The sequence below is a fragment of the Oryctolagus cuniculus genome, chromosome 17, assembly GCF_051225735.1.
Source record: "Oryctolagus cuniculus isolate XC-2025 breed Fujian yellow rabbit chromosome 17, ASM5122573v1, whole genome shotgun sequence".
Taxonomy (NCBI): domain Eukaryota; kingdom Metazoa; phylum Chordata; class Mammalia; order Lagomorpha; family Leporidae; genus Oryctolagus; species Oryctolagus cuniculus.
This window is the reverse complement of record NC_142883.1, coordinates 34688481-34794064: the sequence shown is the minus strand read 5'-3', so window position 1 is coordinate 34794064 and position 105584 is coordinate 34688481. Positions and strand designations below refer to the sequence as shown.

The following is a 105584-nucleotide window of genomic DNA, read 5'->3' as shown; positions in this document are numbered from 1 at the left end:
GCACTGGATGATGTCCCAAGTGCTTGGATCCCTGCAACCCACATAGACCTGGAAGAAGCTTCTGGCTCCTGGCTTTAGCCTGGCCCACCCCTGGCTATTCAGCCATTTGGAGAATGGACCAGTGGATGGAAGATCTCTCTGTCTCTCCCTCTCTAGCTGTAACTGCCTTTCAGACAAATAAATGAATCTTAAAAAGAAATAAAAAACTGTGCAGAGGGGTCAATTTTCTGGGGCAACAGGTTAAAGCACCAACCACTCTGCCAGCATCCAATGTGAGAGCCGGTTCAAGTCCCAGCTGCTTCACTTCTGGTTCAGCTCCCTGCTAATGTATCTGGGAAAGCTGCAGAAGGTGGTCCAAGTGCTTGGGCCCCTCTACCATGTGGAAGACCCAAAAGAAGCTCCTGGCTTCTAGCTTCGGCCTACCCAGCCTCGGCCTTTGCAGCCATTTGAGGAGCGAACCCACAGATGGAAGATCAATATCTCTTTCTCTCCATCTCTCCCTCTCTCTCCAACTCTGCCTTTCAAATAGATAAATAAATCTTTTTTAAAAAATGCATGCATAATACAGATTCAGAGAGGCTAAACTAAATACTTGTTTATGATGTAAGAAATTTCAGAAGTCTGATGATTTGTTCATAAAGTAATATAAAGATTTAAAGTTAGTAAATAATAATTTGCTTACTATCTGATGGGAACTGTCTGGATATTTCAAATAATACAATACCGAAAAAAATGCTTTGCTTTCAAAGCATATCCCATATTAAATTGATAGAAAATGCATAAATAAGTAGCAATCACATCTAGCAAATTATACAGCTAGAATAAGATTAGAAATAACTTTGCATTCAAGAAAGAATAAGTATCTTCAGCTTGTTGATTAATTTTAAAAACATTACTAGTTATCAGGAAGAAATTAGGAAAGATTCATGCTTATATGATTTTGAGATAAAAAAAAAAGAAAAGCAAAACTTTCTCCTTCCCTTGCTCCATTTATTCTCAATTCAAAACTATCAGTGTGTGCTTGGCTCGCACAGTGGTTAAGACACCGCCTGGAACACCCTTACCCTATATTGGAGTGCCACTTCAAGCTTCAGCTCAGTTTCCAATCCAGCTTCTGGCTAATGTGCACCCTGGGAGGCAGTGGTGATTAGCTCCTGGCTTTGGCCTGGATCAGCCCCGGATGATGCACTACTGCAAGCATCTGGGAAGTAAACCAACAAATGGAAGATCTCTCTCTCTCTCTCTCTTTCTCTCTCTTTCTCTCTCTTTCTGTGTATGTATGTGTGTGTGCATGTGTGTTTGTCTGCTTTCAAACAAAAACAAAAACAACAAAAAAATTTTAAAGCTAATCTACCAAACAATCGATGGGGATGTCTGGTAGATGCTCTTCACTAGACTTCCACAATTATATTTAATGAATAATTATTTCTTCCTTACCAGGCCACAAGTGTGATAAGTAGCTACATCTAATTTGTCTCCAGGTTCTTACTCAGTAGTATTTCCAGTCTAAATCTGCCTGGATTCTCTTCCAAAATAGTGCTTTATGGGCCGGCGCTGTGGCATTGCAGGTAAGGCAGCTGCCTGCAGTGCCAGCATCCCATATGGGTGCCGGTTCACGTCTCAGCTACTCCACTTCCAATCCAGCTCTCTGCTGTGGCTTGGGAAAGCAGTAGAAGATGGCCCAAGTGCTTGGTCCCCTGCACACACGTGGGAAGACCCAGAGGAAGCTCCTGGCTCCTGGCTGTAAATTGCCACACAACTCTGGCTGTTGTGGCTAATTGGAGAGTGAACCAGCGGATGGAAGACCTCTCTCTCTCTCTGCCTCTCCTTCTCTCTCTGTGTAACTCTGCCTTTCAAATTAATAAATTAATTTAAAAATGGTGCTTTAAAAAATTTGATAATTTTTTCCAGCAACTTGAAGTGAAGAAAAGCCCTAACATTATATAATTATTCTTGAATATTTTTTTATTTTTTAGATTGGGAAGCATTAATTTATTCAATAAATTTTTTTTTTTTTTTTTGACAGGCAGAGTGGACAGTGAGAGAGAGAGACAGAGAGAAAGGTCTTCCTTTGCCGTTGGTTCACCCTCCAATGGCCGCCGCGGCCAGCATGCTGCGGCCGGCGCACCGCGCTGATCCGATGGCAGGAGCCAGGAGCCAGGTGCTTTTCCTGGTTTCCCATGGGGTGCAGGGCCCAAGCACCTGGGCCATCCTCCACTGCACTCCCTGGCCACAGCAGAGGGCTGGCCTGGAAGAGGGACAACCGGGACAGAATCCGGCGCCCCGACCGGGACTAGAACCCGGTGTGCCGGCGCCGCTAGGCGGAGGATTAGCCTATTGAGCCGCGGCGCCGGCCTATTCAATAAATATTTATTGTGTGCCTACTATGTGTTAGGCACTGTTCTAAGAAACAAAACTATAATAGTGAATAAAACAGACAAAAATTCCTGCAATCCATAAGACATATATTTTAGTGAGGGGAAGCAGACAGTAAACTATATGAACAAATATAATATTGTGTTGGATGATGATAAGCAGTATGGAAAAAATTAAGAAGTGATATTTCTCTTTGCCTTAGTGATCTATGATAATCTTCAGGGAGAAAGAAGAAGATGTGAATGGGGCATTTAGAGAATCTAAAGAGATCTGCGTGAGGCCTGTGGATAGGGAGGAAGGCAGGGCGTGGGAGTCAAAGAGCATCAGGACTTTTCTGTGCAAGGCTCAATTCCTGGTATCTGCTTTCTCTAAGCCAGCTATATGCAAGACACATTGCACAGAGCTTCGGATCCCCAGAGACACAATTGCTGTTAACTCAGCTTTACTCCACAGATTACATGAAGTGCACACTCCAGGGAGATGGTGCTTCCTTCCACATCACTGGTGCAACTACCTGATCTCTAAATTATTTTTATGCATACAACATGAGGTACAAGTGCTTCAGAACTGGAAGGAGATAAGGAGGAGGAACACTTTGTTCTCCAGTATTTCATGAAGTACACCTTGCACCAAGCTGCACGTTCCTTCTCTATGTGAAATACAAGTACTGGAAAACAAGCCCAAAAATATTCTCAACCTTGGGGAAACTTGGAAAGCCTACAAAGGACCCACATTACCTGTGACCAACAGAACTGAGGAGCGAGTTCTCCTGTAGTAAATGTCGAATTGAAATTAAGTGGAGGGGCCAGCACTGTGGCTTAGTGAGCAGGTAAAGCTGCCGCCTGCAGTGCTAGCATCCCGTATGGGCACCAGTTCAAGTCCCAGCTGCTCCACTTCCAATCCAGCTCTCTGCTATGGCCTGAGAAAGCAGTGGAAGATGGCCCAAGTCCTTGGGCCCCTGCACTCCCATGGGAGACCCAGAAGAAGCTCCTGGCTCCTGGCTTCGGGTTGGCACAGCTTCAGCCGTTGCAGCCAACTAGGGAGTGATCCAGTAGATGGAAGTTCTCCCTCTCTCTCCCTCTCCCTCTCTCTCCCTCTCTCTCCCTCTCTGCCTCTCCTTCTCTCTTTGTGTAACTCTGCCTTTCAAATAAATAAATAAATCTTTTTTAAAGAAAGAAATTAAGTGGAAATGAAGGACTTTTCAGAGAATCAGATAGAACACGTTAGTGGCTGATGACCAGCCTGACACAAACATCTAGAAATGACGATTTCCAAATAAGGCAACTCTTAAACTGGACAGGCAGTTGATGCCAGACAGCAGAGCTGAATAGTCTTCATCAAGTTGGATGGTCAGTTCTCATGACACCAGAACTCAAAGTGAAGTTTGAGGGCCCAGAGTGGAAAGGTACAAATATCTAAATCCCTTGAATATACCACTGGAAAGATATTTCATTCACTGCTTAAGGGTCTCATTCATTCTTTCATGTCTTTAGATAATTACAAATGCTTCCAAATTACCTGTGCAAGGTACCTTGCTAGATGTTGGAAATACAAAGGTGAGCAAAAACTGACATGGGTCTTGCCCTCACAGAATTTATAGTTATAACAATACCTCTAAGAAGGCTGCCCAGCAAAGCTCAATTGTTCAAAAATGAGGCTTGAGCAGGAGACGGATCAGTCAAGGTTTTGCAGGTTACAGGTTACAAGGACATCTAGCTCTCACTATTGCGATGTCATAGTCGCCAAAATGCAGATTATTGAACTTTTTAAAAAAAGACTCTGCCTTCCATTTCACTGATCCCAACAAATGCTCTCTACAAGCACCCATGTATTCAATGCGGCTCTTTCAGGCTAATGCATATTCCTTGACCAGCACTTCATTGCTCCAAACAGAACAGTCAAGAGCACATACCACCATAGAAGACATTTTGCAAGAACTTAAGTGGAAGGTGATGCTCCCTTTTATTGAGAAATTCTTCAGGGAAAACTTCCGCTTTTTATTCAGTCATATACACTATCTGCTTTGCTATGGGCACTGTAGGAACTGAGAAACACTGGTGAACAATACACAGCCACTGCCCTTGGAGTTTGTATTCCAGGAGGGGAAGTAGTTAGAATAAAATACAGAAAGTACTGTAACATCAAGTGCAGAAGGCAGAACTGAATCCCAAACACTCTGGATATTGGATGTGGGTGTCCCAAGGGGTGGCATAACCCACTGAACCACAACACCTGCCCCAGTATCACTTCTATAATCAGTTAAAAAAAATGTATCCTTAAAATGAGAGAGAGAGAGACCAAAATTATACTGAAAGCAGCACTTTGAATTGACTTATATTTGGCTTTTATGCTCTTTTAAATATCCTTTTGGGACTACAGGGATAACAGATTCTCTTTTCAGAGTTTCCATACTGTGTTTTTAAGTCATTGTAGAGAATACAGCAAGATACAAAAATGAAATCAATTCTTTACTAAGTCAAAAAAAAAAAAAAAAAACAAGCAGAAGTTGAACCACAAATAACACATCTCCATCTATTTTTGTCCCATCTAGAATGAGCTAGTTGGTTGGACACTGAATATTTGCTTGAATGGTGTCATGCTGAGAACTCCTTCTCCAGCATCCTTAGAGCTATATTCACATAATTTGCAGACCACACTGGCAAAAGGAAGGCCTGTAGGAGGCTTATTGAATCTTGCACACTTACTAGTCCAATGAAAGATTTATATTCCTCTTTCTTTCTCTCTTTGTATATGTATATATATATATATGTTTGTATTTATATATTTAATTTTTAAATTTATTTTCATTCTATTTGAAAGGCAGAGAGACAGAGATAGAGAGAGAGTGAGCTTGCATTTGCTGGTTCACTCCCCAAACGCCTGCATCAACTAGGATTGGACTAGGTTAAAGTCAGGAGCCCAGAACTCAGTCTACATCTCCCAAGAAGGTAGCAGGGGCCCAAGTCTTGAGCCATCATCTTCTGCCTCCCCAAGGTGTGCACCATGAGGAAGCTGGATTGGAAGCATAGTAGCTGGGACTTGAACCAGGCACTCTGATATGGGATGCAGGCATCCCCAGTAGCGACTCAAATGCTGCACCAAAAGACTGTCCCAGCAGTGTATAATTTTTGACAGAAAAAGGTTTATCTGAGGGCTGGCGCTGTGATGCGGCAGATTAACGCCTTGGCCTGAAGTGTCGGCATCCCATATGCCGGTTCGAGACCCGGCTGCTCCACTTCCCATTCAGCTCTCTGCTATGGCCTGGGAAAGCAGTGAAAGATGGCCCAAGTCTTTGGGCCCCTGCACCCAAGTGGGAGACCCAGAAAAAGCTCCTGGCTTTGGATTGGTATAGCTCCAGCCGTTGCGGCCAACTGGGGAGTGAACCATTGGATGGAAGAACTCTCTGTCTCTCCGCCTCTCTTCTCCCTGTGTAACTCTGACTTTCAAATAAAAAAATAAATATTAAAAAAAAAAGAAAACGGTTTATCTGAAAGACAATGTAAGATGCCTTAAAGGAAAGACCATTAAATGAGCTACAAATCACAAAGAGGATATTTGCAATGCATTCCTATAGAAATTACACAGAAAAGCCTTAATGGGTTGAGATGTTAATGACTTATAACTCACCATTTGGGCACTAATGAAATACAAAAGCCAAGGCAAATCTCTTAATCCTCTTAGTGCCCCAGAGGGCAATCTGTGTAGCTACCAAGGCCTGTCCTTGAACAGCCCTGGGTGCAGGACTTCCTATTTAGGTGTATTTTCTTCTGGATTGCAAATGCAATGAATTTCCAGCCCCATGCAATTTTGGACAAAAGGAATATGAAAAAGAAAAATGATTAGTTATTCACCATTCCTTCCCCTCTCCCATATTCTATTAATACTGTGTGCTGAAGAAGAGCTTTTCTTCAAAGTACCTGATGAGGAGGTAGGGATGCAAACTGAAGAAGCCAAAAGAGAGCTTCTTGTTCCACATTAAAAAGGGAAAGAGACTTAAGGGAGAAGATCCTGAGGCAAAGAGGAGGAGGAGGAGGAGGAAGAGAGGAAGTGCGAATGGCAGACAGAGGGAGAGCCTGAACAGACTGGAGAAGAAAGAGAAAGATGTGAGGCAAGAAGCTTCAGGGAGAAAGAAATCCTTCAAAGAGGTGTTTAAAAGGTACAAGTAGCAGCGCATTGCATAAGCCTCCCTTCTGTCTCCCTGGAGAGCTTCAGCAGAGAACACATGACCCCTCAACATTTTTGTAGTGGGATTTGAGTTTTCTGCATGAGATGACATTGAGAGTGACCTTCTGAGGGAGTCAGAGAGGGCCAAGGAGGCTCACTGGGTCTATCACGTTGTGGGTTGGGGGTGGGTGGAGCTGGTGTCTGTAATGTTTATTTGTCACAGGCAAAGAGAAGATGCACAGTTACTTGTGTTTATCTAAAAGAAATGAGCACGCGTCTAAACTTTACTCATTCATTTACCGCTCATCAATATTACAAATATCACTACAGCTCCGTCTGCTTGCCAGGTAAACTGTGCTAAGCTACTCCTGAGGATTAGTACAAAATAATGCAAACCTGGTCTCCGTCCTATTGGAACTTACAATTGTGAAAATAAAAGAAGAAATCATGGCAAGTAAAATGGAAAGAGCTTTTCTGCATGGGGTCAAGAGGCCATTAGGGAAGCAAAACATAAGCAGGATTCCAGCTGCTGCGCCCAGGAACGTGAACTCTGGTTACCTCCACCCTCTGACGACAGGCATCCAGGACAGATCATTACAACTTGCCCAGGGACTCAAGGTGCATAGCAAGAGGTTATCAGACTCTTGTTTTGCGGACAATTTTCCTAAGTGTATGCGTGCTATTCTTTATCTTCCAGTGGCCACGTGCAGCACAAAAAGAATATTTACTGCTTTGGCTCCATAGCAGTTTCTGAGTTTGGACTGACTGACACACAATGGCTTACAGTCTAATGCAAGGAAAAGAGCCAAAACAAGTCATGAACAAATATAGCAAGTAAAGGTACTAATGTACCATAACAGGTACATTTTTTTTAAAGCCAAACTTTTTAGACTATTTAACAATAAGTACTTGGCAGTTTTATTACAAATGAAATACAGGAAAAGGCCTGTAGTGAATCTTGAAAGATTCACTCTTCACAGAAATATTTTATAGGAAAATGAAAAAGTTAATTGTTCTTAGATAAGATAAGAAAGAATATTTAAGGTCACAGTACTCAGTTAAATGACTGGGTGATTGGTTTTCCCAGAACAAGTTATAATTTAAAATTCAAAATAATTCCTTAAGCATTTTATCAGGAATGTTAATTTCTCATAAGGAGCTTGTGTATTCCAAAAAATATTTTGTCCCTGTCCTTGTATGAGATAATTTTTCTCTTATATGATATTTTAAAGTATACATTATATATTTTTAAAGATTTAGTTTTATTTATTTGAAAAGCAGAATTACATAAAGAGCACACTTCCATTTGCTGGTTCATTCCCCAAATGGCTGCAATAGCCAGGGCTGGACCAGGTTGAAAGCAGGAACCTGGAACTCTATCCAAGTCTTCCATGTGGGTGACAGGGGCCCAGGTACTTGGGACATTTCTATTGCTTTCCCTGGCACATTAGTAGAGAACTGGATCAGAAATGGAGCAGCCAGGGCTGGCACCAGCCTTCATATGGGTTGCTAGTATCGCAGGTGGCAGCTTAATCAGCTGCACCACAATACTGGCCCCTTAAAGTATATATCTAATAGATATTTTATTGTACTTAGTCATTGGCATTATTAGCAGTGACATGTATTTATTTATCTGAAAGGCAGAGTTACAGAGAGACAGAGGCAAAGAGAAAGAGAGAGAGAGAGAGAGAGAGAGAGAGAGAGAGAGGTCCTCCATCCGCTGGTTCACTCCCCAAATAGCCACAACGGCCAGAGCTGGGCCAGTCCAAAGCCAGGAGCCAGGAGCTTCTTTCAGGTCCCGTGAGGTTGCAGGGGGCCAAGGACTTGGGCTGGGATGCGAACCGGCATCCCATATGGGCACTGCAGGGAGTGGCTTTACACATTACACCACAGTGCCAGCCCCTGAGTATATTCTTATTTTTAAAAAAATTCATATGTTTGAAAAGCAAAGTGACCGAGAAAAAGATCTTTCATCTCCTGGTTCACTCCCCAAACGCCTACAACAGCCAGGGCTGGGACAGGGTAGAGCCAGGAGCCCGGAACTCCATCCAGGTCTTCCACATGAGTGGCAGGAACCCAAATACTTGAGCCACCACCTGCTGCCTCCGGCTGGATTAGGAGGAAGCTGGATCAGGAGCGCAGAGTAGCCGGAACTCAAACCAGGCATTCAGATACGGGATGCAGATGTCACAAGTGGTGGCTCAACTGCTACACCACAATTCCTGTCCTGCTGTAGACATATTCTGCTTTCTTATATCAGCCTATATTTAAAACACAGTGAGCTGTGAGGAGAGAAGAGGAAGGAAGCTGGGAGTCAGGTGGGTTATGACAGGCACAAGCAAAGATTTAACTACGCAAGCTGAGTACAATGTGTCTTGATCAGATCAAGTCCCCGAGCTACACTAAAGCACAACAAGGAAGATATTTTTAAAAGAGGAAGAGTCTACATTTGATTTGAAGCACCCAGCGCTGTGGGGATATCGTAACCAACAAAGTAGGTGCAATGTTAGGGCACATTTGGATAAGAATAATTTATTGATGTTGTATTCCTCTCTAAGAAGTACTTCTCTCTGTGAAGTTCCATGGATCAAGATTTGGCTTCAGTTTCTGGAAACCTGGCACCATGTACTTACAAATTAAAAATACAAGTGAATCATTTACATATCTCCTAGAAACCAAGGAGTTTGTATGTTACACCTTAAGTAATTGGGACAATGCTGCAGGTTGAGTTTTTTTCATTTTAGAATTCTAATTAAGCCATCCATCACTTTAAGATGACAATTTCCTCAAGTATGCTCTTCTTAAAACTGTTGAATTTTATTTAGTATCCTAAAACATGAAGAATTTTGACTCCTGGGAGAATCTCATGAAAGTGTTCATGTTATTTTGGAGTGTGGCATGGGGAGAAGTCTTCTCTGATTCCTTTTATGTTTTAAAAAGCTCACTCCCCTGGCATTGTGGCTTAGCAACTAGAGCTGCCGCCTGTGACACCAGCATCACATATGGGTGCTGGTTCGTGTCCCAGTTGCTCCACTTCCAATCCAGCTCCCTGTGATGGCCTTGGAGGGCAGTGGAGGATAGCCCAGGTGCTTGGGCCCCTGCACCCATGTGGGAGACCAGGAAGAAGTTCCTGGCTCCTGGGCTTGTCCTGACTCAGCCCTGGGTGTTGTGGCTATTTGGGGAGTGAGCCAGCGAACAGAAGATCTCAATCTCAGTATCTCTCTCTCTCTCCCTCTCTATCTTCCTCTCTGTAACTCTGTCTTTCCAATAAATATCTTTAGAAATTAAAAAAATAATAATAAAAGCTATCACTCCATCACCACGTGTGATTCTGGTTGGCCTGTCAGATATGTGGCTTTCAATACAGAACCTGCCTCCTCTCAACTTCATTTTCCTTCCTCTTCCCACAGACACCAGCCATCTGTCCCTAAAGCAAATCTCATGCACTTCTGAGCCAAGCTGTCCAATCAGAAAACCTCAGTTGCCTAGACACACAACTGGTTCAGGAAGGAGCAAGAGACGTAATCTAAATTCTTTCCAAAGATGGATGTAGATACTAGCACAGCAAGAATTGCACTTTTCCCCTGGAATTGCTAGCCATCAGAACAACAGGAGCCTGGGCTGTTCAGGAGCCACCTTGACTTCCATACGGAGCAATCCTCCCCCAGAATGAAGCCACATGGAGAAAAGCATAAGGAAAAGAGGGAGAGGCAATGAGAAGCATTAAAGGAGAGCTCTAAGGGCATGATTTGCACTGTTAGATCCAGCTTGAAGCGCGACCTGCCTCTTAGACTTCCCATTCCTAGGAGCCCATGCCTTCTCTTTGCTGCTTCGCCTTCTCTTTGCTGATGGCCTGGGAGGTTAAGTCAGCTTTAACTGAATTGAGTTGAATTTATGCCATTTGCAATTGAGAGAGTCAAGACATTTTAAAAAAATCAACAATCCAGGAGCAGGCTTTTGGTGCAATAGTTAAGATGCCATTTGGGACACCTGTATACCACATCAAAGTCCCCAGTTTAAGTCCTGGCTCCTCTGCTTCAGATGGATCCATCTTCCTCCTAATGTGCACTCTGGAATCTTCCAGATTGTTCTCATCTCCTGGCTTTGGCCTAGTCCAGCATGGCTGTAGAGGCATTTGGGGAGGGAACCGAAGGATGAAAGATCTTTTTCTGGAGCCGGCGCTATGTCTAGTGGGTGGGGCCACCACCTGCAGTGCCAGCATCTCGTGTGGGTGCCAGTTCGAGTCCTGGCTGCTCCACATCCGATCCAGCTCTCTGCTATGGTCTGGGAAAGCAGTAGAAGATGGTTCAAGAACTTGGGCCCCTGAACCCACGTGTTAGACCTGGAGGAAGTTCCTGACTCTTGGCTTCAGATTGGCCCAGCTCCAGCCATTTCGGTCATCTGGAGAGTGAATTAGCGAATGGAAGACCTCTCTCTCTCTTTCTGTCTATCTCTGTCTCTGCCTCTGCCTCTGCCCCTCCATAACTCTGCCTTTCAAATAAATAAATAAATCTTTTTTTTTATTTATTTTTTAACAGGCAGAGTGGACAGTGAGAGAGAGAAACAGAGAGAAAGGTCTTCCTTTGCTGTTGGTTCACCCTCCAATGGCTGCCGCGGCCTACGCGCTGTGGCCGGCGCACCGCGCTGATCTGATGGCAGGAGCCAGGAGCCAGGTGCTTCTCCTGGTCTCCCATGGGGTGCAGGGCCCAAGCACCTGGGCCATCCTCCACTGCACTCCCTGGCCACAGCAGAGAGCTGGCCTGGAAGAGGGGCAACCGGGACAGAATCCGGCGCCCCGACCGGGACTAGAACCCGGTGTGCCGGCGCCGCTAGGCGGAGGATTAGCCTAGTGAGCCGCGGCGCTGGCCAAATAAATAAATCTTTTATAAAAAAGAAATATCTTTTTCTATCTATTCATCTGTCTGCCTTCAAATGAAATAAAAATAAATAAATAAACTTATTTATAAGAAAATAAATAATTGGGGCCAGCACTGTGGCATGGTGGGTGTTGGTTCAAGTCCTGGCTTCTCCACTTCTGATCCAACTCTCTGCTATGACCTGGGAAAGCAGTAGAAGATGGCCCAAGTACTTGGGCCCCTGCACCCATGTGGGAGACCTGGAAGAAGTTCCAGGCTCCTTGGCCGGCGCCGCGGCTCAATAGGCTAATCCTCCACCTAGCGGCGCTGGCACACCAGGTTCTAGTCCCTGTCGGGGCACTGGATTCTTTCCCGGTTGCCCCTCTTCCAGGGCAGCTCTCTGCTGTGGCCCAGGAAGGCAGTGGAGGATGGTCCAAGTGCTTAGGCCCTGCACCCCATGGGAGACCAAGAGAAGCACCTGGCTCCTGGCTTTGGATCAGCGTGATACGCCGGCGGCAGCGGCCATTGGAGAGTGAACCAACAGCAAAAGGAAGACCTTTCTCTTTGTCTCACTGTCCACTCTGCCTGTCAAAAAAAAAAAAAAAAGTTCCAGGCTCCTGGCTTCGGATCATCCAACTCCAGCCATTGCAGCCATCTGGGGAGTGAACCAGCAGATGGAAGGCCTCTCTCTTTGCCTCTGCCTCTGTAACTTTGCCTTTCAAATAAATAAATAGATCTTAAAAAAAAATCAACAATCATGGAGCAAGTTCTTGACCTAGTAGTTACGATGCCTGCGTTCTATATCAGTACCTGGATTTGATAACTGGCTCCAGATACTGAGTCCAATTTCTCCTGATGTGCGCCTGAGATACAGCAGGTGATGACTCAAGAAACTGGATTCCTGACACTCACATGTGAGACCTAGATTGAGCTCCCAGCTCCCAGCTCTCAGCTTTTGGCCTCAGTCCAGCCCATATTGTTACAGGCATTTTGGGAATGACTAGTGGTAGAAGAACATGTGTTTCTCTCTCTCTCTCTCTCTCCCTCCCTCCCTCCCTCCCTCCCTCTCAAATAGATTTTAAAAATTTTAGAAAATTTAAAAATGTTAAAATATTTTTTAAAAAATCAACAATACAGCCTTATGGAGCCTTGTGGCAGTACCACTAACCCTGGTACCACATGAATACTGCCCAGAAGTAAGCTTTACTAGTGTTTGCTTTGCTGGAGGAACACTTCAGAATCAATATTGTGCTATAAAATTTCCCCCTTTGCCTTCAATTGCTGTTTTTTGGAATGACACACAATGAAACACCATAAAATAGACAGAATAAAAAGCTTCATTTTAATGTGGCATCAACCAGGAGTTAATATCAAGCCAAAAAACTTCAGATGTTAACTTAGTTTTCTGGGTTTTTTTCCCCCTTTTTTCTTGAAAGGGGGAGAGGGGAGAGGGGAGAGGGGAGAGGGAGAATCTTTCACCTGCTGGTTCACTTCCTAAATGCCTGCAACAGCCAGGGCTGGAGCAGGCAAAGCCAGGAGCTGGGAGCTCAATCCAATAGCTTGAGCTATCACCTTGCTGCCTCCCAGGTATATAGGAAGTTGGAATCAGAATGAGAACTGGGACTTGAAACCAGGCATTTCAGTATGGGTTGCTGGCCTCCCAAACACCATCAACATCTGCAGGAAATAACTTCCTCTGGTCATCTTGGATGACAATATTTTGAAAGAATTTAGTTTATGTAGAAACCTGCAGGAGAGGACTTGCATGATGTGGAAGTAGGTTGGTCTGTTACTGGCATGAATGAAATCAATTTCTCTGAATCACTGACACTTGAAAGAATGCATTTTTAAAAATCACAGATTGAGGACTCCTAACTGGTATGTAACATGTTTATTTATAAATATATTTAGTGAGGATCTTAATGTCTGGTTTTGTCCTGGGCAGTGACCAAAACACACAAAATCCTTGCCCTGGAGAGGTTCACATTATAGGTAGATACTGGAAAACCTGTAGTGATCTTATAATTGTCTCATGTTTTTTTCTTCAATTTCCATTTTCTTGTTTTTTCTATTCATAGTTTTAGGAGACTCTTCAGCTTCATCTTCCAACTCATTTTTTCCAATTTTTCTCCTGCTACAGTATTTTTAATCTCCACGGGCTCAGTATTAATTCATACATGCATATTGTCCTTTATCTCTGAGAATGGTTTTCATAGTTCTATGTATTTATTTTGCCTCTTGCATTATCTGGATACCTCCACATTTCTTTGTCCTGTTTCTTTGTTTTGGTCTCTGTTTTTCTGATAAGAACTTTCTTTCTTCTTTATGCATATATAGGGGTACAACTAGGAATATGATTGACAGTTGTGTCTGAGAGCATGGGACCTGCCAGCTGCTGGGCTTTACTTGCAAGGTAATGGGTGAAGCCCAGGTTTCGCATTGGGATCCCCCCTCCAAATTGATCTGTGGTTAGGTGCCAGAGCTTATGTGTGATGTTCTAGCCTCAAGGTATAGTTCTCCTACAGTTAATGATATTCAGCCTTCTTGTAGAATGTTTAAAATTATTGTTGTGTGGAGCAGGCATTGTGGTACAGCAGCTTAAGCCACCACTTGGGATTCCTGCATCACATGTTAAGAGTGCTGGTTCCATGGCCGGTGCCGCGGCTCACTAGGCTAATCCTCTGCCTGTGGCGCCAGCACACTGGGTTCTAGTCCCCGTCAGAGCGCCGGATTCTGTCCCAGTTGCCCCTCTTCCAGGCCAGCTCTCTGCTATGGCCCGGGAGTGCATGGAGAATGGCCCAAGTCCTTGGGCCCTGCACCCCATGGGAGACCAGGAGGAAGCACCTGGCTCCTGGCTTCAGATCAGCGCGGTGTGCCGGCCACAGTGGCCATTGTGGGGGTAAACCAACAGCAAAGGAAGACCTTTCTCTCTGTCTCTCTCTCTCACTGTCCACTCTGCCTGTTGGAAAAAAAAAAAAAAGAGTGCTGGTTCCAGTCCTGGCTACTTAGCTTCCTATTCAGGTACCTGCTGCTAACATGCCTGGGAAGGCGATGGATGGTGGACCTCTCCCACCGATGTGGGACACCAGGATGGAGGTGCTGGCTCCTGACTTCAGACCTGTCAGAGTCATTTGGAGTATGGATGGAAGATCTCTCTCACTGACTCTCCCTCTCTCTCTGTCACTCTGCCTTTCAAATAAATAAATATTAAAAAGAAAAAAAAGAGCGGAAAGCCCTGATATACCTTATTTGTTTATTAAAAAACATTTGTGTGTGTGTGCCTACCTCCAATCGTGCATCTCAGTTCGCAAAGATATACAATCGTTTCTTGCAAGTGTATAAATAATATTCCTTCTGAGGCTGTACAAAATGTTTCTTGTTCTAGTATAATCTCTCCTAACAAATTTTTAAAAGATAATTCAATATAGAATATATTGGGCAATTCTGGTTTGCTGGACAAACTTAAAACACTGCAGACGCAAATAAGACACTGTCCCACCTCAGAGAGCATTTACTCTGGGGAAAATAACTCAATTTGGAATAATAAAAATACATTTTTTAGCTTAGTAGGTTTACTAATGCTTGGTAATAATAAACAAAAGACTGATTCTTTAATATTTTCCAATGTCTCTTAAAATTTTTTGGCATTTCTATTTATCTTTATTCAGTTGTATGCTTTAAAAATTAGGGAGGGAGAACGTCTTACCCACACTGAATAAAAGAAAAGAATAGGCACTTTAATTTTCATTTGGAAAGCAATTACATGAAGCAGTGATAGCCTAATTTTGATGGCATGATATTTAATAGACAGCTGCCTTTATTTTGGATGGAATTACATTTTTAACAGACATCACAGTCCATCTATACTCTGAACTTGCAAATAGAAAAGCCAATTTGAGGGCTGAGTATTTATCTGGTGAATTTGATGAAGCCAATTAAAATAATTCAGGTCAACAGAAAAAAAATTAATATGTGTCTCACGTAGCTAATTCACAAAGTTGACAGTGATAGCAACACCAAAAAAGTCTGCACTGGTTTTTTTTTTAAAGGAAAAAAAAACACTGTACAAATAAGTCAGAACTCATGTTTTAAAGTTTCATTAATTATCCAAAATAAACTGACATGGTCTTTCTGTACATTCATAGATTTCAAGATTCTCTTCCCAGAGAGAATGATGAGCAAGAGGAAGGCTTATTACAATGTGTTATTGTTTCGACTTACCTGCTCACATGAAAAATTAATATCACATCATTATCTCTTAGGCAATAAACTCAGGAGAGATATTTCACTAGATAGAATAGATAATAAAATGAGAGACTACTGCAGATCCCAGAGTGCATCTTTCCACAAATATAGATTTATAGGGAAATTTCCTCTCTGGAGAAGGTTTTTAAATTAAAGTTACACTTACATATGTGAGGATTTATATATGGTGGATTGCATTTCAATGTTGAATTAAAATTATTGTATATATTTCATTTATTTTTATTTTTTTTATTTGACAGGGAGAGTTACAGACAGTGAGAGGGAGAGGCAGTGTGGGGAGCAACTCAGACTAGACTGTTACTCAAATTAAGACTTATTCTATGCATCTGCTCTCCCACAATATGGCGCTGGGAGAGGAGGAAACAGCTTCTACACAGCTGCCTCCAGTTCAATCAATAAACAGCAGGACCTGCTCCTGATTGGAGGAGAGCAGCGTACTCGGCGTGTGGGTAGCAGAGTTGGGATTGGCGGAAGAGGACTATAAAGGAGGAGAGAGACAACATGCACCAGGAACATCTATCTGAAGGAATGCCTGAGGAACATCTGAGCAGCCCCCGAGAGAGCCGGCCGGCGGTGTGCCGCTCCCCCGCGGAAGTGGGAAAGTGGCAGGGGGAACCGCCCTTCCACGGAAGTGGAAGGGATGGTAGCCAACCCGGGAAGAACCAGCAGCAAACCCAGGAAGGGCCGAGCAGACAAAAGAACTGCGCAGGGTCCTGTGTCGTTCCTCCATGAAGAGGGGGAGCGACAAGGCAGAAAGGTCTTTCTTCCATTGGTTCACCCTCCAGTGGCCGCTACGGTCGGCACGCTGCGCCAATCTGAAGCCAGGAGCCAGGTGCCTCTTCCTGGTCTCCCATGGGGTGCAGGGCCCAAGCACTTGGGCCATCCTCCACTGCCCTCCCAGGCCACAGCAGAGAGCTGGACTGGAAGAGGGGCATCCAGGACTAGAACCCGGCACCCATATGGGATGCCGGAGCCACAAGGTGGAGGATTAACCAAGTGAATCACAGCGCCGGCCCTATATTTCATTTATAATTAGAATAATTTTAACTAGAAGCACAGATAATAACAAATTGAGTGCTTAATAAGTGCCAGATATTCTTCCAAGTATTTTATTTTCTGTTTCTTTCATTGAGTCTTCACAACTGTCTGAGGCAGGCAACATTGCTATCCCCATTTCATAGATGATAAATTAGCGGTGATAGAGTTGGGTTCAAACTTAGCCAGCCCTCCCACATGGATGGAGCAGAGAAAATGTAAAGAAACAGCAGACATGATCCCTAACTTCCAGTGGTATGAGGGACCTCGAAAACTTCATGGAAGCAGCATATTATTAAAACACTATGCATGAATTTCAAAAAATTTTGTACTAAAATAAACTTACCTTTTAATTACATTTTCCAAGAAGGTTTTGAAATAAACTAGTATTTATTAAAGGTTTTTGGCTGCAAGGAATAGAAACCTGGGGCAGGCATCTGGCCTGGTGGTTGAGATGCTGGGTTTGGACCCCACATCCCACATTAGCGTGCCTGGTTTGAGTCCCGGCTCTGGCTCTGGATTCCAGCTGCTTACTGACGTGAACCTCGGGAGGCAAAGGCAACGGCTCAAGCAGTTGGATCCCTGCCTGTATTGAGTTTCCAGTTTTTGGTTTCCACTTAAGTCTGTCTTTGGCCATTGCAGGCATCTGGGGTGTGAACTAGCAGATGGGAGCTCACTCTGCTGTCTGTGTCTCCGCCTGTTTTCCTCTCTTTGTCTCTTTGCCACTCAAATGAATATAATGAAATTAACAAAAAAGAAATAGAAACTAATCTGGGCAATCCAAACAGAAGAGAGTTTGTTGGAAAGACATAATGAGTTTACAGAATTCTTGGCAAGGCTGGAAAACGAGGCTTGGAAATGAGGCCAACCTAGAGGGTCAGGGCAAGGAATAATCTAAAATAAAAAGGTTAAAAGAACTAATAAGTTTAAATAAAAAAAAAAGGTTCCAGCCCAGGAGGTCCAGTGAGGACACACTCTCAGCTGGGTGCTCAAGTTCCAGCTGTTGGCAGTCCTTCCCTGGGCTCAGGACGTCAGTCTGCTGGCCTGGCACTCAGCATGGCTTAGGGAAGAGGCGGGCCAGGCGGGGGTCGGGGGCACTGCTTACCGTCTCAGACGCCAGAACTGCTACGGTGATGGCTGGTCTGAGAGCCAGACTTCTGGGGTTTCATATCAGCCTTCTACTGCACTGAGCCACACTGGTAGTTTATTAATCTCTCACTTGATCTTAGCCAAAAGGCTGAGAAGCAATAGTTTATTCTTCCTATGGCTCAGTTCCCACATTTGTAAAGTAGGAGTGAGAATAGCACTAGTCCCTTAGGGTTGTCTGAGGAACAGACAAGTTAATACACATGAGAGCATAACACAAAGAAAGTCCAGGATAAACAGTTACTTGGGTTATAAGCAAAATTAGGAATAAGTGTATATATTAATTAACAACTAAAGAAAAGGCAAAAACATTTTCTGCCTTCTTCTACCTCTCATAAAATTGGAGATCTTTTGATCAGAATTAAGCTATGCCTCCAGAATGCAAAAATATGCTTAGAGCATTTACCATATTTTTCCATTTGTGTCCACAGTCTTTTATTCATAATGGGTTTGGTTTCCTGAACTTGCAAAGATTTTTTCATCCCAACACCAAGAGACTTGGTAAACCTTTCAGCGATAAAAACCCAGTGCCAGTAGGAACATAAAGAGGAGAAAAACAGAACGGTCTCATGGTCACACTGTGTGCAGTTTTGTGCTAAGATTTTAAATGGTTCCTAATGCTACTGTGAACTAGTCTGGGAAGTGTATTTTTCAGAACTAAAGTTCTGATAAGTTATAAAAGCTCCACTCAGATTTATTTAGACAAACGTGAACAAGGATATACATGAGCTATGACTACACCATTCACTGTAGGGGCACTAACATTCTAACTGGTTGAGATGAATTGGAAGAGACTCTAAATAAGTAAAATTTATGAATGAAAATTTTAGGACTTAAAGGTTATTTTTAAAAGCTGATTATTACATAAAACTCTCCTATCACACTATCACATAAGGTAACTGCATATGTAATCTGCAGCATTTCTTACATGTCCTAATCATAATGTAGAATTCAGAAAACAAAGAAAATAAACAGATTTGCTGCTCTAAGTCTCACTTTTTTTAAAAGATTTATTTATTTATGTGAAAGTCAGAGGTACAGAGAGGGAGAGAGAGCTTCCATTCTGGTTCACTCCCCAGATGGCTGCAAAGGCCAGGGCTGGGCCAGGCCGAAGCCAGGAGCCAGGCGCTTCATCCTGGTTTCCCGTGGGGGGCAGATGGTCCAAGTACTTGGGCCATCTTCCACTGCTTTGCCAGGCGCATTAGCAGGGAGCTGGATCAGAAGTGGCACAGCCAGGACACAAACCAGTGCCCATATGGGATGCTGGCGTCATAGGTGGCAGCTTTACCTGCCACACCACAATGTCAGCCCCTAAGTCTCTCCTTTCTGATAGCATTTTCTTTCAAGACTATTCAAGAACACGGAGGATCTCAGTCTGGATGAAAGGTCACTGGTTATAAATGGGGATAGTCTCCCTGTGTCAGTAGGCTTGCCCAGAGTTTGCTGCTTCAGGAAGGCCTTGGGCCTGATGGTAGAGCTGGGGTCAGGGGGGCGACAGGGAGCTGCTGCCCTCCTGTGGCCATCCGGGTAATTACACCCATGGCTGTTCCCAGGTCCTGCGGAGACTTTGTAATTACTAGTTACTGCCAGGAACACAGGGCAGGAAGCATGGGAGGAAAGTGGGTTTGCCTAGGAACAAGAGCCAGGAAAACATCAGATAGTACTGTCTACACGGCCCCATTAGTACTCTCAGCTTTCTGAGGCCTAGAAAAATATGCATTACGAGCATTGTAGGTTTTGGTATTATACATTGATTTTATAATCACAGTCGTATATGTTTAAGATAGAAGAATAAGAGTTTGAACATTTGTGTGGGGCCAAGAAAGACCATAAAATCTAGAAATACAGAACAATTAAAGATGAGAGGGGTAGAAAATCCTTTAATAAAGGCCAACATTGTGGTATAGCGGGTAAAGCTGTCACCAGTTTCTGTCCAGGCTGCTCCACTTCCCTTCCAGATCCCTGCTAAAGGTCTGGGAACCAAGGGCTTGAGGCCCTGAATTCACATGGGAGACCCAGTGGAATTCTTGATTCCTGGCTTCAGCCTGGCCCAGCCTTGGCTATTGTGGCCATCTGGGGAGTGAACCAGTGGATGGAAGATTCTCTCTTTCTCCCTCTCTCTCTCTTTGTAACTCTTTCAAATAAATCTTTTTTTTTTTTAAATAAAATGTTTTAACACCAAGGGTTATATAAATAGAGGGCAAGATCTGGCTGAAGTTGGGGAGGATGCTGAAAAATTGGAATTTACACATGGCTGATGGAGAAGGGAAGTTGTTGTGGGACTTAGTACGGCACCTCCTCAACACACTACCTATGGAATTACCGTGTGATTCAGCAACCCTATTTCTAGGGATACACCCCAAAAATTAAGCTCAGGAGTTCAGATACTCATATTCATGTTCACAGCAGCATTATTCACATAGCCAGAAAGTGGAAGTGACCCAAATTTCCCTCAACAGATGAACAGATAAACAAAATGTGGTATACGCATAAAATAAAACATCATGGGTCCAGCGCTGTGGTGTACAGGGTAAGGCTGCCGCCTACAGTGCCAGCATCCCATATGGGCTCTGGTTTGAGTCCTGGCTGTGCCACTTCCGAGCTAGCTGACACTATGGCCTGGGAAGGCAGAAGAAGATAGCCCAAGTCCTTGGGTCCCTGCACCCACGTGGGAGACCTGGAAGAAGCTCCTGGCTCCTGTTGGATCAGTGCAGCTCCAGCCATTGCGACCATCTGGGGAGTGAACCAGTGGATAGAAGATCTCTCTCTCTCTTTGCTTCTTTGTAACTCTGCCTTTCAAATAAATATTTTAAAAAAAAGTACTTAAAAAAATGGAATATCATTCTGCCTTAACAAGAAAGAAAATTCTCACATGTGGTGCAATGTAAATGAGCCTGGAAGACATTTTTGCTAAGTGAAATAAGCCAGGCACAACAGGACAAATATTGTAGGCATCTGCTTACATGAGTTAGTTAGCACAGTCCCATTCCCAGACACAGAGAACAGAATGAGGGCTGCCAGGGGCGCAGGAGGCAGAACGGGAAGTGATTGTCCAGTGGGTAGAGTTTCTATTCAGGAAGATGAGAAACGCTCTGGAGATGAATGGTGGTGATAATAATACAATAATGTGAATGTATTTAATGCCACTGAAGGTACACTTAAGAACAGTTAAGGTTTTTCATGTTTTGTGTATTTTGCCACAGTAAAATATTTATATATGTATATATATACAGAGTATATACAGTAAAATATATATGTATAGAATAGCTCTCATATATATATATATGTGTGTGTGTGTGTGTGTGTGTGTGTATATACATACTGATTCTGGACCCCACAAAGGACTGATCGAGTGAGGTGGGGGCTTGGGGAAGAGAGTAGGGCCTGAACATGGGCATTTTGGAAAAGCTCCGCAGGTGATTCCTGTGCACAATGAGGGGGAATTGGTTAGGCAGCCCTAACCAGATGGTGTCTAAGATTCTGTTTTGCCTGCACCGTCCCTGACTCTCAGTAAACTGACCCAACAAGAGAGAGTAAAGACTGCCAATACCTTGCCCCAGTCTCATAAATAAGAAGAACTACTTCCTCGGGTACATTGCCTGAATCCAAATTGATAATGATTCACCATGTTTTTCCACATTATTGTTAATTAATTAATTACATTTCTTTTCTGAAAATAAACTAATCTTTTCAGAAAACTCAATTTGATAGATGTACAGTTCTCTACGGAGTTAAGATTTTAAGGACAATGGCAGATTCTAATATAAAATGTTCTTACAGAGAACCCTGTATTCAGCAAGAAGCTATTTTGTCAGACAGTCTTTTCTGGAAGCCTGATGTTTCTGTTTTTCTTGTCACAAATATTCAATATATTTTTAACCCAACACTTTATTGTTCCAGACAAAAGTATTTTAAAATAATAGACTTGTAAACATTTAAAACAATTGGAAAGTTTTCCATAATAACAATTTAAAATGAGACAACAAAAGGAAAACATGAGTTATTTTTCCAGAAATCTAATTGTTTTACAAAATAGTTTTGAAATATTTCACTGTCCTGATGCAATAATCACAGGATATTGAGCTAGTCTGCAGAATAAGGCTGAGAAAATTAAAGATGAAATGGGAAATATTTTTAAATGTTTTCTAAAATGAGACAATTGACACATGTGGAATAAAAAGTAGCTCTCTGTTCTAGGAACTTTTAAATATTTGATACACATAACTACAATGAATACTGAGTAAGAATTGTTTTTAGAAAAACAACAAGCTTATGGGACTGAAAGCTTCTAGAAGCCAATATTCAACATTTTTGTCTCATTCTTAGGACTCTGACTTGACATTTCCCCCTGTAAAACATATACAACAGCATTATAAGCTCCACGCAAAGGTTGTAGCTTAAATTTGCTGTATACCAACTATAGCTTATGCAGGTACTGAATCAATTCCCACCAAACAGAAGAGTGTATTTTTATGCTTTTAAACCATGTCAGATACTTGTATTCTACATTGTTTCAGAAAAGTCACATCTTGATATCAGAGCACTCAAAAGTCTTCATGACTGAGCGAGTCTCGTGGCACTGTGGGTTAAGCCACCACTTGGGATGCCCACATCCCATATCACAGTGCCTGGGGGTGAGTCCCACCTCTGCTTCACATGCACCTTTCTGCTAACATGCCTGTGAAGGCAACAGAAGATGACTTGGAGTCCTGCCACCCACAAGAGAGACCCAGCTGGAGTTTCTGGCTGCTGGCTGCAGGATTTAGGGAGTGAACCAGCAAATGGAAGATTGATCTCTTTGCCTTTAAGTAAATAATTAAGCTTTAAAAAAAGGAATTGTGAATTTTTTAAAAAGTTCTGCTCATAAAATGTATGATTTTATAGAATAAACATTATGTTCTCTCTTGCCCTCTTTATCTCGTTCATTAAAAAAAAATTTACTGAACACTTTATGTGCCTTCACTCACTCCCATGGATGCAAAGATAGTAAATCACATTCTCCCAAGGGCTCCCAGTGAAGTGAGGGAGGCAGACAAACAGTGTATAACCTGCACTAATAAACATACAAACACATACATATATAATATGCATATGCAGTATGATTAGACACACTTAAGGGATTTGCAAAGGTACAGGGGAGAGGGGCATAAAAGGGGAGAGGGAGGGAGGAAGGCAGGACACATGTGAGTGTGTAGTGCCCTTTTGTTTCAATCTGAGAGCTCCTTATCTTTGTGGCAAGAAAGCATTAATAATGTTTTTAAAGCATTTTGGTTTCTGTATTTTATACCTAAACATTTAGATTTGGCTTTGTATGAAAACATCCAGTTTTAGAAAAACAAAGTAGAAAATCCTCTTTGATTTGGACAGAGAAGGTCTTCAGAAGGAAGAGATGGCTTCCCCAGTCTTTCCCAGCCCATTCCCTGCGAGGCTCCCCGCTAACGTCCCAACATCTGCTCCCAGCAGTGTGGCCGCCACCCCTGGGCTGAGGACCTGAGGAACAAGTCTCCCGTTCCTCTGTGATACTCCCACCAAGTATCAGCCAAGGAAAATTCTGAAAAGAATTCAGTCCAGGCCAATTACTATAATATATATATTAACATTTAACAAATACAGAAATGAGAAACATATACAACAATATATAATGTATAAATATTACAAATCATATATACAAATATAAATAATATAAATGTCAAGACCATCCAAAAAGCATCTCCAAAAGTCCAAATGTCTTCACGTGGCATTCCAGCATCTTCATAACCCATCCCCCACCTTCTCCATCAGCCTCACCCCTCACCATTTCCCTTTGTTTCACGGTCCAGCGGTGTCTGATTGCTCTCAGCTGAAAGTAGTTAGTGCCTGCTCACACTTTCACACCGGGAACATGAGGATCCCCCTGCTGGGACGTGGAATCTTCCTGTCCCCACGCCTCCTCTTCAGCTCTCAGCCCCTCTGTGAAGCCATCCTCAGCTCCTCAGGCTGGGCAGATTCCCCACCATTGGTCCCCAGAGCACTTGGGCACCCATCTTCATATCAGTGTTTCTCAAACTTTTCCTGAATGTAAGATTCAACCACAATGTCTGATAAAGAACAGATTCCAGAACCTCAGCGGTTCCACAGAAGCCTGGCAATCTGCATGTTAAACTAGCGGCCTAGGGGAGTCTCATCTTCCCAAGGGTCTTGGGATCACTGCTTTGTATCACAGCACTTCTCTTGCAACGATTTGAGTTATCTGCCCTCCACAGCCTACAATCTGCATCTGCTCATGACTGCATTCCTGGTCACGGCACATGCTCAAATCAGGGAAAGAAGCAGAATATGAAGGAACGACAATTCTCAAGCATATGTATGCGTCTTAAGGTAAGAGTCCTGGAAACATCGGGGAATCACTTTTCTGACTTCTGCATCCTCGTGTTCCATGGCAAGGACACCTGACCTTTGTGAGTCTATTTCTTGTTCCACTAGTGACGGATTTTCCATTCTCTAGTTACTACACACCACTGAGAGCTTACTGATTAGGTTTCGGCTTTCTTTGCATGACGTGAGCATGTTAACAGTTCATGCTTTAGAGCTTTTTGTTTTCTGGTGTGAGTAAAGTAAACGGAATAATTTACATGATACACTTAGCACAATGGTTGTAAATAGGGCCAAATCGATGTGGTATTCGTAATGACAAAGACCAGACACGGTCACTTGGGACATGTCACTGTCCTCGTGAAGCCAAAGTACAAAAAGGAGCCCACAAGATGACTCTCTGAGCCAACCTGCAGGGTGCACTTCAAAACTTAAAAACTCTGTCCTGTGGCCACTTCTACATCCTTTATGACCAGCCTCTTCCTTGAACACTGTAAAAATCCATGTTTTACATTAAAAGAAAAATCCAGTATTGTCAAGGTAGACAGGAAGAGTCAGCATGCTAATGTAAACTTTGTCCCTACTTGGAAAAGTTTGTCCTCGGAGGCTGGTCTCTAAGTATTTGTCTTTCTTTCTTTTTTTTAAGAAAAGATTTATTTTTTATTTGAAAGACAGAGTTACCAGAAAGGCAGAGTCAGAAGCAGAGAGCTCCTCAGATTGCCACAACAGCCAGAGCTGTGCCAATCCGAAACCAGGAGCCAGGAGTTTCCTCTGGGTCTCCCACACAGGTGCAGGGGCCCAAGGACTTGGGCCATCTTCCACTGCTTTCCCAGGCCATAGCAGAGATCTGGATGGGAAGTGGAGCAGCTGGGACTCGAACTGGCACCCACATGGGATGCTGGTACTGCAGGTGGCAGCCTTACCTGCTATGCCACAGCGCAGGGCCCTAAGTGTTTGTCTTTCAAGTCTTAGCATCTTGTAATGTTTAGTACCTGCTCCTAAATACTGGTTTCCAAAGGACCAGAACTTTAATTACCACGCCAGCATTTCCCCATAATGTCCAGCATCAATAGATCAATACCAAAATGTCACGGATGCTGTGCACCCACTAGGAGAAAGGCGATGGCTAAATAAATATTCTGGGTCCAAAAGCCTGCAGGTTATTGGTCCTGTTTAACAGACAAAGAGGAGCAGAATGACAGGAGGCTGTGTTGTTGCCTAATCCTGGACAACAAACAGGAAGAAATATTAACCCATAGGATTTGGCCACATGCCCAGGCTGCTTAAGTGATAATCCAGAATGACTCTCAGCTCCAACTGGTTATCCCACCCCGTTAAGCCTCCTCCCTCAGCACATTTTTCTCCTGCTAAAGGCCTCTCTCCTTTAACAATGTAATCCTAACCTACTGGAAACCCACAAGATCCTCTAGGTGCTTCCTAGTTAAGCTGTTGAGGTTAACATTTGGATCAGGACAAACTTGCAGAGTCTGAGCTCCCACATCTGCTTCACCCTACTCTGGTGCCTTCTGTGCGATTCAGATCAGAGAGGCCAGGGGAAGGTGCACGTCTGAGGAACCTGGTCTCCCCAGAGTCTGCTCGTCTTAGGTTTATGACGTAATGATACTTGAACTCAAGAGTCTACAGTTAAGACACAAAGCATTTTTTTGACAGGCAGAGTGGACAGTGAGAGAGAGAAACAGAGAGAAAGGTCTTCCTTTGCCGTTGGTTCATCCTCCGATGGCCGCCGCGGCTGGCATGCTGCGGCCGGCGCACCGCGCTGATCCAATGGCAGGAGCCAGGAGCCAGGTACTTCTCCTGGTCTTCCATGGGGTGCAGGGCCCAAGCACTTGGGCCATCCTCCACTGCACTTCCTGGCCACAGCAGAGAGCTGGCCTGGAAGAGGGGCAACCGGGACAGAATCCGGTACCCCGACCGGGACTAGAACCCGGTGTGCCGGCGCTGCAAGGTGGAGGATTAGCCTATTGAGCCGCAGCGCTGGCCCACAAAGCATTTTTAAAATTATTTATTTATTTATTTATTTTTATTTGGAAAACAGTGAAACAGAGAGGAGGGCAAGAGAGAAAGAAAGATCTTTCATTCCCCAAATGCCCATGACAGCCAGGGCTGGGCCAGGCTAAAACCTGAAGCCAGAAAGTCTCTCTAGGTCTCCCACACGGGTAGCAGGGACCTAACTTCTTGAACCATCACCTGCTGCCTCCCAGGATGTGCATTCTGGAAAGCTGGACTGGAAGTGGAGGTGGGACTTGATCCCAGGCACTCTGATATGGAATACAGGTGTCCCAGGGGGTGGCTTAGCACTGTGCCGTTCACCACCAACACCACCACCCCTAACAAGGTATATTTTTAAAGCCTCAAAGCTATGATATATATTTTTTTTATTTTGACAGGCAGAGTGGACAGTGAGAGAGAGAGACAGAGAGAAAGGTCTTCCTTTGCCGTTGGTTCACCCTCCAATGGCTGCCGCAGCTGGCACGCTGCTGCCAGCGCACCGCGCTGATCCGATGGCAGGAGCCAGGTGCTTCTCCTGGTCTCCCATGGGGTGCAGGGCCCAAGCACTTGGGCCATCCTCCACCGCACTCCCTGGCTACAGCAGAGAGCTGGCCTGGAAGAGGGGCAACCGGGACAGAATCCGGCGCCCCGACCGGGACTAGAACCCAGTGTGCCGGCGCCACAAGGCAGAGGATTAGCCTATTGAGCCGCGGCGCCGGCCTCAAAGCTATGATATTTTAAATGTTTTTAAAACTGTACTTGAAAAGCAGAAAGACACAGCCAGAAGCTGTTACCATCTACTGATTCATTCCCCAGATGCCCAGAAGCTGAGAACTCAATCCAGGTCTCTCATGAGGGTGGCAATGATCCAACTTGTTGAGCCATCACCTGCTGCCTCCCAGGGTGCACCTGAGCAGGAAGCTCTCACCAGCAGCTGGCCCAGGCACTTTGATGTGGGGCATTCCAACAGCATCTTAACAGCTGGGCTAGATGCTTACCCCAAAGCCATTACATTTTAATGTGAAACAGCTATAATAGCAAAACTAATCTAAACGTATTAGTGCCCTTACCCCATCTCGAGATGCACTTAAGCGCTTTTTGGTGGAAAGGCAACTACTAATGATACTTCCTTTTCTCTGATATTTAAAGTTATGAGATTGAGTGAAATGTGAGATTGAACAGAGAAGAGATGAGATATGATAAATCACTTCTCAAATAAATGATACTTCCCATTCAAAATGACTTGTTTGGAAAAAAATCTGCATATCACTATGTGGTCTCGTTCATGTTACCCTTTGAGACAAGGCAATTATTGAGCACTTATTATATGCAAAGCATTATTCTGGGTAAAGCCTCAAACATTATCTTATTATTATCCCTCTCCTTTTATGGATAAAGAAATAAAAGCTTAGGGAGTTTAAATTGTTTGCCTATTTTTGAACATAGTTCAAAATCTTGTGCTAGATCAATACTTCTTCTACCAAAATATAAAAGCAAGATATCTTTGTATGAAGAGAAATTTAAAAGTAAAATTTTATCTTTCAGTTTCTCCCATTCAAGAAATATTTAAGGGATGCCTATTGAGTACTTACTTTATATTAGATCCTCTTCTAGACACTGAAGATGTGGTAGTAAATGGAACAGAATGTTACAGAGTTGACATCTGAATGGGAGAAGGAAAATAAGTGGATGTCAATAAACATGGTATGCAGTAAAAGCAGTAAGTGTAAGAGTTCCAGTAATAAATCTCCTGCCTTCATTTTTCTTATCCTAGCAATCAGCACCTTTATTTTATTTGTTTATTTATTTGAAAGACAGAGTTACAGAGAGAGGTAGAGAAAGAGAGAGATCTTCCATCTGCTGGTCCACTCCCTAAATGGCTGTGACAGCTGGAGCTGAGCCAATCCAAAGCCAGGAGCCAGAGACTTTCTCCAGGCCCCTGACCTGAGTGTGGGTCCCAAAGACCCAGAGAGGGAGAAAAGGAGAGACAGAGAGAGAGAGAGAGAGAGAGAGAATCTTCTACCTGCTGGTTCCCTCCCCAAATGGCTGCAATGGCTAGGGCTGGACAAGGACAAAGTCAGGAGCCTGACACTCCATCAGAGTCTCCCACATGGGCAGCAGCGGCTGTGGGCTTGTCTGCCAGTCACCTCTTACTGGAACCACCCTGCCGCAGATGTCATGACTCACTCCTTCCTATATCTTAGATCTAGCTCAAACTCACCGTGGCAGGGAGACATTCCGTGGGAGTCCCTTGTACCACTTGCTTCCTCTTACCCAGCTGACAGCCCTTGTCACTGATAGACAATACCAATGTACTTTTTTGTTTTCTTTTCAATAGAATGTAAGTTCTAGGCCAACCGGGAATTGTCCGTTTTGTTCACTGCTATATTCCTCCATTTGAACAATGCCTGCTACTCTGAAGGTAGCCCACACTGGCCGATTGAATAAATGGCTGTCAGGAGTTATTTACAAGTGATCAAAAAAAAAAAAAAAAAGTAGCTCAAATCAAGTAAAAGAAGAAAAAAGGAATTACTGGCTCCCAGTACTTTCATAGAGCAAGATTTTGACAAACTGAGTGTAAATTATCTAAGGGACTTTTATGAGCTATTCATGAACCAAGAAGCAACACAGCTACAACATAGAAAGAGCTGAGCAGAAGGCGTGGGCTCCACAGGCAGAAAAAGGCTGAAGGAGGCAGGAACAAGTTTAAAAAGCAGACTCACTGCAAAGTTCCGTTCCCGATTGGGGTTGAGTTGAAGGGACTTCCTTATCATGCCAGCTCTGTGACTCTCCTGTTTTTTGTTTTGTTTTAAAGTGGCCGGTTTCTAACTTCAGTTCAATTACATGACACCTAGCATAGGTGGCTCCATTCTGGATGATCTGGTCTGGAGGGGCCTAGTACAGGAGCTCATTCCCAAACACGGGCCTTCCATGAGGGCCATTCAATGTACCTGAAAAGGCCAGGAAGACACTGGCTTTAGGGACCCCCAGAGTGAGGGCTCAGAAGAGGTTATCAGGACCACAGCTCTCCGGGTGTCTGCGCGTCCTGCCTCCATGCCAGCTTTGTTCTCAGGCACCCTTTCATCTCCAGCAGCAGCTTAATGTCCTTACAGCGCCAAGCAGACAACACAAAGCCTTCTCACTGTGGCAGAGTGAAGTGAAGCCTTGTGTCTGGACTGGTCAAGTGCTCTCTCTCCTGGAAGCCAGTCACTCACTGAGGCTGGGAGTGCAATGTCCTGATTTCCTAGCAACCCCTCACATGCAGCCCTCTCCTGGAGCTGAAGGTGGAGCCAACAGCACAGAACTGCGTGGGCAAAAGGCACGCTGCTGGGATGGGCACCACCACTCAGCCGGTTTGAGAGTACCTGGTTTGAGCCCAGCTCCTCTGCTTCCGATTCAGCTTCCTGCTAATGCATCCTGGGAGGCAGCAGATGATGGCTCAAGTGCTTAGGCCCCTGCCACCTATGTGGGAGATCTGGTTGGGGTTCTAGACCCCTGGCTTTGACCTGGCCCATCCCTGGAGATTGTGGGCACTTGGGAAGTGAATCAGTGATGGAAGATCTCTCCTTCTTCTACCGACGCCCCACCCACCCCCTGGCCAAGTAGATAAAACAATAAAATAAACAAACAAACACATCTTGATAAACGATGCCCATAACTCCGTCAGCTGATTGAAGGTCAATGGATGCTGGGTTAAAGAGCACCGGCTGTCTCTAACAACCCCCATCGCCTCCACTATGCTGCCCCTGAAACAGACATATGGCAACACTGTGGTGGTGACAAGACTCTGAGAGCCCCGCCTGGCTCCTGGCACAGGATTCCACAGGAAAATTCCACTCTGGCTTTGTTCAAAAGAGCCAGCCACAGAACCCACGCAGCTTAGGCGGTGCAGTGTTGCCATGTGACACTGTCCTTACCAGGTGACCCATGACATTTTAACATGGGAGGACAAAAAGTGAACACCCAGGTTGTTGCTAGTAAGTCATTGCCTCGCAGAGGATAAAATAATTGCCAGATTTTGTTTTGTCCTCAGTAACATGCGCATAGAATGCCCATCTCATAAGAATACAGCTGTGGGGGCCGGCGCCGTGGCTCACTTGGCTAATCCTCCGCCTGCAGCACCAGCATCCCATAAGGGCACCGGGTTCTAGTCCTGGCTACTCCTCTTCCAGTCCAGCTCTCTCTGTGGCCTGGGAGGGCAGTGGAGGATGGCCCAAGTGCTTGGGCCCTGCACCCGCATGGGAGACCAGGAGGAGGCACCCGGCTCCTGGCTTCAGATCGGCGCCGCAATGGCCATAACAGCCATTTGGGGGGTGAACCAATGAAAGGAAGACCTTTCTCTGTCTCTCTCTCACTAACTCTACCTGTCAAATACAAAAAAAAAAAAAAAAAAAAAAAAAAAGAATACAGCTGTGATAGTGCCTAGTGGAGAGCAATTACCTGATGAGAGTTAGTTTCTTTTCCTTGGACTTAACCCCTCTGCATTTCATGTGATGTATGTGACCTGTGTGTTCCCTGAATCCTAGCTAGCTAATAGTGACAGAGCACTTACTGAGTGTTGGACAATGGTCTAAGTATTTTCCATGTTTCCATGCAGTAACTCATTTAAGCTTCCTTGCAACTCTTTGAGAAAATACCATGCCCAGGTTGGGAGATGCAGCACAGAAGGGGTATGTGAGTCAGCCAGGGTCTCGCCACGATTCAGTGGTAGAACTGAGCCCGGAACACAGGCCTGCTGTCTGCAGTCGTGATTCCCAGCACGGCGGCAGCACAGACTGTCTTCCTGAGAACATGTATTTCATCTGTTTTCAGCTGTTTGTTTTACATCCCCCACCAAAGACTGCCACAGAACCCAGCACTTAATAAATACTTGTGACTATGGTAAAGAGACAGCCTTGGAGCCTTTCCTGTCTCCTGCCAAGAAAGAACCTGGAGTGTAGTTTTTGGCCATCCTCTCCCCAGGCAGCCCCTAGCCAATGACAGCGCAGCAGCAATCTTGGAGCCTGGCCTTTAATTCTGGCTCACTGCAGACCTCCTGTAGCAGGCAATCTTTTCTCTAGAGCTCCCTGTTGGGTTGGCTGAGTCTTTATCAGATTTGCACAGTATTCCAATGCTCTGCCTGCACAATCTGCCTGCCTGCCTTTCTCTCTCACAGGCATGACCCGCTCTCCCGTTAAGTAGCGTGCATTTCTAACAGCTTCTCAACATCTGCTTCCAGAGGCGGCCTGAGAAAGCAGGTGATAAGAGGGGGCTTGGAGACCGCACTGCCCACCACTCCGCCTGCAAGAACCGCAGGGACGGACATTACAGAGCACCAGTAATGCCCTGTGACGCTCGAGCTCTGGCATCTTTGCTTCCAATCCAGCTTCCCACTAACGCACATGGGAGGGAGCAGAAGATAGCCCAAGTATTTGGGTCCCCGCCACCCACTTAGGAGACTCGGATAGAATTCCTGGTTCCTAACTTTGGCCTGGCATAGTCCTGACTGAACCAGTGAATGGAAAATAACTCTCTCTCAATTAAATAAATACTTTTTTAAAGGCTGGTACGTGGGACATGGAGAGTGTGTAGCCCAAGGTGAAGCCCAATTGTTGAAACTTTCACTGATGGTGACTTGGGAGATTGTTTCGGGGGGTGAGAGAATACCCTGGCTAGTGTGACAATTTGCACTTGGGAAACATACGGAGAAGGTGGTGAGAGGAGACTGGGGACAGTGCACAGGGGGCTGTGAATCCACTGGGTATTATTAAGCCGCACTGATGTGCAAAAGGGAGGGGGAAATGAAAAGCTGAAACCATTAGCCAACAATTGGGAACGAGCCATAACGGCCAGACTGTCTCTTTGCTGGTTACAAAAATGGCTCTTACTCCTCTGGGGGACAGCAGAAAAAGCTGAAGCCCAACCTTCAGATTTAATCTTTGGGTTGCAGAGCCTCAAGCATGCTGAATGAGGTCTGTTAGGCCTTCGTCAGGTGTGTAGAGCCTGGGACCCTGACACACAGGAAGGGGCCCTCTGGGTGCATGCCCCTGATTGTGGATGGGAATTCATTTGCTTTCTTCCTTCCTAACAGAAGCTTTGGAGAAATGTCATCTTTCCCCAGCAGCATTGATATTTTCATCTGCAGTGAGAAAAGTACAGTTATACCAAACCAAGAAGGTAAGTAGAACTCAAGTACAAGTAGTTGTGTGATTTCTAGATATATATTTTTAAAATGTTAAATACTTCATGAATTTGCATGTCATCCTTGTACAGGGACCATGCTAATATTCTCTGTAGCATTCCAATTATAGTATATGTGCTGCCAAAGAAAGCACATAGAAATATATATACCCACATACATTTATGTATATTTAATTTCTATTTGTTTGAGAGGAAGAGACACAGAAAGAGATAGATAGAGCTATCATCTGCTGATTCACTCCTTAAATGCCTGAAATTGCCAGAACTAAGTTGGGGCCAGGACCAGGAGCTGGGAACAAAATCTAGAAACTCAAATACCTGGACCATCACCACTGCTTCCCAGGGCCTGCACTGGCAGAGAGGTGGAGGTAGGAGTCTGAGGCGGGAACTGAACTCACACACTGTAACATGGGACACAGGTATCTTAATGACAAGACTAAACAACCACTGCAAATAGATGGATGACAGAAAGATGGAGAGAGAGATAAAAATATAGATATAGATACAGCGAGCATCAACATTTGAGATGAAAATTAAATGTGATTCTGTATAAACACATGTCAAAACACAAAGAACACTACATATTTTCCATGTCTAAAAACTCTATTGGGTAATTTATCCTCCTTCAAATTCAGTTTTGTTCCCATAGTACATTTTAGTCTTCGATAATGTGGTTTTGTTTCTAAATTAGAACTCTTCATTTGATCTCATTCTAAACATGTACACATCAATCTGGGCTAACAGTTTTGCAGAGGTATAAGGGGAAATACCTTTTAGGAACTTTATCCAAAAACTAGAAGAGAAGCTCAGCAGAAAAATATTTACCTGTCCAGTGGCTACAAACTGCCTATAATGAAACTTGTGCTGACTTAAGGTCACATCTGAACTAACTTTCTGATACAGACATATTTCAAATACTTATTACTTCCTCTTGTGGGTCCTTCAGCTAGTGGAATTTAAGACATGAAACCTGATGGATTTACTTAATTAAATTCTGCATTTTATCTTAATGGGGAAGTCAGTCTTTACAGTACACTAATCCCTGAGTAGAGATAAGAACCTGGGCCCAGCGTTGTGGCACAGGGAATTAAGTCATTCCCTTGTGATACCAACAACCTGTATTAAGAGTGCCAGTTCAAGTCCAGACTATTCTGCTTCTGATCCAACTTCCTGCTAATGTGCCAGGGAAGGCAGTGGATGATGGTCCAAGTACTTAGGCCCCTGCCACCCATGTGAGAGACCAGGATGGAGTTCCTGGCTCCTGGCTTCCACCTGGCCCAGACCTGGCTGTTGTAGCCATTTGGGGAGTGAAACAGAAAATGGAAGATCTCTCTCTCTCTCGTTCTCTCTCCTCTCCTTTCTTTCTGTTGTTCTGCTTTTCAAATCTAAAAAAAAAAAAAAAAAGAATCTTAAAAAAGAACCATCCTTTACCTTTCTCTGAAGGGAGGAGAGAACCTCCACTTTGACTATGACCTTGTCTAAACAAGAGAAGAGTCGGAGAACTCAAGGGGCTTCCATAGCCTTGGAAACTCATGACTGGTGCATAGGGAGATTACTGATGCCATAAACAGGAGTGTCAATTTGTAAAGTCAACAACAGGAGTCACTGTGCACTTACTCCTCATGTAGGATCTCCGTCCTTAATGTGCTGTACATTGAGGCTTAATGCTATAACAAGTACTCAAACAGTATATTTCACTTTGTGTTTCTATGGGGGTGCAAACTGTTGAAATCTACTTAATGTATACTAAACTGATCTTCTGTAAAAAAAAAAAAAAAGAAGAAGAAGAAGAAGAAATTAGCAATTCCCAACTTGACTCTCACTGGGATTAAACATGACAATAGGTCTGATCTGATTTCATCATCATTTAAAAAATCATCTATTATTTTTCACTTTGTTTCTGTGTGGGAGCAAACTGTTGAAATCTTTACTTAATGTATGCTAAACTGATCTTCTGTATATTAAGAGAATTGAAAATGAATCCTCATGTGAATGGAAGGGGAGAGGAAATGGGAAAGGGGAGGGTTGCGGGTGGGAGGGACGTTATGGGGGGGAAGCCATTGTAATCCATAAGCTGTACTTTGGAAATTTATATTCATTAAATAAAAGTTAAAAAAAAAGACAGGCAAAAGAAAAAAAAAAAAGAACCATCCTTTAAAAGAGAAGCTGATGCCCTTTTATGTTTACTTTGGTAATTTTCTAAAAGCCACACAATTTTCTGCATCTGTTGCTTTCAAAATTAATTTTGAAGAAATTCCCTCACTGTAGGTGGACAATCTGAAGATGAAAAATTCTCACCTTATGAAATTCTCACCCAGGGTACTTTATTTAACCTTTTTCCCTAACACATCCCCCTCCACTTTGGATTAATGAGCTTACCAGTTTAATCACGTGCTCTTTTAAAAATCAGCTTAAAAAACATCGGCTGATCTGGTCACTTAGAACAAAAATAACTGCCTATTCTGTTTCTTAGAATATTGTCCTAAATTTCTGTTTCAATCAATTGTCTTAACAATCTCCCTGGAGCATCAGTCAGAAATAAAATCATAAGGCATGCTTTGTTCAGAATAAGAAACACATTGCCCCCACCCTTCCACTTGAAAAAGACCTTCCTCCTAAAACTCCACTTGTGTTAGCCCCATGTTCTACACCCACCCGTCAGCTGCTACCTCACAATAGCAAAGCCACCGCACACCAAGGAGCACTGCTTCCAGTTCCATCACTCCACCCAGAGACTGTAGTGGCTCTTCCTATCCCTTTATTGGCTGCCAACATTGCACGTGGTTTTCTTCTCTTGCTTAAAAATAAATGTTAACTTCTTAAGTTCTTGATCTTTTGTTCAGGATTCATTGCCAGAGATGGTTTCACAGCATGAGCCTTCCTAGGGAGAGAGTTGCTCATGTTCCTGCTAAGAACCTAACCTGGGAATGACGGAGAAATAATTATAATCAACGTCAAAGAGCATATGGCTTTCTACTGAGAAGCCTGCCAAGTAGGCCCTTCACACATCCTTTCCATCCACCATCAGGTGAATCTGGCGGACAAATCCCAAATCCCTAGCATCGAAATAAGTGAAAGTCCACCTCTCACACATACTTCTCCCAGGTCGGAGAGCTTTCTGAGTGAAACCAGTCAATACAACAAAACGATGCTGGGTTTTCTCGTCCATAGACATGAAACTGCTTTATTTCTCCGGCATCCTTTAAGCTGGGTGACCCGTTAAGCTCAGTCCGCACATAGTGCAAGGAGATTTTTTTTTTTTTTTTTTTTTGACAGGCAGAGTGGACAGTGAGAGAGAGAGACAGAAAGCAAGGAGACAATTCTAACACCAGTGTTCAAAACCACCACAGTTCAGCAGTGTCATGCTTTGGGCTGGGGTGTGTTCCAGCGGCCTCATGTGCTGTTTCTAAAGGAGGAGTAATGCCGGGTTAATTATATGGAAGCAGAAACACCTGGTGCATGTCATTATGGACTGAAGTCTTGAATGATTTAATTATGATCTTTATTGTTACAAATTGGCTCTTCCAAGTATTTTTCCATGGAACTTAACATTTTATTTTACCATACACGCTGCTTCTCTTGGGATGTATGCCAGGTGGTGTGTGGTTCTTATAGGAGAGAATTTTCTGTTTGTGGTATTTCTGAATACTAAGAAATCAGAAGTGAATTTGAATTTCCCTTATGGGCCTTGTGTTTCAAACCGTTGAACACTGAGAGCAAATCACCTCTCTTCTACACAGTGGAAAGGTGAAATGTGACTTCTCCTAAGCCAGAATTCTATTATCTTCCAAGCATCAATAAATCAATAAGCACACTAAATATAAAGCCTGCTTCCTGGTTACACAATGCAGACAGTAGACAAACAGAGGACATTCTGATTTAATATTGGTGGTTCTGGTGTCCAGTGTTTAGAACATTTGAAGAAGAAAAACTGAACTGGAAATTAGATTGCTGAGCAGTGTGAAGAAGAAGTGAGAACAACTCTGCACCAACCAAAGCCTGCTTGCTGCTGCATTCCCACAACCAGCAGCTATATCCCGCCCACACCCAGCAGCTATGTCCCACCATGCCCAAGAGAAAGGCTGAAGGGGATGCTAAAGGAGATAAGGCCAAGGTGAAGGATGAACCACAGAGAAGATCCGCACGGTTTTCTGCTGAACCAGCTCCTCCAAAGCCAGAACCCAAGCCTCAAAAGTCCCCTGCAGGCCGGCGCCGTGGCTCACTAGGCTAATCCTCCACCTGCGGCGCAGGCACCCCGGGGTTCTAGTCCTGGTCAGGGCGCCAGATTCTGTCCCGGTTGCCCCTCTTCCAGGCCAGCTCTCTGCTGTGGCCAGGGAGTGCAGTGGAGGATGGCCCAAGTCCATGGGCCCTGCACCCGCATGGGAGACCAGGAGAAGGTGCCTGGCTCCTGGCTTCGGATCAGCGTGGTGCACCGGCCGCAGTGGCCATTGCGGGGGGTGAACCAACAGAAAAGGAAGACCTTTCTCTCTGTCTCTCTCTCTCACTGTCCACTCTGCCTGTAAAAAAAAAAAAAAAAAAAAAAAAAAAGCCCCTACAAAAAAGGGAGAGGAGGTACCCAAAGGGAAAAAGGGAAAAGCTGATGCTGGCAAGGATGGGAATAACCCTGCAGAAAACAGGGATGACAAAACAGACCAGGCCCAGAAAGCGGAAGGTGTCGGAGATGCCAAGTGAAGTGTGCGCACTTTTGGTACTTCTGGTGACTTACAGTTTGAAATACTATTTTTTATCAAGTTTTATAAAAATGCAAAATTTTGTTTTACTTTTTTTTAAGTTATGTTGTTAGCACACAGAACACTTCATTGTTGCTTTGGAGGAAGGGGCAGAGGTCACTAACAGAAGGTCTCGAAGCTGGATTGCTGGGGAAAACACCTTCCCCTGTAGTTCTGAGAGACTTCCTCTTGGCTCCCAGGAGGGATTCCCTGCCTTTGACACAGCCACCAGGGCACAGAACCTTGTGGCGTGGAAAAACTGAATTTGATTTGATGTCCTCTTCTTCCTCCCTCTCTGCCTTCAGCATAGATTTAACTCCCTTAAACCCAGAGACCTGTGGGGAGCTGACCCCAAACAATTTGGTACCAGCATGACAGGTAATCCGGACTTCACAGTGAAGCAATGGTTCCTTCTCTAGATTGTGGATCTTCAGATTGATCATTCTGCCATTTCATTTCATTTCCTGAAAGTCAGGGGCGGCTTGTGAAAAGCTGTTAAACAACATGCTAAATGTGAAATGTCAACCTCACTCTAAACTCCCCCTTGCAGAGCATCAAATGAAGACTTCATTGGGTTTTATAGTGGCTTTCTGATTTTGGTAGTCCATTGAAGAAAGGAGTTGAAAATTGTTGTATACTGTTCACAATAGTCTGCCCATGTCCTGCCTGAAACACCATGATTGTTCATGAAAAGAATCTTTAATAAAGTTGGATACAGTTTGGCTTGGAAAAAAAAAAAAAAGAAATGAGGTTGCTGTGTGCTCCTAAAGAGCTCCATTCACAGACCTAGCACTTAATGAGTGAAGATTCAGTCCACTGGGCAGCCGCCTGTCTGACCAGAGGGCCCTGTGCTCCTTTGCTCCTTTGCAAGCATTCAGTCTTGCAAGTCATACTAAAAATCACAGGTTATCAGAGGGGAGTTGGATGGTGATATTGTGATTCCTCCCAGCCAGCTGCCACTGTTAAAGTGGCAAAAATAAATGGATTCTTCCCCAAGCTACATTATGTGCTTTTAGGAAGACTTAAATTTCCCCCATCATATGCCTATAAAACCTAATAAAAACTCCAAAATGACCAATGTCCTTAAAATAACCCTGGGTGTGATTCTGTATTTGTAGAGCAAAAGTGAGTCAGAAATGGACATCCTCATATAGCAACTGTTCAGAACAGGATGAAAACTGGAACCTAAAGATTGAAAGTATTTTTGACTCAGAAAAACATTCCAGCTGTATTTTCTCAGCAACTGAGTTGACAGAACCTAGAAACAAAATTCACCAAAAGCTAGTCCCATGTATTTGGCAACGCTCTTATGCATATTACCAAAAAGCTCCATAATTCGATTTGAGGTGGCCAAGTTTTTCTGGAGTAGGCTGTGCTGTGTTTATTAATAACAGAAGCACTTCACCCACTCATTCAGCATAAAGGCAGGATCCAATGCCCCAGAATTGGGATCCCAAGTTTCTTAGTAAGTTAGTTGTTTAGAAATGAACGTTGCTTTCCTGAGACACAGTGGTATCAAGGGTAGTTAAATTGCAAGCATGAATCCCAAATCTGATTGATTTCTAAACAATAGGAGTAAGACCCACCTGAGTTCTAGCTCCTGGGTGTGCACACCTGTGCCTGCTCCTCTCCATCTATCACCTGCTCTGTGCTCTGGAAGGCTGGTCCCTTACAGGGCTCCCTTGCTGGCTGGCTTTCAGCTGGCTTTAGTCAAAGAGGCACATGGATCACAGGAGAAGAACAAGAGAGGTGACGGTATATTTCTTCGGTTATCCCTGTCCTGCTTGGCTGCCTTTAAGATGGCAGCTCCAGTGGGCAACCTTCACAGCTCCAGCTCTTTTTTTTTTTAAGACTTATTTATTTGAAAGGCAGAGTGACAGAGAGAGAGGGAGAGACAAACAGATAAAGAGATCTTCCATCTGCTGGTTCATTCCCCGAATGGCCACAACACCCGGGGCTGGGCCAGGCCCAAGCCAGGAGCCTGGAACTCCATCCAGGTCTCCCACTTGGGCTAGCATCTTCTAATTTCTCAGAACATTAACAGGGAGCTGGATTGGAAGAGGGCGGGGCTGGGGCTCAAATTGCAGTTTAAGATGCTGTGCCATGATGCCCACCTCATAGCTCCAGTTATTCTTGGGCTCTGGGAACACTGTTCACTGTCTTTGGTCCCCAGTTCCCTACTCCTGCTGGTCTCTGATATCTGAACAACCTATGCTCTCTCTCTTAACCCTGACCATGCTTCAGTCATCCCTTTGTTAAACTTTCTTCATTTGTGCCATCTGAGCAGAATTACATCCAGCAAGACCCTGAGAGTGGACAAAAGGAAAACATTTCCCTGTCCCTTTCCTGGGTGCAGAGGTCGCGGGTGGCACTGCCAGCAGGATCGCTCGTGTCCCTCGCAGTTTTGCATTATGCCCCTCCTCCGTGCTGTTCACGCAGCAGATCCGGTCTCTGCCCTCACAGAAACCAACAATGGGTGACTCACCAAGATCGCCACGTGTTTTGGAAAATCTTCCATAGGGAATAAATAGGGTGCACTGAAGGAGAATCATGGGTGGGGAGGAGGTTTTGCAGAACCTGGTCAGGCAGGCCTCATGGAAGAGGCGACACTTAACTGGGACCCCAGGGTTGAGGAGGAAACAGCCATTGTGCAAAGGGCTAGTGAGGAGGGCAGAGATGTGTTTCAGGCTTAATGAGCTAAAAACATAAAGGCTTATAAGTGGGAAAGGAGCTTTGGGGGAAACAGTGGCAGCTGTTTGGCTATGGAGGACACTAAAGACAGATAGATATTTGCAAGCTATATACGGCAACTGAGTTGGGGGCCAGGTGCACAGGGATAGGAAATGAGGCTGGACAGCGTGCTCAGAGAATGCTAGGCAGAGCAGACCATGGTGAAGAGCATGGACTGTGTTCCCAGTATAATGAGAAGCAAAGTAGGTTTTTTTTTTTTTAAGATTTATTTAATTTATATTAAAGGCAGAATTACAGAGAGAGAGTAAGAGTGAGAGTGAGAGCAAGAGAGAGAGAGAGATCTTCCAATTGCTAGTTCACTCCCCAAATGGCTGCAACAGCCAGGGCTGGACCAGACCAGGCCAAATCCATGTGGGTCTGTCACTTGGGTTCAGGAGCCCAGGCACTTGGGCCATTTTCTCCGGCTTTCCTAGGAGCATTAGCAAGGAGTTAGATAGGAAGTGGAGCATCCAGAACTTGAACCTGCACTCATATGGGATGTTGGCATCTCAGAAGGCAGCTTAACCTGCAGTTCTACAATGCTGGCCCCCTCCAAGTAGAGTTTTGAAGAGCAGAGTCACGAGACCTGATTCATCTTGTTAAAAGATCCCTATAGCTGTTCTATGAAAAAGGACATGGAGAGAAACACGTAGAATCAGGAAGAAGAGTCAGAAGCTATTAAAATAACCTAGGCAGAAGACGGCTGCTTTTGCTTTGAAAGTGGTGGGCATGGAGATGGAGAAAAGGCAGATTTTGGGGGGGTTTGTGTTAGGGGTGGAGCTGACAGGACTGGGGAAGGGAGGAATCCAGGATGTCCCCCAGATTTGTGGTCTAGCCCGCTGGCTGGATGACAGGTGGATTATAGAGAGGGGGAAGACTGCTGAGATGAAGCTAAGCTATCCGTGAGATATCCAGGGGCAGATGTCAAGCAGGCAGGTGGCCACTTGAGCCTGGTGACACAGAACAGGTTTCAGCCGGGGAATCTTTTGTCCCAATTCTAAGTGATTAATCAGGCATCTCAGGTCAACCTGGCTCAGGCCAAAAGGGACCTGGACATACCCATTGAACTCTCCCTGGGTTTAGGTGAGATGCTCGGATTAGTAAAAAAAAACACTTGTATATCCTGCTATACTTTGTTTTGTCATGAGTACGTGTATTTTCTTTAAAGAAAGAAAAGGATGGCTAGTCCAAAGCAAAATTTGAGAATTCCTAGGTCCGTGACTAAATACCATCTGAATCTTGCCCCTAGAGTTCTGATTACAAGATGACTTCATGGTATATTTATAGAGCAGCCCCCAGAGGCCAGTGGGGTTGACACACAATAATGTCCTTATGGGGAGACATGTGCCCATAGTAAGAGATAAGGTTTCAGAGCTTTTCATTCTGGTTGTCATGGCAACAGCGAGAGGCCCGGAGGTGGGAAGGAGGAAGAGGGAGGAGTGAAGAGAACCAGAGGCTGTTAGACCTTGGAAAATGATCAAAGACAGATACTGCATACTGCATGGGAAACACGCCCTGTACATCAAGAGTAGTTACAGGTACATAGTTTGTTAGATTTGTTTGGTTTTAACATTTGTTTATTTATTTGAAAGATAGAGAGAGCTCTTTCATCTACTGACTCACTCCCCAAATGCTCACAACAGCAAAGGCTGAGTCAGGCCAAAGCCAGGAGCCTGGGACCCAACCCAGGTCTTGCACGTGAATGGCAGGGACCTGAGTATTTGAGCCATTACCCACTGCCTCCCAGGATGCACATTAGCAGGAAGCCAAAACAGGAAGCCAAGCCAAGACTCGAAGCCAGGCACTCCAGTATGGGGCACAGGCACCCCAAGTGGTGGCTTAACTGATGTGGCAAATGCCCTCTTTGACGTCTTGGTTTTAAGAACCAGATATACCCACAAACACTTTCTCGAACTTGGAGGCTGGAAGGACATTTTGCAACTATTTTATCTCTTTTGCTCAGTGGACTGCCTAGGGCTCTAAGTACTTGAAGAAATAAGCAAAAGAGGTCTCAAAAGGAGAGGCACTCCACCACTTATTTTTATATGGCTTCTATAATTGCTAACTGGCTAGATCCTTTGGGTAAAGATTTGATTATATATCAAAACATTACACATATTGTGGTTGGTGACTACAGAGTGGCAACCAGAATGAAAGACTAATCCTCAAGCCAAGAGACGGAGTAAGGAAGTCTCACTCTCTGGGTAGTGCTAAGAATTATACACCAACCATGGATATGATATTGCATTATTGTATACCTCCCAATAGGGTCCACCCTATCATGGGCTTTGGATGAGACACTTGAAGTGATTAAATATCATCTATATACTAAAAATGTAATGAAGGTTAGAAAAATAAGGAAAGGGGATGGTACAATAAAGAATACAGGCAACTCTAAAAAACAAAGAGACTTGAATTAAAATGTATTCGAGAGAGTTCAGTGTACCTAGTATCACATACCTCCAGACATTTCAAAGGGAAAATCCTCAGTGCTGTCGCCCATGTGAAGTAGCCCCCAAGACTATCCATCTTTCTTTGTTCTAATTCCATGCTCATCAAGCAGAAAATATTTTAATTGCTAAATCTGTTATCTTTATACAAGGAAGAGAGTATCCTAGGTAAGAAACACGCACATCTGACAACTGTAAAATACATGCTCTTCTCCAAATTGCACTGGGAATAGAATTCAGGTTCCTTCCCATGGTCTCTCAGTCTTCTTTTGGGGCCCAGGTGACCTTTTCCACCTCAGTTCCCATCCCTGTCCCCCTCAGTGCTAGATTCTCATCACTCCACCTTTTCTGTTCCTGCAAGTTCCTTGCTCATCTCACATAATTCTCTTTTCACCTAGCAGCCACTCTATTTCCCAGATCTCCTTGTACCTGGTCACTTCCTACCTTCTAATCAGGTCTCAGTCTAAATGTCCCCCCCCTGGACAAATCTCTGGGCCTGTTGTTGCCCTCTTTCCCCTCTCCCCTCCACTCCACGGTCCCTATCTATCCCTTGGCTGGTTTGATTTATCACTCCATGATGTCTCACTTGTCAGCTTGCTGATGACTTGATTTCCCCCATGAGGATAAAAATCCAACACAGCTCCAGCTCCAGCACTGACAACACTCAACAGACATTTGCTTAAGGAGTTGAATGTGGGAAAGAATGAAGTACGACTTGAGGTAGAAGAGAGGATGTACAAATAGGAAGTAAAGATTTGAAGCAAATGGAACCTTCCCTGTGCCTATACTCTGACTTTTACAAAGCACCCTTCACATACTGGTAGATGGTCCTTTCACTCCTCATTATTTTATTTTATTTTATTTTATTTTATTTGAGAAGAAGAAACAGAGTGCACTCCCATCCAGGGGTACATACCCCAAATGCCCACAATAGGCAGGACTAGGATTTTTTTTTTTTTTTTTTTTTTTGACAGGCGGAGTGGACAGCAAGAGAGAGAGACAGAGAGAAAGGTCTTCCTTTTGCCGTTGGTTCACCCTCCAATGGCCGCCACAGCTGGTGCATTGCGCTGATCCAAAGCCAGGAGCCAGGTGCTTCTCCTGGTCTCCAATGCAGGTGCAGGGCCCAAGGACCTGGGCCATCCTCCACTGCACTCCCGGATCATAGCAGAGAGCTGGCCTGGAAGAGGGGCAACCGGGACAGAATCCGGCGCCCCAACCAGGACTAGAACCCAGTGTAACGGCGCCGCAGGCGGAGGATTAGCCTATTGAGCTGCAGCGCTGGCCTAGGATTTGGTTTTAACAGGCATCTTAACCACTAAGCCAGACACCTGCCCCCCTCTCCCAGCTCCAAAAGATTGTGAACAACCTGGGGACAAAAATCATCTTACTCATGTTGGCAACCCACATGCCAAAATAAATGTCTGAAGGATCCTTCAATGTTCTGCTGATTGAAATGTGAAAATTTTAGATTTTCTTTTGGGTGAGATTGACTTTACTGGCTGGATGAGTGCCTGCCAAAGGAATAGTTTCTATAAGAGAGGCAGGGAAAGGTACATATGGGTAGGAGCAGCACTAAAAGATGGCCTAGCATGAATCCCTTAACCTTCCTTCTCTGGTATGCTCCATCAGCATCCCCCAAATCACCCCTAAAAATTTCAGGTGGGGCAGGCATGTGGCACAGTGGTTAAGATGCCACTTGGGACACCCACAACCCATATCAGGGTGTCTGGGTTTGAGGCTTTGCTCTGTTTCCAATTCCAGCTTTCTGCTAATGTGCACCCTGGGGGCAGCAGATGATGGCTTAAGTACTTGAGTTCCTGTCACCTTTATGGGAGACCCAGTTCCTGGCTGCTGGCTTTGGCCTAACCCCATGCAGGCTGTTGGGGGGCATTTGAGAGAGTGAACCAGTGGACAGAAGATCTATCTCTGCCTTTCAAATAAATTTTTTAAAAATTAAGAAAATGACAAAATAAAAAGATTCTAGGCAGTTCCCCAAGTTGCTCTCCATCCAACCCAATTGCTGCCCTGAGCTCTTCCTGGTTGGAAATGCCAGAACCATCTCTTAACACAGAAGCCAGATAGAAACAGCTCTCACTTGACAAAAGTCCAGAAAAGCACTTATGAGAACAGTCCAGCTGAAAGTCAGGGTGCACAAAGGAGCATCAGTAAGTCCCAGCATTCCACAAGGAGTGGCTGGAAAGAACTATTTAAATGTTTTAAACATTGCCAATCTGAGTAACATGAGACTGAACTTGTTATTTGGCTCAACTATATATGGTCTGCATCCTGGAATTCACTCATACTATATATAGTAGTACTTTAATCATGCACTCAAACTGATCACATGTGTTGGACTGAAGTGTCGCCGGGGTTCCAGAAATGAAGAGAAAATGGAAATCTTCTCCAAACCAGTCGGCACATTCCTTACCACCGTTACCATCGTCACAAATGCACGGCTGCAGCACAGAACTAATTGAGACCAGCCACAGAATAACAGGGTAGAACCAGGCCGCAGGAAACTTGCATTTGAGAACTTCCCCTGGGAAGAATGCCTCCTTTCAATCATTTCTTTATGGAGTCAAGACTGGCTGTGGTCATTGTTCAGAAATAATACAGATTAAAAAAGATTTTAAAGGCCCAAATAATTCCCAGCTTGTATATCAACAACAGCCAAAAACAAAGCAACCCATGAAAAAAGTTTGTCAAATTCATCAAATAATTGTATTACCTGGGTCATTGACTTTAGCTTGGGGATATAAGCAGTTATTTTTTTAACTTAGCAATTTTCCTGTCCTGCTTTGAAAAGTAAAATGTTTCTGAATAGCCTGCTTCAGGCTGAGAAACTCTTGTATTAATTTCGGTCTCAAATCTCTTGTGAAAAGCTACTTATTGTTATCTCCCCCAAACTTGAGATGTCTGACAGGAGTGAAGACTAAGCCAAGTCCCTGAGGGAGAGAAGAGTCTTTTAGAAGAGGTGGCATGAGCACTTGGCATAGGAGTTAAGAAGCTGCTTGGGACACCCACATTCCACATCAGAGTGAGGGGTTCGAGTCCCAGGTGTACTCTCAATTCCAGCTTTCTGCTAATGTACACCCCGGCAGGCAGCAGATGATGGCTCCAGTAGTTGGATCCCTGCCATCATGTGGGAGACCTAGATTGAGTCCCTGGCTCCTGGCTTTGACCTGGCCCAGTCCTGTCTGTTGTGGGCATTTGGAGACTGAACCAGTCAATGGGAGATCTAAGTCTGTCTCAATCTTTCAAAAAAAAATTATATAAAGGGTGGTGTAGCAAACAATCAGTGTGTGTACTGTCCAGCATCTAAGCCTCTCAGTATACACAGCCCACAATGGGAGACTATTCCTTTCCCTCTTTCTGCCTGTACTCTTCCAGAAAAAGCAAGTTATCTTGTTCTCAAGCCTAATTAAGCCAATGATGATGGCTGCTGTCTTTTTGATTACAGTCATTGTTGAAAGATGGGCACATGATTCGAAACAGTCCAATTGAAGGTGGTAAGACTCAGTTTTGAGACTTTTATTGAAGCTATCAGAGGAAATATGGTTCTTTCTTCTGTAATTGGTGGTTGTGATGTTAGTAGCCTATAGCTGCTAGGAACCACTGGCAGGGCCGAAGACCAGAACCAGTTGGAACTGGCGTTGTGGTGTAGCAGGTTAAGCCACAGCCTACAGTGTCAGCATCCTACATGGGCACCAGCTCAAGTCACAACTGCCCTACTCTGTTTTGTAACTCTGCCTTTCAAATAAATAAATCTTAAAAAAAAAAAAAAGAAAGAAAAAGAAAAACCAGAACCAATCTGAGGAAGTCGAGTAGAGGGCTGGATCTAGTGGTCTCTGCTTTCTTTTCTTCTTCTTTTTTTAAAAGATTCATTTATTTATTTGAAAGGCAGAGTTAGAGAGATCTTCCATCCACTGGTTCACTCTCCAGATGTCTGCAACGGCCAGCACTGGGCCAGGCTGAAGCCAGGAACCACTTGGGCCATCTTCTACTGCTTCCCCAGGCCATAGCAGAGAGCTGGATTGGAAGTGGAGCAGCCGGAACACAAACCGTGCGCATACTGGATACCAGTGTTACAAATGGTGGCTTAACCTACTATGCCACAGTGCCAGCCCTGTGATGTCTAGTTTCATTCATGAATCAAACTGTGCCTGAAGATCTAGGTCAGGACTCTCAGTTTACCTCAATCAGTAAATTCCCATGTTAGCTTACATTGCTTTAAATTGGGCTTTCTGTCCCCTGCCTCGGATGCAGGTGGAAGCTGCAGAAAATCTAGTACATGAGGAAGAGGAGAGGATAGGTTGAGGATTTGTGAAGGATTTGTCTACAAGGACAGGCCTAAAGACACCTATGTGAATGCCAATCTACTGATTTGCAAGAGATTTTTTAATTTTATATTCTGTGGTTCAAAAGTCAAAACTAATAGGAAGGTATACTCAAGTAGGCTCTGTTCCTTCCCTGACCCCTACTTCTTTTACTACCTGAGTCACAATTTTTATTGTTTTTTGTTTATTCTTCTGGTGCTTCTCTATATAAGTGGAACTAAATATGAATATTTTATCCCCCTTTTGTTATGCAAAAGATAATATGCTTTGCTCTGTTCTACACGCATTTTATTTCTTCAATATATGTTCATTCAAAGAGTGCCCTTCCTTGAAATTCCATAAAGTCTTTGATTATCTCTAGTTGCTTTCCATGGTATTTCAAGCAGTTCAGTGTCTTTTTTAGCACATCCTACCAGTTCTCTGCTCTGTTACCCTGGAGACATCTCAGTTTAATACTGGAGTGTATTTCACCAGCATTAGAGAATTTGAACAAAAAAGCTAAAATGTAGCTCTGACTCTAAAATAAGTTAATAAATAAATAAATGAGAGAAAGAGAAAAAAACAAATCTGGAAAGTATAATCAAAATAAAACTACTGGACTGAGATTATGGCATAGGGGGTGGGGAAGAGCCATGAAAATTGGAAAGTTAGGGTCCAGAGCTGTGGTGTAGTAGGTTAAGCCTCCACCTGTGGTGCCAGCATCCCATATGGGTGCCAGTTCGAGTCCCAGTTGCTCCACTTCCAATCCAGCTCCCTGCTAATGGCCTAGGAAAGCAGTGGAAGATGTCCCAAGTGCTCGGGCTCTTACACTCACATAGGAGACCTGGAGGAGGCTCCTGGCTCCTGGTTTTGAATTGGCCCAGCTCCTGCCATTGCAGGCATTTGGGAAGTGAATCAATGGATGGAAGATCTCTTTCTTTTTTCTTTTAAACAACAGTTTTTTGTGATTAAAATTTTTTTAAAGATTTATTTATTTATTTGAAAGTCAGAGTTAGAGAGAGGAGAGGCAGAGAGAGAGAGAGGTCTTCCATCCAATGGTTCACTCCCCAGATGGCCTCAGTGGCTGGAGCTGCGCTGATCCAAAGCCAGGAGCCAGGAGCTTTTTCCAGGTCTCCCATGTGGGTGCAGGGGCCCAAGGACTTGGGACATCTTCTACTGCTTTCCTAGGTCATAGCAGAGAGCTAGATCAGAAGTGGAGCAGCTGGGTCTTGAACTGGCACCCATATAGAATGCCGGCACTTCAGGCCAGGATGTTAACCCACTGCGCCACAGAGCCGGCCCCAGAAGTTCTCTTTCTCTGTCTCTCCCTCACCCTCTCTCTCAAGCTCACCACTCAAACAAATAAATGTAAAAAAGAGATAAAGAGAGAAAGAGAAGAAAAGAGAAGAAAATTGGGAAGTTAAGAAGAGTCTAAGTTTTTAGACCAAAAAAGAGAGATTAACCTCATCAGACAGATATATAGGCGAATATCCCAGAAAGAGTATATATTGCCATTCAGTGAGCTATGATGTTGTGTAGATGTTGAACGCAGTCCTTTTGGTTGGGCAAAACTCTCTGGCCAAATAAATGCACTAACCTACAAGTTCTTCCCACTCACAGGTATCTTACCCACAGAGCCCTCACCAGGGCTTTAATAAGGCCTGACTGCCTCAGAACTCAGCCCTGAAAATGGGTCATTTACTTGGGGGCAATGTGAAAGAACATTTTCAGACTGAGCCTACACAGTGGAGGATCTAAAATCAACCTCTCTCTTAAAAAAAATTATGTTCAAGGGCTGGCGCCGCGGCTCACTAGGCTAATCCTCCGCCTAGCGGCGCTGGCACACCAGGTTCTAGTCCCAGTCAGGGCGCCGGATTCTGTCCCGGTTGCCCCTCTTCCAGGCCAGCCCTCTGCTGTGGCCAGGGAGTGCAGTGGAGGATGGCCCAGGTGCTTGGGCCCTGCACCCCATGGGAGACCAGGAAAAGCACCTGGCTCCTGGCTCCTGCCATCGGATCTGCGCAGCGCGCCGGCCGTGGCGGCCATTGGAGGGTGAACCAACGGCAAAGGAAGACCTTTCTCTCTGTTTCTCTCTCTCACTGTCCACTCTGCCTGTCAAAAAAAAAAAAAAATTATGTTCAGACTTTTGATATGAAAAAAATGTCTGAAACTATAAATTTCAATGACACAATGGGTTGAAAATCAAAGGCAATCTAGAGATATACTTACAATTTCTCTGCAGAGAAATTCAGTAACTCACCCTATTCTGCTAGGTATTTGGCATTTGGATGGGTGGAGCCCAGTGCTTGGCCCACAGTGGCTCCTAACTGTAGGTAAATGAACCAACAAATGTCTGTGCAATGTGTTCATCGTTATTTTCACCTAACACCTAGAAGCAAACCATCATCTGCAGATGTTAACTTAGTTCATTTGGGTAGTTACGCGAACAATGGTTTCTTAGCAGTACTTGGTAGCCAAAACTATTTTAAGAAAAGGGAATTACCATTGGATCTTATTCTTCTTGTCACCTTTTCTTTTGTTATATTAAAGACTGGATTGACACAGCCAGCAAAGGTTGCTCTTTGCTCTGGATTGGTTAGATTTTCAATGAGCTGCATAACCACATTTCCATTTTCATGGTTTCATATAGGATTTAATTAGAAGTAAAAAAGCTAGGAATTCTGTTCTTTTATCCTTAAAAAATTAGTATTCCTTGCTCACTTTCCTTTTGATCTTCTAAAATTCCAATTGAGGAGTTAGAAGAGTTATGAGAAAAATTTTAAAATTTGTAGATAAATACATTTGCCACTTGTGTTTTGCCACGCTATAAATTTCTAGGAATAAATAGAAATTCAAAGCAGACATTCTCAAAGAATGTAAGCCTCATAACAATATAACTATACTTTCTGTAGAACATAGCCTTAATAATTAAGGGCTCAAGTCCTATCTTTTTGGTCCTAAAAATGAAATATTTGTTTGCTGTGTGGGTGATACTGTGAATGCACTTCCAGGTGCTGAGACTTAGGAAACTATCATTGAATATATATTTTTTTTATTTTTATTTTTTTGACAGGCAGAGTGGACAGTGAGAGAGAGAGACAGAGAGAAAGGTCTTCCTTTTGCCGTTGGTTCACCCTCCAATGGCCGCCGCGGCTGGCGCGCTGTGGCCGGCGCACCGCGCTGATCCGATGGCAGGAGCCAGGAGTCAGGTGCTTTTCCTGGTCTCCCATGGGGTGCAGGGCCCAAGCACCTGGGCCATCCTCCTCTGCACTCCCTGGCCACAGCAGAGGGCTGGCCTGGAAGAGGGGCAACCGGGACAGAATCCGGCGCCCCGACCGGGACTAGAACCCGGTGTGCCGGCGCCGCTAGGCGGAGGATTAGCCTAGTGAGCCGCGGCGCCGGCCTCATTGAATATATTTTATTCTAAAATATATGTAGCTTTTAATTAAGGTACATGTTTTATAGTGTTGCCAAATTTCAATACTTTTATTTGGGTACAATAAAGAAATCAATATATATTTTGGAGCTAACATTATTATTCTAGGAAAGCACATTATATAAGGACTAATTCAGCATTAAACTTATTCCAGTCATAAATCTGTAGACTCAAAATGTGATTTAGGGGCCGGCACTGTGGCACATCTGGTTAAGCCACTGTCTGCAGCACCGGCATCTCGTAAGGGTATCAGTTTGTGTCCCAGCTGCTCCACTTCTGATACAGCTCCCAGCTAGTGTCCCTGGGAAAGCAGTGGAAGATGGTCCTATTGTTTAGGCCCCTGCCACCCACGTGGGAGACAAGGAAGAAGTTTTGGCTTTGGCCTGGCCCAGCTCTGGCCGTTGTGGCCATCTGGTGAGTGAACCAGCGGAATGGAAGATCTCTCTCTGTCTCTCCTCTCTCTCTCTCTCTCTAACTCTGACTTTCAGATGAATAAATAATTTTTTTTTAAAATGTGGTTTATAGATTTACACTTGTAAACGAAGCAAGGTTTCGATTAAAAGTCAATAGGTTAAGCCTAAGCATCAATTAATTTTGGGACTGGGACATATATGGCATTTCTATATTATTAAATAGCAAGATAGAAAGCACTTTACTTTCAAGGTTTTATTTCTTCACTATACACCATGTGTGAAAAATCCTTTCTTGGCACAATGCATTATACAATGGAGTTTGATTGCTTACACATGTTTCTGACGTTTACAAAACCTGCATTGTCCTCAGAAGGTAGTATGGAGAGTGTTGGGTTATAGACAACAAGCGACAGAGAAGCTGGTTCACAATTTGAACAGACTGGAATGCATAACCAAGGAACAGTGGAGACACCCTTTCTTTGTGGCTTTTTTAGAATGTAGTAAACAACTGTCTTTCCAGGCCGGGTCACCAACCAAAAATTTTAACAAAACAAAATCTTAAGGAAGCTTTGCAAAAAAGAAACCAGAACATGAGATAGATGATCCAAAGAGAAAATTAGAGGAAACCATGAAATACACACAAAGATTTGGACATCAAGAAATGTGAACTTACATATACTTACTTAATACTAAGGGCTTTCTTTCTGTTATGATGCAGTCTTTAAATATCAATGGGTTTAAAAATAATAACAATGACCATTTCTGGCCCTCCCAACCCCCTGTTTTTCTTCTCTCCTAACAGCTGACTCCCTCATGATTGAACTCTCACTGTGTCATTCCTTGCTCATCAAGGACCTTTGATTCACTTTTACTCTTTACCAACTGAATTGACAATGATGCTATTATAAATATCAAATCATTCTTCATGAAATTATCTGCTTTATAATGACTAAATGTCACCATTAAATTCCAAATCCACTTCCCTTCTAAAAATGCCTTTACGAATGAGTCATTTTTCTTTCAGGGTTTCTTAGAGCTTCTGATCAGTCATAATTTTTAAATATAGTAACAAGGGACAGGTCTTCCAGGCTCAGATAATTTTACCAGGCATTTAGGTCTAATCCGTTTGTGTCCTCGTTGTATTTGTGTTGGAACTGTTTGTATTGAACCTGAGGTTTTACAAAGTAGTTACTGAGGGATCAAATTTAATTTAGGTCAGATTTTTAGTTACTAGCTATCATAATATTATCTTTTTTTTTTTTTACCATGTGTATATTTCTAGTTCCAGAACATCACAATTTTGTTATCTATTTTGTAGAATCTGTGACTCCTTTGATAACCTCAGAGTTTTTTAATCCATAAAGTAAGTCATACATACTTTTAAAACATTATGCATATATTTAAAAAGAAACATAGTAGGTACATTATGATCTCTTTGGAGAGAGGAGGTGGAACTCTAAACTAAACTTAAGGAGATGTAGACATTTCTTTGCTGGATTCATTTACTTATAACAGAGAGCTCTTTGTTCATGCCTGGTGACGAATGAGAAGTCCTAATGATCGATATTCCTCAGGATTCCATACAGCAAGGCAGCATCAAATTGCCTCTTTTGAATGTTGTTTGCACAGTTTATGCGTTTTTTTTTTAAAGAAGTGTCCAGAAAGGAGCAATGGAGAAAGAAATAAATTCTTGTGATGCAAAGTTCATATAGATGCATTCTAACAGTTAAAACACTACCCAGTGCACGTGCTGGGCAGCTCAAGTTGCAAAAATGAATATGGGTCCCTGGAGATCAATAAGTATTCCCATCACCTTTGGCGAACTCCTGATCCAGGTCAGCTATTTCCTCTTCCTGTCTCTACCCCTAGGTGAGGGACTTCTGTTTCACATTATCCTGAATGGCCACGACTGACTTAAGTAAAACATCACGGTTCTTAATGAGAAGAGTTTCAAATGCACTTTGCCTCGAAGTTGGCTTGCAGAGAACAGCCAAGGCTAAAGACCTACTATTAAAAGGGCTGTATTTTCTTTATAGCCAGTTCTTGCCCCAGGACTAAGGCATGTTTGCTTAAGGATACTAAATTGAGACAGGCTCCTCATTTAAAAAAAAAAAAAAAAAAAGAGTAGGAAAAAGTTCTGCAATGTTTTTGTAATAATTCAAACTGAAAGCAAATGAATGTCCCCTTTTTTAGCCACACAGAAAAGAATGAATGTACATTACATTTTATTTATTTTTCAAGTTATTGCCAAGACAAAACATCTCTTTATATAAATCCCGTGTAGACTGAGTTCTTACGGATAAAAAATAGATTAAGTTCACGTCTTAAGAAGGTTGATGCTATAAATGCAGGAAGAGGGGGCTGAGAGATTGATAAAAATGTTTATCACTCAGACTTGGAGGGACTATCCTTGATTTGAGATACTTCAGGATATGCACTTCATAAAAAACAAACAAAAAACACAGTGTTTTAGTAGTGTTTGCCTTTCATGCTTTCCTTCTTTGAAAGCTTGCATTCTCTGATACAATTATCATTTTTACTCTCACTCTTAAACGGTAACAGATATCCTCCATTGCCTTCTCTCCAACTTCTCACAACACAGGCCTTCCTAGTTCTCTGTCATTTTACCCTTCTTTGCACCTTCATACTCTTCCTCCTAATGACTTTGTTTGCCAAGCAGTGTTAAATACAATTCTTATGATAGCCTCTGGTCTCTCCCATCATCTACCCACCGTAGGCAACCCCTGTACTTGCTGCTCAGTCCTCCTGTTCCCGAATTCCTCTTGTCCCAGTTAGTCCCTTCTCAAAGGATAAAACAAGGAACTCTAATGCTGAAATCATATCCAACCAGCATGACCATGAGAACTAGCCAAGGAAAATGCCTCATGTTTATGAGGGAATACGTGAGTGGGTCTCCACTGTGTTATCTTACTTCATTTATACAGTCCTGAGAGGAGATTTGATTTTTGGTCCTGACACTTGTTGTCAGTGATTTGGGACCAGTTCCTTAACCTCATGCCTGAAATCCTTTCTGAAACAAGGCAGTGCTATGAGTAAATAAATAACCTTATTCAAACTTAATTTCCTAATTAAACAGGAAATATAGCACAGAGATTAAAAGCACAGGCTCTGGACTGAAATATACTTGGGTGCGGGCCCTGGAATTTCCACTGACTTGATATATGGCTCAGTTCCTTCATTCATGAAAGATTATCAATAGTAATATCAACTTTGTAAAGTTATGCTAAACAATGAATGAGATAGTAAACAGAGAGCTTTCAAAACAATGCCTGACCCTCCATAAATGTTAACTATTATTATATTGATGTTGTTATTGTTAATAGTGTAGCATCATGACAATTAAAATCTTGGAGGCTGGTGCTGGCACTGTAGTATAGCAGCCTATGCTGCTGCCTGCAACATTGGCATCCTATATGAACTGGTTCAAGTCCCAGCTGCTACACTTCCTATTCAGCTCCCCACTAACGTGCCTGAGAAAGCAATGGAAGATGGCCCAGTACTTTAATTAATTAATTAATTTATTTTTTTGACAGGCAGAGTGGACAGTGAGAGAGAGAGACAGAGAGAAAGGTCTTCCTTTGCCGTTGGTTCACCCTCCAATGGCCACCGCGGCCGGCGCGCTGCGGCTGGCGTACCGCGCTGATCCGATGGCAGGAGCCAGGTACTTATCCTGGTCTCCCATGGGGTGCAGGGCCCAAGCACCTGGGCCATCCTCCACTGCACTCCCTGGCCACAGCAGAGAGCTGGCCTGGAAGAGGGGCAACTGGGACAGAATCCGGTGCCCCGACCGGAACTAGAACCCGGTGTGCCGGCGCCGCAAGGCGGAGGATTAGCCTAGTGAGCCGGGGCGCTGGCCTGATGGCCCAGTACTTAGCCCCTGTCACCCACATGGGAGACCCAGATGCAGTTCCAAGTTCAGTCAGATGCTAGATTGGCTTCAGCCTAACCCAGTCCTGGGTGCTGCGGGCATCTGGGGAGTGAACCAGTGGATGGGAGATCTCTCTCTCTCTCTGTCTCTCCCTCTCTCTGTAACTCTGCCTTTCAAATAAATGAACAAGTCTTTAAAAAAAAATCTTGGAGGCTGTATCACAAAGTTAAAAGTGAGATATCATTTTATGGAAATGACGTACAGCAAAAGAATCCAAGCACATTTAATATTGAGTCTATTATTTATTAACAAACCCTTTTTAAATGGAGCTGTTGTCTTTTCTAATTATAAAACTGAAGAGCCGGCGCCGCGGCTCACTAGGCTAATCCTCCGCCTTGCGGCGCCGGCACACCGGGTTCTAGTCCTGGTCGGGGTGCCGGATTCTGTCCCGGTTGCCCTCTTCCAGGCCAGCTCTCTGCTATGGCCCGGGAGTGCAGTGGAGGATGGTCCAAGTGCTTGGGCCCTGCACCTGCATGGGAGACCAGGATAAGTACCTGGCTCCTGCCATCAGATCAGCGTGCTGCGCTGGCCGCAGCGTGCAGGCTATGGCAGCCATTGGAGGGTGAACCAACGGCAAAGGAAGACCTTTCTCTCTGTCTCTCTCTCTCTCACTGTCCACTCTGCCTGTCAAAAAAAAAAAAAAAAAAAAAGTGAAAGCACATTTGCTTGCAAATGTTCATTCTTTTAGACATTTAAACACACATATCGATTACTTTATTATTAAACTATTTTTTTACTTTATTTTTAAAGTTTTATTTATTTATTTGAAGTTTTACTCCCAAATTGGCTGCAATGGCCGGAGCTGCCCCGAACTGAAGCCAGGAGCCAGGAGCTTCCTCCAGGTCTCCACGAGGATGTAGGAGCCCAAGCACGTGGGCCATCTTCCACTTTCCCAGGCCACAGCAGAGAGCTGGATCAGAAGTGGAGCAGCCAGGACTCGAATGGTGTCCATATGGGATGCCGGCACTGCAGGCATCGGCGTTACCCACTATGGCACAGCGCTGGCCCCTTATTTATTTATTTGAAAGTCAGAGTTATACGGAGAGAGAAAGAGATGGCAGAGGAAGAGAGAGAGGTCTTCCACCTGCTGCTCGTCCACACCCCAAATGTCCACAACAGCCAGAGCTGTGAAGATCTGAAGCCAGGAGCCAGGAGCTTCCTCCGGGTCTCCCACGTGGGTGCAGGGGCCCAAGGACTTGGGCCATCTTCTATTGCTATCCCAGGCCATAGCAGAGAGCTAGATGGGAAGTGGAACAGCCCAGACTCGAATCAGCGCCCTTATGGGATACCAGCACTGCAGGCAGCAGCTTTACCTGCCAGCCCAGTTAATGTATTTTTAAAAAACAAGGTTGGAGCTGGCATTGTAGTGGAGTGGGATAAGCCGCTGTCAGAAATGCCCGCATCCCAAATGGACACCAATTCAAATCCCAGCTGCTCTAATTCTGATCCAGCTCCTGCTAATGCACTTGAAAAAGTGGCAGAAGGGGCCAACGCTGTGGCATGGCGGGTAAAGCCACTGCCTGAAGTGCCAGCATCCCATACAGGTGCCGGTTCAAGTCTGGGCTGTTCTACTTCTAATACAGCTCTCTGCTATGGCCTGGGAGAGCAGTAGAAGATGGCCCAAGTCCTTGGGCCCCTGCACCCATGTGGGAGACCCAGAATAAGCTCCTGGCTCCTGGATCAGGATCAGCCCAGCTCCAGCCATGGTGGCCATTTGAAGAGTGAACCAGCAGATGGAAGATTTCTTTCTCTCTCTCTCTCTCTCTCTCTCTGCCTCTCTGTAACTCTGCCTTTCAAATAAATAAATAAAAAGAAAAGGAAGGAGGGAGGGTGGGGGAGGGGGGAGAGAGAGAAAGAAAGAGAGGGAGGGAGGGAGAGAAAGAGAAAGAGAAAGAAAAAGAAAAAGTGGCAGAAGATGGCTGGCTCAAATATTCCCTTGTGGGAGACCCAGATAAGCAAGACTTTTCATTTGGTTTGGGTTAAAGTGATCTCCAGATTTTGTTTTTAAGCTTTTTATCATAGAGAACTTCAAACATATAAAAGCAAACATAAGGGTATAATGAACCCCTCTGTGTCATTTATCAGCTTCAGAATTCATCAACCTGTGGCCAATCATATTTCATCTATACCTCCACCTGCTTCCCCCATCACTAACTCCCATACTATTCTGAAGGAAATATAAGACACCATATGGATTTATCTGTAATTACTTCAGTATGTAGCTAAAAAAGATAATGGTTTCCTTCTTCCCTCCCTCCCTTCCCTCCCTTCCTTCCTTCCTAGATAGACAGAGACAGAGGACTCCCATCCATAAGTTCATTCCACAGATACCCATGATAGCTTGGGCTAGGCCGAGGCTAAAGCTGGAAGCAAGTAACTCAGTCCAGGTCCTATGTGGGTGGCAAGAACACAACCTCCTGAGTCATCACTCCTGTGTCCCAGGGTATATTGGCAGGAAGCTACTGTTAAGTGCTAGAGGGAGACCAAACCCAGATTTTCTGATAAAGGAGGCAGATGTCTTATTTGCTAGACCAAATGCCTACCCCAAAATGGTGAGATTTTAATTCAAACATTCTTTTTTCACTTGTTAGCTGAAAAAGTTTCACAAGAAAAATTTCAGAGCTTATGTTGTGGTGCAGTAGATTAAGCTGCTTGGGATTTTTTTTTTTTTTTTTTTTTTTTTTTGACAGGCAGAGTAGACAGTGAGAGAGACAGACAGAGAGAAAGGTCTTCCATTGCCGTTGGTTCACCCTCCAATGGCTGCTGCGGCCGGCGCACCGCGCTGATCCGGTGGCAGGAGCCAGGTACTTCTCCTGGTCTCCCATGGGGTGCAGGGCCCAAGTACTTGGGCCATCCTCCACTGCACTCCCGGGCCACAGCAGAGAGCTGGCCTGGAAGAGGGGCAACCGGGACAGAATCGGCGCCCTGACCGGGACTAGAACCCGGTGTGGCGGTGCCGCAAGGCGGAGGATTAGCCTAGTGAGCCGCGGCGCCAGCCAATTGCTTGGGATTCTAACATCCCATATCAGAGAGCCAGTTTGATCACTTGCCACTCTGCTTCAGATTCAGTTTCCTGCTAATGTGCCTGGGATAACAACAGAAAATGGCCCAAGTACCTAACCCTTGCTACTCATGTGGGAGACCTGGATGGATTTCCTGGCTTCTGGCTTCAGCCTGTTCCAGCCCTAGCAGTTGCAGCCATTTGGGGAGTGAACCATCACATGGAAAATTTCAATCTCTCTTTAAAAAAAAAAAAAAAAAAAAAAAAAAAAAGGAAGAGAGAGAGAGAATGTAGGGGCCGGCGCTGTAACACAGTGAATTAACACCTTGGCCTGAAGCACTGGCATCCCATATGGGCGCCAGTTCGAGACCTGGCTGCTCCTCTTCCCATCCAGCTCTCTGCTATGGCCTGGGAAAGCAGTAGAAGGTGGCCCAAGTCCTTGGGACCCTGCCCCCACGTGGGAGACCCAGAAGAAGCTCCTGGTTCCTGGCTTCGGATTGGCACAGCTCCAGACGTTGCGGCCAATTGGGGAATAAACCATAAGATGGAAGACCTCTCTCTGCCTCTCCTCTCTCTGTAACTCTGGCTTTCAAGTATATAAATAAATCTTTAAAAAAAATAAATAAAAAAGAGAACATTCTCCTAATCTACCATTTCATTACCCAAGGATACAATTGGAATTTGAAAAGCAGAATGGAAGAATAAATGTTTGCTTTGTCCCCTTTATTTTCCAGTTTTCAAAATAGTGAGTTAGGGCAGGTGCTGTGGCTCAATAGGCTAATCCTCCGCCTGTGGCGCTGGCACCCCAGGTTCTAGTCCCAGTCGGGGTGCCAGATTCTGTCCCGATCGCTCCTCTTCCAGTCCAGCTCTCTGCTGTGGCCCGGGAGTGCAGTGGAGGATGGCCCAAGTGCTTGGGCCCTGCACCCCATGGGAGACCAGGAGAAGCACCTGGCTCCTGGCTTCAGATTGGTGCAGCTCTGACTGTTGTGGCCATCTGGAGAGTGAACCAGAGGATGGAAGACCTTTCTCTCTCTCTGCCTCTCCTTATGCCTCTGTGTAACTCTGAGTTTCAAAATAAATAAATCTTTAAAAATAAATAAATATTTAATAAAATAAAAAAATAAAAGAAAGGTGATAAATGTTAGAAGGAACAGCTAAGAGTTGAGGTAACTGCCTCCCTGTATACAGGGATCAAGCAAGACACTGCCTTTTTGATTTTATGTGAAAGAACAATAGAGAGATACAGAGACAGATCTTCCATCTGCTAGTTTACTCCTCCCAAAACCCACAACAACTGGGGCTGGGCCAGGTTGAAGGCAGGAGCCAGGACCTCCCACATGGGTGGCAGGGACTCAAGTATGTGAGCCATCATCTGCTGCCTCCCAGGATCACATCAGTAGGAAGCTGGCTTGGAAGCAGACTAGCTGGGACTCGAACCAAGCACTCCAATAGGGGAGGCAAGCATTCCAAGCAGGACCTTAACCCACTGCACAACACCCACCTCTGACTTGGTTTGTTAGAAATCTTCAGGCAATGCTCCCTTTTAATACAACTATATGCATTTATTACAGGTATAAAAATAGAAATTAGGCAATAGCAAAGGTGAGGCCAGCAGCAAGATGTCCCGCTGGAGGTATCAGGATGTGTGGCAAAGGGGTTTCCCCAGTTGGCTTCAGGAAAAAGAACGTGAAACATAGCATGTGGTGGCCTATCCATACGCAAGCCTTCCTGAGGAGCATTTGCCAGGGACAAGGGTTTGCATTTTGAAGAAAACTGCAGATTCAGCACAATTACAAGAATTTGCAATGGAAGAAAAAGAAGGCTCAAACATCACAGGAATCCCAGTTCATGGATCAATACCCAGGTCATTTGAAACATCTCTATTTAGCCGAAGAGGAAAGGCTCAGGAAGCAGTTAAGGAAAGTTTGCCCGCCTTTGCCTGAAGATTAGTGCAGCAATGACCAGATTTCGTCTGAAAATCAGTGTCCTGTTCACCAGCCTAAGCCCAAAGAACAGTGTAGCAAAACAGCAGACACCATTATCACTCCAAAGCAAACATCAAATCAATGCACAAGAAGAATATGAACAGGCAGAAACTAAGTATGCTATTAAGAGACAAAAATCTGAGAGGAGAAGCAGCTCAAAAACTCTACAAAAAGAAGAAAGTAGAAGTCTTCAAAATATCGAACAAAAAGTCTAAAAGGGGGCTGGCGCTGTGGCTCACTTGGTTAATCCTCCGCCTGCGGCACCGGTATCCCATATGGGTGCTGGGTTCTAGTCTGGGTTGCTCCTCTTCCAGTCCAGCTCTCTGCTGTGGCCCCCCAGAAGGCAGTGGAGGATGGCCCAAGTGCTTGGCTGCCTGCACCCGCGTCGGAGACCAGGAGAAAGCACCTGGCTCCTGGCTTCAGATTGGCATAGTTCCAGCCGTGGTGGCCACTTGGAGGGGTAAACCAATGGAAGGAAGACCTTTCTGTCTCTCTCTCTCTCACTGTCTATCTGTCAAGTAAATTTTAAAAAAAAAGTCTAAAAAGGGTCAAACTTGATTTTACAAATGGAGTATCACCTTCAAAAATACAAGAAAAATTAAATCAGATATTTTGTCCTTATGGGTTAAAGTATTTGCTGTCTATCGAATTTTTTGTATAACAAGTGCCTCTTGACAATAAACTAAATTTTCAACATAAACTATATACAAAACTATACTATGTATGACATATATGCTGTATGTGTTCTATTTATGCTCAAAAACAGAAATGCAGGGATTATTGTCTGTGAAATGTGAAAATTACAGAAAAAAAAACTGCAAAGGAAAGATTATGGCAAGGCCAGTATAAAAATAACACAGAATAGGCTGGTGCCGCAGCTCACTAGGCTAATCCTCCGCCTTGCGGCACCGGCACACCGGGTTCTAGTCCTGGTCGGGGCACCGGATTCTGTCCCAGTTGCCCCTCTTCCAGGCCAGCTCTCTGCTGTGGCCAGGAAGTGCAGTGGAGGATGGCCCAAGTGCTTGGGCCCTGCACCCCATGGGAGACCAGGATAAGTACCTGGCTCCTGCCATCGGATCAGCGTGGTGCGCCAGCCGCAGCGCACCAGCCGCGGCGGCCATTGGAGGGTGAACCAACGGCAAAGGAAGACCTTTCTCTCTGTCTCTCTCTCTCTCTCTCACTGTCCACTCTGCCTGTCAAAAAATAAAAAATAAAATAAAAAATAAAAAACAGAATATTTCAGCTTCTCCTTTCCCTGTAGATCTACTGACGATCTCTTCTACCCTATGGAATTACAATGGATTTCTCCTGCCTTAAAAAAGGCAGAATCAATACACATTTTCTTCTACTAGTGCATTCTCATCACAAGCACCAGCTTCCACTTCAATCCTTCCCAGAACATTCAAAGTCAGTTGGTTTTATAATCTTATTCTCAACTCTAAGAGCGGTTTCAGGTCAAATCGCCTTCTAGAAATGGCCTGTTGATTGCACTGAGCTCTCTGGACTTTCCCCAATCCACTATGGAATGGGGTAGTTAAGGACCCAGAGCCCTGGAATCCAACAGACCCAGTTCCATCCCAGCTGGGACACCTGGGGGTCGGATGACCTTGGGCAAGTTGCTCTCTCAGCCTCAATTTCTTCATCTACATGTGGACAGCAAGAGTACCTATCTCACGGGTGCAAGGATTAAAAGAGATAATATTTATAAATAAGCAAGTCTTCCAAACCAAGAAATGTCATTATTAGAGAGCAGGCAGGCTTGCTGTCAGAGGCATCTCTGCTGATTCTTATCTAAAGAAATTAAATGCAGCTGTGCCTGAGCAAGTGAACTGCAGAAGTGCATTTACAGAACACCTGTGAGGGACGAGCTCAAGGTGGGCATTGGAGGTATAAGATGAAAACCACACATCCCCACCTTCAGGGACCTAAGACTGGAGCAGGAAGCAGCCATGCACGGTGGAGGTGAAAACACAAGAGTAGCGTAGGGACACAGCAGCAGGACTGAGTGCGTGAAGGTGCCACAATTCCTCAGTGGTGACAGTTATTCAGCGCAGGTCATGTAGGAGGTTGTAGACTCTTCCCCAATGCCATGGAGGGAAACTTCTTTGTAAAGGAGATGCCAACAATGGGATAAAGACATGAAATTTATCACAGCAGTGGCCAGAATGGTAAGCACAGTGATGAACTGTGCAGTAAGATCTGCTAAGCTCAGCATAGATTGCATCAGGTATCTCCTGGGCCCTGTTCCAAACTTCAGTGGTCACACGGATGATGACAGCATGGGGCTGACCCCTTGGGACACAAGCACCAGGAATGCAACCAAGCACGAGGGTCTGATAGATTCCAAAGGAGCAAAGTTGTTGTGTAATGAAGAATCAGCTCTACTCAAAGAAAGGTCTGGCCTTTGCCCTTGGCTACTGAGAGATATCTCTAGCCCTTGGAATATCCTGCCTGAAGTGAGTGCTTGTGTTTGTCCAGGGGCTAGCATGTGACTTATGATGAGGGCCTTGGGTCACACTGTATCAGTTCTGACCTTTGGAAGGGGCTAGAGACACGTAGACAGTATGTGCTCAAACCCTGTAAAAATTCCGGGCACCATAGGCTTAGGTAAGCATTCCTTATTGGGAATACTGTGTGTATTTTACCACACATTGTGGTCAGGACCCCATGATTCTGCAGAGAGAGGATGACCATGAGATCCACATTTGGACACCTCTGGAATTCTGCCCTCACATCTCTTTCCTTGACTGGTTTTTAATTTGTATTCTTTGCTATAAAACTATAACCAGGGGCTGGCACTGTGGCATAGCAGGTAAATCCACTGCCTGTGATGCTGGCATCCCATTTGGGCACTGGCTTGAGTTCCAGCTGTCCCATTTCCAATCCAGCTCCCTGCTAATATGCCTGGGAAAGCAGCAAAAGATAGCTCAAATCCTAGGGGTCCTGCCACCCATGTGGTAGATCCAGATGAAGCTCCTGGCCCCTGGCTTTGGACTGGCCCAGTTCTGACCATTGCAGCCCTATGGGGAGTGAACCAGCAGATGGAAGATTCTCACTCTCTCTCTCTCTCTTTCTGTGTGTGTGTGTGTGTCTCACTCTCTCTTTCTGTAAACACTGCCTTTCAAATAAATAAATAAATCTTTTTTAAGAAATGGAACTATAGCCATAAGAATGGAGCTTTCCTGAGTTCTTTGAGTTGTCTTAAGTTTTCCACAACCAGGTGGCTGTGGGTACCTCTGAATCTGTAGCCAGTCTGTCTGGGTGAGGGTGGGTCTGGGAACTCACGAACTTGCAACTGGTGCCTGAAGTCCATGGGAACTGTCCACTCCACCCGAACCCTGAGCCAAACTCAGTGCAGTGGCCGAGCACTGCATGCTGCCAGGGCAGAAAGGACCAAGTGGGGGCTGCAAGTCCTCACCAGTGAGGTTCAGACCCTGCCTCGCCCTCCAGGCTCTGCCATGGCCCTCTGCCTGCACCCGTAACCCCGGAGGCCCTCCCCAGCTCCAGCACCCCGTTCCACCAGTCCCAAGCCTCAGAAGCTAGTGCTGACTGCAGGGTCTTAAAGATCACTGACCCCATGCTCTGGGGCTCATAGTCATCACACCAACCCGGGGCAGGGAGAAGTTGAGCACAATCAGGGCAACACCCTCTGCAAGAGAGAGCTGGAGTCATGGTGAGGATCTTACTAGAAAGAAGACAATTCTAGCCGGTGCCGCGGCTCACTAGGCTAATCCTCCGCCTTGCGGCGCCGGCGCACCAGGTTCTAGTCTCGGTTGGGGCGCTGGATTCTGTCCCGGTTGCCCCTCTTCCAGGCCAGCTCTCTGCTGTGGCCAGGGAGTGCAGTGGAGGATGGCCCAAGTGCTTGGGCCCTGCACCCCATGGGAGACCAGGAGACCAGGAGAAGCACCTGGCTCCTGCCATCGGATCAGCGCGGTGTGCCGGCCGCAGCGCGCCAGCCGTGGCGGCCATTGGAGGGTGAACCAACGGCAAAGGAAGACCTTTCTGTCTGTCTCTCTCTCTCACTGTCCACTCTGCCTGTCCAAAAAAAAAAAAAAAAAAAAGACAATTCAAAACAGAGATTGCAAAGGGGTTTCTACTGAGGTGGGCGCTTGGCACAGTTGTTAAGATGCCATTTGGGACACCCACATCCCATACCACAGGGCCCAAGTTCAAATCCAGACCCTGCTTCCAATTCTAGTTTCCTGCTAATGTGCTCCCTGGAAGACAGCAGGTGATGGCTCAAATGGTTGGGTTCCTGTCACCCACATGGGAGACTCAGATTGAGTTCTAAGTTCCTGCCTTCCACCTGATCCAGCCCTGGCTATTGCAGTTATTTGAGGAGTGAACCAAAAGACGGAAGATCAATCAACCAATATCTGTCTCTCTTTCTCCCCTCAAATAAAATGAAAATTAAATAAAAAATATAAAGAGGAGTTTCTACAAAAGTGTGAGTACTAGAGATAGACCAGTCACAGCCCTAAGCTCAAAGACATAAGGAAAGGAAATGGAAGGAAAGGGCTCTGTATAGGCAGCCACTTTGTGGCATAGGCAGCCCAAAGCAACCTCTTTCCTTCCCTCTTTCCTGTGGGGATCTCCACTAACAGACCCCGCAAGTGGTCCTAGGGAGGCTGTAGATGCAGCCATGCGGGTCAGCCTGTGGGGTGGAGAAGAGCAAAAAGCTGTCCTGGAAGGAGAAGTGGAAGGTACTGAGCGCCTGGGTTCAGATCCTTGCTCTGTGGCCATGAGCTGTGTCATCTTCAAAATGTTGCTTAAACTCATTTCCTTCATCTGCAAAACAGAGTGCTTTGGTAAACAAGGACCACTTGGAGATAAGGCCGGGGAAGAGCTTGGGGTGGCCCTATGTCCCGGGAAGGGCTCGGTATCCAGCAGACAATAGTACTGAGCCGCATTGCTGCTCAGCTGCCGGCTCAAAGCCCACTCTCCTAACTGGGCACCTGCCTTGCTTCTCAGACCCAGCTGCCCCAGTATTCCATTCTGATAATTGGATGCAGGTGATTTTCACTGTGCCAGAGGCCCTGCCTTGTTGTTTGCTTAATCTTGGGGCCTCCTAGGAATGGTACCTTGCTGCATGCTTGCAGGTAACCATGGAAACTGGCTGCCTATATCAGATAACTAATGGCAAGTTGGCAACAGCCTGAATGATCTCGAAGAGAGAGGCTGAGAACAAAGATTTCCATGAGCCATGTTAAGCAAAAAACCATGCTCCAGATATAGGATTGACCATTCTGATCCCTCAAGAGGGTTGCTACCCAGCTACACATGCAGAATGCTCTCGCCTATGCCACACTGCACACAGGACACAGTGCAAGGTGAAGCTGAAGGTCCCCAAGGCACTCTGCCTACTGACTTCCGCTGAGCTCCGCACTCCTGTGAGCTCGGCAGTAGTCACTGTCCCTGAAAAGCTCTCCACAGCTACACGTCCCTGGAGGCCTTGGTTTGAGGAAGCAGGACTCGGCTGGCCAGAAGCAGAAAAGAACAGTTGTGCAATTTTAGAGAAAAAGGGTACATCTGTTGGCGAAGTCAACTATAACAACAATGCCACCACCAACAGAAATGGATTATCCTACAGCTCTGGAGGACAGAAGCCAAGACGGAGGTGTCACCATGGCTGCCTCCTTCCTAGGGCTGTGAGGAAGAACCCTGGCTGCCAGTAGCCTGCTGATCTTCTTTGGTGGTGTAGAGTTCAGTTATGAGTAATTAATTCAAACTGTTAAATTAAATACATTTGAAATTAAGACTTAATAATATGTAGTATGTTAAGATTAAATGATATAAAATATGGGGCAGCATATTAAAATCTGGGTCTAAAGAGCTTTATTTTAAGCCAGAAAAGACAGGCCTAAGGGTACAGGAGTGAAACTATTCCTGGAATTTAGATTCTTCCACCTTTCTGTATGACACCTATCCCCTAAGTTGCTCAAATGCACCAATAAAATGCATACATTTAGGTAATTGCTATATAAGGAATAAGGAACTCGCCTACGTGTGTAGTGACGTATGTACTTGTTTACTCGAGTGCATAAACATGCTGGGAGGGGGAGGGCCGGGGCTTCTCGCCTCAGCACTGCGCTGTGTTGTAGGTGCCAGTAAGAACCCCAGCTAGCTGGTAATAAACCCTCTTGCTGTTGCATCCAGCCTGCCTTTTGTGAGTTGTTTTGGGGAGGGTCTCAAACCGGACACAACAGTGGTCCTCGGCATCATGGTGAACTCTGCCTGCATCTTCACACAACATTCCCCCTGTGAGAGCATCTTTGCGTCTGAATTTCCCTTCCCATACGCACACCAGTCACACACGATTCGGGCCCACCTGAATGACATCAGCTAAACTAATCACATCTACAACAAACCTATATCCAAAGATCACATTCAGAGGTACTCAGGCTGAAGACTTCAACACAGGGGGCCAGCACTGTGGTGCTGCAGGTAAAGATGCCGCCTACAGTGCTGGCATCTCGTGTGGGTGCCGGTTTGAGACTCAGCTGCTCCACTTTTGATCCAGCTCTCTGTTATGGCCTGGGAGAGCAGTGGAGGATGGCCCAAATGCTTGGACCCCTGCACCCACATGGGAGACCACAAAGAAACTCCTGGCTACTGGCTTTGGACCGGCCCAGCTCCAGCCACTGCAGCCACCTGGGGAGTGAACCAGTGGATGGAAGACCTCTCTTTCTCTCTACCTCTGCCTCTCTATAACTCTGCCTTTCAAATAAATAAATAAATAAATATTTGAAAAAAAGACTTCAACATGGGAATTTTTGGAGGGCGCAATTCAATCCATAGCAGGCGGTATTTGTGGGGAGAGGCCACCCTTGACACCTGTCCTGCTTCTTAAATATGGGTTCTTCTTGAATTTCTCACCACAGGGCCTCCTGCCCCCTAGGCAGCCCCTAATGTTCTGGGTGGTGCCTTTTGTCCCACAACATCTAATTTTGCTCCTCAATCTGCACCCCTTCAGCAATCTGGTCCCAGCTGTAGTCCCCTCCCCAGGTGGACATCTCTACATCTCTGTTGTGCCAGTACTTGCTGTCTCAGTGGTCTTCCGCTAACTTCTGTGTTTCTCTTGAAGCTGACCTCATCTCCCAGGGTGCGGCTAATCTAGGTCCTAGTTTGTTTAGCTGTGCCCCAGTTGCTGCAGGTAATGGAGCCAAACCCAGCTGCATTCCAAGAGAAGGCAGAGCAGACAGATTAAATGTGTTCAGAGATCAAGCCATGACCTTCTGTTCTGCTTTCCTTGACACTGTCGTTCAGACTTCAGTTTGTGATGGGAGACCCCTTCCCTTTCCTGTGGCTGTGGGCTCTCCCTGTCTCTGAGGGGCTGGATTCTAAGTCTGCACGGCCCATTGGACAGCCTTGTGAACACTGTTTCTATCAGTGTATCTCAGAGAATTGGTTGATTTTACTCTCTTCCAGCCAATCCCACCTCCATGGAAGCGGGGACAATAAGAAGGCATTTAGATACAGACAGGTGAGGTTCAAAACCAGGTAGAGGGGCCAGCGCTGTGGCATAGCAGATGAGCCCGCCGCCTGCAATGCCAGCATCCCATTTGTGTGCCGGTTTGAGACCTGGCTGTACCACTTCTGATCCATCTCTCTGCTATGGCCTGGGAAAGCAGTAGAAGATGGCCGAAGTCCTTGGTCCCCCGCCCGTACGTGGGAGACCCAGAAGAAGCTCCTGGCTCCTGGCTTCGGATCGGTGCAGCTCCGGCCGCTGCGGTCAATTGAGGAGTGAACCAGAGGGTGGAAGACTTCTCTGTCTCTATGTCTCTCTCTGTATAACTCTGACTTTCAAATAAATAAATAAATCTTTTAAAAAAAAGGTAGAAGAAAGCTGCAACATGGCTCAGGTGTGTAGACCCACAGTGCAACCTGGGGATCCTAGGATGTTTCCCTCTGGCTCTGTCTCTTGCTGCCCATACAGATGGCCCAGGCCCACAAGGCTGCCGATGGCCCTAGGAGGCTCTGCAGGTGAGTCCTGCCCCAGAATCAAGCAGAAACAGGCTGGTGCTGGTTAGCAGCGTGACCTTTGCTCACTAAGCTTTAATTTCTTTATCCTTAAAAGAAGACCTTTAACAAATCTTATCTATGTACTCTATGAGGAGATTATGTTAGTAATGAATATATGACCTTAATCTAGTGCCTAGAACAAAGTCTTTGACACACATTAGCTGTGGTGGCCCTGATGACCGCCTAGCCATACTTTACTGCTTCCACAAAGCTCCATAAAATGAGCTTCCAGCTAGTTGCTGGGTGTGACGGACTAACGTTGCTGCTTTCTTCTTGAAACGAAGCACTCACACAAAATGCGACAGACTCAGGAGAATGACCGCTCCTCCTGGACATCCGTCTCCCCATTAGCATGCCTGGGTTGTGACCACTGATCCAGGACAGAAGCTATCAATCTGTGACCCACCCTAATGCTTTAAGCAGCTTTCCTGGCCTGAGCAGGTATTGTTCTTCCCTCCCTGGAGAGAGGAGGGACTCTGTGGGTCCCTGAGGTTTCAACACTGGGCTAGAACGAGCACCAACAATTATCCTACACACACCCACACTTACCAATGGGGTCAGGAGCATCTGATCATTTTGAAGAGATAATTTCCTCAGACGAGACAGGAATCACAGAAATCATCATTATGTACATCCTCTCCTGCCCCTTGGAAGCCCAAGTGTGATTTAATGTATTTTAGGAACTAAAGTTCAAGATGTGAATTTCCTGTGCAGAGAAAAGCAATCTGTCAGAAAGCACTTAGGCAAAGGCAGAGCAGACAGATTAAGTGTGTTCAGAGATCAAGCCATGGCCTTCTGTTCTGCTTTCCTTGACACTGTCATTCAGACTTCAGTTTGTGATGGGGGACCCCTCCCCTTCCTGTGGCTGTGGCCTTTCCCCATCTCTGAGGGGCTGGATTCTAAGTCTGCAAGGCCCATTGGAGAGGTTTATCAGTATATTTCAAAGGGAATTGGTCAATTCTACCCTCTTTCAGCCAATCCCACCTTATGTCTTGCCCCGGGAACCCCTGCTGTTTTCATTGCAAATCCCACCATCCTGGGTGGAACTGCAAAGCCAGTGATCCTGAGCCTTTCTTGAAGTCTCAGACACCTTTGATGTTGGATGGACGTCACAGGCTCCCTCCCCAGAAAAGACAGCACATGGATAGCCACCCAAATATTTGTTCATAATTTTAGGAGGTCTCCCGGTTTCCCTAGCTAAGCAATCTCGATTCTCCACTTTTATTCCATATTAATACCTGCCCCCAAACCTTCAGTGGCTCCCCATTATCAATCAAATATGACCATGTTCCTTAGCCTGGCACACAGAGCTCACCATAATCAGACTCTTTCCAAGATAATGGTTAGCAGGTCCAAAGCCCAGTCCTTGGCACCTGGTGAACACTATGGAAGTGTTGACTGTTATTATTACCTTCCTTCCTTTCAATCCAACTCATTTCTCACTTTTCCCTTGACCTTTGCATGCCTGTGTTCTGCTCCCTTGGTGACTTCTTATTCATCCTTGCCAATCACGCACTGTCAGTGTCCCTAAATCCCCTGGCCTCCTCGGATCTCAGTTTCCAGAAGTCGAGCCCTACTAGGGTTTGTTTGGGTGTGGATTGAGTGTGTCTCCCAAGAGTTCGTGTGTTGAAATGTAATACTCGGGGCCAGAGCTATGGCGCAGTGGGTTAACACCCTGGCCTGAAGCGCTGGCATCCCATATGGGCGCCAGTTTGAGTCCCGGCTGCTCCACTTCCAATCCAGCTCTCTGCTATGGCCTGAGAAAGCAATAGAAGATGGCCCAAGTCCTTGGGCCCCTGCACCCATATGGGAGACCCAGAAGAAGCTCCTGGCTTCGGATCAGTGCAGCTCCGGCCATTGCAGCCAATTGGGGAGTGAACCAGCGAATGGAAGACCTCTCTTTCTTTCTCTCTCTCTCTCTCTCTGCCTCTCCTTCTCTTTAAGTGTAACTGTGACTCTCAAATAAACAAACAAATCTTTAAAGAAATGTAATCCTCACTGTGAGATGTTAAGAGGAAGGAAACTTCATCTGACTACATGTTCAAAGGCGGAACTTCAGTGGGGGCGGTGTGAGTAGGATCAGGTCAGGGTGCTGTCCTTGTGATTGAATGCTGTTTTGTAAGAAGGTAGATGAAAGACTGAAGGAGACACAAGCCTGTCACCTCTGACACCCTACTCCACCTCTGAATTCTGCCATCAAGGTCATTACCAAGGGCCAGTGCTGTGGCATGTGATTTAAACCACCATCTGTGACACCGGCATCCCATATGGGTGTCAGTTCAAGTCCCAGCTACCCTACTTCCAACCCAGCTCCCTGTTAATGCTCCTGGGAAAGCAGCAGAAAATAACCCCAGTCTTTGTGTCCCTGGACCCATGCAGGAGACCCGGAAGAAGATCTTGGCTCCTGGCTTCAGACCAACTCAGCTCCAGCCAGTATAGCCATTTGGGAAGTGAACCAGTGGATGGAAGATCTCTCCTACTCTCTCTGTCTTTCTATAACTCTGCCTTTCAAATAAATAAATATCTTTATAAAGGCCATTACCATATGCAGTCCCTTAACCTCAGACTCTGGAACCCTGCATCAAAACAAACCTCTTTTCATTAAAAGTGACAAGAGAATAGGCTATGGGGCTGGCGCTGTGGTGTAGTGGGTAAAGCCGCCACCTGCAGTGCTGGCATCCCATATGGGTGCCGGTTTGAGTCCCGGCTGCTCCTCTTCCAATCCAGCTCTCTGGTATGGCCTGGGAAAGCAGTAGAAGATGACCCAAGTCCTTGGGCCCCTGCACCTGTGTAGGAGACCCAGAAGAAGCTCCTGGCTTCTGGCTTCGAATCAGCACAGCTCCAGCCGTTGCAGCCAACTAGGGAATGATGGGAGACCTCTCCCTCCCTCTCTCTCTCTCTCTGACTTTCAAGTAAATAAATAAATCTTTAAAGACACACACAGAGAGAGAATGAGCTAAAATAGCCCACCTCCTATAGGCTACTTAATCTCTTCTTCAATATTTCTGAACTCACCTAGGGCTATTTTACTTTCTCTCCATTGTGGTTTGTCACCTACTGTGCCCTGAACTCCTGTCCTGGCTTTTTCTCCAAAGGCTCTGGGTGTAGCTATAGCCACTCCCCACACCTGTCACCCCAAGCCCTGTACGGCCCCTCCTTTCTGTCTCCCTACCACACAAACTTGGCAGTTCATATCACCTGTCTAATCAAACCCCTGTAGTCGCTTTCCATCATACCTAGCAAAAATCCCAGTTCCTCCTAAGGCATACCTCCTCATGTACCCTGGAGGCAAATTCAGGTTTTGTGGGGCCTGATACTTCTACAACTACAGTGGTGGAGGCTGAGGGGAGGTTCCTTTTAAAAATATATAAAATCATAAATTGAAAATGAATAGTTATGGCTGGCGCCACGGCTCAACAGGCTAATCCTCCGCTTAGCGGCTCAGGCACACCGGGTTCTAGTCCCGGTCGGGGTGCCGGATTCTTTCCCGGTTGCCCCTCTTCCAGGCCAGCTCTCTGCTATGGCCAGGGAGTGCAGTGGAGGATGGCCCAAGTGCTTGGGCCCTGCACCCCATGGGAGACCAGGATAAGTACCTGGCTCCTGCCTCCGGATCAGCACAGTGCGCCGGCCGCAGTGCACCGGCTGTGGCGGCCATTGGAGGGTGAACCAACAGCAAAGGAAGACCTTTCTCTCTGTCTCTCTCTCTGTCCACTCTGCCTGTAAAAAAAATAAAAAAAAGAAAAAAAAGAAAACAATTGTTTAAAAAAAAAAGAAAATGAATAGTTATTTAGAATCCAAAAAGAATTCACAGTAAATTTCAAATTTACAGAAGCCTATAAGAAATATCAAGTTAAAAAATACCACTTTTATGAAAAAAATACCATTTTTTGACTGCTTTGCACAATAAACTACAAGGGATTTTGCTATATATTCTTGTCTGTTCAAATGAGAATCGTTTTTTAAAATTTTTTTTAGAGTGAGACGGACAGCTCCTATCTGCTGGTTTACTACTCAAATGACTGCAATGGCTGAAACCAAGAGCCAGCAACTTATTCCAGGTCTCTCACATTAAGTGGTTGGAACCCAATTACCTGAGCTAGCACTGCTGCCTCCCAAAGTCTGCATTAGCAGGAAGCTAGAGCCAGGAGCTGGAGCTGGGTATCAGACCTAGACACTCCAGTGTGGGGTATGTGCATCTTAACTGCTAGGCTAAAAGCCTGCCCCAATATCATTTTCAATTTCATTTTTTTTAAAGATTTATTTATTTACTTGAAAGTCAGAGTTACACACAGGAGAGGCAGAGAGAGAGAGAGGCATCTTCCATCTACTAGTTCAGTCCCCAGATGGCCACAATGGCCAAGCTGCACCAATCTGAAGTCAGGAGCCAGGACATTCTTCCAGGCCTCCCATGAGGACGCAGGGGCCCAAGGACTTGGGCCATCTTCTACTGCTTTCCCAGGGCACAACAGAGAGCTGGATCAGAAATGGAACAGCCGGGACTCAAACTGGAGCCCATATGGGATGCCGGCACTGCAGGCAGTGGCTTTACCGGCTATGTCACAGTGCCAGCCCCTTAATTCATTTTCTAAGAAGATGACAGATGGGGTAATTCATCTGTCCTCAAGCATAGTTGCTCAAAATGTGTTTTTTTTATTATAATTTAATATTTCACAAGTAATTATTATGTAAAATTTTAGGACCATTGTTAGTTACATCAAATCTCCATTAGATTTATGTCTGATGGTCTATAAAATTTGTGTTTGTTTTCTTCTTTTTTTTTTTAAAAAAAAGATTTATTTATTTATTTGAAAGTCAGAGTTACACAGAGAGAGGAGAGGCAGAGAGAGAGAGAGAGAGAGAGGTCTTCCATCCGATGGTTTATTCCCCAATTGGCTGCAACAGCCAGAGCTGTGCAGATCCGAAGCCAGGAGCCAGAAGCTTCTTCCAGGTCTCCCACCTGGGTGCGGGGGCCCAAGCATTTGGGCCATCTTTTGCTTCCCCAGGCCATAGCAGAGAGCTGGATCAGAAGCGGAACAGTCAGGTCTTGAACTGGCACCCATAGGGGATGCTGGTGCTTCAGGCCAGGGCATTAACCCACTGTGCCACAGCACTGGCCCTTCATGTTTTCTTAAGATTAATCGTAAGTATTTCTTTATTTGACAACTTTTTGTTCTTGAAGTCTTTCAATGGTGAATTCTCAATGTTATTTTATTTCCATTGTTGTCAATATTTTGTCAAATCAGCAAGAACTCAAAATCTTTTTCTGATGGGTTCCTAAAATTTTCTCATTTTCACTAACTAGATTATCAGACTAGGAACTCACTCTTAACACTTTAACAAAATATTCAGATCCTACAGAAAGTATTATTGTTGTTTCACTAACTTCCCAATGCCAGAGTACTTACTACTGATTTAATCACTCATTTTTGTCACTTTGTTTCATATTATTCTGATTTTTAATCAAAAAAATGTAAGTTTTTTTTAACGTATTTATTTGAAAGGCAGAGCAACAGAGAAACAGAGTGAGAGAGAGAGAAAGAGCTCTTCCTCTGCTTGCTGGTTCATTCCCCAAATGACCGCCACAGCAAGGTCTGGGCCTGGTTGAAGCCAAGAGCCTGGAACTCCATCCTGGTCTCTCAGGTAGGCGGCAGAGGCCCAAGCACTTGGACCATCATCCACTGCTCTCCCAGGCACATTAGCTGGAAGCTGAATGGAAACCCGACCAGCTGGGACTCAAACCAGTATGCTGACGTGGGATGCCAGTGTTACAAGCAATGGTCTAACCAGCTGCACCACGGTGCCAGGCACCTAATATGTATTTTTAAACAACATTAAAATTTGCTTTAATAAAGGACTCACTTCATCATCTAATTAATACTTGAGGTAGGAATATTCTGAAATCAAGGGGCCGGCGTTGTGACATAGTGGGTTGGGCTGCTGCTTGCAGTGCCGGTTCAGGACCTGGCTGCTCCTCTTCTGATCCTGCTCTCTGCTATGGCCTGGGAAAGCAGTAGAAGGTGGCCCAGGTCCTTGGGCCCCTGTACCCACATAGGAGACCTGGAAGACGCTCCTGGTTCCTGACTTCGGATCGGCACAGCTCCAGCGGTTGCGTTCAGTTAGGGAATAAACCAGCAGATATAGGATCGCGCTCTCTCGCTCTCTCTCACTCTCTCTGCCTCTCCTCTCTCTGTGTAGTTCTGACTTTCAAATAAATCTTTAAAAAAAAAAAAGAAAAGAAAAGAAAATCGAGTGGCTGGTGGTGCTGTTGTGTAGTAGGTTAGGCCTCCATCTGTGGTGCTAGCTTTCTATATGGGTGCCAGTTTGTGTCCCAAATGCTCCTCTTTCCATCCAGCTCTTTGCTATGGCCTGGAAAAGCAGTGGAAGAAGGCCCAAGTGTTTGGGCTCCTGTACCCATGTGGAGACCCAGAAGAAGCTCCTGGCTTCTTTGGATCAGCTCAGCTCCAGCAGTTGTGGCTATTTGGGGAGTGAACCAGCAGATGAAAGACCTCTTCTCCCTCTGTAATTCTGCCTCCCAAATAAATAAATCTTTATTAAGAAGAATAAGAAAATCGATGGGGGAGGAGGGTGTTTAATGCAACAGTTGGGGCCGGCGCCATGGCTCACTAGGTTAATCCTCTGTCTGTGGCACCAGCATCCCATATGGGCGCCGGATTCCAGTCCCAGTTGCTCCTCTTCCAGTCCAGCTCTCTGCTCTGGCCCGGGAGGGCAGTGGAGGATGGCCCAGGTGCCTGGGCCACTACACCTGCATGGGAGACAAGGAGGAAGCGCCTGGCTCCTGGCTTCAGTTCAGTGCAGCACCGGCCGTGGCAGCCATTTGGGAAGTGAACCAACAGAACAAAGACCTTTCTCTCTGTCTCTCCCTCTCACTGTCTATAACTCTACCTGTCAAATAAAAATTAAAAAAAAAAGAAAATGGATATAGAAGATATTATTAGATACTAAATATTATTAAATGTTAAGTGCTGGAAAATGGAAGGTCATCAGCCTGTAGCCTGGAAAAGGGCCCTCACCGGAAGCTCACCTTGTGACACCCTGACCTCAGACCCCTGGGCTCGGAACTGTGGAAAACAAAGGTCTGGTGTTTATATGCTGCTTTGTATTGAAGCCCGAGCTGACCAACATGGGTCTGTAACATTGGCTTCAATACTCAGGCCACTTGATAGAGGGCACTCGGTACAAGTCATGGAGCTGGTATGCATATCCAGTCCTATTTCCAGGGTGCCACTCTAGTAGCTTCGTGGACAGACTATGCCAGTGAGGAGCAGGCTCAAAGTGTTTCTAAAGGAGCTAAGATGCCAGGACACATCCAACCCCCACCCCTGGGCCCTCAACAACAGTTTTAGGCACCCCAGCCCCTTTACTCAGCCTCCCTTCAAGAGCAGAGCACCCTGCAGGCTCAAGGCTGGGGGCAGGGACAGTGGTGGCCATCAAGGCTGAGTTCTCAGTGTTCGGTAGTGCTTGCCTTCGCCTCTGGCTGGAAAAATCGAAGCTGCAGGCAGAGTAGATTACGACAGGAGGCTGTGCGCCAGAAGGACTCCTATTGAGCCCTGATGGTGCAAAGCAACCCAGTGTCACAGGACGTTCTAGGTTCTGTTTCTACTGTGATCTTTTCACTGAGCACCAGCCACTGTGCTAAAAGTGATAAACATGTGACTTCATTTCATCTTTAAAACTGTCCTGTGATACCAGCATTGGATTAGCCAATAAAAACCTGAAGTTTAGAGAGATTAAGGAATTGCTGTCCTATCAGGACTCACCACTAATAAAACAGATAAATCTAGTAAGTAGAAACCAGGCCTATCAGGAATTTTGGAGTTTTGGTTACTGCTTTACACCACTCCCCATGAACTTGTAACCTACCATGTGATCCACTTTGAAAAGATTCAGCTACCATCTGCTATCACGCCATGGGGAAGGACTAAAGGCCTATCCTCATTCACCCAGAGCCTTCTATTGCCTGTAACAAGGCAGGACTGGCAAAATCAGGATCCCCCAGGAATGTGTTTGTCTCTGACTCAAAGTACAAATGAGTCAGATGCTGTCACTACTGCTGGAGACAGGTAGGGAGTGAGGCACACCTGTCTGCCCAAGGAGCTGCCTTCCCGAAAGGCCCCCTGCAGGAAATGGGGAAGCTTTGGCTCCCCTCTGTACCCCCAGCTCCTAACACAGCACCTGGCACCTACTGGGGAAACAGGTGTTGAAGTCACTGCACTAATCTCGGAGTAGTAGGGCTGAGGAAGGGAACTGATCATGGTTAAGCACCTGCTGGGCCTCAGGACTATGCTAAGCACTGGCAACACAAAGGCGGGACCCACTGGCTATGTGAAATGCAGGGCCAGGTGCAAAGTGACATGAAGGGCAATGGTCATTCGTTCCATTTTAAGAATTCCAAAATGAGAACAAGACAGGCATTTGGCCTAGCAGTCAAGCACTTGTTAGGATACCTACATCCCATATTGGAGTTCAAGACTAGGTACCAGCTTCCAATTCCAGCTTTCTTCTAGTGAAGACTAAGGGAGAAAGCAGGTGGTAGCTCAAGTAGTTGGTTTCCTGCCACTCAGGTGGGAGACCTTAACCGAGGTCCTGTCTCTTGGCTTAGGCGTGGCCCAGTCATGGCTGTTGCAAGAATGAACCAACAGTTGGGAGCTCCTTTCTCTTTCCTCTCCTCTCCTCTCCTCTCCTCTCCTCTCCTCTCCTCTCCCTTCTATCCCTCCCTGTCCCTCTCCTCTCCTCTTCTCTTCATTCTCTCTCTCTGCTCCTCAAATGAACAAATAAAGATCATGAAAATGAAATTTAAAACAAGAACAGCAGAACATTAAGCCAAGCACAGGCACATTCTGAGCCCGGGTCCTGGGTGACTGTGTGGGTTACATAATCAGGAAGTTGACCTTGAATGAATTGGAAGTTTCTACCATCAAAACACGCTCGTTGCAGTGGGCAAGCAGACAAGACATGCGCCATCGTGATCAGCGGACAATGACACATGAAGGGAGGGAGGACTGCAGTCTCAGTTGGCCCTCACTCAGGTATTAAAATCTTTATTAAAACTCTAAGATATTTTTATTGCATTACTTGTTTAAAAGCTTTAGTGAACATTCCACGTCACTCAATTCCTGCTTTTAAAGTGTACAATGCAGTTTTTAGCAGACTCACAGAGTTGTGTAACCATAACCATCATAAATTTTAGAACATTTTTGTCACTCCAGAACAAAACCTCACACTTATAAGGAGCCACCCTCATCTCCCTGCATCCCTCCCAGTATCAGGCAACCACTTGTTGCCATTCTGTCCCCATGGATTTGCCTACTCTGGACATTTCACATAAATGGCATCATGAGGTAACCTTTTATGTCTGGCTTCTTTCCCTTAGTATGATGTTTTTAAGGTTCATCCATGTGGGAACATGTATATACATGTTCAGGGTATAAGTTTCAAAACTCCCAGTGATACCGGAGGCCCACACTCTAGACTATGTGTACAGTGGGCCCTCTGCACTGGTAAGCTACACATCCATGGATTCAACTGACCATGGGTAGAAAATGTTTGGGAAAAAATTACATCTACAGTGAACATGTTCAGATCTATTTACTTAGCATTTACATTGTATTAGGAGTTGTAAGTAATCTGGTATACAGGAGGATGAGCATAGGTTATAAAGAAGTACTATGCCATCTTTAATTTTTTTTTTTCATTTTATTTGAATTGGAGAGAGAGAGAGAATGTTCAATCTGCTGGTTCACTCCCCAAATGCCTACAGCCCAGACTGCTGTGTCAAGCTAAGCCAGGAACCTAGAGCTTTATCTGAGTCTCCTACATGGTTACTTGAGTCATCACCTGCTGCCTCCCAGGGTGCACATTAGCAAGAAGCTGGAATCAGAAGTGGAGGCAGGACTCAAACCAGACACTATGATATGGTGTCTTAACCACTTCATCCAATGCCCATTCCCAAATTCTATTTCATGTAAGAGACTTAAGCATCTGCAGATTTTGGTATTTGAGAGGGTTCTGGAACCAATGCTGGGGGACCACTGCCCTTTGTGTTCTACCAGATTCACAAACATGCATATATGTAGTATGTTTCCCATCTTAACTAAGCATTTATCATGCACACCCCACAGCTGTAACTTTGCAGTTTGAAGGGTAGCAACAATCCTCAATTTCACAGATGGAGATTGGTTTTTCCTGTAGATCTCAGAGCCCTCAGCATATGCTTCTTTTTCTTTCCTTATGGAGAACTTTCACTTTTCACTTAGAGCAAGCACTTCATGGCTTTTCTCCAGCATGCCTGAATTGCTGGTCTCACTGATCTTGTGCTTTAGCGCCATTGTTAAGCAATATAAGTCACTTGAACACCAACAGTGGGATACCTTGACAGTCAATCTGATAACCAAGACAGCTGCAGTGTGACGGACAGGTGGTAGTGTGTGCAGTGTGGATGCACTGGGCAAAGGGACAGTGTGAGATTTCATCACACTACTCAGAATGGTACACAATTTAAAACCTATGAATTGGTTATTTCTGAAAATTTCCATTTAAAATTTTTGGACCAGAGTTGACTACAGGTAACTGAAATTGAGGAAAGCAAAACCATGTAAGGTGGGGACAGGTATTGTATATCATCAAACCAAGATTCTGAAGGCTACACAGTTTGCTCACAGTCACCCAGGTGGTAAGTAGCAGTATTTTTTTCTAAGATTTATTTTATTTATTTGAAAGGCACAGTTACAGAGAGACAGACAGACTCAATCTCTCAATCTACTGGTTCATTCCCCCAGTAGGTGGGGCTGGGCCAGGTCAAAGCCAAGAGCCAGGAACTTACGGTCTCCCACATGGGTATAGGGGCCCAGGCACTTGGACCATCTTCTACTGCTTTCCTAGACCATAGCAGTAGAAGATGGCCCAAGTATGTGGGAGACCCAGAATAAGTGTCTGGCTCCTGGTTTCCCAAGTGATAGCAGAGAGTTGGATTGGAAGAGGAGCAGGCAGGACTAGAACTGGCACCCACAGAGGATGCCAACACTGCAGGCAGGGGCTTAGCCTACTATACCACAGCACTGGCCCCAGGCTGTTCCACTTCTGATCCAGCTCCCTGCTAATGTGCCTGGGAGGGCAGCAAAGGATGGTTCAAGTCCTTGGGCCCCTGAACCCTTGAGGAGACCTGGATGAAGCTCTAGACTCATGGCATTGGCCTGGCCCAGCCCTGGCTGTTGTGGTTATTTGGAGAGTGAATAGTAACTCTGCCTTTTGAATAGATGAAATAAATCTTTTAAAAGAAAAAAGTTTTAAACCTCCAAACAAGTTGAAAGTATAATCCATTAAACACTGTAACTACTTTCTATAGATTTAGCAATTATTAAGATTTTGTCACATTTCCCTCTACATACCTACACATAGCATACTTTAGAAAAAAAAAGCAGGACATAATCATCATAACACCTCACGCATAAATATTTCAATATGAATCTGCTAGCAAAAGACATTTTACTGGGGCCAGCATTGTGGGGCAGCAAGTTAAGCTGCCATCTGCGATGCTGGCATCCCTCCTCCCATCCCAGCCTCTGCCATTGCAGCCATCTGAGGAGTAAACCAGTGGATGGAAGATCTCTCTCTCTCTCTCTCTCTCTCTCTCTGTTTCTACCTCTCTGATTTTACCTTCCAAATAAATAAATACATCTTTTTAACAAAAGATGTATTATTATTTTTAAAAGACATTTTACTAAATAGCTATAATGCCCTTCTAAGGAGACTAACATTAATTCAATAATATAATGTAGTATATTATCTATATTCAAATTTTTTGCAGTGGTCTTAAGATGTCTTTTATAAAAGGCAAATCCAGGATCTAACCAAGTTATACATGACATTGGCTATTATCCCCCTAGTCTCTCTTAGTCTATAAAATACTCCACCTTTCGGTACTTTCCATGACAACATTTTTTTAGGAATCCAGGTTTTTTTCAAATTCTAATTTTATTTTCTTGTATTTATATACACATATACATACAAGTATATTTATATACATATATTTACATATATAAATTCATATATATTCATATACATATATAAAGTTAGGCACTTTAACCAAGAATTCTGTATAGGGGTATTATGTACCTTTTTGTGCATAGTACCAGGAAGCCACCAATTTCTTACTGTTGGTGATACAAAATTTGATTGATTGGTTAGGATTATGTCTACCAGGACGGATATTTGGCCTAGCAGTTAAGATGCCACTTGGGATACCATGTCTCAAGTCAGAGTGTCTGAGTTAGGGGCCCAGTTCCACTTCCAATTCCAGCTTCCTACTAATGCCTACCCTGAAGGGCACCAGGTGATGGTTTGAGTGGTTATGTTCCTGCTAGCCAAGTGGGAGACCTGGATTGGATTCCAAGCTCCTAGATTTGGCCTAACCAGTGCTGACTATTTCAGGCATTTGAGTAAGGAATCAGCAAACATCAGTTCTGTCGGTAGCTCTGTCTCTAAAACAAACCAAAAGCAAGGGTGATATCTCCATGGTAAAGACATATTTTTCCTTTGGATCCTACTTTGAAATTATGTGAATATCTTGTTCCCCAACATCAATAATTCAAATAACTTTTTCACCCATTGGTGATCCTAGCCCGAATGGCTTCTTACACTGATAGTTGCAAGTTCAAATTCTATCATTTCTCTGTATTTATTAGCTGGTATGCTTCTGAATCACTGTGAACTCACAGAGTTTTTATATTTCATTTAATGTATTATAATCCATTACCATCATCATTTTTTGATGTTCGAATTGTCCTAAATTTGTCAAGTGGGAGCTCTAAGATTCAAAAGTCTTTATAATAATTTAATGTGTATGTCATAAAACATGATGGTTTGGAAACACATGAAACTCTAAAATGTAGATTATATTTACATATTTTTGTACAGTTTTTAGATAGTTTGTTAGTATAAAATATTTGCTACTTAAAACAAGTTCAGAAAAAGTCTGTTGGCAACCCCTTTGATTTTCTTAGAGCTGTATTGTAAAACATTCTTTGATCTTGATGTTGATGTATTATAATAGGACTTCTTCCTAAGAAACTCAATGGATTTTGATCTTTATATGTTATTTGAGATTGTAACAAGATTTTAAAGAACCTCAACTTTTAAAAAAGATTTATTTATTTATTTACTTATTTGAAAGGCAGAGTTACAAAGAAAGGGAAAGAGACACCTACACACACATACAACATACATACACACAGAGATCAATCTCCCATTCCCCAGATTCACTCCCCAAATGCTGGGGTCAAAACCAGCAGCCTAGAACTCAATCCAGGTCTCCGTGTGGGAAGCAGGAATCCAGTTACTTCCACTTCCATCATTCCTCCCTATGGTCTGTATTAGCAGGAATCTGGAGTCAGAAGCAGAGCCAGGATACCAGTGTGCATATGGGATGCACCACAGCGCTGGCCCTGCCTCAGGCATCTTTTTTTATTTTTTATTTTTTTATTTATTTGACAAGTAGAGTTATAGACAGTGAGACAGACAGAGAGAGAGAGACAGAGACAGAGACAGAGAGAGACAGAGAGACAGGTCTTCCTTCCGTTGGTTCAGCCCCCGAATGACCGCTACGGCTAGAACTGCGCCGATCCGAAGCCAGGAGCCAGGTGCTTCTCCTGGTCTCCCATGCGGGTGCAGGGCCCAAGCACTTGGGCCATCCTCCACTGCACTCCTGGGCCAGAGCAGAGAGCTAGACTGGAAGAGGAGCAGCCGGGACTAGAACTGGCGCCCATATGGGATGCCGGCGCCACAGGAGTGAGCCACAGCGCCGGTCCCTTCCACCTCAGGCATCTTAACCAGCCTCTCAACCTCTTAACTGCTAGGCCAAATGCCTGCCTCCGTTGAACTGCTAAGGTACTGCATCCATGTTCTAGATCAGGAAGAAAAGGGAAGGATCAAGAAGCCAAACTGAATCATCCCTGAAATAAAACTTTCTAAGAAGCCCAAGCAGATACTTCCGTCTATATCTTTTGGCCAGAATTGGAACACATAATCTCCTACCTGCAAGGAAATCTGTAGAAGAGGGGTGGCCATCGTGGCGTAGCCAGTTCAAGTCCCAGCTACTCCACTTCTGATCCAGCTCCCTGCTATTGCTTGTAGGAAAACAGCAGCAGATGATCCATGATCACTGGGCCTCTGCACCTACGTGGGAGACCTGGATAAATTCCTGGCTCCTGGCTTTGGCCTGACCCAGTTCCAGCTTTTGTGGCCATCTAGGGAGAGAACCAGCAGATGGAAAATCTGCTGGAAGTCTCTCTATACAACTGTGCCTCTCGAATAAATGAAATAAATCTTTGAAAAACAACAACATAGGGCCGGCGCTGTTGCGCAGCAGGTTAATGCCCTGGCCTGAGGTGCCGGCATCCCATATGGGCGCCAGTTTGAGACCTGGCTGCTCCACTTCCAACCCAGCTCTCTGCTGTGGCCTGGGAGGCAGTGCAGTGGAAGATGGCCCGGGTCCTTGGGCCCCTGTACCCGCGTGGTACAGAGGAAGCTCCTGGCTTCGGGTCAGTGCAGCTCCGGCCACTGCGGCCAGTTGGGGAGTGAACCATTGGATGGAGGACCTCTCTCTCTCTCTCTGTGTAACTCTGACTTTCAAATAAATAAATAAATCTTTAAAACAACAACAACAAAAAAGAATTCTATAAAAGAAGACAGACACAGGCTCGGGATGGGAGGAGGGTCGCAGTCCTCACTAGGTAGTATCTTCTGCAGCCACATAAATAGCTGGGAAGCTTTAGTGGACATTTCATAAAAGTGGTATCTAAAGAAGTTAACATGGCCATAGTCTTTACACCTGCCATTCATAAAACAGTTTGGGGGACCAGCTTCCCTATACTTTCACTTCCCTATACTCTCACTTCACTAAAGAGGAAAATGATATACTGCTTGCTCTTTAGAATATATTTTTGAAAGTTCCAAGTAGTAAGTCCTAGGATACGGGAAACAAACAGCTGTGCTCAGCTTTATGTCGCCTTTGCACAACAGTTTCAAATCCAAGCAAAACAGCAAGGAATTGAACACCTCCATTCAGATGACTATCTCAGTCAAAACCCTGTGGGGCCCTGTGTAAACGGTGCCCCTTTATCAAAAAGTCCTCCTAAATTAAATTCCTATTCCAACAACCTTGGCAAACTCACTTCAGTAGTTAGGATCAGCATGACAGCCAACGCTTATAGAAACTTCAGCAGGGTATTTATAATAGCTTGTATTATACCATTACAAAAATATGATTTAAAAATCATAGGGCTATCCCCCTAATTCCTTAACAGGAAAAACAAATATGTAAGTTTCCTTAAAGAAAACTGTTACATTATGCTATCTGCTCTTTTAAATCTTCTAGATCAAGGATTGGCCCATGGACCAAATTTGGACTGCTTCCTGTTATAAAGTTGGAACAGAGCTATAGCCTTTGGTTTATGCATTGTGGAAGGCTGTTTTGCAATTACAAAGGCTGATCTGAGTAGTTGTGATGGAGACTCTATCTGGCCCTTTACAAAAAAAAAATGTTTTATTTATCTTAGCACATATTAGGTGCTCAATAAATACTTCTTGATTTATTGAATAAATACATTCAAGCTTTCCTGTTGGATATGAAAAATTTATAAATAGTTCTTTCTCTAGATTCCTAGGTATGGTAGTTCTAACCTATCTAAAGCACGTTTTGCACTCCTCTAATTTATCTGCTATTTGCCTGTTTGTAGCTTGTTATTGTTGATAGACGTCCATGTGTCACGAAAAGGTCACGTCTGCGTGTCCAGATCCCAGAACGCAAATTGCTTCAGGTCCAAGTTTTCAAAGAGCTGGCCTTGAGGCTAAATGTCTCACCAGCATGTTTTATTTGGCTCACCTAGTACTGTTGTTGTTTGTTTTTCAGCAACATTCATTAGCTGCCAACATTTAAAAATAAGGAGACTTCATATGATAATCCAGATTTCCAGCTTCTCTTGAGAATTTGAAAAATCTGGCAATGTAGGGACATAGTTTGATGGAGCCACCTGGGGCTGAATAGCTATTGCCTCCTTACATGGAATGAGTGGCTATCCAACTTACCACAGTCTCCACCACTCCCTACAGCCTGGCTCCTGGCGACCCCCATCCAGGTCCCTTATCCTCTTGCTCCTGCTGTTGACATCTGTATTCAGGATCCTTACTCTGTAGGGCACTGTTTGCCACAAAGGCCCTAGTGCTACAAGCCTGGCTGGGAACTATACATTTGCCTCATGTTCCTGGCTTACAGACAGACATAGAACATCTGCAGACAAAACAGGAAAGAATGACAATGCCTGAAGATGGCCGCCTCCATTCCCAGCAGAAGGTAAACTCCATTCCCCACCCCCTCCTTCCTTCTGCAAACAGGCCCAGGACTCAGCCCTCCTCCTTCCAGCCACTCAGCTCCTTCCACCTGCTCCAACTCCTGCAGTTTCCCTCAGTTCTCTGCTTCCTTGCTGCCCTTAAAAACAAACACCATGGTCCTCTCTGCTTTTGGGGTTTTACTGCTAATCGCTACAGGGAAACGAACAGGAAATAACAACCAGGAGGAAATTACCAAGTTTAAAAAGACCTTAGGGTTCTTAGTCATAGTCCCTGATTCCCTTAATGAGGTGGCACCTGGTGCCACTGTTTTCATTCCCTCTCGTAGCTGGTGGTTTATGTTCAAACGGACCCAGTGCGGGGAGCATGGCCTCCAGGTTGAATAGGAGCCAGTAGGTGGCAGCACAGGGCAGGCAGCTGTGGGGCTCTACAGCTTCTAGGAAGGATGACTTCTACCATCAGGGCAAGCATCTGAGCTGGGACCCGTGAGACCGGCCAAGAGCCTCCCTGTCACCTTGGTCTGCCAAGGAGCCGGCTGTGGCATCCTTGTCTGTGTGCCTTTCCCCTGACACATCGCTTAGAATCACAGACCTTCAGACTGATAGGAATCTTTCAGCCCAGCACCTTGATTTCACAGACAAGTAAATCAAGGCCTTGAGACCTGTGTTGGTGCCTCACTGGGAGTCTCAGTGGGTGTCTTTGTGGTCTCACTAGTGCCAGCCTGCCCCTCCCAGCTCAAAGCATTTATAAAAGTCTGTTTAATGTGGTTAAAGACTAATTTTTCTGTGTCAAAGGTGAAACTAAGAAGGAGTCCTTTGCCTCTGAGACAGGACTTTATCCAGGAAACAGAGACTTACCAGCTACACGTAAATAAAAGTAAGCTTTATTTCTGCTTCCAGCTACCTAAACCCCTGGGAGAAAAGTGAGGTGAACCTGGAGCCCAGAGCGGGGAGTTCCAACTCAGTGCTCTTGTGCAGGTTACAGTGGGCTCCTTCTATGGGCTGGCAGGCAGAACTTGTTGTCCTTATCAAGAAGGGCCTAGTATTACAGGGGTGGGCCACACACACCCAAAATAACTCACCAAGCCTTTCAAATCACATGAGTAAAACCAACTGTAGTCCTAGAATTTAAACCCAGATTCAAACTGTACTCTTGCAAAATCATCTCCTCAGGCCTCAACTAATTTAGGGGGACAATCCAGGGATCAAAGGGGGACAGACTTACCACAAGGTGGCATTTGCTTGGCGGGCTCAGGCCACAGAAGGGGAACAGTTTTGGAAGCTAGCACTCAGAGTCGTAACTTGTTTATGCTGAAGCACCATACTGGGGGGCAGCAGGGTGATGCCACTCAAAGCAAAGCTGTTCAACCAGCAGCAACACCTAGGAGGGAGCTGAAGAGAAATGCAGCGTCTCAGGCCCAACCCACTCCTACCGAATACGCATCTGCATTTTAGGAAGAGCCCCACATTGATGTTCAAGTTCAAGAACCACTGCTTTAGGAGACCCAAGAGGAAAGGCCAGCAACAAGCAAACACCACCCTTCATTCTCCAAAATACTTCCCACTTCAGGGAGCTTATAAACTGGTTTCAGGGCACAAAACAAACATGTAGAAAATGGCAGGAAAATGATCATTAAAAAAATGTCACGAGTGGGCATTTGGCCTAGGAGTTAAGATGCTTGTATCTCCTGTCAGAGTACCTGGTTTGACGCCTGACTCTGGCTCCTGACTCCAGCCTTCTGCTAATGCAAATCCTGAGAAGTAGTAGTGATGACTTAAGTGATTAGGTTATTGCCACCCAACATGGGACACCTGGATTGAGTTCCTGGCTCCTAGCTTTTTCCCAGCCTGGTCCTGACTACTTTAGACATCTGGGGAGTGAACTAGTGGGTGAAAGTGTATTCTGTCTCCACTCACTCCCTTCTCTGTGTGTGTGTACGCGCGCACCTCTGAAATAAATAGAAAAATAAAATGCCATTTACACCATACAGGCTGCCCTAGGACATACACGACACACACGTTTGGAGAAGGTGTAAAGAATAATCACAGTTAAGGGGCCGGCGTTGAGGCGTAGCAGATAAACCTACCACCTGCAGTGCCAGCATCCCGTATGGGCTCTCATTCGAGTCCCAGCTGCTCCACTTCCCATCCAGCTCTCTGCTATGGCCTGGGAAAGCAGTGAAAGATGGCCGAAGTGCTTGGGCCCCTGCACCTGTGTGGGAGATCTGGAAGAAGCTCCAGCCTCCTGGCTTCAGATCGGCCCATCCAGCTGTTGCAACCATTTGGGGAGTGAACCAACAGATGGAAGATCTCTTTCTCTCTCTGCCTCTGTCACTCTGCCCTTCAACTAAATAAATCTTTTATAATAAATAAATAAAGCTTCTACTAAAAAAGGATAATTACAGTTAAGAGGAAGTCCATGGTTGTGGTCGGTCTTCCTGCAGGTGCTGAGATTTGACTTGGCTCTTGAATAAGGTGATAAGCATGTGCTAATGACCAAGGGCAGGGCAGGACAGGGCAGGGCAGGGCATCTCCAGCAGCTGGAGCAGGACACTGGGAGGAGGCAGATTGTAAACTCCAGGCTGTGGCCTACAAAACTTGATTATTTTATGCCCGTCCCAGGCTTTCATTAGATCCTCCTAGCAGCACAGGACATCGCCTCACGTGGTGCACACCCTCACAGCCTCATCCCAGCCCGTGGCTGTCAGGGGAATTCTTCAAACGTGCTCACCAGCACGCCAGGTTTTTTTTCTTGGGATTCCCACAGGAAAGGACTGTTTCTTCCTTTCTGCTGCATCCGACTGTGTTTTTAGGCTCTTCTGTATCCAGGAAAAGGGAAATACCCTACATGCTATTCTCCCAAACTGCTGGAGCCTTCCTTGAGGTCGGCACAAGTCTTTTCGGGAAAGCTCTTAATCAGATTTCCTCAGCGGGGGCTCGGAGTGACAAGCAAATGGGGCGCCGTCCTTGTGGCGGGCGTCACGTCTAGACGCGGGCTGCAAAACAACAGCGACTCCACAGCAGACACGACCCGCTGCCGTGTTGTTTCCCAGCGAGCTGGCGCGATGGAACCCTCTCCTCTTCCGGCAGGTCTGGAGGGCACGTGAGGGGCCCGCTGGCGGCCTGAGGGGACGCGCGTGAGGCGAGCCCGCCAGATCCCAGGAGAGAGGGGCGACCGTCTGGGGGAAACTCCGCCCCTCAGGGGATTATTTACAGTAGTTCGCCCATAAGCTCAGGCTGTCCTCCCCCTGCCTGAGCCCTGCTGGGGGTCGCCGACTCCGGCCAGGTGGTCATCTGCCCTTTCCCTTGAGCAACACTGGCTGGGAAGGCGCGCGGCGACCCAGAGCGGGCAGCCGTTGGCTTCTGTCAGAGCCCCTCAGCAGGCAGCCGGTTGCCAGCTGCCTGCTACACCTGGAATCAGGTGGCTCCCAGAGGGACACAGATAATCTGGGTTGAGAGCAATGGCATCAGGGGAAAAGACTGGTGTCACCAGATCAATACATGGGCCTCGCAAATTAATGTCTTGGCTCTGAGTTTATATTCAGGACATTGCTGCTCCATGACAGAGACACTAAAAGGAACAGACATTTTGCTCCCAACAGGAGCCAGTTCCCTTTTCTTACCGAGCAGACCACTAGAGATGGGACCGAAGAAGGAAAAGCCATCGCACACACTCACGTGCTATGAATTTTGTGTTTGCTGCAGCTCGCCTCTTGCAGATGATGTGGACGCTGGGAGGGGGGCCCTGCCTGTGTGGCACCCACGTGGCTTGTAAGGACGATTCTCCCTACAGTCAGGTTCTTGGTAGCATTACTCACAATGGCCGGAAGGTGGAAGCAACCCAAGCATGGTTGAAGTGGGGGTGTGCACATAAGCACCGTGGAGTATTATTCAGCCTTGAAAAGGAAGGGAATTCTGACACACAGCACGACATGGATGAAACTTGATGACATAATGTGCAGTGAAATGATTCACAAAGAGACAAATGTTGTCTGATTTTACTGGTATGAAGTACCTAGCATAGTCACGTTCAAAGAGGCTGTCAGGGGCTAGGGAAAGTAGGCACTGGGAATTTATTATTTAATGCATCCAGAATTGCAGTGTGGAAAAATGAAAATGTTCCCGAGATGGGAGGTGGTGATGGCAGCACAATGTCACTAGACACCTAAAAATGCTTAAATGGTCAAGTTATGTATAATTCTCCCACAATAGGGGGGAGAAAAGAAGGAATTTTTCAACCATCAGCCACTGTGGGCTCTGAGAAGATTTCTTAGGAATTCTCGGTTGAGTAGAAATGGTTTAAACCCTGACTGAGTTTACTTTTGTACATAAATTCGTAATCGGAGAGGCTGACAAACTCATTATGCATCCATCAGTCATACAAAACAAACACAGTTTGCATCATAGCCACAGAAGGTTTACCAGCGAGGCAGTTTTCTTATCCTGTAGATCATGGCTTTTCAAACGCCAGTCTGCTTGGAAATCACCAGGGCGCAGCTTTGGTGAAAATGCGGTTCTGACTCAGTGGGTTTGGGGTGGGGCTCAGAGATCACGGTCTGACTGGTTCCCAGCTGGTGCTCATTCTGCTGGTTCTGGGACCCCAGTTGAAGCAGCACAGATGTCGACCTCTCTACAGTTAAGATCCCTGCCCACACCCCACAGGTGAGAGCACCACTATTAACACCAAGTCATCCCCAGATTCAGCTAGGAAGGAGAGTTTCTAGGTGCTAAGAATTATTTCTAGGATCCTCTTCTTTTCTTCTCATTGTCATCAAAAGTCAGGTTTCAGGGACCTATAATTTCTGCCTTTTCTCTACGCCAAGCAGGAGGAAACCCTGAACAAACCCCTTGTCCTTATCCTCTTTACGTATAGGCCAGAACAGCTGCAATTTTCAAAGGCAACAAGCAAGGCAGGAAGGAAAGAAAGAGTGAGAAATATAAATGCCCAAAGCAAATGCTTTCCTCCCAAGTCCTCTACAAGAACCTTTCAGGGGCTCCCATTGCTTTCAAGCTACAGTTCAAACTCCTTAGAGGGCTGACAGGAGCCTGACCGGGTCTCTTGCCCTTCCCTGCCCTGACTCTATGCTCAGCCATAACGAGTTCTGTTTTTCTTGCATCATATGCATGGATTTCAAAATAAACTTATCTTTTTCACTCCATTTTCCATGACCTTTTTGCAATGCCTTTGTGCAGTTGATCTCCCCTTGATGTAGCACCGATGGCCGCCTTCTGTCACATGGCAGGCATTGTCTCCTCTGGGAGCCACTCTGCTCATGTACCACCTCACTGCCCGCCCTCCGTGTTGAGCCGACCTTCTGTGCTGGACTGCATGCTGAAGTGCTTGCCCCAGTCATGGCATCTTTTCATGGCATGTCCTTGTCTATATCCTCCCTGGATGATGGACTCCTTGAGGGATGGGACGGTATCCCTAGCACGATATCTAGAACACAGGAGGTGCTCAAACAGTGCTGAAAGAATGAGTAAATGCAAACGAACTGTAGCTTTGTGTGACATTTGGAGGAGACATTGCTTAGGTCCTGAAACACTGTGCAGTTGCCCTCGGAACCACTTTTCTAAATGTCAGACACATTGACACCAATTTCTGCATTCTAGCAACTGCAGCTGAACTCCTTCTTCCTCATTCTGATGAACTGTATTCCTACAGCTTCCTCATCTTATAGCATTAACCGTGTATCTTCTCCTGCTGAAGACTAAATACAAAGAAACACACGACAGGGTAACAGTGGTTTCATAATAAAATTTGGGAAAGTCTGGGACCTCTTTGCATATTACTGTGCTAATTGTACCTTTCGTCCAGCTGATTTGACCCTAAAATAATGCTTTAAAATAGCAGTGAATCTGATTTTGAGGTCTCTGGGCATCTAGGAATTACTAGAAGTCTTTGAATTGCTACACCTTTATGTGTATGTATAGACTATGATATATACACTGCCTGCCTTATGCAAAGTACTGTGCCAGGGGCTCATGCTGCCAAAGGCTTTAGTCTTTTTTTTTTAAGATTTATTTTTATGGGGCCGGCACTGTGGTGTAGTGGGTAAAGCTGCCACCTGCAGTGCCAGCATCCCATATGGGTGCTGGTTCGAGTCCCGGCTGCTCCACTTACCATCCAGCTCTCTGCTATGGCCTGGGAAAGCAGTAGAGGATGGCCCAAGACCTTGGGCCCCTGCACCCATGTGGGAGACCTGGCTTCAGATCAACACAGCTCTGGCCATTGCAGCCAATTGGGGAGTGGACCAGCGGGTGACAGAAGACCTCTCTCTCTGCCTCTCCTTCTCTCTGTGTGTAATTCTGACTTGCAAATAAATAATTTTTTAAAAAAGATTTATTTTTATTTATTTGAAAGAGTGTTATAGAGAGAAGTAGAGACTCACAGAGAGAGATCTTCCATCCACTGGTTCACTCCCCAAATAGCCGCAATGGCTGGAGCTGAGCCTATCCAAAGCCAGGAGCCAGGAGCTTCCTCGGGGTCTCCCACGTGCATGCAGGGGCCCAAGGACTTGGGCTATCCTCTGCTGCTTTCCCAGGCACATTAGCAGGGAGCTGGATTAGAAGTAGAGCAGCCGGGACTTGAACTGGCACCCATATGGGATGCCAGCTGTCGCTCCCCCTCTTCGCGGAGGAACGACACTAAACCCTGCCTAGGCTTCCTATCCGAGTCACGGCACCATTATGTCGCTCCCCCTCTTCGTGGAGGAACGACACAGGACCCTGCGCTGTTCTTTTGTCTGCTCGGCCCTCCCCAGGTTTGCTGCTGGTTCTTCCCGGGTTGGCTACCGACCCTTCCACCTCCGTGGAAGGGCGGTTCCCCCTGCCACTTTCCCCACTTCCGCGGGGGAGCGGCACACCGTCGGCCGGCTCTCTCGGAGGCTGCTCAGATGTTCCTCAGGTGTTCCCCTTAGATGTTCCTGGTGCATGTTGTCTCTCTCCTCCTTTATAGTCCTCTGCTACGCACACGCCGAGTACGCTGCTCTCCTCCAATCAGGAGCAGGTCCTGCTGTTTATTGGTTGAACTGGAGGCAGCTGTGTAGAAGCTGTTTCCTCCTCTCCCAGCGTCATATTGTGGGAGAGCAGATGCATAGAATAAGTCTTAATTCCAGTAACAGTCTAGTCCCAGTTGCTCCCCACACCAGCACTGCAGGCTGGGGCTTTAACCCGTTGTGCCACAGCACTGACCCCAAGGCTTTAGTCTTTAACATGGAACTGTCACAAATGCTATACCAGACTTCTCAGCAGCTCCAACCCGCTTCATTGCTGCTCTCTCCTCTTCCTTCCTGGTTTACCTGGCCCTTCTCTGGAGACTCTCTTTACTTTCCTTGGCTGGCTCCTCTTGCCTGGCCAGTCTGCCTATGTTAATGCTCCCCAAGGCCTGTCCTGGTGCCCCTGCACTTCTCACCGTTCAGCTGGATGAGGTCTGGGTCATTTAGGTCCACATCCTTGGCACCAATCCCATACCTGATGTCTACCTCCATCTCTCTCATCAATTCTAAAGTAAGGTCTCTTTAAAAAAATGTTTTTAATGTTTTTTTTATTTATCTGTAAGGCAGAAGGAGAGAGACAGACAGCTCCTATCTGCTAGTTCACTCCCTAAATGCCCATAACAACTAGGGCTGGGTCAGGCCAAAGCTCAAAGCTTGGAACTCAACCTGAGTCTCCCATGTGAGTGGTGGGGACCTAATTCCTTGGGCCACTATCTGCTACCTCCCAGGGTGTACATTAGCAGGAAGCTGGAATCAGAAATGGAGCCAGGTCTGCAACCCAGGCACTCTGATATGGGATGAGTGTGTTCCAAGCAGCTGGGCCAAACGCCTGGCCTAGACTGGTGCTTCTAACTGCCAGTGGGGCTCGCCCACTTGAATGTCATGTGGGCATCCTCAGTGTGTCATTAACTTTTCTCCTGTTCTTCTATTAGCTGCTGTGGCTAACCGATGCCTCATTTCCTCAGCTGTGCAGCCGAATGACATCTAAATCACTCTTAACTCCTTCCTTTCCCATATCATCTCCCCTCCAATCAAGTCTCGTTGATCCACTTTCTCGACTCTTCCCTGAACCCATCCGTCCCCTTTTTTCAACAACGGAGACTCATTACTTCTCACCTAGATTCCTGGAGCAGGCTTCCTGTTGACTCCTTTGCCTCTAATCCCACCCCACTTCACTCCCCTTCACACTGCTGCCAGAATGTCTCTCGAAAGCCCAAACCTAATATTGTCACTCCTGCACTTCAAATCCTTCAACAAATCCCTCTTATCTGTAAAGTCCAAAGCCACAGCAAGACCTGTGAAGCACCACCTTTTACTGCGCTTACCTTTTCCACCTCCTCTTGTTTTTAAAATTTTTGATAAGGCCAGCATTGTGGTGCAACAGATTAAGCTGCCTCTTGCTACACCAGCCTCCCATATCAGAGTGCTGGTTTCAAGTCCTGGCTATTCAGCTTCTAACACAGCTCCCTGCTAATGCACCTGCAAAAGCAATGAGGGTCCAGCCATTAGGGCCATCTGCAGGCTCACTCCCAAAAATGGCTGCAATAAGCAGGGCTGGGCCAGGCTGAAGCCAAGAGCTTCTTCCAGGTCTCCAGCATGGGTTCAGGTGCTCCAAGTACCCTGGCCATCCTCTGCTGCTTTCCCAGGCACATTAGCAGGGAGCTAGATCAGAAGTGGAGCAGCCAATACTTGAACCGGTGCCCATACAGGATGCCAGCACTGAAGGTGGAGGTTTAACCTTCTATGCCACAGCACCAGCCCTAAGATTTCACTTCTGAGCATTCAGAGCAGGCTGCTAGTATAGTTGCTCTCATGTTTTATTATAATGATTTTTTTATACACCTCCTTCCACCTTGGGCTGTGCTCCTAGAATATAAGAACTGTGTCTCACTCCGTTTTGTACCCTGGCCTTTGGCACATACCAAGTCTTTCATCAGTGTTCAATGAGTAAATTAATCAATAAGGGAATGAATAAATAATTGACTGATTCAAGTCAGAACAAGAGCAATAGGAAAAGTCCAACTAAACTGCTGCTGTGGGATGTTCAGGGGACTGAGTCATATCTATTTGGAGACCTCAAAAAAAGACTGCATAACTTGACTGCAGTCTCTCAACTTAGCCCATAAGGGCACTTCCAAAAGTTCGTGGAAAATGAAATTAAAAGATAAGTTTTGATGCAAAGATTTTTGAAGTCCATGCATAGTTTTTTTTTTCCGTAATATGCACTTACTATGAATTTTTTTGAAGATCTGTTTCATTTGTTTGTCTTGGGGAAGGTCAGTTCACTCAGTCCAAGGCATGACCCATTTCTTCTCCAACTTCCTCCCCCAAAATGAAACTGACTCTGTCTTTTCTGTCCCTGACATAACAGTGGATCTTTAATTTATTTTAGTTTTGGATATGGTTTCTTAGAATTTAGTTATTTAGAAAGGGAGATCCCTTCCTTATTCTAAAAAGGATTTAAGGGCCTCCCTCTGTATTCCTGCTGTAACCTCTTGTATGGAAAGTGCCAAAAAACATGTGTTGAGTGAAGAAACAAAGGACTGCTCTGGCACCAGCAGTGCTCGGCCAGTGCCGGGAACACCTTGTGGGCTGGCTGTGGTGTTTGGCCAGAGCACCCTCCCTGACTGCATTTTGACTACATTTCTGTCTCCTTGCAGTTCGTTTGGGTTGTATCTTGTTCTGCAGATCTTTTAAATTTAGAACGCTGAAGGTCTGGAGTCTCCTGGGCTAAAAGCTCGCGTCAGCTGATCATCTGCCCAGCATGGTTAACGTTTAGTCCCTAAGCCAGCAGCTGAAGGTCCTTAAATCTGAAAGAATAACACACACACCAGTAGATAGTTTTGGTTTATTTAGTGACTCGTGGCTGTCACTCAGTCATCCTTTTGGTGTCCCTCTCAGGACATTATTATCCTCCTTTTCAAGGAGAGTAAAGGGGGTGGGCATTTGCTGGGTAAGACCATATCATGGTGCCTGATTCAAGTCCTGGCTCCAATTCCAATCCTGCTTCCTGCTAATGTGCACCCTGGGAGGCAGCATGTGATGGCCCAAGTACCTCAGTCCCTGCCCCCAGGATGGGAAACTCAGACTGAGTTCCCAACTCCTCTGGTTTCCACCTGGCCCAGCCCTGGCTGTCGTGGGCATTGGGGCAGTGAACCAGCAGATGGAAGATCTCTAGTTTTCTTTCTCCACCTTTCAAATAAATAAGTCAAACTTTTTTCAAAAGAGACAAAGGATCACGGAACAGGAGAATCCAGCCCGAGGGCAATTACTGAGGGGCTGGAACAGAACAGTCTGTTAACCTCTGCAGCATCCCTGGGGTCTGCTATGTATAAGGACCCACACAGAATTTAGAATCCACATTTCTGAGTTCTTAGAGCTATGCTTGGCTCACCAGACCATAACAGAATATCTCCCTTTTCTGCAGATGAGTGCTCTCAGGGCAGAATTGTAACGGTATTCATTGTCTTTTCCATCTATGGTGGGCAGGTATGATTGTGGCCCCTTCTCCCTTCCTATCAGGTGCCCAAGTTTTGGGCCCAAATTTCCCACATTCAGGGGTCATCCCCACTGGATGTAAGCCAGCCAGCATATTCTCCACACTGATCTCATGACCCAAGATGGGCTAATCAGAGGGGATCTCAGAAGTCTGCCAAGATTGCTGGGACCTGGACTCCTCTCATCCTGGGAAATGGGATGCCTTAACTCTGCTGCAGCCATCCTGGGATGCTAGAAACTTCCAGGAGAGAGACATTGTGTCATGTGTCGGCTGAAGGATGAATCCAGCCCAGAAAAGGCAGTCAAGAAATGGATCTGTGCTATTTGAATCCTGGATCAAATTGTGCAAATGGGCCAATAAATTCCCTTTAGTACTTAAGCCTATATGAAGTTGTTTTATTTTGCTTGAAACATTAAGCATTATAACCAATAGATCATAGTTAGGTTACCAAGTGTATGACAACAAAGTCCCTGACTCTTGATTGCCATCGTGACTCTGGACACACAGCAGGCATTCAATAACTAACCTGAATGGCTCCATTTCAGCTAGAAAGAACACCTTCCATGAACTCCTTTGTGTTCACTGCACAGCAAAGAAATCTGTTACTCAGGAAAGTGGTGATATGGATCTGGAAGCCAGATCTTAACCTCACACAACTGTTTTACTGCAAAGTCTCCCAGTGAATACGTTGGGGTCTTTAAGAGGCCCCAGAATAGCAGTCCCCCTCCCTCATCTGTAAGTTTTGAATGGAACCAGCAAATAGCAATAAGCTAAATAAGGACCCAAACTTTATTGCAAATGAAGCTGATAGTAGAGAATGAGGCTTATATTACCAGACACGTGAACGCCCCAGTGCTCAACCTCAGGCTTAGACACACGTAGCCACTTATTGGCATACAACTGGCCAGGAATGGGCCTCCCTGTGGGAACCTCCCCGCAGGAACAAAACTTGCTCCCAAGAAGAAAGGCGAAGAGGATGATATGAGACATGGTTTCTCCTTCCAAACTCACCAGTCTCATTAAACCACTCCTCTGTCTCTGGGAAGAGTGTGGGAGTGGAGGGAAGCCAAGAATGTGAGTGTGAGGCGAATGGGGCTCCTTTCAGAAGAACAAAAGCACCAGGAATGGGAAGGCACAGTCTCCCTAACACACGTCACCTGCATCTTGCTCAGGTCAGCTGCTTCTGCTTTGTTTTCAATCAAAATGGGTGGGAATGTGGTGGAATTTGTCCTCATCTAAAATATCACTCTCCCTGGAAACACTCAGACAGCCTGGCAATCCCAAGCTCCCAAATGAGTTAGGGAGCTTCATGTAAAATCACACAGAATTCAAAGGAAGAAACAAGAATTCACGACAAGATTATACAATCAGGGGCACGGGGTGGGGTGGGGGTGGGGAGGAATGATCCTGTGCTCCCTCACCATGCTCATCAAAGGCATTTCAAGAGCACTGAAATCTCACACACTTCCCACGCCGACTGTCAGTTTCTTTCTCGATGATCTCAGAGCCACACAGTGCATATTAGTCACTGGCAGAAGGGAACCAAAGTTTAACTCTTGATGGCACAAGGGAAAATGGCACTCCAAGTTGGATTCCAGGAAATACTAGACATAGGAAGTATGTCCCACATTCCCAGTTTCCCTAATGTCAAGGCTGGGGCTGCGAGCATTGTTCCAAACAAATGCCCATCCAGCCATGTGTTTGTCCGCCACATGCTTTTGGTTTTACTCACCAGGGTCCTTTTTCCTGCTTCTGTTTTCTTGGGGATTTTTGTTTGGTTTGGTTTGGTTTTTTTAAACGTAAACATTTATCATCCAGGCTTCAAGAGGCTTCCTCAAAAAACATGGTTTGTAGCTTTGAAGTTTTTGTGGACTAGCTAATTACTAGCTCAGCCGGACAATCATAACCTCCTAAATTATCCAAAAGCACATTTAAAACTCAAAGAGTTTTACTGAAAACTGTAGTGTTGGCTGTGAACGTCACTGGGCCCGGCGAGGATGTCCTCTGAGCTTGTTGCTGAGACAAAGCTTTGCTCTGGTGCTGCACAGCTCCTTGGTGAACTTTGGGCTGGAGGTCACTACACAGACTCTGCTGGCCGGTCCTGAGAAGGAACCCGAGCTAACAGTGGGAAATCTAGGACACAGCAGATTGAGACAATAGGTTGTCATCTTTTTCTCAAAGCTATTCTGTCATCCATCATCTGCCCCTCCTTTTACCATCAGCAGCTCTCCAAAGCCACTTTCGTACCTATCGATCATTGGCAGTGAGTTTTGCAATTAACAGCTGCTCAGAATCAATTATGAGCATGCTACATAGAAACAGCTTCTACACAGGCAGATCTGAGGCTTACTGGGCTGTCCACCTGCCCTCCAGTCCTTCTTCTTACCCCACATCAAACCATCTGCTGGAAGAACCTGCAACTTGAGCCACGTGTGTAACTGCCTATCTCAGAGAATGCAGTAAGATATTTGAGAGACACTTTACTTTCCTGATTGATTGATGTGTACCTGGAGGAAGGGTACGGGCAGTTCCATGAGAAGTTGCTGTACAATCCTTAATGGAGAGCATCTTTCTCGCTGACTCATAATTCCTCTCTTATTTCAGGCCAAAGGCCCTAGGGACAGACTGGGGTAAGAGACCTGGCCTCAGAGAACAGCTGTTGGAGCCAGTTGAGTCCCCGGGAGAGAAGTCATAGGGAATGGCCAATGGTGACGCACATATCTGAGTCGTGGCTGGTTAATCTCAGCATGTACCACACTAGTAAGATGCCCTCTGAGAGTCTGGACTTCCCACTCACCCAGTCCAATCACCAAGGCTTCGGTGAGTTTCCCACGGCTTCTGCTGACAGGGAGCCTGGGGGAAGCCATTCTTCTCATCGTGACCTCTAGGCGACTCCAGTACCGAAGGCCCTGGGGCCTCCGTGCCCTGGAGAGTTAGGAGGCAAACATTTATGGAGACATCTGGCATTTTGAGCACACGTTTGCTCAGCCTTTCCTCAGCTCCTGATCTGCTGGGTTTGGGGCAAGAGACCCTCCCTGGGTGGCAGCAACCTTGCGGGGGAAGGGCTTGCCAATGGCAGAGGGAGGTAAGGGACAGCCAGCCGGAGCCACAGCTGCTGGTTCTCCTGGAGCTCCCGGAGCCCTCGGGGTGCAGAGGCCTGGATTTATGGCCCTGCCTTTCCCCCATGATTCCACACTGTGCTTCTTTAAATCAGCATCAGCCACGCAGCTGTCTCGGGGTCTGGTGTTCACAGCAGAGACGGAGACGACAGAACCCTGGAGGGGCTCCCCCGGTTTGTCTACCTGCCCAGTGGTCGAGGAGTCATCCCCTGGGCCCGAGAGTCCTGTTTCCTCTGTGCAAAATGCCAGAATGCCTCTGCCTCCAAGAGGTTGCCTCTGTTGTCAGCTATGGGAAGAAACAGCCAGAGTTGCTATTTACACCCTGAACTGCAAGCTGGGTAAAAATAGCACTGGCTGCTTGGTCCAGCTTCAAACCCCACTGCAGAAAGAGATTATTTTTGGAAGAGAAGATCTTCCTCCCTCCCCACCCACAGATCTGAAAATGGTCACCTCTCCGGAAGAGCAGAGGAGAGACAATCCCACACAGAGGTGAAGCAGCTCCAGTTCCTGCCCCTGCCCAGGACAGCACCAAGCGCCAGCCTAGAAACGCCCTCCTCTAGCAGCCAGCTGCCCTAGTTCAAGGTACAGTGCAAGTTAATTAACTTTGACTCCAGCGAGAGGAGGCCGCTGTCTGTCACCATCCTGTCAGCTGTTATTGCTGGTAACCTGTTTGTCTCTCAAAAGGGAGAGAAAAAAACTGACCCAAAGGGGCCATAAGTCCACCCCTCCCCTCCAAACAACAGCTTCGAGCCTGAGGGCCTGGGAGTTCCTCTGCAGCTTCTCAGGATGGGCCATGGTATGGCTGTAAAATGATGAGCAAATTCCCAGAAGCCTGGTCTGGCCCCACCTCTGCATATGAGAACCTCTGTCTGTTGAGGGCTGGAAACCCCTCTCCCATGCGCTTGCTAGAGCTTGGGACCCAGTGTCTCGGGCACAGGGTCTCTTTCAGGTTCAGTAAGTGACCCATACAACAATCAGTAGCAGGAGAGCCCCTCTTTTTATAAAATCTTGTTATTTACTTATTTTCTTTGAGAGAAAGGGACCAAGGCAGAGACCTTCCACCTGCTGGTTCACTCCCCAAATGCCTGCAACAAGCTGGAGCTTGGCCATGCTGAAGCCAGGAGCTGGGAACTCAATCCAGGTCTCCCACATGAGGGTCCGGGACCCAATTTCTTGAGCCAACACTGGCCACCTTCAGCATGTGCATCAGCGGGAAGCCTGAATCGGGAGCACAGCTGGGGCTTGACCCCAGGCTTCCAGATATGGGATGCAGGTGTCCCACACAGTCTTAACTGCTGTGCCAAACACTAACCCCCACTCCTTAATATTTATACAATAAAAAGATATAGGTACATCTAGGTGTGTAGATTATGACACCCGGGGAACTTTAAGGAAATACTATACCCACAGTGGGTACTTCTTATCACATGGAAGTATCTTGAGGATGTGTGGGAAACAGCAGAGGAAAAGATCAGATCAACGGAGTCATTAAATTGTTCTATAATCTGAAAGTGTCCAGGTCACCCGGAGCTCGTGTTCTGGAGATATCTGTAGGGAGGGAGGGAAACACCTCCTATGTCCTACCTCTAGCGGAACTCCATCTTCAAAATGAAACTTCCAGTTGGAGGAAACACAGCTAGTCTACCTAAACAACTAGAAGAAAGGAGAGCTGATTATGCATATCACTCCCCCAGCTTCTCTACCCCTCCCACCCAGTGCACGCAGAACTTCATCTCTTTGGCTGCAGTGACGGTCCTGGAGTGGGGACAAATCGGGGGACAACCAGATCTAGAAGAAACAGAGAAGAGGAGGATGAGCCTGGATGCAAAGGCAGCTCATTGCAACCTGGCTTTTCTTCTGGCATCAGACAGATGCAGATGTCCTCCCCTCATCACCTGCTGGCTTTGTGTGACCAAGTCACTTACGCCACAGAGAGGGGTGGGGCAGTGAGGATGAGGAGCAGCCGGTGGGGAGCACTTGCTTGGTGGCCAGCCTAGGGCCCAGAGCAGTTCCCGGGCCTGACTTTGGGCCCTGCCCTGCTTCCAACTGCCACAGGACAGCGAGTCCCCCAACTTGCTACCGTCTTAACTTCCTGAGAAGTGCACCGCATTTATAGAACGCACTCAAAACATCCTCTGCCCAGAGCTGGGGGCCCTTCCACACCACATCCTTCATGCCTGTCTTGGCTTCCCCCTTCCTGTGACACCTGCATCCCCGAGCCTTAGCAAGAAGTCAGAAACAGAACACCCTCCTTGGACACGTCTGCCTACAGTGAGCTCTGGCCAGCTAAGGGCTGGGTCAGCCCGACTTCTCAGCTGAAGGAGGCTACAGAAATGTAGCCAGTCACATCGGCCGATGACACGGGCAGGGGAGCACTGTGGCTCTGCTGAGTTACAGTTATTTAAGCTTTTTGTCCTCAGGCTTGAGACTCCCCAAGGACCTGGGAGAGACAGTTCCACAGCCCTCTCTCTGGTCGGTGCTGCTTCGTATTTCTTGCTCCAAAGTTGAGAAGTCCAGATAATGCTGACTCCTTCCAGGGACTAAATGAGCTCAGGTCTCTGTCTCTGCCCTCTCGCCAGGGATTGTAGGCCAAGGTGGCTGGGCTCTCCCCTGCAGCCTAAGTCAGCTTCCTTCTGAGTCAGCTTGCTGCACCTCCCTATTAATAGCCCCTGCTTTGGCTGACTCCACGCGCAGTGTGATTACAGTTTCATAATGCGCCTCCAACAAGGAAGCAGCCACCTGCCTGGAGCAGGCCGGCAGCGGCTGAGAGCTCCGTCTCCATCCAGAGAGCAGAGGGTGGGGAGGCTAAACAGCCAGCCTCCACGACAAGCCGCGGCCTTGTCCAGAAGCCTTGCCGGACTGCCCCTGGTTAGGGAAGGGACAGCAGGCAGGCTAGCCTGCATTTCACCACAGCCTTTAGTCTCACCATCTTCCCTGTTAAGGACTAAAAAGGTGGAGGTTCTCTTGTCCAATAAGCAGGCCCCTCGGCAACCAGGTTGGCGCATTCTGGGCCCACCAAGGTCACCTCTTCTCAGCCACAGCAGTGACAGGGTGCCTGGATGGGGTGGGTACTGAGAGCAGATTGGATCCCAGCAAAAAAGAAAAACATGTTCTGTGCGTTTTCCTCCTCTTCCTGTTTCTCCCTGGTAAAAATTAAATACTCCTTTGCAGTAGGTTCATCCTGACAAGCAATGCAATCGCAGCTCGTGGTAATTTGCCCTGGACTTCCCATCCCTGCTGGGCCCTGAATGGGAAGCACATATAGGATTAGAAACCGAAGGCCCAAGTTCAAATCCCAACTCGCCCTCTCAGCTGAGACGCCTTTGTCAATTTATTCCACTTTTCCGAATCTCTATCTTCTCCTGTTTACAAAAGGGATGCTATGTCCTAACTGGACAACTTTGGGAAGTATGCTGAGTGCATGCCATGTGTGGAATGTAGTAAGTGATCCATATACCAGCTTCACTTCCTTTGCAGAAAATAAAAGATGGGGAAACTAAGGCCACCCAAACCCCTCACAGCACAGCAGGGAAATGGCCTGCATCTCTCCATATGTAGGCCCATGACGTAAATGTCTCTGATGTGCAGGCTCATGGGAACAGGCAGGACTCCGTTTCCCCTCCCTAGACTCATGCCGTTTAGAAATCCCAAATTAGAGACTCAGTCTGGACTGAGATGTGGTCCAGCCGTAGCCAAAGGCAGGCGTCTCCTGGCTCCAGGCGTCTTCCCCAGGGACAGGTTATCAGAAGACTCAAGGCTCATAAACAGAGGACACGGCGAGAAGACTGGGCAAGCAAAGGGTAAGGAAGGGCTTCCACGGGGCTCCCCTGGTGCGCTTGCCCACATTTCAAGGTTATCAGTCAACCAGGCCTCAGGGTGAACGAACCCTGCTATCAGGAAAGAAAACAAAATACCAACCATGTCCTGTTTTCAACCTGCTGAGAAATAACCTGCCCCCAGAAGACACCTGACGACTGGACCACAAGTACTGGTGTCTGTTACTCAGTACCAGCTGGCTTCCCTCTGCAGACTACTTTATGTCGGAGAGGAGAGGGAGGCAGGGGATGGACTTTGCTCTTGCTACAGCTCACTTCCTTCTTGCTTTCCCAAAGCTCACACGAATCTGATGGGAGCCAGCCAGAGCTGGCTGCGCAAAGTGGGGCAAGCCCCAGCATGCCCTGCCTGCCACGTTCTACCCCCAGCTGGGAACTGACCAGGGGCCGGGGCAGAAGGGGAGGGAGCCCAGAATTCCCCTCCCCCTCAGGGGGCAGCAGAGCAGGATCTTCCCCTGGACTTGGTCCTTACTTCCCGTCTAGAGCCATCCTCTGGTTCATTCTGCTGAGATGCTGATGTGGGAGGGGATGAGCACACCGGCATTTCTCTCCGTGCCACACAGGCTGTCCACTTCAAGGATCAGCCACCCGGAGACCACTCGCCCCTTCGTCGATCGACAAGCAGTTGTTGAACATTGACCTTGCACCAGCACAGCTGCAGGTTCTGAATGCACACTGGTGAATAAAATGAAGATGGCCTCTGCCCTAGGAGGAGAGCCAGATGACGAATATGAAAACCAATAAATATGTTAACTGTCCAGTTGTGAGAAATGCTGTCGGGAGAAGCGCCACGGTTCAGAAGTAGAGGACAACGGTGGTGGTGGTGGGAGTGTCTGCTTTAGATGAGAAGTCAGGGAGGGCCTCCCTGAGGAGGTGACACTGGCAGTTGTGCAGGAGGGGCTCCTCTGACTGCTCAGCTCAAAGTTGTCTCCCTTCACTGAAGGTCTCGTTCACCTGAGCCAGGGGCACAGGGCAAAGCCTTTCTTGCGTCTCCTGCTGTGATGCGTGCACTTTTCCTCCCTTTCTGCCCACTTGCAGCCCCTCTGTCCTCTGTCCTCTGTCCTCTGTCCCAGCGCCCTGCTCGCACACTCGCTTCCTGGTCCCTGCCCCCCTCTGCAGTTGTCTTCACTGTGAGGACACTGCCCACCCTGGCATGGCTCGGGGAATCTCTAATCTTCTTCAGGAACCCCTCAGTCCTGCCCTTGAAGCTTCGGAGGCTGCTGGACGTGAAACCAGCCGTTCCTGCTGGGCCAGCAGGCTAATCACAGAGTCTGCTTTCTGTGCCTCTTCATCTCAGGCTCTGGTCCTCAGCAGCATTAGCTCGGCGCATATCAGGCCATCTACCTCCTGGGTTTAGGAGTCAGCCCTCTGCACTATTGTGAAAGCAGTGCAGACCTGGAGCCAAACAGACCTGGGTCTGAATCCTTCCCCCTCCCTGTATCAGCTTCGTGAGCTTGGGCAAGTCATGGGCCTCGGAGACAAGGAGGAGAAAACCTACCCCACAGAGTTGGCCTAACAACCAGTCAGGAGGGATGCGAGATGGGAGGAATGCAGTACCAAGGGGAGTCTTTGTTTTTATACCAACTAGAAAGTAATCCAAGTAGAATTTTGGCAGCACCTGTGAAAAAGGTGATGGATGGCTCAGTTAAGAATGGTAGGCATTGGAGTTGGTCTTGTGGTGTAGTGGGTTAAGTCACCCCTTGGGTCACCTGCATCCCACATCGGAGTGTGTTAGCTTGAGTCCTGGGTACTCTGCTTCTGATCCAGCTTCCTGCTAATGCACCTGGGAAGGCAGTGGATGATGGCCTGAGTACTTAGGTCCTGCCACCCCTGTGGGAGACCCAGATGGAGTTCCAGGCTCCTGGCTTCTGTGTGACCCTCCCTTGGCTGTTACAGGCATTTGCACAGTGAACCAGTGGATGGAAGACCTCTCTCTCCCCCTTTCTTTGCTTTTCAAATTAATTAATCAGGGGCCAGCACTGTGGCATAGCAGGTAAAGCTGCTTCCTACAGTGTCAGCATCCCATATGGGCGCTGGTTCAAGTCCTGGCTGCTCTATTTCTGATCCAGCTCTCTGCTATGGCCTGGGAAAGCAGTAGAAGATGGCCCAAGTCCTTGGGCCCCTGCAGCCACGTGGGAGACCTGGAGGAAGCTCCTGGCTCCTGGCTTCAGATCTGCGCAGCTCTGGCTGTTGCGGCCATCTGAGGAGTGAACCAGCGGATAGAAGACCTCTCTCTGCCTCTCCTCTCTCTGTGTAACTGTGACTTTCAAGTAAAATAAATATTTAAAAAATAATTAATCAAGTAATTTTAAAAAGAATAGTCAGGTCCTTATCTCACCAACCATTTGCTCATAAGTAGCTCTTTAATCTGTGTATTGCTAGGAGGACATTTCAGGACAGAAACGCCATGAATTCTAGAATCCTGAGAAATGTATATTCTAAGTTCTTGTTCTCAGGTAGGACTGAATTAAAAAAAGAACAGATTTATTTATTTGAAAGGCAGTGTTGGCCGGCGCCACGGCTCAATAGGCTAATCTTCCACCTGCGGTGCCAGCACACCGGGTTCTAGTCCCAGTCGGGGCGCCGGATTCTGTCCCGGTTGCCCCTCTTCCAGGCCAGCTCTCTGCTGTGGCCTGGGAGTGCAGTGGAGGATGGCCCAGGTCCTTGGGCCCTGCACCCCATGGGAGACCAGGAGAGTCACCTGGATCCTGGCTTTGGATCAGCACGGTGCACTGGTTGCAGCGCGCCGGCCACGGCGGCCATTGGAGGGTGAACCAGCAGTAAAAGGAAGACCTTTCTCTCTGTCTCTCTCTCTCTCACTGTCCACTCTGCCTGTCAAAAAAAAAAGGGGGGGGGGAGAGTTGACAGAGAAAAGGAGGGAGGGACATGGGGGGCAGAAGAAGACAGAGAGCAGAGAGAGAGAGAGAGAGAGAGAGGTCTTCCATCTTCTGGTTCACTCCCCAAATGGCCCCAACAGCCAGGTCTTGGCCAGGCCAAAGCCAGGAGCCAGGAACTCCATCTGGCTCTCCCAAATGGAAGTCAAAGACCCAAGTACTTGGGCCATCATCTGACGTTTCCCAGGCACATTAGCAGGAAGTTGGATTGGAAACAGAACAGTCAGTACTCCACCCAGTGCTCTGGTATTGGATGTCAGCACCCCAGCACTGCAAATGGCAGCTTAACTTGCTACGCCACAATTCTGGCCCCACAGCGGGACTGGATCAAAGTCTCACACAGATGGAAACCTTTCTCAGTGCACAGCTGAGCAGTCTCCACCACACTGCCCTGGTGGTGCTGCCCTGTGATAACACACACTTTACTCATTCAATCCTGAATTCCAAAAAATGCTTGGAACACCTACTATGTGCCATGAGTACGTCAAGGCAGGTGTGATATAGAGTCCATAGACAAAGTCCTGTCCCTTGTGGAAACCCCCTATATACAGAGGAGAGAGAGAGAGAGAGAGAAGCAGCAGGAGGCGGGGAGGAGGAGGGAGGGAGCAAGCGACCAAGGATGGATGCGCGCTATGAAGAAGATGAAACAGGGCAATCGGATGAAGAGCGGTCACAGGAGGGAGGGTGAGACCAGGTGGCCAGAGGAGGCTTCTGGGAGGAGACGGCCTCTGAGCAGAGACGGAGCCGAGCCTCGGAGGGTCCAGGGAAAGAGCATCCTAGGCAGAGGAGACCTCCACACACAGACCCTGAGCAGAGACAAGCTTGTCGGATAGCGCATTTGAATGTTATTGGAATCACAGAAGAGGAGCAGCACGGTCTGACTTAGGCTTTGAAAAGATCACTGCGCTGTTCTTGGAGATGTCCTGAAAGGGGCATGCGGGAAAGTGAGAGGACCGGCTAAGGGGGTGACGGCTGTGGCGCAGGCAAAGCAGACGGTGGCCTGAAGCAGGTGTGGCGCTGGAGACGGTGGAAACCAGTCAGACTGGGGATACAGTTCGGGGAGCTGGGCTAAGAGGATTTGCATAGGAGTTAGATATGATGGGAAGGATAGGGAAAGAGCGACCAGAGATGTCGCTTAGATTTTGAGCCAAACTAACTGGGAGGATAGTGGTGCTGTTCATAATGGGATGAGGCTGGTGGGGCAAATTACTGACCCCTGTCTGCCTCCAGCTCTAGAGCGCCTGGGCTGCTCGGGAGCCTCACTTATTACGTCCACGGCTAAACAAGGACATCAGCTTCTAGGTGTGAGCCATCAGGATCAGCTCACAGCGCTCTGTGTGGGTGCTCCAGAGATGGCAGCCCTTCTGCCCCAGGTGCCTGCATCCAGTGCACAGTCCACCAGATGACCCAGGTCAGGAACCTGGGACCCAGCCAGGGGCCCTCTCCCTCTAAAACAAGGAACTCGGA

The 105584-nt window shown here is 46.0% G+C and overlaps 1 protein-coding gene, 2 long non-coding RNA genes, 1 other non-coding gene and 1 pseudogene across 7 annotated transcripts; 2 read left to right on the top strand and 3 right to left on the bottom strand.

Annotated features, from left to right (window-relative positions):
• Window positions 1-23480: 23480 nt before the first annotated feature.
• LOC149121178 (uncharacterized) lies at window positions 23481-92052 on the bottom strand. 2 transcript variants are annotated; one of them, XR_016223798.1, is made up of 4 exons: window positions 88197-92052; window positions 85000-85166; window positions 27797-27867; window positions 23481-23894 (listed from the first exon to the last, which is right to left on the bottom strand). It is a non-coding gene; the product is annotated as an uncharacterized LOC149121178 (long non-coding RNA). The 2 variants fall into 2 exon arrangements; XR_016223797.1 differs by lacking the exon at window positions 88197-92052 and adding an exon at window positions 85475-88170 and having other exon boundaries at window positions 23489-23894.
• Window positions 32412-32518, bottom strand: LOC127484589 (U6 spliceosomal RNA). The gene has a single exon (XR_007911641.1). It is a non-coding gene; the product is annotated as a U6 spliceosomal RNA (small nuclear RNA).
• On the top strand, window positions 36209-37076 carry LOC108178514 (non-histone chromosomal protein HMG-17-like). 3 transcript variants are annotated; one of them, XM_089318506.1, is made up of 2 exons: window positions 36209-36589; window positions 36952-37076. In XM_089318506.1, exons 1-2 carry the CDS (start codon window positions 36451-36453, stop codon window positions 37074-37076), a joined length of 264 nt encoding a protein of 87 aa, XP_089174632.1. In that variant the 5' UTR covers window positions 36209-36450. The 3 variants fall into 3 exon arrangements, with proteins under 3 accessions (XP_089174632.1, XP_089174631.1, XP_089174630.1); XM_089318505.1 differs by having other exon boundaries at window positions 36209-36598; XM_089318504.1 differs by having other exon boundaries at window positions 36209-36598; window positions 36934-37076.
• Window positions 53309-65066, top strand: LOC138846120 (thyroid transcription factor 1-associated protein 26 pseudogene; annotated as a pseudogene).
• Window positions 92053-94645: 2593 nt separating the features above from the next.
• LOC103351533 (uncharacterized) lies at window positions 94646-97693 on the bottom strand. Its single transcript, XR_519297.5, has 3 exons — window positions 97574-97693; window positions 97069-97196; window positions 94646-96404 (listed from the first exon to the last, which is right to left on the bottom strand). It is a non-coding gene; the product is annotated as an uncharacterized LOC103351533 (long non-coding RNA).
• Between the last annotated feature and the right edge of the window lie 7891 nt (window positions 97694-105584).

What these genes read in the sequence shown, in the direction of transcription:
- LOC108178514 (XM_089318504.1), top strand. Translation starts at nt 36,451, where the DNA reads ATGCCCAAGAGAAAGGCTGAAGGGGATGCTAAAGGAGATAAGGCCAAG. An exon ending in GTCCCCTGCAGGCCGGCGCC is followed by an intron (nt 36,599 to 36,933) that starts GTGGCTCACTAG and finishes AAAAAAAAAAAG; the next exon opens with CCCCTACAAAAAAGGGAGAG.